Consider the following 104,662-nt stretch of genomic DNA (forward strand, 5'->3'; position numbering starts at 1 on the left):
TTATATTTTATGACGTAGGCAGAAGTAGTAATTGGTTCAGGGCAAGCCCTTTTCCCAGAGAGAAGAACAATCCTATCAGGCCGTCCCATCGATCGAACGAACTGATAGAGCCATATAGGAGTACACAAAGAAGGAATCGTGATCCGATTTATGAGGCCAAAAGCCAAAAGAAAAGCTGGAATGGTCGAGCAACTGACGGCTCACGGCAAGCTAGCGCTCTTCGATCCCTCGTTGCTGCGTGTTGCGCAACTCGAGCGCGCACGGGACTGGAAGAACGGGCCACCCGACGCCGGTACTACTGGCTTCGTAATTGATTTTTTTTATCATTCGTCTTATTTAAAAATTTAGTATAAATATAAAAAATGATAAGTTGTTCTTAAAGTTTTTTAATAATAAAGTAGGTCATAAGCAAAATAAATAATATTTTTATTATCACGCCCCAACTCTAGGAACCCCCCTAGATCGGGCCTGTGCCCTAGGACATCAAGACTCCCCTCACACAACCAACACACATGTCTTTTCTGCGCACTTTGTCCTCACTCATGCGCACCCGAGAAATGACTTCCTGATCGGTCACCTCACTCATGCGCACCCGAGAAATGACTTCCTGATCGGTCACCCATCTCAAGATTGCTCATGCGCACCCGAGAAATATCACCCGAGAAATAACTTCCCGATCGGTCACCCATCTCAAGATTGCGGCCAAGCACACTTAACCTTGGAGTTCTCTCGAGATAAGCTTTCGGAAAAGAAGTTGCAACTTGTTGATATGAGTATCTATCAAATCCTATTAAGCCTTGGGCTGGGATGTTACATTTATAATTTATTAAATAAGACAAATGGTCAAACATTACAAGCAAAAAAATCAAACATCTTATGTTATAAAACAGAGGGAGTAGTCCACTGCTCGTGCAACACTTGACAAAATAAGTTTTCCGTGCTTGAAACAATGAATTTGGTGTTCGATTCGAGGGTGTTTGGTTGCTAGCCATATTTTGTTACGTCTTAACTTTAGATACTTTAACTAAATTGGTATCTGTTTGTTGGCTCATGACAGTAAAGTTGTAGCACAGTAGTGATAATTTTAACTAAATTGGTATCTGTTAGTTGGCTCATGACAGTAAAGTTGTAGCACAGTAGTGATAATTTTAACTAACTTGGTATTTGTTTGTTGGCTCATGACAGTAAAGTTGTAGCACAGTAGTGATGAGATTTCGATCTAGCAAACTAAGTCACAGATATCAATAACTTAGAAAAAATATGACAAGATTTCCTTAGGTTTGTCGTGGCGTGGCTAAGGATTTTATAAACTTAACTTAGATAAGTGTGACGATTTTGTTGGCTCATGAGGACAAAGTGTGGCCGCTAACTAAATAGACCTGCGGGGCTCTCTGGCTAGAGGATTGTAGTAGTATATAAGCTATATTATGTTTATCGAGAAGCTTAGGAATGTTCTTTATATTGCAGCAACCGGAACTTTGGGTTTCGTTTTGTTTTTTTATCTAATTAAATTTGTATCCCTCCGTTGCAAAATATATGATGTATTTTGTCTCGTTAGGACAAGAGTTTCATCAAAGATTCTATTAAAGTATAATTATTATAAAAAAAGTTAACATTATTATATTCATATTACAAAATATTTTCTTATGGTTATACTTTTGTATTAAATAAATAATATTACAAAATGATTTTTTGAATTACAGTTGAGTATTCGTGAACCTATGAGTCATGAACTTAATAGGAATGGAGGAATTGGATGGTCATCCACTATAGGCTCAATTAGGATAGGGACCTGAAAAGCACTCACGTGGGCCTTGAATGCCCAGTTTTGGACCATATATATTCATGGGCAAAGCAGCTAGTTGCATGTGAGAAAACCCTAGTTGTCCTTCTCCGGGAGCCAAACCCTAGCCACACATGGATGCTAGCACGTTTGTGCACGATGTTCCTTCCCTGAACATGTGGATACCAGCAGAGGCACCACTCATTTACGGTTTTGATTGACACTGTTGCACCATGAGATGAATGCATGTAAGGAGAACGTTAGACTACCATGATCGACTACTTCGTTTACATCAACGCGTGGTATATCATCGACAATCCTTCTACTTATTAGCAGATTCTTCTATTGCACAACACATCGTTCGGTAATGATCCATAATTCTTTGCTTGCATAGTTCCTGGTTTAGTTGGTAAAAAAAATATTTTACGCTATCGTTGCATACACGTATCCTTATATTATTTAGGCCTTCTTCAGTCTTCACCCAACAGTTCACGGTGTATAAATCTTTTACGTCATCTTATATATTTGATGCACATGCCTTTTGCATTTTCACAGAAAAAATAGATAAATAATCATGATTATAGCATAGAAGAAATATAAGTATATTGATTCATTTATAACTAGCAAACTTACCAAAGTGCAAAGTAAGTCTGGTGTACAGGAAGCCATATGCTTTAACCACTATCAAATTGATTTTGTGAACTTCAATGAATATTAGTGGAGCACCCTTTGTTTCCATCGTCATCAAACCTTTGCTATTCAATTCCTCCATGTAAAATATCATAAAAAATGGATTAGACATATGCACGGATCGCCTTTTGTAATTCAAAATCATTCATTTTGTTAAGCTAAAGACAACCACGCATTACCTGTATACCATCCTTATTTCTGACCTGTGATTCTATGAATGATTAGATTGCCTCTCAACAAGAATCCTAAATCATTAGGCTACGTAGCTCTTCAATGAGGATTGTGCAATTAAAATGATCAAAGTGTTTCTAGGCCCGTTTCAAAGAAGATTGACAATTTTTATTGTTGACTTTGAGTCATAGGAACACCGTACTATAAAGATGGGTGACAAGTGCCTTTATTTCATCCATGGGTGAATCATTTTTATTTTTTCTAAGTCTAGGTTAAAATTTCTAGAGAGCCCTGACCGGCCAGTCCGGCCCTAACCAAACAGTCTGGACACCGCCCTTAGAAAAACTCTAAGTGTTGCCCGGACGATCCGACCCCCTGGCCGGACGGTCCAGCCTGTACACTTTTCCCAATGGCTACATGGCGTATGACAGGACTATATTCATTTGGAGTCCATGGATACATGTGGTGATGCTTGGAGCTTGTTACTCTTGGATATCACTCTCCTAGACGGATAGGCGTCGCCCGATAGCATCCGATTCTTGTTGATTTCACTGGGAGGTTTGTGAATGTTCCACCTAGCCTCCGCAAGAAAATTAGGCAACTCTTGATAGTGAAAAAACTCAGGCTTTTTTCTAGGAAGTTGCTGGGTAGAGCAAATCACAACCTAGGGTTGAGAGGGATCGCTTGATCTTGATCTTGGTGGTTAATCAAGTATCAATCAATCTAGGGATGTGGATTTGGAGACCCGAGTTGACTTCGTGGGAGAAAGCTAAGTGAGGAATAGGATTGAAAGGGATCTGGCTCACAGGGGCACCTTAACGGAGAGTAGGATTGTAAGATCCGAACTTTGGAAAAAACTCGCCGTGTCAATGTCTTGCTCTCTTGTGTTTACTACTATTGCATTGGTTTTTGTCCCTCTATCGTTTGCACACGTTCACCTTATGTTCCCTAGAATTTCACCTAAAAAGGGGATTCTCTGAATCCACTCTTTTCATAGCCGGACGGTCAGGTGTTCTTGATCGGACGCTCCGGCCAGAGCTCTCAGTCTCACATGAGAGCCCCAACCAGACAGTCCGGTCCTACTAACCACTGCGATTTCAAAGAATTTTTAGGAATGCCTATTGACCCCCTCTAGGCGACATCATTGGTATTTCACAAACCTCCACTGTTAATTTGATCTTCAAATAAACTAGAGGGATTTTCTTGGTTTTGATTTGTACTTTGTTCTAGCGTCAGATTTGGAAACAAAGGTGTGCAAGGATTTGGGGAGAGAATCTGACCTAACCTAGCTTTTTTTACTGTCCTGTATAGTTCTGTTGTGCAAAATTAAGGTTATTAGCTTACTACTGTCCAAAATTTGGTAGTGAATTTCATGATGTTCAACTGCAACTTAAATATTTTTTAGGCGGAAGGCATTTATCGCTCCTTCTATGAATCATGCGTGCTCCTACTTAGCAATGATATTTACGATTAGTTGGCTTTCAGAAGAAACCACTTGAGTAATTGTTCTGGTCTATTTTTTGTGGTTACAGCTGGTACCTTCAAGCCAAGTTTGATGTCAAACCAAGTATTTTGAGAGAAGTTTGTTGCCTCTACACTTCCATGTGAATTAAGGTATGTGCACTTCTGAATCTTATAGTATCATGTACTATTTGTTTCTTTAATGCCATTAAACCGAAACTACACATCCTAATATTAGGCTTGAATTTTAATAGGCGAAACAAAATTTAAGAACCAAATAGTTATATATAGAGGAAGACCGTAGTTGGATGTATAGAGAACGGAAAGGCATAAAGTATAACTAAATCTGGGCTACTAGGGTAGATCGGTTTGCAGAGCATGCATTTTCATTGCAAGAGACATTGAGTGATGGCACTTCAAGATGTTCATGTAGCAAATATGTGTGTTCACACAAGAGAAAGAGAGACGAGGTATCAATGCACTTATTGTACAATTGTTTCCAGAGAGAATATGAACGGTGGATCTTCCATGGGGAAGAAGCCATGTTTACTTCTTGAAAAAGAAAATTTTTTAGTGTCACGTCAGACGTTTGACCGGATGTCGGAAGAGATTTTTGGACACGAATAAAAAAACGAATTTCATAGCTCGCCTGGAAACAACGAGACGAATCTTTTGAGCCTAATTAATCCCTCATTAGCACACGCGGGTTACTGTGGCACTTATGGCTAATAATTGCATGCTATTTTATAAAGACAATGAAAATAAAGATAAGTGTATTATTTGTGGTGAGTCCCGGTATGAGGATGTAGATACTTCAAATAAATCTCGTACCTTCCTATCACTCCAAGGCTACAAAGAAGGGACATAAAGCGAGACATCCAAACACATGACAATATGACCACGAAATTAGCAATTTAATGGTCCATCCTTCCAGATGGTGATGCTTGGAAAGATATTGATAGGGTGTATCTTGTTTTTTCTAGTGAGAAGATGAATGAATGTTCGTTGCCATGCTGTGACCTCTGTTACTAGCAGCTTGATGCCTCTGTTGTGTTGCTAATCTTTTTGTTTTTGGGGGGAGAAATCTGATCTCGTCATTTGTTTAGTGACTGAATGATGCAAACTGCAAGTGTTCCGACTTTAGTTCTGACAGCCGATTTTAGTTGATAAGATTCTGACAGCCGATTAGCTTGCTACTGATTTTCCTCTTCTCTATGTGATTTTTTCAAATTTTCCGATGGATTTTAAAGCTGGCCGGTTGGTATTAGTAGTTGTAAAAATGAGACATACTTAAAGCAGGTGCTAAAGCTGAACTGCTTAAGGTGGTGTTTAGTTTGCAAAATTTTTTTGCAAAAACATCACATCAAGTATTCGGATACATATTTGAAGTATTAAACGTAGTTTAATTACAAAACAAATTTCAGATTCCGGTTGGAAACCGCGAGACGAATTTTTTGAGCCTAATTAATCCGTCATTAGCACATGTTGGTTATTGTAGCACTTATGGCTAACACTTTCTAATTAGGCTCAAAAGATCGTCTCAAGATTTTTTCGTAACTGTGTAATTAGTTTTTTAGTTTATATGTTTAATGCTTTATTTAGATGTCTAAAGATTTGATGTGATGTTTTTGGAAAAAAAATTTAGAAACTAAACAAGGCCTAAGTGTCTGAATTTTTTTCAGGCAGTGCTTGCCGTGGATTCTGTTCTCACCTTGAGCTATGGGATTGTTTTGAACAGCTTGTCAGGTACATGTCATGGTCTTATTGAATTCAAACGTTTAGAAGTGACATTTTGGCATGCCATTGTAATTTACATGTGCATTAATCACGAATGGTATTTTTTTAGCAGTTCTTTAAACTTTCGAGCTTTTCAATTCACAAATAAAGCGTGTCTGTGGAGTAGACTATAAAATGACATCATATGTAATGGCATGTGCTAAGGCTAGAAATGACATCAATTCACAAATAGCAGTTTAGGATCCTTTACAACAAAGAAATTTTGGGGGAATTTTGAAGGACATTCCTATGGGAAAAAAAATCCTAAATGGTCCTTTGGAACAAAGGAATGTCTCTTCTAAGTTTCTTCAAAGAGATTTGCTCTGGTCCAACAAAAAGTTGATTGAGTATATCAAGACCTAGAGGGGGGTGAATAGGTGATTTAAAAATTAAACCTAAAAAGCGGAAGCTGAGAATTTCGGAAGTTCTGGTCAGTGGCTTCAGAACTTCCGGCCTTCGGAAGTTCCGTTGATCTTCGGAACTTCTGACAGCACCAGATCTAGAACGAGAAAGGAGTGGATCTAGCCAACCAAACCTCAAGTAAGCAAACCACCTCCAAGCTTTGCACAAACAGCAACTAGAGTACGCGCGGCAACCAAAAACAATGCTTAAATAACAAGTTACAGAGATTTCACCACAAGTGTAGACGGAGACTTTTTACCGAAGTTCCAATCCTTGAGGGGATTGTACTCTCCGTTGAGGAGCTCAAACTTGAGCCGGGTTCCACAACCCTTTCCTCGGGGTTGCACTCGTGCACTCCCCCTCACTCGAGGTATCTCTTCCCTTTCGGAGGTGGGATCTAACCTTCACAAACCTTTTCCCGGCGTACCACAAGAACTTCGGTGGCTCGAGGAACGACGTCTAGCCGTCTAGGTGTCCTCAACCACCAAGAGTAACAAGCTAGCAAGGAGATATTGGGATGAATCTAGTGCTCACGAAATTTCTCACGAAGTCAACACCAAGCACTCAAACCAACTCAAAACAACCAACTCTCACACACACAAAATCCAAATCACTTAGATCCGCGGAGAGGAGGAAGTGAGAAAGCAAGGCTCAAAGTGAATCTCAAGAAAAGCAAGCCAAGGGCATAGAGATGAACATGTGAAGCAACAACCCTAGCTTGAGGGGTTGGGGGTATTTATACCCCTCTCAATTTCTGCTCGTCGGGGGCAAAAGATTCCTTCTTCGGAACTTCCGGAGGTCTCCTTCGAACTTCCGGTCAGTTCAAAATAGCAGCCCCCAACACTTACAAAATTCAAAATCAACTGTGAAAAATCAAGTTAACGGAAGTTCCGGTCAAGACCTTCAGAACTTCCGTGAATCTTACAGAACCGATTCTGGCTCCTTCGGAACTTCCAAAGGTCTCCTTCGGAACTTCTGTGAATCTTACAGAACCGATTCTGGCCCCTTTGGAACTTTCAAAGGTCTCCTTCGGAACTTCCGTGAATCTTACAGAACCGATTCTGGCTCCTTCGGAACTTCCGAAGGTCTCCTTCGAAACTTCCGTGAAACATACAGAACCGATTCTGACCCCTTCGGAAGTTTCGACAGTACCTTCGGAACTTCTGTAAATTCCAGCACAACTTCAAAAAGATAGCAAAAGATGCACTTCAAAAATATTTCCGAGCACCGGATTCATTCCTAGATTTTATTTGCACATCCCTCTTTATAGTACGGCATTCCTAGTTGACTCAAATACAAAGTAAATACAACACGAATATACCGACTTTACTTCTCTTTTCACGTGGGAGGCGCAACAACAACTTTTTCATGAGGACTATTTATACTTTCACATTCTCACACACGTCATTAGTCCTCATCATTTGATTGTCATTAATCACCAAAACAAATTAGGCGCCCAGATGCACTTTCAAAAGTACTTCAAGGTACCAAATCATTTCTCACTATTAGATCTAGCTAAATAGGATGTACACTGTTAGATCCAACGATCAGAAATAATTTGGCACCGCGAGGTACCGGTACCTCAAGATACTTTTTGTTGGACCATAGCAAATCTCTTTTCTGAAATGCTTTAGGAATGCCTCAAAAAGATATGTTTTTGAGGATTTTCAACTTGTGGTCTAACCTTTTTTGGAAAAATTCATTTGTGTCTATCTCTCTTCTAATTCCTGTATATTTTCCTACCCTTGATATAAATGGTTATTCCTTTAGTTTTCTTGCATTTCTCTAATCCATAGGATTTTGATTGATAATGCACTATAATTCTGCATTTTCCTATTCCTATGTTTTGATAATCTTGTATTCCAAAGGAGCCTTTACCGTGCTACCATCCTAATCTGTTTTCCAACTTGTTTTTCACAGTATTTCATGGGTAAATCACTCATTTGACATGCCGGGATCGCATTATATATTCTTTGGTTTCCTTTTGCCTTTCCTACGCAATACAACTCACTCTTTAATTACCAAGTTTCCTTTCAGCCCATATATTTGTTGAAGGAGACAAAGAATGAATTTTAGTTTTATTTTGTGTGTTTTCTAAGTTGTCCTGGAGTATGAATATTGTGCAAGACTGAAATCTCATATCCTCCTCGTAAGTTCAATAAAATATGATACAGTGATGGGGTGTCTTATTATTATCAACCGTCTTTAGGGCCTGGAGGGAGTGAAATGGTACTATTGGGCCGGGATTATTGCTGATGCCAATGACAACAAAATCAGAAGTAGATCAACAGCTAAGACGATGTCAAAGAGCTACCAGTGGCATCGGATTTCTAGGTGAGGTGATGTCCACTGCACAAAATAAGAGCCTAATCAGCCAGACTAATACAGAGGATATGAACCTCTCAGATGTATAAATAATACATTTTGGAGATAGTTCTGTAAGACTATGCCCATATATATATGGCATATATTAATTGGAAATCCCCAAATTAATTAATTAGCTGATGCATATATAAACTCTACCGATACCTTTAAACAATGTTGCATATATAAACGGCTCGGTCAGAGTTTCACGTGGCTAAAACAGTTGTGGCTCACGTTCTGCACGAGATTGTTTGAGTTATGAAGAAAACAAAGACCCTCTGAATTTGTACGTGGGCCTCACATGGAAGTTTCCTTCGAATGGATTAATCATGACATGTTGACGAAATCAATAGTGGCTCAACAAAATCACAATGAAGTTTCCATCCGGTAAATTAACTATGACATGTTGACGAAATCAATAGTTATTCACAACAAAAAAAAAACAGCAAAAATAGCTTCAAGCAAACACTTTTAAGCGTAGATTCTATCATCAGGAAGTCTAATCCGCGCGGTCGTGGGCCGGCTCATGAAGACGCGCGCGTGCCGAGCGGTATTAGCCCGTGTCATCAACGCTAATCGTCATTAATTAGTACATAACTAATTATTTAATTATAAAATAATATATAAATCGAGTTAAAATTTGTAAATTTCAGTTGAGATTTTCAAATGTTGGTTGAAATTTTTTGAAATTTCAATTTGAGTTGAAACTTTTGAATTTAAGGTTAAAAACTTTGAGCTTGAGTTTAAAGAGTTTCGAACTGAGGTAGAAAGTTTTGAATTTGAGGTAAAAAGAAGCGGGTTTTCTATTTGTCAATCGCTTGAAAAATTTTAATCTATCAATCGATTTTTCTTGTCTATTAGATTTGCTCCAAGATTGCCTACGTGCTAATTTGTTTGGTTTTTTCCGTTGCCGTTCGATCTCGCACCAGCCTCTCACAGAATCGATCATTGGATTCAGTTTTTTCTACCAATTGACTAATACTACATTCTGTGTGCGTGGCAAAAAGAAAACTTTGAACTGAAATATAAATCATTCTGTGTGCGTGGGTGACGCGCGTGCCAATTAGCAGCCCCTACATTCTATTCTATTATAAGACTTTAATTTAACTAGTGTATTTCATCGAAGTCATCTCCCAAAGAAACGCGCCACCTTCTTCTATATATTATGATCCACTCCTCTTCTTGCTGCAAATCAAGCCAAGAACTAGCTAGCTAGAGAGTGATCTGCCATGGATGGTGCTATGACCTTGCACGCTGGCACCCTCTTCGCTTCTCTCTTCCTCCTGCTGCTGCCGCTGCTCGCGCTCATGGAAGCCGCCCGGTGCCGCCGCCGTCGAGGCGAGACGACGCAGCAGCCGCCGGAGCCCGCGGGTCTCCCGCTCGTCGGCCACCTGCACCTCTTCAAGAAGCCGCTGCACCGCACCCTCGCGCGCCTGGCCGCGCGCCACGGCCACGTGTTCGGGCTCCGCCTGGGCTCCCGCCGCGTCGCCGTCGTGTCGTCGGCCGCCGCCGCGGAGGAGTGCCTCGGCGCGCACGACGCCGCGTTCGCCGACCGGCCGCGGCTGCCGTCCGGCGGGATCCTCTCGTACGGCTGGTCCACCATGGGCACCGCCAACTACGGCGCCTACTGGCGCCACGTCCGCCGCATCGCCGTCACCGAGATCATGTCCGCGCAGCGGGTGCACCACTTCGCCGACGTCCACGTCCGCGAGGCGCGCGCCATGGCGCGCCACCTCTACCGCGCGGCGGCTCGCCATGGCGCTGCGGCGCCGGCGCGCGCGCGGGTGGAGCTCAAGTCGCGGCTGTTCGAGCTGCTCATGAACACCATGATGGCCATGATCTGCGACAAAACCTACTACGGCACGTAAGATTATAGATTCAGCATGATTAAGCTTTATTTTTTTTATACGACACCGTTGACTTTTGAATCTACGTTTGACCGTCCGTCTTATTCAAAATTTATATCTAAATATGTAAAATTATAAAGCATACTTAAAGTTTATATAATAATAAATCAAATTATAATAAAATAATTAATAATTATATAATATTTTTTAATAAGACGAAAGGTCAAACGTGAATCTAAAAGTCAACGGCTTCATATAAAAGAATATGGAGGGAGTAAATGCTACTCATCCATTCTATTCATCCATTCTATATTGTAAGATTTTCTAAAATACTACGTATTTGTTCTATATTATAAGAATTTCTAAATTTATCCTGGTATTATTATATATATTTTGTATATATGACTAATTTAATAGGAACAAGGGTGAAGCTAGAGCGAATATAGGGGTGTGATTCTTATTTGTTTTTGGTAGGTTAAATAAGATTTAAACTGTTACGGGTGATTGAATTTGAATCGAGTGATACACATATGATGAAAATTGATGAACTCTAGCTAAATTTTTTTTTTCGAGTGGCAACGGAACAGCTCCGTCCGACACTTATAAATTTAAACACGATCCGAAAGTCTTATAATGAGTAAATAGCTTAACCATGCATTTTGTGACTCCGTACGTGTAGGGAGGACGACGAGGACGAGGTGAGCGAGGAGGCGAGGTGGTTCAGGGCGATGGTGGAGGAGACGATGGCGCTGAGCGGCGCGTCGACGGTGTGGGACTTCCTGCCGGCGGCGCTCCGGTGGCTGGACGTGGGAGGGGTGGGGCGGCGGCTGTGGCGGCTGCGCGAGGGCCGGACGAGGTTCCTGCAGGGGCTGATCGACGACCAGAGGAAGGAGATGGAGCAGCGTAGCACGGCGGCTGCCGCCGGCGACGAGCGGAGACGGAGGACCATGATCGGCGTGCTGCTGTCGGTGCAGAAGAAGGACCCGGACGCGTGCCCCGACCAGCTCATCCGCTCATTATGCATCGTAAGTGACATCGCCTACCCTCATGTCTAGTTTACCATTAAAAATATGGTAGTAATACTAATATGAGCTTATTACGCCCTTCCTTTATAATGAAATAAATAGCAGACATTATGCTATTTCCAATAAAACCTAGAAATAGTGAAATACAACTAGTATGGGCCTCAAGGTCATGGTGATAATAGCGGCTCTCTATTTCGGGATTCGTATTAAGGAAAGAAATAAGTCTATTTTACATCCTTTCATTTGGCAGTTTTATTTCTGTCGCTCCACCGCAAAATTAGGTATAGTGTCTGTTGACAGTCGTTTCGGTTGACATGGTGTCTACATGGATGGATGACTTAGGCCGACGCTCGGCACTTGGGTTATTAGCCAGCATGAAAAACATGATAATAGATTAGTATATGATTAATTAATTATTAAAAATTAAAAAATAGGTTAATATGATTTTTTAAAACAACTTTCTTATAGAAAATTTTCACAAAAAATATACTGTTAAATAGTTTAGAAAATGTACGCGCGAAAAAGAGAAAATCTAGGCAAACAAATGCGGCCTTAGTCTTCACCCACATGGCGTCCATGTGATGCTTATGTGGCACTAGAAAAAAAAATAAAAACACTTATGAGACTCTACATGTGAGTATTTTTCCCATCATTTAGGAGATATCATGAGATATCACTGTTTTCTATATAAAATTTGGTACCTTCTAGTATTTAATGTATTAAAAGGTACCAAATTTTATATAGAAAACAGTGGTATCTTTTGATACTTCTTAAGGATGGTAAAATTGCTTCCTACACCAGTTAAAAACTGCTAATCCATAGTTGGGTCCGCAAACATATGATGCCACATTTTAAGTAAAACTATTCCATAAGGCTATCCCCTCTCTGTTCCCCTACACACCACACGTACACAGCAGCCACAAAAGAATTCCCTGCCCCTCACCCCCACGGCTCCACCTCACGATTGAATTTATTTTTTTGCAAGTTTTAAACGAATCATAACTTTTGCATCAATATAATAATAATAATTCAAGACCCATATTGAATCTGTGGCGGAAAATTGTCAGAACATAGGCACTATAGATTACGTCATCATAACTAAATTAGTTCTGTTCAGGATCCAATCATGAATAACATCCACAAAAATTACTCCCTCCCTTTTGATCTACTTCCAATCGTTTTACAAAAAACGCATTTCAATGAAATATATCAAACGAAAATATCATCCTGACCCATTTTTTTTTATCCCAGAGTTCCCTTGAAGCTGGAACAGATACCTCAGCGGACACGATCGAGTGGGCGATGTCTCTCCTACTAAACAACCCAGACGTGATGAGAAAAGCACGCGAGGAGATCGACGCGTGCATAGGGCAGCCGGTGAGGCTGTTGGACGCAGGTGATCTCACCAAGCTACGGTACCTCCAGTGCATTATCATGGAGACGCTCCGCCTGTACCCGCCGGCGCCACTTCTCGTGCCCCATGAAGCGTCCACTGATTGCACCGTTGCTGGCTTCCATGTTGCCCATGGGACAATGCTTCTTGTGAACACATTTGCCATTCAGAGAGACCCTCAAGTATGGGATCAACCAACAAGCTTCATCCCAGAAAGGTACTCTCTCCTTCCCTAAATGCTTGACGTCATTGATTTTTTTTTAAATGTTTTACTATTCGTCTTATTCAAAAAAATTACATAATTATTAATTAGTTTTATATCATTTCGTGTATTGTTATATGCATATATACAGCTTTACATATTTGACAAATTTTTTTGAATAAGACAAACGGTCAAACGCGTATAAAAAAGTCAACAACGTCAAACATTTATGGACGGATGTAGTATTAGATATGAAGTCTTTCTTTAAAAAATAAGTTTTTTATATGCATGGATGTATTAAATTGTAATTGTATATATGTTTGTACAGATTTGAGGACGGAAGAAACAAAGGAAAGATGACCATCCCATTTGGTATGGGAAGACGCAGGTGCCCCGCGGAGAACTTGGGGATGCAAATGGTAGGCCTTGCCCTTGGGACGATGATTCAATGCTTTGAGTGGGAAAGAGTTGGAGAGGAGTTGGTAGACATGACCGAGGGTTCTGGCCTTACCATGCCAAAGGAGGTGCCATTGCAGGCCTTCTATCGACCTCGTGCTTTAACGATGCATCTCCTTTCTTAGTTTGAGTTTTTTTTTTTAATCTTTGAGGAGATACCAAGAGATTTCACTGTTGATTTTCAAGAGATACTAAATTTTACATAGAAAACGGTGATACATTTTGGTACCTTTTAAAAGATGGTAAAATTGTTCTCTTAGTTTTAATTATTGAAGTACTATATAAAAACTATGATAAATGATCGAAATGTTGTGCATCTTTTTCATCTCAAAAACCATCAGTAAAAACAAGATAAGAAATCTTCAAACATAGATAGTATGTGAATGTTGGAAGGATTTATATGACCGAGGGATCTCACTGCACTGTGTGAAGGAGGCCAGTTGCTATGAGACTCTGACTCAAGTTTGTATTTATTGGCCCAATCCCTTCCACTTCCTTACTCCATGTAACCCAGTTCTTGTTTTTCATCTCCAAATGAATGATCCCTTGCAGTCTATTAAAAAAAAAGTTATATGATAAATCTGGAACTTGGTAAGGATATGATTTCCCTGCTGAATTGTCTGTCAGCAATATGCAGAGTGTTTCTTTTGTGTATTTGTTCACTGCTTGGCTATATACGGCTAAGAGTTGCTAGTAGGGAAAGCAAACATACAAGATCCAGTACTGGACAACTGATGGTCGGACTCAAACAAAACGTGCTTGTCCTATCTACTTTTAGTGGAAGGATGTCTCTACAAGTGCAGTGCACGGCGCTTTTGGTCAAGAAGACAACTTCATTTTGGAAATGTTTCAAGCAAGGTTTACCTTACCAACCCACACCCGAAAGTGAACTTGGAAGCTATAGTAATTGTGTAAATTACCATGCTGAAAAGTAGGATGGTCGAACAAAATTTACCAAAATTTTTTTAAGTTTTCATTTAAAATTATTTTAAACTTGATGAGATTACCATAGCAAGTTTTTTTTAAAAGACTACATATATTTTAATGAAACTGTGCTAAAATAAAACATAGATTTAAGGTGATTTATTGCACAGAACTACAAAGTTAACACTAAATTTATCATAAATCTATATATTAAGGTAGAGTATCGCAAGAATACTAATTTAGTTACTCCCTCCATCCCTAAATGTTCGACGCCTTGACTTTTTTATATATGTTTGATCATTCATTTTATTCAAAATTTTTTGTAATATATATATATATATATGCATAAAAGTATACGTAACCATAAATAAAATGATATAAAAATAATTAATAATTATGTAAATTTTTTGAATAAGATGAATAGTCAAACGTGTATAAAAAAGCCAACGGCGTCAGACATTTAGGGATGGAGGTAGTATAATTTTGTGGAAATTTCTAAACATAGTAACATACGGTGATTTCATCCATCTCAAAGTATTACGGCGCATTGTCTCTTGGACATACTCATAAGACAAGGAGTAGATATGCATATATATGGGTTCGTAAGGGTTCATAAGAGTAGATATGCATATATATACAAGTGTCTTCGTTGATATGCGTATATGGGTTCATAAGGATATGTGTGTCTATGTGTATACAATTGTCTTCGTTGTGTTTTGGAAAAAAAACAACTTCATTAGTAATATGAAAGTTGTATCTGTTACATCTCGAAGACCATATCCATCCATGTCTAAATTGAGACAGTCATACGCTCACTCTGACAAAATATGAGCATGTATATTAACAAAGTAGGTATAAATGATTAGAGAAAGGTTATGATTTGTTGAGAAGAAAATGTAAGTAAAGAAATTAAATAAATGATAATTATGATTGGTTACGATAAGCACGTAGGTAGAGAAATAGCTCTACCTTAGGACAACTTGCAAGTGGCAGAAATAAATTTATTTTAGGACGAAGCAAGTAACATTCTGTCGAGGATATTCGCTGATCAATACTCAATCAACTTCAAAATATAGCTATTTCTATAATCGAAACACGTCTCAAAATGCAACTATTCCACTACCTTCTCAACCTATAAGAATACCCCCTAATATTATTTCTTCCCATACTTTCTCATCAACTAATTACAACTAGTTTTTACTTTCGACCTTAGTGCACGTATAAAGATGCTTAATAGTTGACTCTCTCGATCGTTACGTAAGTAAATTTAGTGACATGGAGAAAAGAGAGAAAAGGAGAGAGAAAAACTGTCATCATGAATTAGAGACGATTCTTAGTATTTATTAAAAAAAAACTTCCTTGCATGAGGGTGTATAAAAAGAAAACTAGCGTAATAAAAATATTTTATTGCATTGATGTAGAAACTACACATGACTCTAACTTTATATGTATCATTATAAAATAGACTATTATACTGCCGTGGCTTGAGATAGAGCACACGATAGACTCTATCATTGGACATATCCTTAATTTCTCAAACAAACAAAAGAAAACATTATTCTTTTTTTAGACAGAAGTACCAAGTAGCTACTCCTACCAAGTACCAACCGTGGAGCTTAGGACAATGATGTTTACAAACGAGAAACTGAGCAAGAAGAGTGTGCATACCCAAAAAAAAAAAATCAATGGAAAGCATGTCCTCTGCCTCTATCGACAACGACTCAGTGATCCTGTGTCCGGAGAGCCCCGCACGGCACGCCCACCGGCGACGTCAGCCGCTCGTCGTCTTCCCGCGCCCCGCCCGGCCACCTCCCAAACCGGCGCGGCACATGGACATGCCGCCATCGAAGCTCATTTACTCACTACGCCATTGCAGCAGTATAACTGATGATGCACTGGCCTGGCCGGCGAGCAAGCCAAGCGAACACCGACACAGCTACCTACTCCTCCGCCGGCAGCTTGCGAGCCGCCGACTCTGTCTGCGGCGTCCGGCGTGTCAGCATGGTCGACGCCATGTCCGGCGGCGCCCTCGTCGCGCTTCTTCTGGTGGTGGCGGTAGCCGCGCTGCTCTCGCTGGAGCGGCGGGGAGGCGGCGGGAGGCGGCGGCCGCTGCCGGGGCCCGTGGCGCTGCCGGTCGTGGGGCACCTGCACCTGTTCCGGAGGCCGCTCCACCGCACCCTGGCGCGCCTCGCGGCGCGCCACGGCGCCGTCATGGGGCTGCGGTTCGGGTCGCGCCGCGTCGCCGTTGTGTCGTCGGCGCCGGCGGCCGAGGAGTGCCTCGGCCCGCACGACCTCGCGTTCGCCAACCGGCCGAGGCTGCCGTCCGGGGAGATCCTCGCGTACGAGTGGTCCACCATGGGGACAGCTAGCTACGGGCCGTACTGGCGGCACATCCGCCGCATCGCCGTCACCGAGCTGCTCTCCGCGCACCGGGTGCAGCACTTCGCCGACGTCAACGTCCGAGAGGTGCGCGCCCTCGTGCGCCGCCTCCACAGGCGGGTGGCCGCCGCGGGGGGACGCGCAAGGGTAGAGCTCAAGTCGCGGCTGTTCGAGCTGCTCATGAACACCATGATGGCCATGATCTGCGAGAGAACCTTCTACGGCGCGTAAGATTGGCAAGACAAACTTGCTTTCCACCATCACCATCACACGCCATGCATGACGCGTTTGTACCTTTTGTGTAGCGACGACGACGAGGTGAGCGAGGAGGCGCGGTGGTTCAGGTCGGTGGTGAAGGAGACCATGGAGCTGAGCGGCGCGTCGACCGTGTGGGACTTCCTGCCGGAGGCGGTGCGGTGGCTGGACGCCGGAAGGATGAGGCGGCGGATGCGCGAGTTGTCCGACAGCCGGACCAGGTTCTTGCAGGGGCTCATCGACGACCAGAGGAAGGACATGGACGAGAAAGCCACCGACGACGACGACCACACGCCGGCGAGGAGGCGGACCATGATCGGCGTGCTCCTCTCTCTACAACGCAAGGACCCTGACACGTGCCCCGACCAGCTCATCCGCTCCCTCTGCATCGTGAGTCCAAGCCCAACAACTCAAAGCCGCCCTGCCCTGCTCTGACGAACACCTCTGCTTTCTTCGTCCTTCCAGGGCTCCCTGCAAGCTGGGACGGACACCTCGGCGGCGACGGTGGAGTGGGCGATGTCCCTGCTGCTGAACAACCCGGACGCGATGGCGAGGGCTCGCGGCGAGATCGACGCGTGCGTGGGGCAGCCGGCGCGGCTGCTGGAGGCGGCCGACCTCCCCAAGCTGCACTACCTCCGGTGCGTCATCATGGAGACGCTCCGGCTGTACCCGCCGGTGCCGCTCCTCGCGCCGCACGAATCGTCCACCGACTGCGACGTCGCCGGCTTCCACGTCCCCCAGGGGACGATGCTCCTGGTCAACACGTTCGCCATTCACAGGGATCCTCAGATTTGGGATGACCCAGAAGCCTTCCTCCCAGAGAGGTACTATATGCTCCTCTCATCTTTGTTCTTTACATGGAACCCATGGTCAATATATTTAGGAAAAATTCGTTGCTGCCTAACATTCTAGAGACGAATCTAGATAGCTTGTTCAGATTCATCTCTGAAATCACTTAGATTTTAGGATGGAGAGCGAGAGTATCGAGTACTAACCATATACAACCCATATATGTTGTATAGGTTTGCGGATGGGAAAAACGAAGCGAAAATGGTGATCCCGTTTGGTATGGGGAGGCGACGGTGCCCAGGAGAGAATTTAGGAATGCAAATGGTAGGACTTGCACTTGGGACGCTAATCCAGTGCTTTGATTGGGAAAGGATCGGGGAAGAGCTAGTGGACATGCGTGAGTGCTCTGGCCTTACGATGCCAAAGGTGTTACCTCTTGAGGCCTTCTATCAGCCTCGAGCTTCGATGGTTCATCTTCTTTCCAAGATTTAATCAACACCGTCGAAAATAATTGGTTGCTCAACTTTCTATGCAAAGGAAAAGGAAATATATAAGAAATAATGTACACAGATTTGGCATGATCCGTCCGTGGTAAATCTTTGTTACTCTGTATCATAGGCAAGTATTTGTCTATTTATGTATCCTTATACAAATTGAGTACTCTAAGGAAAAACTCTTGCATTAAGTGGAATTTTTTTTTTTTGAGTTACATCAATATAAATGTGCTTCTTGACCCTCGAGAAAAAAATCTACATGCATTTGAAAGATGGTTAGAGTCCATGTTAGATGACTACCTTAACAGTTTCGTCTTTTCAAGTGAGTTAATCCATTTTCTGATCCTCAGGGTTATCGTGATTACAAATCGTATCGAGGATCGACATAGGTTACAATATCGTAAAACAAATTTTTCTATCAGGTAAACTAGAAATCAAGTAAGTAAATAATCATGGATCGTTACCACACGAATGCATTGTGTAGTGGAAGAAGGTGCTAAAAAGCCGAAGTAATATAGCGATCTGACGCACATTGATGTAGAGGAATTAGTCGAACAATGTAGCCTAACCTTCTCCTTTACATGCATATACCTCACGACGCAATTGCGCCGATCAACACCCCTCTACTGGTATCCACACGTACGGGACGAAACGCCATGTGCAGATGTGCTAACATCCGAGTGCAGCTAGAGGTTTGGCTCGGAGGAGGACGATTAAGGTTTTCTCATGCAACGAACCACCCTTCTCGTCCCTGTATATATAAGACCCGAAACTGGGCCTCCAAGACCCACATGAGTCCTACTCGGATCCATATCCAAACCGAGTCTGTATTGGATCAACATCCAATTCCCTTATCCTAGCCCATTAAGTATGTGACTCATAGGTTCATGAATACTCGGTTAAAATCCAAAAACTTCTTTTTAGTCCACAACCAGTAGTGGCTTCTAGCAGAACATAGTGACCTACCAAGTAAACATAAAGATTGCATTGGCTAAACCTACAGTGTATCTTTATATCAATCCATTTACATTATGATATCGATTAAGATTAAGGCTAGATATGTGTCATCCTTTCAATAATTAATCATTCACTCGATCCTATAATAGATTATTTAACTTGTAATTGACTCCTCAATCACCTTTGGCATGACCCATGCACTTCCATAATCTATAACTCCGAGGGGCCTAGAGATACCTCTCTAAAGAAAGGGCACTTTTCATCTTGATTATTCATACTCCACTATATGTTTTCATGTTATACCTAAAGACTACTTTTACAACGATCCAATCACGATGTAGCGTTTAATAGTCCCTAAGCAATCCATTACACATGTTGGGAAACTCAAATTGCAATACTTATGAATCACAATTCAAAACATTAAACTTAGAACCTTTCAAAAGTTATACCCAAAACCTTGAACTATAGAATTAAAATTCTTCTAATTGCAAAATTTTAACTTACATATAAAAATTTTCTATGCGTGATCTACAAGTTTGAAATAAAATTCCTATAATTTTCTACTAAAAACCACATACTTTTAGGTCAAATAAAAAATGCTTGTAAATTCCAAACTCCTCAATCAAAATTGAAAAGTTTCTATGCAAGAACATGAGCTCTCAAGTCAATATTTCTACCTGGAGTGAGAGATCGGTCCCAAATCCATCATCCTACCAATGTGACAAGAATAAGTCATGATGTGGGGAGGAGCTGGGGATTGGGAATTGGGGAACAGTAGGGTATGAGGATGTGGAGGGGGCGGGGGGGGGGGGGTGAAAGAGGATGCAAGGAATTGGGGAACAGTAGGGTATGAGGATGTGGGGGGGGGGGGGGGCAGGGGGGGTGAAAGAGGATGCAAGGGGGTAGGGTTAGGGTGGGTATTAAGAATTCAGATTTGCCTCTTGCTAAGAGTATATAAGGGTGGAAATGAGTCAAGTCACGTGGGTTCTTTCACGACCATATTTAATTCTTAAAAAAAATTAGCTCAAAACTCTATACAATTTTATTTTCAACCCGTTTTGAATCCGACCAGGAGTATGCCTCTTATGAAGGGGAAATAAGAGAGTCTCAACGGGGAAGAAAGACAAAGGAGAATGAGAATTTGTCTTAATAGCTGAAGTGTTCTCCAGTTCACTTCCTAACAAACACTCATGAAATATGTACTTTCCTTTAGTGTGCTATACATGTGTGAGATGTAATATGGGGGGTTAGGTGTGGAAGCAGTGTTGAAGTTACATTGATGATGAGATGGAAAGAAAAGAAACATTGACAATGAGGTCCAACACAGGACATGGCACATCAAATCAGAATGATCTCACCAATATAATCATATTTGATAAAAGTTGGCAAAAAAATAAAGTTATTTTTCGAACTTGACCAGTTTACTGAGCTATTTCTCGATTTGTACTACCTTGATGTGTCCCAAACCTAGTGAGTGGTTACTATTGCATACAACATACCACAATCCTACCATAGGTAATTGATCAGTTTTCTCTTGATGAATCAAAACGACAACCCTCCTACCGGTCTATTAAAAATGTTATGCTATTGTGCTTCAGTTTGAACCGCACATAACCTCACACTCAGTTTTTTTTCGTCTATTCCTTAATTTGCTTGATTACATTGATTGAGCTAAGAGCACCATTGCCAAATGAAAATCTCCTCATCTTTTCGCCTATACTTAATCGTGTAAGCCAAATTTGAATTTTAAACCTTTTGAAGTTGATTTTGAGGTTTTTCACCAAAGTTTATTTTCCAGTATTGGTTTTTAGATCGCTAAAATTACGTATATAAAAGTTTTATTCATAAATCATATTTTATTTGTAAGTATGCCATTTGACTTTTTTATAAAAAAACCAAACAATCACTCCAATATATTTAGAGTTTACGTGGAGCATAGATACAAAGTTGATTATCAGTTAGGACTTAAAATGTGTTATAAGATATACATGGAGTTGTACTCTTGTTTTATGATCTCTCTTAATTAGAGAGATATCACTAACCGCATGGGAACAACATAGACGAGGAAACGGCTATTCGACGACACAGTCTAGTATGGGTCGTTGATACCTTGATTTGATATAATTATGCTTGATTAGAGATGAGTGCTCTGGAGATATACGTTTCCTGTAAACCTCGTTTACAAATATCGCATCTCAGTGTTACCATCAGTTTGGGTCTTCTGTTGAATGCTTGTGTTTTTGGCTACTGACACCAATTTTGGTACCAGCTTTATAACAACAGCACAGCACCATCCAGCGTGCCGTCTGACTGACCTTAGCTATTATTATCTCTATTCCGTATTATAAGATTTTTTGTCTTGTCTAAATTTATTTTTATATTAATAAATCTATATATATTTATGAAAACATATATAATTATACATAAATAAATTTAAATAAACTTAAAAAATCTTATAATATAAAACGAAGAACGTACGTATATCGCTAGTATACCTACAAAACCGTCAGCTTCAGCTCTCGAAGTTGCTTGCTCCACAACAAAAGTGTCTTGAGAGGGACAAGACATGCGCTTGACTCCATCTCCATCAACTTCTGCAGCAGTGTAATCGATGCAAATCGGTCCGCTTCCGCGCTGCTGTGCTTTCCTGATCGGCGACACCTGCGCCACGAGCTGTCGTCGTCTGCGCCATGTTCGGCGGCGTCCTCGTCGCGCTCCTGGTGGTGCTGGTGGCGGCTGCGCTGCTCCCGCGGCTGGACCGGCGAAGGCGGCGCGGGCGCCGAGGGCGGCCGCTGCCTGGGCCCGTGGCGCTGCCGGTCGTCGGGCACCTGCACCTCCTACGGATCAGGCCGCTGCACCGCACCCTGGCGCGCCACGGCGCCGTGATGGGGCTGTGGTTCGGGTCCCGCCGCGTCGCCGTGGTGTCGTCGGCGCCGGCGGCCGGGGAGTACCTCGGCCGCCACGACCTCGCGTTCGCCAACAAGCCGCGGCTGCCGTCCGGGGAGATCCTCGCGTACGAGTGGTCCACCATGGGGACCGCCAGCTACGGGCCCTACTGGCGCCACATCCGCCGCGTCGCCGTCACCGAGCTGCTGTCCGCGCGCCGTGTGCAGCGCTTCGCCGACGTCAACGCCCGCGAGGTGCGCGCCCTGGCGCGTCGCCTCTACAGGCGGGCGGCGGCCACCGCGGGTGGCCGAGCGCGCGTGGAGCTCAAGTCACGGCTGTTCGAGCTGCTCATGAACAACATGATGGCCATGATTTGCGAGTTGCGACAGGACCTTCTACGGCGCGTAAGATCGGCAAGATTAGTGTTAACCATCGCCATGGCTGACCTTAATTGTTGACCATATCCTTGTAACCTTGTGTAGCGACGACGACGAGGTGAGCGAGGAGGCGCGGTGATTCAGGTCGGTGGTGAGGGAGACAATGGAGCTGAGCGTGATTCAGGTCGGTGGTGAGGGAGACAATGGAGCTGAGCGGCGCGTCGACCGTGTGGGACTTCCTGCCGGCGGCCGCCCGGTGGCTGTTCGCGGGCAGGCTGACACGGCGGATGCGGGAGTTGTCCGACAGCCGGACGAGGTTCTTTCAGAGGCTGGTCAGCGACCATAGGAGGAAGGAGATGGATAACAAGGCAGGCGACGGCGACGGCGACGACAAAACGCCGGCGAAGCGACGGACCATGATCGGCGTACTCCTCTCCCTACAGAGCAAGGACCCCGACGCGTGCCCCGACCAGCTCATCCGCGCCCTCTGCATCGTGAGCACGATCCGTCAAACACACAAGAGCTCCAAATAAGCCGCCCCCTGCTCCTCTGACGAACACCAGATGCGTTCTTCTTCTTCTCCGGCCAGGGCTCCCTGCAAGCCGGAACGGAAACCTCGGCGGCGGCGGCGGAGTGGGCGTTGTCCCTGCTGCTGAACAACCCGGAGGCGATGACGAGAGCTCGCGGCGAGATCGATGCGTGCGTGGGGCAGCCGGCGCGGCTGCTGGAGGCGGCCGACCTCCCCAAGCGGCACTACCTCCGGCGCGTCGTCATGGAGACGCTCCGGCTGTACCCGCCGGTGCCGCTCCTCGCGCACGAGTCGTCCGCCGACTGCGACGTCGCCGGGTTCCACGTCCCCCGGGGAACGATGCTCCTAGTCAACACGTTAGCCATTCACAGGGACCCTCAAGGTGTGGGATGACCCAGAAGCCTTCGTCCCAGAGAGGTAACGTTCTTGTTTTTGTCCGGTTCCATCATAGTGTCTAAAACTAGGGACCGCCTATTCACCAGTCGACTGATTTTGGTTGGTGGTGTCAGTCGATTGATTAGATGCTGGACTTGTGTAAAAGCAGTCAAAAACCACAAAGCAAAAAGGACAGTCCATTGTTTTAGATCGGACGGTCGATACAATCAACGGATAGATACGAGAAAGGGCAGCCGGCTATCAAATAGCAAAAATATTATTATTATTATGTATAGAGTAAATAAATGAATAAATAAGTATTTAATTTTATGGAAGCACCCTAAGACTAATATGTACTCCTACATTAGTTTCAGTATCTTCAAACTAACTATTTTAAAAGTTTTTAATATTCAAAAATTCTAATAGTTAGAATTTAGTCTTATCTACAACTTCATGAGTATCTGCACATGTAAGATCACATCCACAATAAAGATAGCATACTATCTTTAAGTATTTAAAAGACAACTTTTTAGTGGTCTAACTCTTAGCAAAAAACTTATAATACAAATGATTCTACAATTTATTCTCACTTGACATTAAAATATATGCAAGAGACTCTCTCTTGATTAAGAGATAACGTTTATCTAGCTTATAGATACATAAGTTGTTTATACTAAGTATAAATAAATCTTAATAGGTTTGCGGATGGAGAAAACGAGGAGAAGATGATGATCCCATTTGGCATGGGGAGAAGGCGGTGCCCGGGGAGAGCTTGGCCATCCAAATGATAGGGCCTGCGCCTGGAACACTGATACAGTGTTTCGACTGGGAAAGACAAGGTGAAGAGCTGGTGGACATGGGTGAGCGCTCTGGCCTCACGATGCCCAAGGAGTTGCCTCTCGAGGCCTTCTATCAGCCTCGATCTTTGATGGCTCATCTTCTTTATAAGAGCAGATAAAGGCTATAAGTTAATTATAAATATATTTTAAAGAGATAAGGGAGAAGAGAAATAGACTACTAATTTGTAACTAGTTTATACATGGGCTTCAAGACAAATTGTGTGTATGACATATGAGACCATATATTAATGTTTTATAGGTAACTATTGTATAAATTGACTATTAGATTGACTATAGATGAATTGAAGCTAGTAGCTAGTAGTTGGCTATACTATTGAACTTGCTTAAGATGTAATCAGCATTGCTGAATATAATTGGTTGCTAAACTTTGTAATCTCAGAAAATAGATAAGAAATATTATGGTGAAATTTGGCATGATTCATCGGAGTAGTTGTGCCTTTCAATTGTATTATGCCTATGCATAAAGTCTTGTCTCAAATTCATTGCCGTAACAAAAAAAAAGTGAAAACCTTACAATTATAATAGTATAAATCCATCAAAACTGTGTTTTTTTAATCTTTATGTATGATGAATTTGTACATATATGTAACACAATTGAAAGTAGATATAAATAGTTTCTAGAATTTTCGGTGAAATTTATTAGTTATTGTACTCGGTGCGTACACAGGATATGCTCCTAATTTGGAAAATATATCTAAGGACCTCTTACGTTAACTAGATAATTTTTAACCTTAAATTCAGAGTTAATTTTAATGTTTTTTTATTTTAGATTATTTTCCAGACTTGGATTTTAAGTCAATATAAACACGTATATAAAAATTTTATTTATAAATTATTTTTTATTTATAAATATGTCGTTTAGCTTTTTTTCATTAAAAGCTAAAATATATCCCCTTATGTTTTGAGACATTTCTAGAAAATTTCAAAGGAATTGGAAGAGGCATTCCTTTGTTCCAAAGGAACATATAGGAATTTTTTTCTAGATGAATATAATCATTTAAAATTCCTCCAAAATTCTTTTGTTTCCGAGGAGCCATTTAGGTTTTCTTATGCTACCGCATGAACTTTAATTTATTTATAGGGCATGTTTAGAGAATTTCCATTAGTTACAGTTTCTCAAACTATCACTCTCTTCAAATAATTTAAATTCTCACTCACATTGTAACAATATGTAGTCGTAGAATCTAAGAACATAAATAAAAACATAAATATTCCATATTATAAAAAAAAACTAGCTTCTTTTTAACTGCTGTTTAAATGAATCTTGAGCTCTTAGAATAGGGCATGCAATATATCCTACTTTAATTATACAATCATTCTTCTTTTATTTTAAATAAATGAGGAAAATATGCCCAGGAAATTAAAACCGCTTCCGCTTCCGCTTTCCACCGAACCACCGAAGAGACTGCACTCTTCAGTTGCCACCGGGCGCCGGCCAACTTTCCGAAACCTCGTTGCCGGCGGCGAGGCGGCCGGCCATGGCCTACCTCCCGCCGCACAAGCGGCACTCCAGCGCCTCCACGCCCACCCCTCCCTCCCTCTCCTCCTCCCTCCGCTCACTCTCCCTTTCCTCCCCTCGCGGCGGCGGCCGCCGCCACCACCACCGCGGCGCCGCCACCGCACGCCAGCCCCGCCCGTTCAACAAGATCATCCACGCCGCCGGCTGCGTCTCCCGCTGGTCCCCGCTCCCGCCCTTCCCCGACGACCCCGGGGACGACGACGGGTCCCTCCGCCTCGAGCCCTTCCTCTGCGACCCCATCGAGCGCAAGACCGGTGCCAAGCCCCTCGCCCTCGTCTCCTCCTCCTCCTCCTCCTCCGCCGAAGCCTCCCCCTGCTCCGCAGAGGCCGCGGCGTCCGCCATCGCCGAGAGGTTCGTGCCGGACCTCCTCGCCGCGGCGGAGAGGGCCAAGGCGGGCGATGTGGCTAAGGAGACGGAGGAGGTGAAGCTGAGCGCCGTGGCCAAGGTGGGGAAGGTGCTCTTCCAGTCGTGAGTCTCCTCTCTCCATCCCATCTACCATTTCCTGTTGGAACTGTGCTTCCTCTGGACTCGTGATGATGGATGCTGATCTCCAAGTGTCGCCGCGGGTGATGTTTGTGTAGGGGCGGCGGATCACCCATCTCCATGAACTCGCTCCGCGAAGCCGTGAGAGCAGGAGAAGAGGGTGTAAGATCATAAGCATGATTAATATTTTCTAATGAACAATTGGCTTGCGATTTGGTTTATAAATTGAATTTGGTTTGGAAACAATTAAGGTGTTAGTGCGAGTGTGTGTAACTAATGTGAGTCAGGTTGCGATATCTGTGCTCGGAAACGGTTGGTTTGTCTCTAGTTGTGCAGGTGACTTGAGGTCAATATCGATCAATGGCGGTGGGATCGTGACTAGGCTCAGGGAGAAGCTGAGGTCCGGACGATCGAGGATGCCAGGTGACGATATTGAATACGAGTTGGCACATGGTGGAGCAACACCGTGTGGGATGGAATCGTAACGGGCTTCACATGTTGTGTGTGTAAGCGCCGGAAAAATCGAGAAGTAAATCGGATCAAAACTGGACGAGAAAAGGAAAGGAATTTGCTACAGTATCGGATACTGTAGCGCACGATACTGTAGCAACCGGATTACTGTAGCGCGCGGCACTGTAGCGACCGGATCGGATTACTGTAGCGCGGCGGGTACTGTAGCAGTCGGACTACTGTAGCACGGCTGATTTTGGCATGTTGGATTTGATTAGGAAAACTAAGAGATGAGTCATATTAGTATAAGGAGTCCTACTCCTATTTGGTGATAGACTTTTCGATATAAATAGAGACCGAGGGGTATACCCCCGGTGTGCTTTTGTGAGACTTAGTTGTTGATTCTATATCGACGATTTTGATAGGAGTGCTGTTGGTGCACTTTGTAAATACCAGTTGATGCAATAAAGTCAAGATCATTCAATCTACGGTTTCGGCTTTCATCTACTGGTGATTTTTTGGATTCCGACGATCCGATCGACGTCATAGGAGTGGCGCGATTCGATGATCTGCTCGGCGGCACATGAGCGGCGCGATCAAGATAGCGGCGACACAGGAGCGACGTGATCAAGGTAGCAAGCCTGCGTCAATTTCTTCGACAGAGATAATCTTTTATTCCGCGAAAGATTTTTGGGTTTTGTTTTTTCCTACCATTCACCCCCCTCTGGTAGGTTTGTTTGATCTTGTTCGATCCTACAGAGGGATCGAGGAGCCATCTCCATAAATCATTCTATACCAATGTGTCCAGTGAGTGCTTGGATGGAATGGAGCGATCCGCTACAGAGAAGATGGGGCTGGAGTTTGATTCCTCCAAAGAGCACTACCATGTGAAGGTTTGCACGTCTAGTACCATGTCGATCATGCTTTTTTCGGGTTCATATGGGTGAGCTAATTTGTTGCCTGTAAAATGAATGGTAGGTCTTTGACAAGCGTCAAAGTGATATTACGATATCCTGCAAATGCACCGTGCAAGAAGATGGGAAGCTTGCAATCCATAAGGTTTTCTTATCGTTCTAACCTTAGCCATTTACCTTTTGTCTTATCAATGTTCTGCATTATAGGATTGTTTGTGTATCATATTTTGCTATTCGTCTAATTGTGTAGATTCTTTTGCTGAGTGTAATTGCTGAATGCGAAAAAATAGAATCTGGGGGTTGTTAACTTTTCTGCTTCTACCCATGATGATTAGGAATATCAGCATGATTCTTCATCTTTGTAGTTGGGTTCTAGAATTAGGATGATGTATGACAGAATCATAGTTATCAGCCTACCATAAAACATCTTGATTTATATGCTTTTCTTAACAAAGTGAGAAGCTTGCTCACATAAACTTGTCTACCTCATTTGTACCACTAGATGAAGCCCATTGGCTACTTCTGCCTTCCAGATGTTGTTATTCCCACAATAATACAATATATGCCTTTAATCATCATTGAAATCACTAGTTTGTACTGATTAGGCTTGTGGATGCAACATTGTAGTATATCCACTAATGATGGATTAGTTCAATTAGCTAGAGAAAAAACAATACTATAGACTGGAAGCTCAGTTTTTAGTAGCCAAGAGATAGGGAAATGTACCACTTTCCAAGTTTTGATTCTCTACCTCCTTAAATTTAGATAATCTATGAACTCCACATACTAATACTCTGAGCCTTTTGTGTGTAGTGGAACTTCTTTGACATAGTGACTTCTGACAATTGAACTTGACATTGCAGTGGAGCGATGCGACTCTTTAATGCTAACTAATAGTTCTTTGATGCCATATACAGTTTTTGTTTGGTTCATTGAAAATAATTACTATGTAGATGTAAAGGAGTTGCTTAAGTGGAATTTGAACATTGTAAAAAGTTGGGGATCCATTTACAATACATATTGGTATGTGTGAAGGAGAACATTTCATTCTGGGGTGGATCAGTACAGGCCCCAGAGGGATACTTAGGTACTAGTATGTATCCTTACCATGGTTCTTAAAGCGTTGCTTAGGCGACACCTAGGCGTCTAAGCGCAATCGGGAAGCAAAGCGTCGCCACTGCCTAGTGCTCTTGTTGACTTTTTGCATTATTTTCATATTCCAATAAAAAAATATAATTAGTTCTCTAGTATGCATCTTGTGCTCATGTGTATAAGGTATCGCCTTACACTCGCCTTAAATGCCTAGGTGTCGCCAAGGTGATTGGGCAGGTGTGGGTCGCGTTGCCTCGCCTTGTCGCCTTAAGAACACTGATCCTTACAATTCATCTGTATGTGAACTAGAGTGTATACAGTTGAAGGGGTTTATAATTGAGGGATTCTATCTGTACAAACACTTTATGCACACTTTACGGGATTTCTGAAATATTTGTGCCAGAAAATCTATCTGTTCATCACCGGCTTTCTGAATTTTAAAACTTTGGAAGGGAAAAATATAACCAGTAATTAGCAAGTCCTAAATCCTAATTGATCATAGCCAGAAATATTCCATTTTCTACACTTTGCTGAATTAGATAACCTACTATAGTACACACTGGGCAATGCCAAACATTATGTTTTGGTTCTCAATTGTAAGAAGTTTATGTATTATTAGAAATAGATTTTGGTGTTTCCTTCATTGAAGGAGTGATCTTTCATGTCCTTTGGTTAGGAGTAGACCAATCATATTTTTCCTTGGATTGTTGTCCCTGAGTTCATATGTTCTCAATTCAGCCTTGAGCTATTAACAGAGCACATTATATTTTGTTAGATGACAATAGAAATGAAAACAATAAAATTGTGCCGGTGTTAATGAGATCATGTGCTATATCTATTCTACTGAAGAAAGTTGACAGGTTTTTTTCTTCACTTATGTTAGTTGCATCAGATATAGGTATGGTAAGATGTGATCTACTTAACAACTACTTGCACATGTAGGATATAGAAATTTTTGTGTGTAGTGCTGTATCCTTCAGGACCTTGAAATATATACTCTATTGAAGAATTAACTAAACGTTGGCTTAGCATATTTGTTTCACACTTACTTTTTTGTGCAGGTTGAGTTAAACCAGGTAAGGCACTTAGTGGAAGATATATCCTGTCTGTTCAAGGATCTCGACCTGAGGCTGATGTTGTCTACCAAAAGATTCCCTAAAAACTTAGATGTGAGTTTGTTTTGTCTGAAAATGCTGATCCATTCTGTTGTGGTATATTCCTTTGCAAAGTTAATTGATTTTTGCAGGCTGAAGTGGAAAATGCAATAAATTGCTTGGTATCTTCTGCTGTTATTGATCCTGATGTCAAAGGAGGACTTAGATGGCCACTTGGAAAAGAATCGGTTGATGAGAGGTTCAGCATAGTTGGAGTGTGGCATACAAACTATAAAGCTTACAGAAATGAGAACTTAAGGCTCAAGCTAAGGCATGCTGATCGGTTTGACCACCAAAGCTCAACAGGAGAAGTTTCTAATGAAGTTACCTTTAAACTAATTGGCATATCTGCGAAGCTGGAGGTTAGTAAAATCTAATCGTATGTTGGTGCAATTGTGCTGTTCTTCAGCAAGTTACATTTTTGGTTAAATTCCTAAAAATACATACCTGGCAATGCTACAGTGCGAAGTCTTCCTCGCCCAGAATTGGAATCTGTCGCTATAATTTTTGGTCGACTGTACAGCAAATAACATAATAACCTTTGTAACGTCTTGTTCTTGTTACAGGCTGGTCATCAGGAGAGCTCTGTGGAGGAGATGCTGGAATCTGCAGTACGAAGGATCTGGGAAAGCGCTTTGAGCCACAAGATGGCGCCCTGAACACGGTTATGCTGTTTTGTACTGACAAGCAGATATTGCTACAAGAGTTTCCTGGCGATGTTACTGTCTGACTAGAGTCTACACTGGAGCCAACTAGTGTTTGTCTCAGTCCCGTCCTGTGCAGTTTCAGTTGCTACCGTCTCTACAATCTACTGTAGAAGTGTAGAGTCAATGTGTTATATCATACTGGCAGTGGTCTATGGACCTGGATGGCACGGTATGGGAGGTTTCAACTTTCTTCCTTGGCGTTGCAACTTCTTTGGGACCCATTAGTTGGAACGAACGAGTCACCAAGTGAGACTGTAAATTCAAGTGAAGTTGAAGTGGCTGGGCAATTATGCATGCCTCATATTAAGCGAGAATGGCATATATGTATATATTGTTAAGCTCTTTCAAATAGGGTTATGTTATGAAACAACACGTCTCGATTAAGTCGAGTAATACCCCGTTGTCCCACAATATTTATCAACTATTTGCTGGCGCTTGTTTTGACTCAGACCACTAATAATAATTAAATGGTTAAACTACTATGAATAGAAGCTTAATGCTTATGTTTACATACAGACTATACTCCCCCCGATCGATTTTTTATATGTTTAAAGCCGTTAATTTTAAAACATCTGTTTAACTACTTATAATTTTTTTAAATATACGAAATTATATAAAGATTTTTTTAATGATAAAGAAATCTCAACAAAATAAATATATCAAGATTTCAATAATAAAATAAATGGTCAAATATAAATATTGAAGTCAAAGCATAAACACAAATAAACCGGAAGGTGTACAAAACACCTAGTTAATACGCCTTCTCTGGAAGTATTCATAAAATTATTCCAGAAAATACAATCGGTCAGAGTATAAATATAAATAGTTACTCTATCTTTTTCTTATACTTATATGCCAAAATTTAAATTTTCAATCTTAAATTTAGAGTTAATTTAAGATTTTCTTCACCGAAGGAGTATTAAATTACTTTTCAGCACTGATTTATTGCTCACTAAAATATTTTTATAAAAACTTTATTAAATTATTTTTATTTATAGTATCTGCATACAATCACCCATGCTGAAATTTTGATATTTTGTTTCTTTTAAAAAACTTATTTTATAAATAGACCCCTGAAGTACCAATAGACTTTTTTGACGGCGTCCTTCTGTACAAAGCTTATTGTTGCTTTAGCTTCATGATTCTGAAAGAGTGATGCAATGTCTCCTTTTCACTTCATGTTTTCCAACACAAATAGCCCAATACAAATCCTACAATAACGTGTTTACAATTAGGCATTCAGTTCGAGTCATTCAAAAAAACATTTGAGCAGTAACATAGCAATGAAATATTGAGGAAATGAACGGGGAATTGAAATGTTTACTTAGGGCCCGTATAGTTCCCAAAATTCTTTTCTTAAAAACATCACGTCAAATCGTCAAATCTTTGGATAGTATTAAATATAGATGCAAAAAACTAATTACACAGTTTGGGAGAAATCGTGAGACAAATTTTTAAGCCTAATTAGTCCATGATTAGTATAAGTGCTACAGTAACCTTATATGCAAATATGGGTAAATTAGACTTAAAAAATTTGTGCCGTGTTTTCTCACGCAAACTATGAAATTTAGTTTTTATTCGTATCCGAAAACACACTCCGACCCGGGCCATAAATTTCCTTTTCCTGAATTTAATCACGCCCTTAGAGTATCTCAACAACTCATCTATCCCATCCTCTATTCTCTATCCTAAAAATAAAGGATGAAGACTATAAATTGAAAAATAAAGGATGAAGACTATAAATTGAGCTTCAACAGAACGACTATCCTATCATCTATTTTTAGTATTAGGAGAGAGAATCTTCGTATTTAGATGATCTCTATATCCTCTAAAAGATATAGAGAATGGTATATATGGATGATCCAGTGGAGTACGTAGAGATATAAAGGATGAAATTATTTTAGATAATCATCCAAATAAAAATAATACGGGAGAGCGCGGAGAGCCGGAGGCGACAGGCCTGCAGCTGGCAGCCGCCAGTTGCGCAGCCCGCAGCTCGCAGGGTGAGGGCGGCGGGGGTGCGGGCCGCACGCACGCAGGCACGGCGACTCCGGCACGGGAGTATGGCGTGTCGACCGTCGGGAGAAGGCAAGGCAACACGAGATGGCGGAGGCATTGAGTCGGCGAGGCGATGCCGCGACAGTGAGAGCTGGAGTCCGGAGAGGCGGCCGGAGACGGAGGAGAGACGTGCGCGGCGCGCGGGCTGCGGTGGCGTCCCGGCGGGCGGAAGTTGGCCTCGGCCACAGCCACATGCAGTATGCGCCGCCAGCGCCCAGCACCTCTCCACGAATCCATTCTCCAATTTCCACTAACCCTAACTCATTCCCTGGTACGGTTAACTCCTTATTTCTGCAATAGGAATAAGGGGAATTTAACTATTTGCTACTTTTATATTTGTCAACTCTCCAAATACCACTCCAAATGCCATGGTTAATTTTAATCTTATAAATTTGCAGAGTTGTTTTCTTAATTATTTATCACTTTTACATACGTGGCCCTCCTCTATCCTTGCCTTCATCTTCTTGTTCTCTCCTGTTCCTTCTCTCCACGCAACAGCAACGGTGAGATTGAGGCTAGCTTGGCGGAGGCAAACAAGAGAGGGATTAGAGCAGGGGGTGGCTCTGGAATGGCAGGGAAGCAGTGGCAGCCTGTGGCTGGCCCTGTTCCTTCTCTCGACGCAACAACAACGGTGCACCTCAAGCTCGGACGGGGGAAACGACGGGCGGCGACCGACGAGCCCCTCACGAGGTCGAGCTCGCCCCACATGAATGGAGACGGATCGAGCTGGTGTCCGCGGCGGTGACGCTCGAAAGTGCATCTAGCTCCTAAAGTGGGTTTTGGATGATTAATGATAACTCTAGTCAAAGCATGCGTGTGCTAACCGTTTATGATTGCAGAGAAGTATAGCGAAGCTAAACTTGCGCTCTAATGCGAAAGGTTTAAGATTAGACTAGATGTGACCCGCAAGATAAAAAGCGAACGGATTTGAAGACTTAGAAATGCGTTTTTCGTTTTAGCTTTGAGTCATAGGATAATCCGTATTATTAAGAGGGGTCATCTAGTCAATACATGCATCCATGAGTGATTTAGTGAATGTTAGAGGCTAGGAGAGAAAAATTCCAGAGAGCCTGGATCGAACAGTCCGGTTAGGACCGGACGGTCCGATCCTAGGCAGCTTCCAGAACCTAAGTGTGGACTAGACGGTCCGGCCCCTGGGCCCAGACAATCCGGCCCATATAACTTTATCCAACGGCTAGCTGACATTTGACAGCCCTATATAATCCACCTCGGGATTCTAGCCATTGGAGAAGCTCCCAGCTCAAATCATAGGGTTCCTAGGCTGGTTCTAGCCCTCTCTAACCCTCCCCCACCAATGCCAACACCTCCTAGAGTGATTAAAGAGAGAATCTAGCCTATGTTGTGTTAAGAGGGATTAGTGTGTGACATTGAGAGTTCTTGAGCCCTAAAGAGAGTGATCACTTGGTCTTGAGCCACCAAATGGATGCATGTGGAGACGTGGAGGCCTATTACTCTTGGAGCTTGAGCTCCTAGACGGATAGGCGTCGTCCGCGAGCCTCCAAGCTTTGTGGATTGTCCGGGATCAAGTTTGTGAAGGTTGGCGCCTAACCTCCGTAAGGAAAAAGGCAAGTTCTTTAGTGAATTCTTGAGCTTTCTCTTAGAAGGTTGCAGGGTAGAGCGAATTGCATCTAAGGACTAGGCAAGAGGTTGATCTTGACATTGGTGGTCGATCAAGGACTTGCTAGTGCCTAGGAGTGAATTCGGAGACCCGTGTCGATCTTGTGTGAAGAAGCCAAGAGAGGAAAATGATCGAGAGAGATCCCGCTCAGTGGAGCGCCTCAACGGAGAGTAGGATCGACGGATCCGAACTTCCGATAAAAATCACTCAGGTTCATATTTGTGTCTTCCTTCGCTTTTCGTTGTTTCTGTGTTATTTCTGAGTTCATTTTCAACATACACACACTACACGCTCGTAGGAACCACACCAAGAAAGGAGGACTAAAAAGTCCTCACTTTCACTGACCGAACAGTCCGTTGTTCATACCCGGACAGTTCGGCCGGAGGCCTTGGCTCAACCCGAAGGCCTCGACCGGACGGTCCGGCCCTTGAGCCCGGACGGTCCAGCCCTACTAACCGCTGCAATTCGAAAGAATTTTCAGGTTGCCTATTCACCCCCCTCTAGGCTATCTCCCTAGGATTTCAACGCTATCCGTCGTGCTGCTGGTGATCGTGCTCGTGCTGATCGCGGTGCGGCGGCGGTGCGGGCGGCGGTGTGGGGGAGGTGAACTGCATGGCATTCTCGTCGAGCCTGGGCGGCAACAACACGAACGAGCGGCAGCTCATGGTGAAGGGGTTGGCGCGGCGGGAGTTCCGGTGGGAGGCGATCATGGAGGCAACGGCGAACCTGAGTGACCAGTTCGCCATCGGCTCCGGCGGGTCGGGCACGGTCACCTCGTCAAGCTCCTCGGTCGCGTTCGCCACCGCCACCTCGTCAAGCTGCTCGGCTTCGTCGTCAGCCACGACGGCGGCGCTGGCGGGGGAGGTAGCATGCTCGTCTACGAGTACATGGAGAACGACAGCCTGTACGTCTGGCTGCACGGCGACAGCAGCGTCGCCGGCGACGGCGAGCGCAAGAAGCGCGTGCTAAGCTAGGACCCACGGCTCAAGGTCTCACTTTTCACGGTGACAATCCACATGGCACGCCACGTAGGCAAAAGTGGCAGATAGTTAAGAAAATAACTCTCTCCGATGACAAATTTGTAACGCCAAAACTAATAGGGGCATTTGAAAAGTTGACAAGTATAAAAGTGGCAAATAGTTAAATTCCGCTAGGAATAGCGATGGGGCTAAAGACTTGTGATCGTACTGCAATCTTGACCAAACCACAATACAAGTTCTCTGGGGTCAAGCAGCGACAGATTCTACACGACCCAGCTAGACAGGTTTTTATCGTTTGCACAAGATTGTATGGTGTATACTGTAGTCTGGTAGTGCTTCAAATACAAAGTGTTTCTTGTTGATTTAGGGGGTGTTTAGATAGGGCTAAACTTTTTAGTCCCATATCGCACGGGATGTTTGAACACTTATTATAAATATTAAATGTAGACTAATTATAAAACTAATTATAGAAATGAGAGCTAATTTGCATGATAATTTTTAAGCCTAATTAATCTATAATCAAAGCATGTTTACTGTAGCATCACATAGATTAATTATGGATTAATAGGCTCAATAGATTCGTCTCACGAATTAGTCTAAGATATTAGTCTAAGATTATGGATGAGTTTTATTAATAGTCTATATTTACTATTTATAATTAATGTCTAAATATTTGATGGGACTAGGGGCTAAAGTTTAGTCCCTTGTTCCAAACACCCCCTTAGTCATACACACATACATCCATAATTGGTAGTTGGTAGTTAGCCAAGTCAAGGTCTCTTCCATTTCTCTAAATAATGGGGCACCACTTGGTTTAAAATGTGTTAGCATCGTTGACCTCTACCAGGATCCATATGCATCCATCTGTATGGGTAAATTTCTCCTTTTTCTGCAGGAAATGCCTTCCAACCTTTCTGCCCAAGCCTTCTTTGTTTGATCTCTGAAGGGCTTGAGCATGGCTGCTGCTGCTGCTGCGGCTTTTGCAGGAAAAGCTATTGCAACATCAGTCATCGGCTATGTTGTGAATAAGGCCTGTGACTACTTGAAGGATAGCAAGGGAGCTGGAGGGCTCAAGACTACCCAAGCAAGGCTGGAGACACTGCTCCCTCAGATCGAGGTGGTGTTTGATGCTGTGGATACAGAGGAAATCAGAGGCCAAAGTGAGGCACTGGATGCATGGATGTGGCAGCTCAGAGATGCAGTTGAGGAGGCTGAGGACGCGCTTGATGAGCTGGAGTACTACAAGCTTCAGAAGGAGGCAAAAATGCAAGATAACAAGGTAGGTGGCACTCTGCATCAGTATAGAGGCAAGATTGTTCAGCATTTTAACCACTCATTCAATACTGGGTCACTGAAGAGGTTGAGAGATGCTGTGAAGGCTTTGGCTGATGTTGCCTCTGGTGTTGAGCGATTTTTCCAAGTTCTCAATCAGTTTAGTTGCAATAAGGTTGGCCATAAGTAAGGTGTGGAATTCAAGAACTTGCGCGAGACAAGCTCGTTGCCCCAAAGCCTAGTACTTGGAAGACATGAAGAGAAGAAGATTATAGTACAGTGGCTGACCAAGCATGAAAACCGTGCACATGAACAGGTTGTTTGCAATATCCCTATATTTTCTATAGTTGGTTTAGGGGGCATGGGGAAGACAACACTAGCTCAAGTTATATGCAATGATAAAAAGGTAAAAGATTATTTTGATTTGATCATATGGGTTTGTGTTTCTCAGAATTTCAATGTTGAAACACTAACGAGAAAGATCCTTCAAGATGTGCCTCGGACAGAAATAGGCATGATTGGCCTGAATGCTCTCCTCAATGCTCTTCAGGAGAAATTGAGTTCCAAAACTTTTCTCTTGGTACTGGATGATGTGTGGGATGATGAGAGTATGCATGATTGGGAGACTTTAGCAAGTCCATTAAGATATGGGAAGACAGGAAGCAAGATCTTGCTGACAACTCGAATGCAATCAGTAGCTGATCATGCTGCAAGAGTGATGCAGGAACAGTGCCAGTGTTTAACATTGAGTGGGTTAAAAGAAACTGAACTTCTTCTTCTATTAGAGAGGCATGCATTTTTTGGAGTTAATCCTGATGATTACAAAAACTTGCAACACATCAGCAAGAAAATGGTAAGAAAGCTCGGCGGTTCTCCATTGGCAGCAAAGGTTCTCGGCGGATTGTTGAACAACAAAAGGGACAGTGGCACTTGGAACAGAATATTGGTATCAGGTGTTCATAATATACAACAGGGCAAGGAAGGGATTATGACAGTGTTAAGGTTGAGTTATCAGCATTTACCAACCCATTTGCAGTCATGTTTCAGGTATTGTAGCTTATTTCATGAAGACTATGAATTCACAAAGAAGGAATTAGTGTACTTATGGATGGGCTCAGGACTAATCCCACGATTGGTAGATGGTATGACCCCAGAGGATATTGGAATGGAATATTTAGATGCATTAACCAGAAAGTCGTTTTTTGACATCAAATCAAGGCCTCATACCAATCGTGCTATAAAATGCAATTTGTTTGATGAATATTACGAGGAACGATTTGTCATGCATGATCTTTTGCATGAATTGGCACGGTCAGTTTTAGTGAACGAATGTGCCAGAGTTGGTATAAGTTCTGAAAGGATTCCTAATACTGTTCGCCATTTATGCCTTGAGGTGATAAACCCCACTGTAATTGAACAGATATCTCAGTCAAAGAAATTACGCACGCTTGTCATGCATTTTCAAGAGCAAGATCAGGCAGAACAAGAACACATGCTCAAAAAAGTGATAGCCGTTGCAAAAGGATTGAGGGTGTTATCCCTAACCACAAATTCTCCCTGTAAACTGCCTGATTCAGTGGGTAATCTGTTGCACCTTCGCTATTTGTCTCTCACATGGGGTCAAAGAAACATGACACATTTCTGTTGGTTGCCACAATCTGTATACAAGCTATATCACTTGCAGATAATGAAGTTTGAAGATCCTAAACTCGCAGTCCCTATGAAAGGAGAAATGGAAAGAGTGTGCAACCTAGTTAATCTGCGCCATTTGCATCTTTCTCATGGAATAATGCCCATGATTCCTTCTGTTGGAAAGCTGACTTCTCTTCACGAGCTATATGGTTTCAACATCCAACAAAAGGTTGGTTACACTATTGGTGAGCTGAAGAATCTGAGAGATATTCGCCATCTGTATGTTTCAGGTCTTGACAAGGTATGCAGTGCAGAAGAAGCTGCTGAAATCAAGTTGGACGAGAGAGAGAGTCTATGTGCACTTGCGTTAATTTGGTCTCCAGGGTCATCTGATTTATGTGATCCCAGCAAAGCTGAGATACTACTTGATATGCTCCAACCACATGAGAATGCCTCTAAACTGAGACTTGAAGGATATCCTGGTTCTCGACCTTCATGTTGGCTGCAAGATCCCATACTGATTAACCTGTCATACATCCATCTATGTGGTTGTCAAAGAATGAAGTTCCTTCCATCTCTTGGTCATTTGCCTTCTCTTCAGTACCTATACATAATTGACATGAAATTGGTAGAGTGTGTGGACTCATCATTCTATGGAAATGGTGAGAATCCTTCTGGATTACAATCCCTTAAGGTACTAGAGATTGAGGGCATGCCAGTTTGCACAGAATGGGTTGGATTGGAGGGTAAAAACTTGTTTCCTCAGCTTGACACACTAGTAGTGCGTGACTGTCCGGAGCTGAGAGGACTACCGAGCTTACCTATTAGCATTCGACACATTGAAATTCATCATGCTGGTCTGCAAGCTATGCCGACATTTTTCGTTAGCAGTGATGCGAGTTCATCGTCAGTGTTGGACCTCGCTCTGTTTAAGCTAATGATTTCCAACTGCCCATACATAACAACTTTCTGGCATGGGTGCTCTCTTTATGCTCTCGAGGAACTGTCTGTCCAACAATGTGCAAGCTTTTCATGTCTACCAGAAGATTCATTTCGTTCACTTTCCTCCCTGAAAGCCCTTGAAATTGTGAAGTGCCCAAATTTGATCGCAAAAGAGACTATGTTGCCTCATACGATGAGAAATATCACTTTAGGATCGTGTGCTGGTGCTGAAGTTGCGTTACTTAAGTCACTGAAAGGTATCAGATCTCTGAAACGGTTGTTTCTAGATGGCTTTGCAGTGCCAAAGCTCCCTCCAGAAGCGTTTGAAAGATTAACAGAGCTAACTGATATGATGCTAAGTGCTTGCTCAACTGCAGAGCTTCCAGAAGTAGCAGTCTTTGCAAGATTGATAAATCTTGAAAACCTAACAATTTGGGACTGTAAAGAGCTAGTTTCACTTAATGGGATCCAAGGTCTTGCATCGCTCCTGTCATTGACAATTGCTGGCTGTGACAAGCTTGTTGAAGATTCATCTGTTCAGTCAACAGATGATGCTGGTTCATCTGCCCTTCCTTTGGATCTCAGTGAGCTTGATATTGACCACCCATCAATCTTACTCAGAGAGCCATTGAGAAGCATCACTACCATCAAGAAGTTTCAAATTTCTGGTGGACCTGAGCTAACACTCTTACCTGAGGAATATCTGCTGCGTAGCCGTCATACCCTTGATGAACTAGTTGTGACTAATGCTTCTCATCTGAAATGTTTACCGCAACAAATAACAAACTTGACCTCCCTGCAGTCCATGCATATACAAAATGCAGTCAATATTCAGACACTTCCAGATATGCCAACATCTCTTACCATCCTGCACATCTACGGTTGCAGCTCCGAGTTCAAGAAGAGATACCAAAAAGATGTAGGCCCCGATTGGGTCAAGATTGCACATATCCGTGATGTTGAAATTCGCTGAGATATGATACATGACATGGAATGGAATGAGATTTGGTACAGCAGAGCATCTATGAGCAATGCGTGAAGTTTGCTCAAACTTTCTAGTTTTCTCATATTTACAGCTTAGCTTTGGGATTGCTATTAATATGTCAGCCTAAATTGCTAGGTATGTACTTTACATTCTCAGTTCTGGCAAAGCTACATATGGACTAGAATTTTAATATCAAAGATAACTATCTCATTATTTTGCTTCTATGATAAATTTCAAACAACCACTCTGCATGCAATTGTTAAGATAAATACATAATCATAACAATTTTTCTCTTAAAATATCCTAATAAAAATTTTAAGAAACGAAAATTAAAAGTTAAAGATATAGTGATTCGTTATCAGAGCAGTACATGCTTTAAAAACAATGGGAGTAATGCTAGCTTTCCAAATTAGCTTAGCTAGACAAGATAGTTTCACCTAAGTTGAAGATGCACATTGTTAAAATTATTTGTTTAAATGTGAATTGTCCATGAAGATAATTCACAGATTTAATAGTTACTACCTCCATTTCATAATGTAATATGTTTGACTTTTTTTGTTGCAACGTTTGACCATTCATCTTATTTAAAAATTTAGTACAAATATATAAAATGACAAATCGTGTTTAAAGTTCTTTTGATAATAAAGTAAGTCACAAACAAAATAAATGATATTTTCATAAATTTTTGAATAAGACAAATGGTAAGTAAAAAAGTCAAACATCTTCCATTATAAAACGAACGGAGGAAGTACAATTTTAGTCCAGCAATGCCATTTATTTTTTCCCATGACTGGATCACTAGGTTACCTCAAGCGCTATTTTTCCTGAAGGTGGGGAGTGCTTCTTCCAGACAGCAAGCTTGCGCTCAATTGCCAGGTGATAGCCACACACAGAACAAATCTTCATTCGAAGAAATTTGGGGAGAATTTCTGTCGAATTTTGGACCGTCGATCTGTAATCTTCATAATCCATTGTGTTCTTCATTTCACGGACTGTATTGTCAACTTCATAAAGCAGCAGTTTGGTACTCCGACAAGATTTTGCTAGAATATTCCACTATGTAATAATCCCATTCTTCAGTTGTTGTATTGGTGGTTTTTGGTTGAGCTGTATCCTGTGGTTTGTAATATTCCTGTGATAAAAACGTTTTTCTGTAAATATTCGTCTTAGCTCCACCAGTTGTCAATTTGTCATTAGTCATTTTATTTAAAATTTGATCTTGGTTAGCTAATGGTTCTTCACTCAGTAGACTCAGCTAATTTTTCTTGCTTCACAACTATGTAAATACGACAGGCAGTCATTATTGTTTGCCTAATGAAGTCATTGGTGTGTTTAGACGTGCAGTCACGGTGGAAACAATTTTATACGGATGAATGTATATAATTTATATATATATCTAGATTCATTAGCATCAATATGAAATTAGGCAATGGACTTATGAAATGGAGGAAGTATTCATTTATCTATAATTGTCTTTTAATATTAATAAGCTAAAGGGCAGTTTGCAAAAGTTACTATGAGAGTAAATGGAGTGAAAGATTCCCGGCCATCAGTAACCTCTTTTGTAGGAGTACTGGTGGTGGATCAATATCAGTATTATGGATATAGGATAACCCCATATACATACCCTTAACTTAGCAGGAGTACCCCATATCTAATTATATACGATAGATGAAGAAAATTATATTTAGATAAGGAAACGTAGGTAATCCAATTCAGGTATAATTTTACCTACTCAGTCATTGAGCACACTTACTTCTCACAATCCTACTCCGTTACTTAAAAAAAAAAAAAACTCATATACTATCCATACTTATCTTTCTAGTTCTATGCGAAAAAGAGACAACTTTAATTACAAATATAAGACCTCGGAAGGAACAAGACAAGCCAACTATAATTACAAATATAATGACATGTGAATGCAGAGAAAAAGAGAAATCGGTTTATTTAAAAATTGCGCGAAATTGATTAAAGCAAATGTGATCCAAAGGCGAAATTCTAAGGAGACGAAGCGGTTGAAAACGTTTTTATTTTCGTTTTTGAGTCGTAGGATCTCTGTACTATTAAGAGGGGTCACATAAGTCGTAACATGCATCATGAGTGAGCCAAGTTGTTTAGAAGCTTAGGATTAGAAAAATCCATATAAGCATGACCAGACAGCCCGGTTAGAGCCAGACGGTCGGATCCCTGCTCACAGAAATATCCTAAGTGTTGGCCGGACGATCTAGCATCCTGACACTTTTCCCAATAGCTACATAACGTGTTAACAACACTATAAATTAAATCTCGGGATTCTAGCCGTGGGTGAGGCTCCCTATTTAAACTAGTAGGTTCCTAGGGCTAGCCTAGCACCCCTTTAAGCTTCCCCACTGATCTAAACACTTCTTAGAGAGATTAAGGAGAGAATCAAGACCGAGGTCGTGAATCTAGATTAGTGAGTGATTGAGGGTTGTTTTTCGAGAAGATGGATGCATGTGGTGCCAAGGTGACCTATTAGTCAACATAATTAAGTATTAAAATTTAATAGGGATTTTTGCAAATTTTCCACTGGTTTTTTATGTTGCAAGGACAGTTCTGGTGGCAATTTTGTAATAACGATTTAAATCAATGGTAAATTTGTAATTATCCCAATTTAATATTTTGCAGCATTTATAAGTTGTGGGATAAGCGACGTGAACATGGGGTGATAACCTTTCTAGCCAACATTTTGTTTGTCTATCTCTATAGCCCCTCTGTTCTAAAATAATTTTATTTTCCACTCATCACACACATATCAATACAAAAGAAAAAAACGATACTCCAATGTAATGGTTGTTTAAAGATAAACATATTTTGAAAACAAGTTGAGGCAAAAATAGTTTTATTTTAGGATGGAGAAACAAGCAAGTTAAGAAAACAAGATCCTATTTTGGGATAAAAAAATTATATCTTAAAAACATGTAAATAATTTTGGACGAGGAAAAATATTACCCATGATGGATGGATTACTGTGACTTAATTTCGGAGCCAGAACCGAACTCACTCAACTCTAGCCTTCTCCCAAAACAATTTTCACAAAATAAAAAGGTTTCTTCATTGATCTCAGCCGTTAACCAAACAACCAGTCAGGCTCATGGGCTAAGCCACACGGTATATTTATAAACAAAAAATAATTAGTAAATAAATCTTTAATATATATATTCTTATCAATCTAAAAGGCATGAGTAAAAAATAAACGTCGGTGAAAAATCCTAAAATCAACTCTAAATTAAAGCAAAAAATTCAAATTTTAACTTATAAGAGCAGCCAATAGTCTATATCATCACTCATCCTGAAGTACGTGAGGGAGGAAATATAGTTCCAGCAGATACACTATCGTATCATACAAAAATTTCTGGGATAATTTTGTTTCTGCCTTGATTTTTAAGTCTAATATTGATTTTACCCCTCCATTTTAGGGTTTTTATTTTTGTCTCTCTTTTTTTTTTGAACCGAATGAACTGTTTGTGCATATTTTGGATGGAAGTTATGTTGACCGTTAGTTGACCAATATATTTAGTTTAAAAAATAAAATATTTAATTCCCCAAATGATTAATGACAAAATTACCCCTGTTTAAAAAATTATAAGTTTTTAAACATGTCATTTGAATTAATAATATATTGCTTTTGAATATTTCTATGGAACTTATAATTTTTTAAAAAAATTGACATAGTTTTGAAACTGTCAAATATTTTTAAAAATTTACAAGTTTTTAAACATGTCATTTGAATTAATAATATATAACTTTTTTATATTTGTATGATTTAGAACGGAGGGTAACAACACAAATGACTAAAAAAAGATCAAAATGATATTCTCGTGCATGAGTAAAATAGTCCTTTAACATATCATTCAACACTGTTAGTCCTTCCATTTAAAGGAGGGGCGACTGGTTCGTTCAATTAAAAAAATAAGGGCAAAAACGAAAACCTAAAAAAAGAGGCAAAATCAGTATTGGAACATGAAACAGGGGCAGAAACGAAATAGCCCCAAAATTTTAGCCTCATATGATCATACCACATCGGATGATTGGATATTTATTATAAATATTAAACATAGACTAATTATAAAACTAATTACTGTAGCATCGCATATACTAATCATAGATTAATTAGACTAAATAGATTCGTCTCGTGAATTAGTCTAAGATTATAAATGTGTTTTATTAATAGTCTTCGTTTACTATTTATAAGAATTGTCAAATATTCGATGGAACAAGATACTAAACTACTAAACTTCTACTAAACTTTAGTACTTATCCCAAACTCCCCTTAGAGCATCTCCAACAGCTCATCCATCCCATCCTCTATTTCTAAAATAGAGGATGAAGAGTAAAAATTGAGCTTCAGTAGAACATCTATCTCATCATCTATTTTTGGATATCATCTATATTAGAAAAAAAACTCTATATTTATATGTTCTCTCTCCAATCCTCCAAATAGATATCATATATAGATGATCTGTTAGAGTACAAAGAGATACTAGCAATATACCCGTGCTAACGCTACGATATCATAATATTTATATGCATCATTTAATTTCAAGTTAGTTAAATTACTATTTCTAAAATATGTTTAATTGCACTTTAATTTGATTCAAGTTATATATCAAACATAGATGTGCTAATGAATGGTGATATTTAATAATAAAAATCAATTAATTAAAATAAAGTTTATGTTTTGAACATTTCACAATTTTATCAATCATAGTCATATTTACCAAAAGAATTTTATATCAAAGGTGGAATTAACCGGGGTGCTCAGATCACTCATGTGGAAGATCACGATGAACAATGGCAAGTCCAGATTATGATGGTTCAGATAAACATTGCCTAACGTTCTGGAAACCTGAACACATCACAAATTAGCAAGGCAAGATATGACTACTTATCCTATTATACAGGAAAAGTGAGCATATTGAAACCTTACAAATGTATATAAAATCAGTATCAGTTAATAAATTGGAGTGATGTGTACATGGAAATACCACACGTCCTTTAAAAGAGTTTAAGATGATACCAAGATAGCTTTTAAGTAGTAATTTCTAAGTTATTTCCATAAAAATGTATTTAATTAACTGACATTGACATTGTGCAGGGGATGGCGAGGCCGGCAGCGGCGATGGCACGACGCCGGGGATGGCGAGGCGACTGTGGCAGGGATGGCGCAGTGATGGGCGTAGGCGCGCGACGGCGGTCGAACGCGGGCGCTCCCGTCCTAGCGACGAGGGGTGGTGCAGATATGCAAGCAAGCAATTTTATTGGGAGGAGGAGGAGGACGGCGAGACGATGTAGTGATGGCGAGGCCGACGGCGAGGTGAAGGCACGGTGAGGCGACGACGGCGGGGGATGGCGCGGCCGGCGGCTGCAGGGGTGACGGCGAGGCGACGGCGAGGCACCGGTGGCGGGGGAGATGGCGAGGCAACCGCGGGCAACGGCGAGGCACCGGCGACGGCGCAGAGACGGTGGCGGCGGGGATGACGCAGCAACGGCGAGGACAGGGGTGCGCGACGGCGGCGATGGGGAGAGCAGCGGAAGCGTCGGCGCTGGTTTCAGCGCGTCATTTCTACCCGTGATTTAGGCTGGATATGTGAGGGCTTAGGGGAAACAGACGAGGGTAAAAATAGAAAAAAAACGTGGACCGTTTGATCTAAAGCAGATGATATCAGCTGTTGGATCTGTTTAATGAGTAAATGAGTAAAACATCTTGGTGTACTATAGGGTAGATGAATGATGAAAGTATTTTAGATGATAATCAAATGAAGATATGGACGAAGATGCGCCGCTGGATGCTCTTAGCCGAACGAGAAAAATATTCCGGAACAAATCAGGTTAGTTTCTCTATGTGGAAAAAATAATAGTAGTCCCGCTGATTACCACTCACCTGGGCCGTCTTCGTCTCGTCTGTCGCCGCCGTCGCCGTAGCCGCGAAGCAAAGCACCCCCTCTCGCTTCTCCGCCGCCGCCGCCGCCGCAGCAGCAGGCAGCAATGGCGGGGCTGTCGCTGCGGTGCGGCGACTGCGGCGCGCTGTTGCGGAGCGTGGAGGAGGCGCAGGCGCACGCCGAGGCCACCTCCCACGCCAACTTCTCCGAGTCCACCGAGGCCGTCCTCAACCTCGTCTGCGCCGACTGCGGCAAGCCCTGCCGCTCCCAGACTGTGAGATCCCGCCCCCTCTTCCTTCTCTTCTCCCATGGGTTGTCGCTTGCTCCGATCGAATTCCGCCGGATTCGGTGGGGGTTCAGTTCGGTTCGCGATCCGATTTTGGTCTCGGTCTCATCTGGGTTCTGATCTTCGCGTGCCGCAGGAGGTGGATCTGCACACCAAGCGCACCGGCCACACGGAGTTCACTGACAAGACCATGGAGGCGGCCAAGCCCATTGATCTCGAGGCGCCGCAGAAGCATGCCGCTGAGGCCATGGATGTCGATGCCTCGTCCAGCGCCGAGCCGCAGGGTGGGGTTCTGAGATGATCGAGAGGGGGTTTTTGATCTGCGACGCCCTTCGTGTGGTAAAGAGTACTATTGAGTTGCTTTGTCTTCTGGCAGAGATGGTGGCGCCGGAGGTTAACAAGGAGATGCTGGCGGACCTCGAGGCGATGGGGTTCACGACGGCGCGCGCCACTAGGGCACTTCATTTCTCTGGTATGTCTAGCCAGATATGTCTTATTTCAACATTTGTACCATGCTGACAAGTTCTTACTCCAACTTGGATTGGGGTTTATTTAGCAAATTACTACTAGTAGACTACAAATGAAGTAGAGAAGCAGTAACTGTTCAAGTGTATATATATTTAATCGTGTGATTGAGCTATTTGAGGCATCGTACTGCGATAGCTTAGAACCTCATCACAGTACCCAGCATTCCAGCATATGATGAACATAGCAGTGGCTTTGGTTGGAAAGTAAATGCTAAGTGAATTGAATTTTTCAGATCAAATAACTTTAGTTCTTGTGCAAGCGACAAGATACATTATGGATGTAAAATTAGACATACATTCTGCATTCTAGTGCCTGCGGAGTGACATGTTGAATATGACAGGGAAAAAAAGGATGATATATGCATTGAGCTAAACTATTTTATGTGTTTTTGGGAAAACTGTCTCAGTGGACCAGCATAAGCAGTGTTTTGCAGTCACACTTACATTATGATTTTTTTTTTCATCTGTTAGCTAAGTAAACACAATGCGTTCATAAAGCAAACCATGATTATTTCATAGCTTCATTTGCACCCATATATTTTTCCTCCAGGTAATAGCACTATTGAAGGTGCCATTAACTGGCTTTCCGAGCACCAAGATGATCCAGATATTGACGAACCACTTATGGTATGATGAAATTCTTTTGGTTGCTGGTTAAGTTATTATACCTTTATATATTTTGACATGCTGGTTTGCTAACTTGTTCCTTAGTGAAAAAATAATATGTTTTTGATATTAAATGGTGATTTTGGTATTATTTTCAGCATACTTTTGTAGTTCCTTAGCTTACTACAGTGTGTTACACTGTCTTATACTCTCCTCTCTGATGTTACATTCTATCCCATGGAATTGCACAGAAGTCATATACTCTGTATGGTGTATTGCAGAAAATTTTCTCTCTACACCCAAAATTATTACCTTCTTTATTTATTATGTGTGCAGCTTGACATATGTACTATAACGATGACAACAATATTAAACAGTTCAAAATTGGCAAAGGTTGTCCAATTTTGGTCCTTCGCTGTGCATAACCCATGTAAAAGTACAACTAGGACGAACTTGCACATTTCACTAGGTTATCTAACCTCCCACTTTAGAGGTTCAAAATGATTGTGTCCAATTGCAGTAATAGACGAATGCCTTCTGTGTTATACCCCAAAATTTAGTCCAGACTATTTGCTCTCCAGCACATAACATATGCGGGTCACTTACCTTCTTTCATCTCTCAGGTGCCGGCTAATACAAACACTGAGGCTAATAAGCCCTCTTTGTCTCCTGAGGAAATGAAGATTAAAGCTCAGGAGTTGAGGTGCTTTCATGAACTTATTGCATTATCCTTTGATGATTTTTTACATGTCTTCAGATAATTGCAGACTTATGTTTGTCTGTAGCACTACTTTTCCTTGTTCTAAATCAGTTCAATTGACATTGAAGTACTTATGCTTTGTCATATGTGGTTGGGCTTTGTAATCGTGTGCATTGGTGCGGGAATTTTCTTTAAAAATGATTATTTTATGGGATTAAGAGTCATGATGCAAGGAGCCTTATCTTGTGTCAGGCCTCTCGGGGCTTGAAATTCAATAAAGAAGACAATAAGTTCTCATATTTAAGTTCCTGAAGTTCTATACTTTTATGCCATGCAATGTGCTAGATATCTACCTTGCACATGATAGCTGCTATCATACTGTCCTAAACAAGGAACCTTTTTGTTGAATAAATGCTCTTACCTTGTCATATTAATACTGCAACAACCATAGATATGGTGATAATTCTGATTTTAACGTTTTGTTACTAAGCTGTTGAATTTATTCACTCTATTTGTAGGGAGCGTGCACGTAAAAAGAAAGAAGAAGAAGAGAGGAGGATGGAAAGAGAAAGGGAGAAGGTAATCTCAACCTCTTTTATCTTATTTATATGTAATATGCCTATATTTGTATTTAGAAATGTATGATGCATCATAGCAATATTACCTGCAGCACATTTATATATCTGGTTTCTTTTGTTCAGTTGGTTGTGTTTAATTTGCTGGAATTTTCTGGTTTTGTTTCATGAAACCCCATCTCAAATTTGTCAATTTGTTTGAAGAAATCTATCTCAAATTTGTCAATTTGTTTGAAGAAATCTGCATAAGATTACTTGTAAATGTAATTATGTCTTAACTACTGAGCTAATCTTAATTAAATCGCTGTAGTATGTACTGTTGAAGGTGTAGATGGTAGCAGCCTTTTTTAATGTCTTTATGGGGGCTTCAGCCTTCTATCCCCTATTTTGGTTTAAGCTGCAGGACAAGAAGTGCAAATTATACTATATTTTCATCTGAAAATACTCATGAGCATTAGTAGCATTTATCTCAGAACTACAAGACAAGAAGTACAGAGTATAGTATATCCTGATGAGCACTAATACCACAGCATGAAAAATCATTGCATATTCCCCCCAAACGGCACATTTATGTTTCATGTAATGTGAATAGGCCAGCTTCCACCTCAGCATTTTGATTTACTTGATTTACCACGGCGGCGGTTGTTTGCCGCCCTTTCTCAGCCACGCCTGCCGTAATCTTCTTTTTCACCTCCAGCATCATCATGCTGGTGGTGCCATCCATGATCCTGGTAACACGTGCCTCCTGCAGCATCCTAATGCCATCCATAAAAAAACGGCCGTCGGCATCCCTCCTGAACTAGCAGCGCCCCCCCCTCCTCCGCGCGCCTTGCTGACCAACGTGGACTATGGCCAAATGTCGGCATTGCTGTCTCCTGCTGCTGCTTGCCACTGATGATGCCCCACCGGTAAGTACCCCTCGTCTTCTTGAGGATCTGGAGGAGGACGTTGCGGACGAGGTCCATGAGGTAGACGTCGTCAGTGTGGTGGGAGCTGTAGACGTCGACGCGGTGGATGATGCAACGGGCATTGGGGATCAAGGAATTGGTACAGTTCATGGATTGAACCCAAACCTAACCTATGGATACCATTTCAACCCATTCCAGCTCCCATCGAGCCCGCTTTCTCATTGAATCCAATCCAATCGAATAGCTATCTGAACCACCCAAAACCAATCCAAGTAACAATCTAATTCACTATATCCATTTCCACCCATCCCGTGAGCAGGCCTACATGTGATCTTGTCATTTTCCAGTTACACCTTTGCAATATTCTAATTTTTGGGGCTTCTTTTTCCAATATTAGAATTAAAAAAATCATCTTATTATTGTTCCTTGAATGTATGGTGTACATATGTCTTTATTTTTTGTCAGTATTCTGTCTTACATTAAGGCATTTTTAGGAAAGGATTCGGATAGGTAAAGAACTTCTTGAAGCCAAGAGAATTGAGGAGGATAATGAAAGGAAACGGTCAGTTCTTTGTTTTACTTTGATTTTTCTGAATTTGTACCAGTAGTATTTTGTTCTCTATCCGTTGACTGTTTTTATCACCATCTGCAGCATGATAGAACTGCGAAGACTTGAGAAAGAAGAGGAGAAAAGAGCTAGAGAAAAAATCCGTCAGAAACTGGAAGAGGATAAGGTTTGTCTTCATCTCATCATTAGAATTCTCTCTCTCCTTGGCAGTTTGATTGAGCCACAACTCCACCAGTAATTATTTCAATTGTTTTATATAAGAACTTTCTGGTGTTCCATATTTGCTTTGACATAACCTGGTAATATCTTTATGGTTGCCATCGAAGTGCCAACTCTGTCAATTATACCTCAATTCTTTCTTTATAACTCTCAGGCTGAAAGGAGGAGGAAACTTGGATTGCCCCCAGAAGATCCGGCTGCTGCTAAACCAAGTGCACCACCTCCAGTTGAAGAGAAGAAGGTACTGTTCTTGTGAATATGAATTTTCTTTTATAATTAGCAGTTGATCCACTTTAGTAATTTAGATCATCTACTGCCAGTTTAAACAGCAACCTGTGCTGTCTGAGCATCTGAATTGCCTAACCGAAAACCAAAATCACTGAGATGAACGTGAGCAAATTTTTTATTTGATTCTGAACTTCTCTGGAAACATACAGAAATTATGCCCCACACCGGCCTTTAGATCTGAACTTAGTAGGCCGGAGAATATAATTGCAGATCATATAAATAAACAATGGTTTGAAATCATTGTTATCATCTTACTCTGTTTTATTGATTTCCAGAGTGCATTACCTGTCAGGCCAGCCACAAAGGCAGAGCGAATGAGGGATTGCTTACGGAATCTTAAGCAGCAGAACAAGGTAACGTGTAGTTTTGATTGAAATCTTCTATGTTACTCATATTTGTCAGGCAGATCGATTGATACATTAACTTGCATACACAAATACAGATGAACTTGCATACATTTGAATACAGACGCAGCTATAAAGACTTGTGAATTCTATTGTTTGTTGAAACTAAAAAGCTTTGTTCCTCTTGTAGTTTTGGATGTAGCTTGTTAAAGATGGCTACCTTTGTTCCTCTTGTAGTTTTGGATGTAGCTTGTTAAAGATGGCTACCTTTGTTCCTCTTGTAGTTTTGGATGTAGCTTGTTAAAGATGGCTACGAACGATGTGCTATATATTTGTATTATGCATAACTTTGCAGGCCAGGCGTTGCATAATTTGCAATGTTTAACTCATGCTTTATTTTTTATGCTCATATGGACTCGTGGAACCATATTTTTCCTAACATATTTGCATGCCGAAGAGAAATATAATATTTCTTGCATGGACTCAAAGTCTTAAGGTGCATAACTTATGTTTGATAGTCTGGTTTTGGAATAAATTAACAAAGTTTATTGACATGCCTCAACCGAGTGTATTTGTATTTTTGGATACTGGAGTCTATGTTGATATAGTCATATCATATTTGTATATTCAATTTAGCCGAATTATGGGGCCATTTTTGCAACAGGATGATGATGCTAAAGTGAAGAGGGCTTTTCAAACACTCCTTACCTACATTGGAAATGTAGCTAAAAATCCCGATGAAGAGAAATTCAGGAAGATCAGGCTGACCAACGCTACATTTCAGGTGAAAATAACAACCTGTGGACTTGGTAAAATGCTCTGCAGCCGTTATCCTTTTGATCAAGCTCTGCTTGATAATCTGTTGTTGTACAATGCAGGAGAGGGTTGGCAATCTGCACGGAGGCATAGAGTTTCTTCAGGTCTGTGGCTTTGAGAAACTTGAGGGCAACGAGTTCCTGTTCTTGGCAAGGGACAAGGTTGACAAGGCCGTCCTGAACACTGCGGGAGCCGAGCTGAATTCTGCTATCACTAATCCCTTCTTTGGAGTCCTTTAAATCGTATAGAATTTCCATGTACACTTGACCTCTCTGTTTGGCATTTGCTTGAAGCACAGATGCACAAAAATATTGATATTGAGCTAATGATCTTTTGAGCGCATACTGTTACTTCTTGGGTCGGACCCAAACTTAGGGCCTCCACCTTGATTTAAACACTCGTGTCTGTCTTGTCCTTCTCCAATCTTCACTCCATGTACTTTCTGCTTCTCTTCATGATTCAGAATCAAATTATTAGGTAATAGTTTTTTCTCAAAATCACAAACAACATAAAAGAAGTACTTATGAATAAGCTCACATGTAAATTTAATTGTTTTGAGTGATGGGACCTTATATCACTAACTTGATGAGTGTCGTGTATTCAAAGTGCTGCCCTCTTTAGCCTTTTAAATGAAAAGGAAACATATACCTATTGCATTCACCTAACTCCTAATGCATATAACATACCGAGGTTCCTTTTGAGTCTGTCTTTACATACCGAGGTGAGCAGAATGAAGTAGCATCCGTTCGCGAATCAATCTCACACGTTAACCCCCTCCCTCATTACTAATTCCCTTTGCTCCCTGAGTTCGTCGTCATTGACTGTGGACTGTGGTTGTGTTCCCCATAATAATTATCCTTAAAACGAGATGATTAATCTATTTGAGTTGCCACTATCTAGTCCCGTCGTATTCTCTTCCGTGGGGATTATTTTCCCTTAGAGCAAGTATAATAGTTAGCTATAAATCGGCTAAATACTGATACATAGTAGGGGACTGTAAGTTTATATTCAGCTTAGACACAGGAACCAAAAATTTCTGTATGAGTATTACATTAATGATAAAGAGAAGAGAAGACTATAAAAAATCTTATAACCAATTTATTGGTTATATTAGAGCAATGCTAATAATATAGCCCACAGGCTGGTTATAAAGCTCTTTATAGTCTTCTTACAGCCAACCTATATGTAGTTATCTCTTCACCATTAATACAGAGCTCACATATTTCTTTTATAGAGTTTCTTGGTTTTTGTGCCTGAGCTGGCTGTAAGCTTATAACTCGCCTCTCCTCTCTCTCCTCCACATCAGCATTTAGCCGGCTTATAGCCTGCTATTATACTTGCTCTTATTAGCCTTGCTCTCATGACTAATCACAACGACGATTCCCTTCTCCTTGTGCAGGCCACGACCAGCCTCGTGAACGGTGTTGGTCAGAGGTGGTACCAGGTGTGGGGTAACTTGGGCTGGAGCTCAATGCCTGGCTAAAAAAATGCATTGAAAAATTACTAATTTAGTTAAAATTTATCTAAAGTATTTATATTTCATTGTTGAGCCCTATGATCGTAAATTTTTGGTTTCGCCTCTGGTGTCGGTGGACGTATAGTTGGCCATAAGGCCTGAGGCCCGATGGCCCGGCCCAAAGCACGGCTTCGCGGCCCGGCCCAAGCACGACATGGCCCGGTCGGTGTCAGGCCTAGGCCAGCCCGGCCCAATGGTTGGGCCGTGCCTGGGCCACACCCTCGGCACGGTGGGTCGGCTTGGCACGGCCCGGTTCATTAAAAAAATATTAGGGACCTTAAATAGACTTAATTTATTTATATAAGGCCTATCCCAAAAAAAGAAGTATGTAAAATAGACTTAGTCTAGCCGTATATAGTACAACCAAAGAAGAGGGAGCGGAAATAGAGTCCAAAGAAGTGAGGGGAGTGTGTGAACTATGGACTTATTTTTTGAAGAAGAACGATGGGTCATCATGCCTGCGGGCCGGCCCACACGGCCCGAGTCGTATTGGGCCGTCTCTGGGCCACCGGTGCCGCCCGTGGGCTGGCCCGGCATGACCCGACATATTGATCGGGCCGTGCCGGCCTGACAGACTTCGGCACAAGCCCGACCGTGCCTAGGCTGTGCCGGCCCGGCCTGCCCATTTGGCCATCTATAGGTGGACGGCTCACTCTGCCCACGCATGAGCCTATGTGGGTGTAGCGGGGCATCCTCCAGGCAGGCCACCGTGCTCGCCGCAACCACGGGACCTTTCCGCTTTTCTTTACATCCCTGGTGGTGGCAATGGCTCGGTTGGAGTTGTCTTATTAAAAACTTTGTGCAAATACCCCAAAAAAACATATGTGATACATAGACCGTTTGAGATAGTAATTGAATACCTTATTCCTTCCAGCTTAAGCAGTTAATTTTTCACCACTTCGATCCACCCCCTCGGTTAAAAACAGTAATACGCCCGAAAGAATTCCTCCCTGCGTTTGAAACATTTGTCTTATTAAAAATTTTACGTAAATATGCAAAAATATGAGTTATGCATAAAATATATTTTTAACAAATAAAATCATGATAAAATAAATTAGGATTACACAATTTTTTTTTAAAAAATCAGTTGTATAGTCAAACATGCGTTTAAAAATCAATAACATTGTATATTAAAAACCGAAGAGGATATACTATTAAACTATATGCAAAATAATACCATGTGGAAGCGTGATGTACAGCAGGGCGTTGCATCGCACTCATGAGTTGGCAGTTATCAAGAGAAAATTTTCTCATGAGAAGCAAAAGGGTGATGGTTTGGTTTTTTTTTCATGGTAAAAACCAAACAGTATTTTATAAATAAAACTTTTATGTACGTATTCTTGGCTATTTAAAAACCAAGACTGAAAAATAAGCATCGGTGAGAAAAAAATCTTAAAATCAACTTTAAATGGTTTGAAAATTCAAATTTTGACTTATGATAAGTAGCAAAAGTGAAAAGATGGTGTTTGAAATTCTGGTAAATACGTACGGAACAGGTGGTATATAGTACCCGCTGATCGGTTTGGTGATCAAATTGAAATAAATATGCCCGCGGAGCTGTCGTCGTTGCCGTCACTTTTCATTTGACAATTTCTTGGGATGAAAGGACAAGTAAAGATTTACTCCACGCAATTTCCACGTTCATTCTACTGTAAACACGTCGAGACTTCATGGTGCCCAGGACACATGGTCCACTTTGCAATAACTATCACATTTCCGGCTACTAACTATAGGGTGATGTATATTTGTAAACGAAAAAATTTATAAATAAAACTTTTATATATGTTACAGTAAGTGAGGTGCATGCAAAACATCTGTTAATTTTCGTTCTGCTTCTCGTAAGTAGAAAAATCATAACAATTTTACAAGTACTACTATCAAAATCAAAATGGATGTGATAGATGTGGTAGTATAAAGAGGCTTACGATGCACTATGTCAGATGAGAAAATATAGAACTACTCCTACCTCTCAGGGAAGGCCACCGCAAAAATTGTGTATTGGTGCAGGTACACTCAATATTTGAAGCCATCTTAATTTGGCTCTCCATAACCCATGTCTCTCTACATATAAGGGTTAGGGTATTCAAATGGTGGTGCTTAATTTGTAAAATTCTGTTTCAGAGGATTCTCCTGACAAAACGATGATACCCATATTTAAATTAAATTTTCTTCCAAAATATTTACACAACGAATTAAAATTTGCTTGTTTATGCCACATTAATTGTGAATGAAAGGGTTTCCAAATTTCGCACGCTGTATTTGCATACTACTAATTAGTTGACCTGAACTATTCTTTTTTTTTTTTGCGATCGACCTGAACTATTCTTGAGTCCGTCATTTTCTGCATTTGATTGCCTAAAAAAACAATTTCTCTGCATTTGCATCATTATTTTCGTTTTGTTGTGACATGTGATGGCATGGTCAAACATTTTAAGCCTGCTTAATTTGGCTACCCATATATTGAGTCGTACTAAAATATACTCATTTCATTCTAAAGTAATATTATATTTTTTCTCAATTTTATTTATCCTAAAATAAGTTTATTTTTAAATAATTATTGCATTACGGTTTATGAAAGTATAAAATAAATACATTAAAATTAGACAAAGATAGATATAGTTATATTAGGATTTGAAAAAAGTATATTCTATTATACCCTCTTACTTTTATATTGGTATATGTAGCATGTCTGAAAAAAGAGTTATTATGAGTTTGAAAAAAATAGTGTGCATTTGTTTACTAGATTGTATCTAAATATATATATATATATATTTTTTGGAACAGACGAAATAGCCTGTTAGCATATCTATAATAAAAATAACATTTGCTAAGTATGGTTTGAATAGTATATAGTATATACTATATGTCATGCATAACAGAGATCCTGTCGTTGAAATTTTCTTCGGGTTTAGCACTCTAGCTAGGGCACTCCGATATCTTCTAGTTTCATCACTGTTCTAACACGTACGAATTACCCCGATTGACGCGTGACTTACCGCGGACCCGACCGGCATAAATATTAGCGAAACTTTGCACCATTCAAAACGTGTGGTTTGAACACGAATTCGTCTCAGAATTCAGAAACTTGAATATGTATTGGTGATGTATTTCACTTCGTTGTCAAACTGTGGCAATTAATGCATATACAATGGGAAGGATGCCAAATAGTAGAATGATACCGTATTTTAAGAGTTTCTCTGAATCACTATATAGAAGGATCCACCGGCAATATAGAAAAATTTCGATGCATAAGTAAACCCTTCCACACTGCATCGATGATGTGTTCACTCTATCCAAAAGGACTTTATTTTTGGTCCTTTGTCCCATAAAAAGTTTTTAGTAATTATTATATTGAAGCTGGTAAAAGTAGGAGATATATGGTCTGAGATTTGAAAAATAAGAAACCATCATATTGAAGTTTGAAAACTGAAGAATATTTTAGTTTTTATGGCTTCATATTGGTATATATGAAATAAGCTAAAAATAAAGTCTTTTTTAAATGGGACGAGCAGCTTTTTGTGTGGTTGGCTTGGCTCTGCGACACAGCCAAGATTTAGATACAAGGAGTATAAAAGATTTGAGGATAGTCTAATACACTATTATTTAGCTTAATCATAGAATAAATTACATAAGTATACATAAAAACATTTTTTGGTGCAAGGGATCTAACCTCTGCCCCTCCTCACTTGTCTTTGCCCAGGTCTGCGATGAAAACGGCTTGGAAACGAATGGAAACCATTTTTATTGTTTCTGTTTTTATATCTATTCCGGAATCAGAATCGAAAAGGAACTTTGGATACGAAAACAAAATCAAATATTTTCGAATATGAAAACAGGAAGAATACAAATCGGAGCGAATACAGTAACTTAAATTTATCGCACTATAAAAACCCTCAAATTGAGTTTCCATTTTTTCTAAAACAATAGATCAAAAGTTCCAAACATTAGCAACTAATCATACCACCTTTTATCATTACCACCAAGTTAATAGATCACTTTATTAATGATTGTATCAATACTAAATAAATGCTATAGTTTATAAATTATTATAAATTAAAGTACACATCTCACAGATTATTATAAATGTATATATTATATTACAAAGTAAAGTGTATATCATATAAGTTATTACAATAGACTTAAGGTTAACTTGCTGAGGTGAGTTGGGATGATATTCTGGATTTATGGTATATAGACCTGTAGAAATTTTGAGAAAAATTTCAGAAACTCTTACCGTATCCATTTCCATTTTCGAGAAAATTTTTTCTAAATCCGTTTCTATTTTCGATAAATTTCAAAAAACATTCGGACCGATAATTTCTATTTCCATAAACTAGTCTATAATCTCCGAACCGTTTTCGCTGGCTAGGTCATAGGTCCACTAGAGCTATAAATATGTAACTAGACAGTTAATTAGTTACTAGTGTATAAAATCCACTGAAGTAGATACATAAATATTAGCGAGTTATCCATAGTTCCTCCGCATCCACATGCATCCGTACAATTAAGCTTTGAGTTGAATTGATTCATTCTTCCTCGTTACCGTAATCTTTTGACTAAACTGGTTTGTGCATCTAACTCGGTAAAACCAACAATGACATGCGCTGGAGTTTTGGGAGCACGCAGCCCAATAGCACAATTGGGTCATTTTTTTTTGGCTCTTCGAAGGAAGAAGCCAAACAATATATTTACAAACGAAAAATAATTTATAAATAAAACTTTCATATATGTGCTCAAAGCGATCTGAAAGCTAAGGCTAATAAATAAACAACAATAAAAACCACTAAAATAAATTTTAAATTTAAGATTAAAAATTTAAATTTAGCTTATAAATATAATCAAAAGCGAAAAGTTGGGGTGGAAAATGACATGTGCAAGCCGGACTTTTGGGAGCACGGGTGAGTCGGGTGACACACGTGATTATTACCCTACCACCAGCTGTGGACCCCTGGATTGAGAAGTGCAGGATGCAACTCGATCTCAATATATTGACCACGTTTCATGGAGAAGATCAACCGCTAGCTGGCTTTGCCCACGTTTAAAGTTTGCAGATACATCATAATTAGGGGATGTTTAGATGGAGAAAATTTTTGGGAGAAGTGTCACGTTAAATGTTTGACCGGATGTCGAAAAGGGTTTTCGGACACGAATGAAAAAACGAATTTCACAGCTAGCCTGAAAACCGTGAGACGAATCTTTTGAGCCTAATTAATCCATCATTAGCATATGTTGGTTACTGTAGCACTTATGACTAATCATGGACTAATTAGGCTCAAAAGATTCGTCTCAAGATTTCTTTCGTAACTGTGCAATTAGTTCTTTGTTTATTTAATTTAATATTTTATTTAGGTGTCCAAAAATTTGATGTGATGTTTTTGAAAAAAAATTTAGAAACTAAACAAGACCTTAGTGTCATGGAGATTTTGGTCCAGCTTCGAGATGTGACCGTTTACCAGAAGGCTTTTGTGCTTTGTTGCCTCGTTGATTGGCCGAAATTAAGTACAACGAAATATCTTATTAATGATTAGAAGAAATTTACAAGTATAATTTTTATACAGTATTCTTATCGATATCAAATCAAAGCTGAAAAATAACTTATGATAAAAAAATCTCAAGTATATAACTCTAAGTTTCAGTATTAAATTTTAGATTTTAGCTTATTAGTATAAATATAAGCCAAAAGACAATGGTTTCATCTCGGTTATGTGTGTTTTTGGACATGTTCAATAGTAGAGCCCATTATGGGTTCAATCTCAAGCTACGTCAACAACAAGAGTCTATTTTAAAATGATACGTATAAATGTAGCGTCAAGTGAAAGGTAGAGTCAGATGTGGACTTTTCATTAATGCAATAAAATATTTTTTATTAATCTAGTTTCTTTTTTATATATTGTCATGCAATAAACACCTACAAAAGGCTCTTATTGCTGTCTCTATCGCTGTATGCTCGCTGATGTAGAAGAGAGAGGGTAGGAGAGGGAAAAATGGTTGTTTTGCATAGAGTCAGCAAAACATCGACTCTTGGCGCATAAAACGAGAAGACAATTAGAAAATCTGCTTTGTCCGTGTGGTGACTCTAATAAGAGGCACGGATCAGATGAAATGTGAACGGGGAATTAATAAGTCTATAATTATGAAGAGTCGGCTTGAAAGACTGTCATTTATATAACGAGTCATCGGGAGGGTTGACAGATGTGCACATTATCAGATTACTGCAGATATCTGAAAAGTAGGGACGTACGTAAGTTGTACGTCGACACACTAATTAATTCTCACGTGCAATGTTTGACTGTTATGAATGGAAGAATCACAGGTCCCAGCACGTTCGGAAGGTTTTGTTCTTTTGTCCGACCGCCCAAATAATTTTGCACATGTCTTTTTTTTCTTATATTTATAAGTTAAAATTTAAATTTTCAACTTTAGATTTAGAGTTGATTTTAGGTTTTTTAATCATAGTTTATTTTTTAATTTTGGTTTTAGGTCACAAAAATACTTATATAAAAATTTTATTAATGAATTATTTTTCGTTTACATTTGTAAATCACCTCCTTCACCTGCTGCAGGGAGCTGGTTAAAATGATATTTTAGCCTCCGTTTGGTATTTTACTGCATTATGACGATTATTTTCTTCTGTACAACTGTTTTAACATATCTCGTGTTTGGCAATATTTAATTACCTTTTAATCTACGTTGCAAACCGATCATATGAAGATATCAAATAATTGGGAGAGACGACTTGGAAAAACATTTTTTTATGTAACCATAATTCGATCCATAAAACAAACTACGTACGACAATTATAAGATTTAATTTCCATACATGCAAGTTAAAAGATAACACATCATATCAACTACAACTGAGCGTAAGTAAGGGATCATAAGACAGTCTAATCAAGGAGAAGAGAACATTTCACTTTTCATATAATCCATAGTGATAAAGGGTAAAATAAATAGTTTGTCTTCGAAACTTAGGATCTTAGAAATCTTCCATGAAGTCATACACATAAGATCTTAGAAACTTAGGATCTTATGTATGGTGCATTTTTTATCCCGCGGTACGCTTGTCCAAGACCTGAGAATTTAATGGTACCACCCATGCTAGATCAAGCATGGGGTGATTATTTGGCATTTTGATGGAAAACCAAATAACATATTTGTAAACAATAAATAATTTATAAATAAAACTTTTATATACGTATTCTTAGCGATCTAAAAGTCAATGCTGAAAAATAAACTTCGGTGAAAAAGCCTAAAATCAACTCTAAATTTAATATAAAATTTTAAATTTTGGCTTCTAAGAATAAGCGAAAGCGAAAAGAAGTGGGTGCATACGTGTAGTAGTTAATCTTGTCACATCTACCATTCATACTTTCCTCTTTGGGCCATTTGTAGTCTTGGACTTTTATAAAATTATGATAGCTTGTTGATGGTTTGTGTTGCTCTTTAATTTTTTGGTATTAATAGTATAACTTACTGATTATGTTGCTCCCTATTAAATTATCTATTAAGATATTATTTAGGAGTATGCGATACCACTAGGTACCCATTGGACATATCCATGCACATCAGACATGGATATGCTAACGGAGTTTTATCCGCCAACTCTCTATTGGAAAACATGAATTTGCTCCACCTGTGTCGTGCTTAAGAGTATCCTTAGCATATATTTATCTCATCCTCCATCCTAAAAATATTGTCAAACATCAACGGAACATTCATGTCATCCTCTATTTTTTAATGTCATCCATATTAAAAGAGAGAAACTACATATTTGAATGTTATCTCTCTATGCTCCAAATAGATATGAAGGATGTCATATATGGATGATCTTCTGGAGTACAAATAAGAGATATGGAGGATAAAACTATTTTAGATAATTATCCAAACAAATATATAGATAATTAGATTTAGATAAGTTACTGAAAATGCTCTAACGGTCTAACCTGGGTCATTGCCATCCCTGAGTGCCGGTTGATATATATGGGTCATGCACATATATTGGGCTGCTTCCAGATCTCTTGAACGTGTGCTAAAGGAAACAAACACCCCTATCATATGCATACGTAATTGTGTGCGTCTAACATGTATAGAATTTTCTTGGAAAGATATAGGCATGGAAAAAAATGTGTCATCCATGGGTGGTTAAATTAAATGAGCTGTGCCACAGTATGAGCTGCCTCTCCTGACTAACAAATGAACAGAGACAGCCAAACAAGTACTACCGCTACTCCAGGATAAGCATGTCTACTTCTTGTCAACATCAGCCATGCATACGGTAATTAATTAACAGGACGTTGCAGCCTGTTGAATTAATCCACGGAGGGAGGATGGCAGATTTTCTACTTTCGCCAAAAACACAAATCCCTACTTTCGAAAAGTTAATTCTCTTTTAGAGCCATGTCATCTTAATTGTTTTTAGTCTTAGAATGATACATCAAGAATGTCAATTAAGCACATTATCTCAATTATTTTTAGTATTAGGATGATACATCAAGGGTGTCAATTAAGCACATCATCACAATTATTTTTAGCCTTAGGATGATATATCAAGAGTGTAAATTTCATCTCTTCATATTATCTCAATTGTTTTTAGCCTTTGGATAATTCATCAAGAGTGTAAATTGTATGTCTTTCTCAAAAAACACACCATATAATCCAACCATTTATAATCTATGGATAATTGATAAAGGCATAAAAATATATAAACACATGCATGAAAGAAAATAGTATAGCAGGTAAGAATTTTTTTAGAATTCATATATACTATATTATCATACAGTTCTCTCACAACAAAGCACGGGATATCTATCTAGTATACGCACGGGATATCTATCTAGTATACAGTATGATTGACAGCTATAGCCGTGTGGAGTTAATTTCATCTTATTCAGTCACATGCATATATATAAATATGCATATATACTTAATTAATCGGCATGCAACCGCTGAAGTACACTCCCGTTAATTAAGTTCGCGGCTAGCTTGGACTAAAATTTAAGCGACAGACATGTGTCACTGTCAGTAGGAGAAAATGAACTAATGCATGCAATTTTCTCATATGAACCATGTGCTCTAAATTAACCAACTAGACCCATAGCTGACCTCGCGGGTTCATGGGCATGGACTAATTAACCTGGTGCACCATCTTACACGTTCTCTCTTATTGAGTAGTGCGTAGTACTATATATCTCCAATTCAAAAAAATATAAGAATGTACGGTATTTTGGTTTTGATCTAAGTTATTTTTTCTGTTTGACCAAGTTTATATATAGAATATAGCAATATTTATAAGCCAAATTGATTAATTTCAATAAATAACTATAGTTTTTATAATTAACATCTGTTTGATGTTAGAAATATTTTGTATAAACTTGGTGTTAGGAAAATTGACCAGACCAAAGACATGGATTTAATATGAAAACTAACTCTTGTGGGAAAATAACGGACGTCAACCGGTAATAACCACTATAAGGTAATGATTACAACACAAGAGAATATAATGGGTCATCGCTGCGGCTTACAATAGATATATATAAGGAAAAATCTAAGAGTTCTAATAGAAAAAGCATATAAGTCTTATTAGAAAACTATACGAGTACTAAAAGAAAAGGAATATGAGTCATACTAGAAAACTAATAATATAATTTAAAAATATTATAGATTATATTTCAGACCATATCTCTAACACTGGGTCAAATTAAATTTGAAGAGAAAATACTAAAAAAAACTTATATTTCAAACACAGGGTACTCCCTCTGCTGTTGATTTTTGATAAAGCAAAATCTGAGCTATTAGTGCATTCTCTTCTCGTTGGCTATAGTTATATACTTATATGGAAAGGTTTTCTTACAATTTGGGTTGGACATTCCAATTGTAAAACCAGTTACGACGGTAAACTATGAAAAATCAGATATAATTTTCTAATTTCTTTTTAACTTCGTAGATTATTTGACCCTTACCGCTATATACACCCAGCGGTAAGTCTAGTCTACGGTTACCATGGTAACAAATGGTAAGCTAACCCCTTAGATCTGAAGCAATTTTTCCACAAAGGATCGATAAATTAAAATTCTTAATTAAGAATGACATAAAATCTCTTATCGTACGTTCGACATTTCAGATGGTAAAAACTATCGTAATATATCCATGCACTAATTAGACACTCTAAGGAAATTTTCATGTTAATTGAAAGCATAATTTAATAAATCTTGTACTCATCGACTGAATTATAACATTTTGGTTTGATAGGTCCATGTTAACTATAGCGTGTGCTTGTTATTAATTCCAAATTTACACCAATACACACTGGTGACGTACTACAGAAATTTTTCCATGATATATATGTAATCCTTTGGATTGAGGGGGATTTCATAGAATTTGTGAAGAACTGAAATATTTAGAGAGTTTTTCTTGGAGCCTTTTGAACAAATGAAGAAATAGAATGTCAAAGTTTCTATGTAATGGCTTTCTATGCCTTAATTTCCTAGGAAAAATAAGAATAAGCTCAAATGCTATACTTTTCTTTTACTTTGAGAAGTACGATGCAATATCCCCTTTCTCTCTCTACGGACACCGGTACGGTACCTAATTACTAGTAATAGTGTAAAGGTTAGATATTTTTATAAGTATATTAAATATTTTATTCAAAACTTCGATAAGGTATATTTATTAATTTATATATTTTAGTATGATATATGACACATAAATTTATCACAAAATTATATATTTTTTAGTTTCAATTACCATTATAGGATTTCTACTAAATATACTTCCGTCTACTGGTGCAGTATAATAAAATCAGATCCAACGCCTTAAAAAATCTAGTTTTAAGATTCCGTAGGATTATAGGATATAGTTCTGTATTTTTCATATACATGTAATTTTAGAATCCTATGTTACAATAAATCCTAATAAGAAGAGAAATAGTGAAAAGAAAAAAATCTAGCCATTCATCTTGCGATAGGGCTGCACAGCTACAATGTATTTAAAAACAAGGTTTGCATATGCGAATTACGCAATAATTGTAGCACGCCTGTGAAATGCACGGGTTAACTACCAACTACTAAGGTTCTCGACTAGTTAGTGTCCAATATTGATATGGGAATAACTTTTCTAATGGTTTTTAGTTGAGAATAGTTTAAAATTTATAGAAAAGGTTGGTCATATTTTCATTTTATGGGGTTTTTAGTGAAAAGGCCCAAAGCCCTGCCTTTTATAAAGCAACATAGAGTTTTGAGTCTGCTGGGGATACTAGCTTTACAAAAACTGAACAAAACCAGTTAACAAGCCAACAGCGCCAGAAACAATCAAAACTAGCTGCAACACAACCCGTAAACACCCTTACAAGCTAACCAAACAGCACAAAAACTAGCCAACCCCCACTCTACGACTAAGTTATCGAACACAAGTTAGAATCTTCTCCTTTAGGACTTCCATCTTCTTCTCCTCTTCCACTTTCGCAAGCTTGCTCCATTGAGTCAAAAGGGAAGCGCCCCTGTAAATCAACAAACAAGTTGAATTAACCAATTTTCCTCTAAAGACCATCTCATTCCTAGTTAACCAAATTGTCCAGCAAAAAGCTCCAATCACCATCAACGTCGACATACAATGATAATGAGAAAACCCATCTAAACTTAGGTGAAACAACATCTCTAGGTTAATAGGAACAATCATCCAGCCAAAAGCATCTCTACAAACACTCCAAATGAATTTAACAATAGGACAAGTTCAAATTAAATGATGAGTCGATTCCACTGCACCACATAACACACAAAATTCTGAACCTCCTTCCCAGTTTTGGCTTTTCAGCATAGCTGTTGCCTGAATCCTCTCTCTAGCCACCAACCATAGAAAATGTTTAATTTTAAGAGGTATAGGTGCTTTCCACATCATATTCAAATTCTTATCAATAATACCTCTAAAAGATAGAAAATTGTACAAAGATTTAGAGGTATAACCCTTCTTACCATCCAATTCCCATTGAAAAACATCCCTCATCTCCTCCTTCAACTCTATATTTGAGATTATCTCACATAACTCTAACCAGTTATCTCTCTCCATTTGATTGAAAGCTCTCCTGAAAGCTAGCCCATCAATCCCCCTCTCAGCAATGTCTTTCACTAAGCAATCTTGTTGGTTACAGATTTTGTAAAGAGAATGAAAATAAATTTTAAGAGGCAGCTCTTGGCCCAAACATCTCTCCAGAAGAAAATATTCTTCCCATTACCCACCTGCCAACTACTACCCATTTTAACCCAGTCTCTAATATTCAAAAGATTCTTCCAAAACTGAGATCCCTCATTTTTTGTGACCTGGAAAATACCCCCACTGGATAAGTATTTTGTTCTTAATAACTCAGCGCAGATATTATCTTCACCTCCATTTTCTACTAAAACAATCCATTTAGCTAGGAAAGCAATATTTCTCAGTCTTGTTTCTAAAAAACCCAAACCACCAAAATCTTTTGGTAGAGCTAGGTTCTCCCATTTGACCATATGAAATTTTTTCTTATCCCCAGTACCTTCCCAATAGAAACGAGCTCTAATTGAATCAATTTTCCTATGAATCCCTTCTGGGAGAAGATAAAAACCCATTGCATAAGTTGAAATAGAGGACAGACAAGCCTCTAATCTAATCGCTCTCCCCCTATAACAAAGGAAACGAGCTTGCCAATTGTCCAATCTCTTCTCAATTTTTTCTGGAATAAACTCTAAATCTACTGAAAGTAACTTATCTGGGCTAATCTTTAAGCCTGAGTATTTCATAGGAAAAGAGCCCCATGTGCAATTGAGCATGCACTCCACTTTTTCTCTATCTTCATTCAAACCTATGGCGAAAACCTCACTTTTATGATAATTAACTTTCATGCCCAACAACTCTTCAAAGCAATACAAGAGGAATTTTGTAATCATAATTTCTTTCTCAATAAAAGACATCATTATAACAGTATCATCTGCCTATTTTAAGTGGGGTCAAACCCCCCCACCCCCCCCCCCCCCTAAAATATTTGGAACCAAGCTTGTGATAATCCCAACTTTTTTAGCACTATCAAACATCCCAGCCAAAGCATCACTAATCAGGTTAAACATTTTTTATGGGGTTGTACGAAATAAATTTATATTTTCTGATATTATTTGACACCGGTATGCATATATATTGGAAACTCCGTCTAAACAGTAACCTTTTAGCATTTTCTTGAAGCCCTAAGATTGTATTTCAGCTTGTAGATATATACCAAGATGTCAGATAATAAACTAAGTTTCACTTCACAATTTTAGATTCTTCTTTCTCGAGAAAATTGTTTGAATATTTTGCATATGACTTTACGAATTTCTAGCATTAGCTTGACTTCGCTATTATATAGGGGTTAATTTTCTCCAGGTTTTATCAATTGTAACCCACGTCGAAGAGTCCTCCATTTCTTCAGAATACACCACCTGCACTTCATTCCATTGAAACAAGCATGCAGAGATCATCACACTCAAGAAATTAATGCTCATGACGACTCTATTCCTTTTAACCGATCCACCATGCATCCTGCAACTGATTCAAAGCAGTATCTTGATAAAAGTTACTCACTCTATCTCAAAATATAAGCATTTCTATATTAATACTTATGATTTAATCAATCCCCAGTTACTATAGAGTTAATCATATGTTCATAAAGAGAATCTAAACAATTCAAAATTTAAAAATTAACCACTAAAATAACTAAAAGACAATCTTTAGATATCTCCTTAGTTTATGTCAAAATAACATAAAAATATTTATATTTCGAAACGGATGGTGTAAGTTATTTCGGAGTAGCAACAAGTAGTACAACCGAAACTCGGAGGTGAGCCACAGTTTCAGTCTCTAAGCAAAACAAGCAAACAAAACCCAAATGGTCGATGCAGCCTGCAAACAGGTTTTAGAACAAAAAAAAAAAACTGTAGCAAGCAAAGTCAGAGGAGAAATCCAGAAAACACATAATGCATTTGGAATGCCGCAGGCTCAGGTAACGTGCTGTCTCTTTCTTTGCTCTCTACTTAGATCAAGTCTCGTTACGTTAGAGCGAAAATTACAATATTATAGGTCGCAAGTGGAGTAGAAAATAAAGATGAGCTAAATTAATCCGAGTGGACGAGCTAGCTAGTAAAGTCAATTAGCACGAATCCTCCCAACTGCATACAGACAGCAATTAAATTACTTCTGTTGTGGTCTCACAATATGTATTCTTAATTTATAGAAGGAAATGTGTCTAAGTACTGTTTAGGGCGTTTGGAGAAAATTCACGAGAATTTTCGAGGACTTGGATAATTTCTTGCGAAAATCTTGTAAAATTTCTATATTTGGAAGGAGCGCTTAGAATGGTTAATATACATGGCGAAAGCACAATTAATAGCATTTTCGTGCTGCATCCATACTATTCCAAAAAAAGAAGGGCGGTGGGAGCTATATCATTTTAAAATAGTCTTATATATTAGTTTTATTTTTACGTTAGAAAGCAAGTTTTTAAAAAATGTATAGTATCATTTATATTTCTCCATAGTAAAGTAAGGGTATTTAACTAGTAAATATAAAACATAAGAGGATGAAAATGCAAGGTTAGTTATATTCATGAATTTTACCTTGGAAAAGTTCCATTGGAGTGATATCCAGCTGGGTTCTGGAAAATTAATTTTAGGTTGATTTTGGAAGTTTTACATCGTAGTAGTGTTGGCTTTAATTGCCACTAAGAATAGACATATAAAAGATCTTTTTGCTCACATTGATCGTTTCATTTATTTTTCTATGGCTCATCAGCCCTAGCTAAACCGATCATCGTTACATCAACATGAAATTAAATTTCTGGATGACGACATAGCTGATCTGTATGCCGTCTGCATGCAAAGACATTAAATTTCTAATCTTCTCATGCAAATGAACTTGTCTCCGAATTAATTTTTCTAAGCTAAAATCTGCCTGCCAACCATCTTAAAAAAACAAATCAGGCACTCATACTTTAACTCTAGCTCCTAATATATTGATGCGTAATTCTTTTGCATGTTTGAAAAACTTTTAACTCTAGCCGTACATCTGGATAAGTACTTATCTAGGTTTACTAGCTAGAAAAAAACTTTTTATGGGATGGAAGCAGTATAAATCACAACCAATTTTGCACCAATTACAATTAAGCAAAAACAAAGGTTTTAGCTCCGTCTAAACTCAATTTAAAAGGCAAAACAAAATGAAGGGGGACGACTTTGAGTGCTTCAAAGTTCAAACAATGGCGCTGTCCCATTGTCAACGGCATTCTTTTCCTCGTTCCCCTTCCTTTTTCTTCCCCAGAACCTCACTTCTACTAGCTTCTGAACGCATTTGTATATATACCACTTGTGGGCGCTGCCGGAAATGTGCCTTCTCTGATTGATTTTAAGGTGGTTTTTGGGTCCTTTTTGGTTCCATCCAGTGAGAAACTTGCGCCGTTTTCTTGAGAGAGTTGGGTCTTGTTGGGGGAGTGGTTTTGTGTTTTCCTGAAGAAACTTGAGTTCTTTTTGTTCTTGGAGCTGGGAGGTCTAGGTCTCAAGGGCACAGCGCGTTTTCATTGTGTTTTATCCCCTAACTTTAGTTTCATCCTTCTTTTATGTGAGAATTCTCGCTGTAGTTTTAGTCTTACTTGAGCCTATTCTTTTTGTTAATTCATTTTACCTTCTTTTTGTCTCTTTTTTGAGGTAGTGAGGTGTGAAAGAAACTGATGTTGGGTTCTTTGTTTCTTGAAATCTTTGGATCGATTTGTTCTCTGAAGGAATCCGAGTGAAAGTTACTCTCTTCAGTCCATCTTTTCCTTGAATTTGCTCAAAGGGGGGCCTTGTTATGTTATTTTCTAAATTAAAGATACCTTAATTTAATTTTGTTTTCCTTATTATTATATTTGGTATTGGTAACTCTTTTTGATTGAGAGAGTGGTTAGCTGTTCTTGGAAGGAAAATCCTGCACCCTCCAGCAGTTTTCTCCTACTGGATCTGTGTTTGGAGCAAACTTGAAGTGGCTGATGTCGGTGAGTTGATTGTTTTCCGATTGTGCTCCTCGAATTAGAATACTCATGGAGCTGGTACTAAGGATTTTGGATTGCAGCATGATGCAATTTAATTATACTTGATGTTTCTCACTCCACTAATGGTTAAGAAGTTAGAGAGGAACTAGCATCCAGGCATCTTACTCAGATTCAACCGTTTGCAGTTTTTAGCCTAACTAATCAATCTACGGCAGAAATTTCAGGTGTTTGGGAACTGTAGTTCTGGATTGCTTCATGTTCTTGGAACTTTTTGTTTTTGTATAGAATTCGCTGGCATCCATATGGATGAAAGGCATAGGACACTGTTTGAGCATGCATCTTAATGATATAATTAATAGTCACTAGAACATATTGTTCTCATTTCTTTTTGTTGTTGCTGCTGTTGTTGTTTCAGTAATTCTCTTCAGAATTTTGTTTCCTCACCGGTCTAGACTCTAGAGCACCCTATACTGTTAGTACTAAATACTGATCATTATTGCAAGAAATTTTCCAATCTTCAGGGAGAAAGTTATCAACATACAGCTAACAATCATGTAATATACTGTATTCTATCTGAAGCTAATCTGATATATCAACCATGATTTGGTTAAGATCACCTTCCTTACATCTCCATTCTGCAATCGACAGCATACATCAACCATGATTGTAAGATTGTTTCTTACAATCTTTCCAAGAAACAAAACAAAAAAAAAAAAACATCATCAGTTTTTGGTTCGTTCACCAAAAGTACACACACCCACTGACTGACAGAATCCATTCATTTCTCCAAAAGCAGCAGCAGCATGGAGTTCCAGCGTTCGGGAACTGGTCGATGGCCGGCGACACCCCCTACACGCAGAAGTTCGAGAACCTGCGGAGGAGCAAGAAGACCGGCGTCTACTCCAACCCGAACGAGACGACGATGGCGCCGATCCCTGAGCCTCCTCCTCCTCCTCCTCTCCGGTCGCCGCTGCATCCATCCTCTCAACCTGACGCCGGCCTGGGCCAGAGGCAGAGGCACCAGCAGCCACACGAGAGGAAGGTCTCTGCTGAGGCCGATCACCCCCGGCCTGCCGGGTCGCCTCTCCACCGTGAAATGGTGGCGCCGAGGCGCCATGCGAATCCACTGCTGCAACCGCAACACCATAGTGGCCATGGTGGCTCACCAAGAAGCCCTTACAGAGAAGCTGCTGCTGCTGCTGCTGGTGCTGCGTCTCCAAGGCACAGGTACAGGTCAGCTGGGATGAAGACTCCTGACAGGAAGGGTTCGTCGTCGTCCGAGGGCCGTGCCCCACTGACTCCAGGAAGGAGCAGGCTGAAGCAAGGAGGCAGAGTCTCTGAACCTGTACTGTTACCCTCTTTCTCCTCAAGTTTTCTTGCTCACTTTGCACCTTCAGAAAATGATGCCACATTGTGTTGTTGTTAAGAGGCTTTTTTTTTCTTCTTCTGATTAGGTGCATTGCATTTTGCTTCTGAGATTTTTCAGGCTTCAGATGAGGCGACTGTGCCGCCATTTGGTGATTGGGATGGCGCGAATGCGGAATCGGGAGAGAAGTACACCGGCATTTTTAACAGGGTGAGGCGTGATAAGCTGGCGCCGAGCTCTTTTGTCAAGCAAGAGCAACAACCTCCGTCTTCTTGCAGCAGTAGACAGGAACGTAAAGTGCAAGTGCAACAGGTATCTGGATGCTGTCCCTAAGTGTACAACACCTCTTGTGTTGCTTCTCCGTAATACATATGGCAGGCATTATTTTGAACAACAGTTCTTGCGCAGGTTAGGAGATACTATGATCAATTTTCTTGGCAATTTTGGGTGCATTTGTTTCGTGATATACTGGATGATACTCCCTCCATACCAAAAAGAATCAACTTCTGGGGACGAATCTGAACATCCAGGTGTCCAGATTCATCCCTTGAATTTGGTTCATTTCGGGACAGAGGGAACAAAAAAAAATAAGAGTGCAGTTGAAATGTAAAACCATGGTATTAAAATTTCTAGTATGTCCATTGATCCTTGTATGTATTTGTCCCCTACTAAGTTCTATGAATTAGTGTTGACACTCCAGAACATGCGAATTTGCCGGGAGTTATTTGCTGCCATTATCTACAAAATGAAATGGTCGTCCTAACAAGTTTACATATTGAATGCTTTATTATGTACTAATTGGCAGATTGAAACCTGAGTTTTAGTTATCTTCTCTTAACTCCTCCTATTTAGCAATCTTTGGGTCATTCAGAATGATAAACTGTATCGGTACATCGAATTGCCAAACTGCATTTGTCAGCACAATTCAGTACAAACACTAGAATGAAATGTAATCACTGATCTCTTTTTCCCTCTCAGGCCTGCTCATGCTGCATACTGTGAAGAGATGAAGAGCTGAACATTCTGCACTGAACTACCCTTCTGTGTTTCTTGTTGATGTACAAAGGCACATTTGAATCATTTGAAGAGCTTTACATGAACAAAATGATCCCCTTTGCTTGAATGTAGGTGCATAGAAAACATAGAATGTCATACAGGCATACAGGTCTGTAACATGTTAGTAGTATATCAGCCTCTACAGTTTGCCTTTCCCATCTTGTCTTGAGAGTTGTTTTATCATCATCCTGTAAAAGCCTTTCATGAAGAAAACTGAATACTGATGGTGTTACCTGTATTCTGGATCTTCATTCTCATTTACCTATGTGATATCCAGTGCTTTCAAAAGAATTTCACTAGACACTAGTGGCTCCCTTCATTGAATTTCCCAGTTGTAAGCTAGACTGAATGACAAATAAGTACTGTCTGCATGATGAAGAAACTTCAGAATTCATCAAGAAAGAACATACTGTTGGAATACGATGAAAATTCTAATTTTGAGAATTTTTATTTGGGAAAATAAATAATGAATTAATGTGAGAGTGGGTCCCATGTGTCATAAGAAGATGAAGAGATAAGGAGGAGGAGAACGTGGCTGCAAAAGGGGATCGTTCTCCTAAGTTCGTTCATCTTCTCCGCGTCTCTCTCTCTCTCTCTCTGATCCTCCCCGATCTCAACGCCAAGCGAAAAATTTGGAGATTGAGCCGTCCACGCGCACGAGAGGTGCAGCCTTGATCCGTTTTTGATTGGTAGCAATCCGCGGATTTGTTGGATCGGTGCTGATTTCTCGTGAAGGATGGTTGAGCCGTGCGGGGATAAAAGGAGCACGTCTCCCACTTTCACAGCAGTAGCTCAACAATTTCCTCCAAGTAAATCACTGGTCAAGAGACTGGTAAGTCTTCTGCTCGAGAGTGTGCTCTTTGGGGTTGCTTCGCTGCAATCTCCCAAGCCTCAGCTCGCCGTTCGCCTTGCCACGGACGCCGGGTGTTGGTGTTGTATCTCCGGGAACAGACGCTAGGAGCTCGCGGCAAAGGCGAGGCGATATTGAACTGTGAGATATTTCTTCTGTGTTCTTCACTTTGCTGGCAGCAAAAATGGTCTAGTCTGGGTAGCCTTTGCTATGTTAATTCCTTGATACCTGTGAGCTAAGTGTTGTTTGGTATCCTGAATATGTGCTGCTAGTTTGTGTAGTCTAATTCTCATGTTTTCTACTTGGTGATAGTCTTTTATATTCCTGAAAGAGTAGTGTGTGTATACATATATGTCTATGGGATTTATCTCTTTCAATGTACAGAATCTGAATCATATGGAGGATGATTAGAAATATGTTGGATTAATTATGGCTTTCATTAACGCTGGTTACTTATTTACATATTTTTTTAAGCTGGTTGAGTACTAGATTATGTCATACTCTTTGTTTGATTCATGGGGTTCAAAGAGTTCAGTTTTTTTGCTTTCTGTCGGCTAGCAGAATTCTGAATTTGTTTTCTAAATTAGCCTATCATTTATGTGATCTACAACACATACGAAGGACATTTCAACATTCTCAAGAAAGAACAAAGTATACACATTTTCACAAAGTATACACATTTTCGATATCACATGACAATTACTATAGCTCCTTTTCCAACCAATCCTTCTCAGCATCTGGGCTGTCAGATTTTCTTGGAAAAACACAAGCTTTTTTGTTTACTGTTAGAGTAAGGCTAATAATATAGCCAAAGCTGACTATAAGACTTTTTATAGTCTTTTCTAGCTCTTCATCATTAATGCAGGACACATATGTCACTCTCACATAGTTTCTTGGTTCATGTATCCAAACTAACTACAAGCTAACCGTTTGCTTACACTCTCTCCCATACTCTCTCTACTTCACATAGTCTGCTATTATACTTGCTCTTATTGATCGCCGATTCTGTCAGAGCTGCACCTGACGGCCATGGATCCAGCTGAACGGAGCAGCAGCCGGCGCTCGCTTCGCCGCCGCCTGCGCCCTCTCCTCCAGCCTCCTAAACCTGGGGCCGAGGCTGCAGACGAAGTCCTGCGCGCGCCGCCCTTCGCCGGACAGGCCGGAGGCGAGGCCGGCGACGTCCCACCTGGCGACCAGGAACTCGAGGATGGCGGCGTAGTCGGCGGCGGTGTACACCCCGAGGCGCTGCGCCACGGCGCTGAAGTGGTGGAAGAGGCGGTCGTCGCGGCCGTCGTGCATGAGGTGCGCCGGCATGGCGACCGTCTTCCGCATCATGGCGGCGAAGGCCCGGACGGTGTAGTCCGGGTCCACCTCGAAGAGCTTGGCGACGATGCGGGCGTAGGCGGCCTCGTGGCGCTTCTCGTCGGCGGCGACGGTGCCGCAGATCCTGGCGAGGGCGACGTCGCCGTGGCGCTTGGCGTGGCGCGCCGTGTTGCCGTGGGAGATGAAGGTGGCGCGCTCCTGGAACGTCGTGTAGATGTACCCCATGTACGGGTCGTTCTCCGTTCTTGGATCCTGTGCACCACGCAACAACCATTTTTTTTTACTTTTGCTATTGTTAAAATATTTGATTTTTTTTCTTACATCAAACACACACAAGGTAAGGGAACTAGGGGAGCTTATGTACGGGACTTTTTTAAGTTGTATTTATGCCTTTAGATTATCATTCAACGACAGTGAATAGATTTAATTAATGAAATTAAAATTTTTAAATATTTGATCATTAGACGGACCCATCTTTTTAGGCTTGTTTAGTTCGTACTCCGTTACAAAATATAAATATTTATATCATTCTAATTTTACACCGTAACATAAATATTCTTATAACTGTAGTTAATATTATTCCAATCATACTAATAAGTTAAGACTAATTATGTGCTTAGGAAGAGAATCTAATCCATTTAAAATTAAAACACTAGCCACTAAAATGGTTGAAATGGAATTTTTTAACCTAGCCTTGATATTTATTAAATAAACTAGAAATAATTATAATTTGGAATGGAAGTGATATAAATTTTGTAAGATTTGCAGTTCCAGGTTTATCTCAGAATTTTTATGGCCTTTGTATGTAGATGGACATATAATACGTATTTCCTATATTATGTGTCCGTACTTGTCTTGTATTGTTGGTAATCAGTTTTTTCTTTGGCTCTTCGTCAGGGGACCAAAACAAATTAAAGCATCAGGAAAAATTAAAAATGGACTTAAAAAATAAACGAAATTTATAGAAGAATACTGAAAACAAAGCGGGAGCTTGCTAGAACACAATGAGCAAATGGTGACATTTGAAATTCACATCAAATTTACACCTAAACCTTCGTCGAATGCCATATATTCGCTTTGTGCTAATTCTAATATTCAGATTTGTTTCAGAAAACAACTCCTTCTCTAACTAACTCCTTATCTAAGCCAATCATAATATTTTTCTCATTTAACTTGTTCACGTACTTTCACGTTTCAATCCATCAGCACTATTTCTCGTATCAACCTGCATTACTTCAAAAAAAAGGCACTGCATCCGTCGAGAAAATAACCTTGGATAATTAGAAACTGTTTTGTAAAGAGGGTGTACTAAGTAGTTATTTTTTGAGACGGAAATAACTCCGCAACCGTAGACCAATAAATACAAAGTTGTATTATTTTGGAGATTTTGATGGAAGATAAAAGATTATATGATTTTTTTGATAAATTAGTTATACAAAATTAAAAATTTATTTTAGAAAGACAAGACAATCTAACTCATGTATAAAACTTTTTTGAAAAAAATGCTCATTTAGCGGTACAAGAAACGTATGCTTAAAAACTAAAAAAAAATATGAAAAAATCTTACACGAAGAACACGGATAAATGAAAAAAATTTGCATCATATAAACCTTTTGGCCAGGCCACCAATATTAGCGTGACGAGACTACCACGTCGACCGTGGCAACGTTCGACCATGGCAACGTTGTCTTGCGACGTTACCAACACTGGTGGCGTGGTAAAAAGGTTTAGTTTTAGGAAAAAAATTGTCCGGTGGTTTAGTAATAAAATTAATTGCTAAAAAGGTTTAATAAAAAAATTTCGAACGCAGACTTCAAGTGCTTACCATGCCAGAGCCAATGAGGTAGTGTATAGTCTTCTCGATCTGCCTCATGTCAACCCTTCCAGTGAGGTAGAGGTACTTGTTCATCAGGTCGCCGTGGCGGTTCTCCTCGGCGGCCCAGGCCCTGGTCCAGACCGCCCAGCTGCTGGCGCCGGCGCCGGTCTCGTCGCGCACCCCGCCGTCCAGGGTGTTGAGCATCGTCTGGTACGTCGGCAGCGCCTCCTCGGTGACCATGTCGCCGACGAGGCAGACGAGGTAGTCGTCGGGGAGCTCCGCCGCGCGCTCCCTCAGCTCCCGCACCTCGTCGTGGAACGACCCCGAGCACGGGTCCGGCAGGTGGTCCTGCGGCTGCCACGACTCCTCCACCGGCCGGAGGAACGGGAGCACGCTGTCCGCCGCCCACGGCTCCAGCGACTCGAAGACCTCCTTCTTCTCCGGCGGTAGCGTGTGGGTCACCTGCGCCGCCACCTCGCGCCGAGGGGCGAACCGCTTGTTGGCTCCTCCCGCTCTGGGACTTCCAACTCTTCACACACAAAAGCACAGAGGTTCACTGATGAATGTTTTTATTGTTCAAAAATCTTAAACCCTCACTTTTATTCATGTTTATAAGCTAAAATATAAATTTTAACTTTCAATTTAGAGTTAATTTAGAGTTTTTTTAGCAATTTAGTTTTTAGTCTTTGATCTTATATATATATATAAAGTTTTATTTATAAATTTTTTCGTTTGTAAATACGCCGTTTTATTTTTTTTCCCAAATGGTCACCCCCTGTGATTTTTCACCATACAGCCGATGCTAATACAGAACTGAACACCATGACACAAGTTCATGGTGCAAATGATCTTTTCCGGGTAGTTAAGCTGGTTTTTGTGTAAAGCAAATTAGATTCCTACTTGCAAGTTGGCAATGAAAACTCTCTGCAGAAGTAAAAAACTTCTTTATTTTTAAGATGAACTGGTCAGTTTACCACCTGAATTGGCATGACAAATACAAAAATAGGAACATCTAACTCCATGTGTACTTCCTGTCTTTGTTTTGGTAGTGCATATCAACGTTGTATATCAGCCTATTGCACTGTTGCACAGCATGAGATGCAACATCCATAACCCTTAACAAAGTGCTGCAACATCTTATCCCGGCCTGTGAAACTAAATTAAGGCAGGCGCCATTCATTTCAGAAGAGAAATACAATACCAGCTCCTCAGGAGGATACTACACAACAGCAAGCTCTCTGCTTCTTTTCCTTACTTCCTAAACCTTATTCTAGACGATACTTCTAACCCGGCAGGAAAAACGATACTACACTTAGTACGTTAACTTACCCTTAACTTACCCCGGCATAGTAATAAAGTAGTACATAATTAATTAATTATTAATTGTTAAAAAAAATAAAATAGATTAATGTGTTTTTAAAACAACTTTCCTATAAAATTTGTTTGTAAAAAATACACCGTTTAACGGTTACATGTATACATGTAAGGTAGTCATAACTCTTTCTTGGTCTTTGGGTTAGTGGTGGTTGTGTCTTATATTATGAAATGGAGGGAGTATTAATAAGCATTACTTCACTGTATTTCTAGGACCTCATGCTTTAGGGATGTTGCAAACAAATGTCCTTAACCCTAGAAATACTGTAACAAACTAACTGACAGAAGTGCAGAACCAAACAAGCAAGCCCCCTATCTTTCTACTTATGCTTATAAGCCAAAATATGATTTTTAATCTTTAAATTTAAGTTGATTTTAGAGAGGATTTTCATTGCAGTTCAAGAAGAATCACGCCGAATGGCCAAATGATCAAACTCCAATCCACATCGAAGATGAAGAACATACAGCGATCTAACTGCGACTGCGAGCAAGATATATAACAGCGAATCAACCCTCCAGCTAAGGATGACCAAGTCGGCAATGATCAAAAAAGAATCCCTGACAGATGAAGAACAGAAGCCAGAAAGGAAAAAGAAACGGCAACAGATCAGATTTTTTTTCACTTGCGGAATCGGAGCTCACTTTGCCGTGGACGCCATGGCCACCACCGGAGAGGCTCCTCCGTCGGCTCTCCTCGCCGCCGCCGTCGAGCATGGCGGAGGCGATGATGGCAGGGCAGCACGGACCGCGCTGCAGGGTGGAGGGAGGCATCCCGTGAGAGACATGGCCGCCGCCTTCCCTTCCACTCTACACTCTCCTGCTCTTCTTGAAGAGCCTTGGGTATTGGTGCTATTGGTCTCAGGCTCAGCAAGGCCAGCTCAGCTATAGTGGAGTACTGCTTCTGCCTCTATTTTTCACCTGACATCTTTTGTGTGGAGTTTCATCAGATGGTTTCCTCTTTTAGGTTTTTTTAAAAAAACTAAATGACATATTTATAAACGAAAAATAATTTATGAATAAAAATATTTATATAACGATCTAAAAACCAAATGTGAAAAATAAGCTACAACCAAAAACTTCAAAAACAACGTTAAATTTAAAGTTGAAAGTTTAAATGTTACTAGTTTATAAGTATAAGCAAAAATAAAAATACAAGATGTTGTGCTATCTTGCAGAACTGTTCACCCCTGTATCCATATGTTACCATGAACAGTACTGTCTTAACAGGCCAGCGTCATAGATCAGCTCCGATCAAGGGGTTGACCATACTTGACCACAAATATAAATATAGCGCGCGCGCTATCTTATCTCAATGTTAGAAATATTGCGATCAAGCATTCTGAATTTTGAAATCAAAATGCTTAATACTATCATACATCATAGTTACCAGATTTGTCATTGAAAATACTGCCATGGCACTGCAATTCCCATAATCTACAGAGTACAGTAAGATTCTGATATTAAACATGCTACCTCCGTCTCATAATAACTTTATGTGCCGAACGTTTAACCATTCGTCTTATTTGAAAAATTTATAAAAAACTTGAAAAAATTAGTCACGTATAAAGTACTATTCATATTTTATCATCTAGTAAAAATAAAAATATTAATCACAAAATTTTTTTAAATAAGACGAAGAGTCAAAACATTATATCAAAAAACTGAAAGATGAAGTTATTATTAGACGGAGGTAGTAGCTGTTATATGAAGTGCCAAATTAATGTTCAAACGGGAAATTGATTATCCATATTATTGGGACGCTTTGTACATCACTGAAATGGTGTGGCCCCAGCTTATGGGGTGCCTGAGAAGCTACAGATGGTCACCTGTCTACTACACGCCAATATGTGCGTACGGTTTAGCCTTATCTGCTTTCATGAGGAACGCATGATGCTGTCACATATACAGGGTTAATCTTTCGGGAGAAAGAAATGCTTTGATTTATACTAAAATAAGTCATTTTTTATTCATTTATACAACAAATATGGTCAAAAGCAGCTAAGAAGTTTGCTGCATTCCAAACAGACGCTCTGCTGTTGCACACATGAAGTGTGTTCTTTTTTGTTTTTTGCAAAAAGTAATGAAGTGTTTTTTATTCCACGAAAATGGAAAATTAGTCAATTGGATACTCAAAGCATATGCCGTTCAAATGAGGTCCAAGAATTCCTTAAACAAACAGAAGTATTAGCCCAAATTTCACATGAAAAGGCACAGCATGAGAAATAGTAATGAAAATGTTTCAGATAACAAAATGTTTACAACGGGCTGACAATTTTTTGTGACAATTAGCCTCTTTGCCCGTCACAGCCATTAAACTTGCGTATTAGTTTATAAGCTTCTAGTACAACGACAATGACCATGTGAACTACAGTAAAAGCAAAATACATGAAATTAAAGTGCATCCTGGCACTGCACTGCAATCGAATGAACTGCAGAATAAGCACCCAGGAGCATTATTTGATTCAAAATACCTGGGCAAAGGAGACTGGACATGAGAGTCCCAACTCTGATTGTAAGCAGCGCTAAGTGGTATCGGATGACATCCTACAAGGATGATGGTAAGGCAACACAAGCCAGCCAGAACGCATCACGCTCTGATGGTCACACTGCACAGACATAGTCCTGATGGCTTGAGCTCAGATGTGCACCATTCTGATCCCGTTGGTGCCGCAGGATCATACATCAGTGTCTTATAGCCAGGCTCTTCGTCCAGAGAGAACAACAACAGCTTCCCATCATGTATGCCGAAACAAAAACGAGTACTAGAACTACCTGTAAGTGGCAATGGGACTTTCTGCCAAGAATTATCAGCTGGGTTGAAGACTGCCAGTGACCTCTGGTTCTTCCACTCGATGCAGAAGAGCCTTTTGCCAAGAACAGCATGGGCTGTGACCATTACACAGCCATTCTTCACCTCACCCCAGGCATGGTTATTAGGATTGTACACATCAACAAAACGCGAGTTGCCAATTGTGAAGCTCGAACGACCACCCATGACATACAATTTGCCTTCAAAGCTGCATGCGAAGCAACCCCACCTTGGACGGCGAAGGCTCTCAATTAACATCCACTTATTCTGTTCTGGGTCATAAACTTCAACACTAGATAAACTCTCACCATTGGAACCAAATCCACCAGCAACATATATCATACCATTGACCTCTGCACAGGCAAAGTCGCAGCGAGCCACATTCATCTTAGAAAGCTCGACCCACCTACAAAATGACACAAACAGGTCAGTCCGATATTTCAAAATATTGAAATCTTGGTTACCATCCTACAGTTGAACATTTCATGGTCTGTGGATAAGTACTGTTTGTATTCAAATTACATAGAGCATGTTAATATAGGCCTTAAAGTCTTGCGAATAACATGGTTATCTTTAATTGAGCAAAATCTATGATCTGCATATAAATTTATTAATGCATATGAAAAGCCAACAATACCTGTTTAGGCAAGAATCATATCTGTAAACGTCATCAGAAACACACTCCTTCCCATGATCAGCAGCATAGCCAGCAATAACAAAAAGCTTTCCATCAAGAACCACCACACCAAAACCAGCTTTAGTTGGCCCAGGCATGGGTGGAAGAGGGCTGTGCTTTTGACCTGAACACCCCAACACTTCCCAATGAGACCCCTTTGATCCAACATCAGTAGTCAGGACATACACCCACTCCTCAAGTTTCCCGACCTCCTTCCTTACAGCAATGAATTCCTTACTCTCAAGGAACGACATCCACCTCTTGGACACTGAACCCATAACAGGGAAATGGCTCCGAGGAACAAGGGCAAGACAAATCTTTGCCAGATCTTCAGGTAAGCCAGGTATTAGAGCGCAGTATGGGTCGCATTCCCCTAAGGGCATAAACCCTTGGGAAAACTTTGCCCTTGTTGGAGGCTTGAGCTGCATGCCAGCACAGAGGTGTGCCCGTGACTGAGCAAATGAATCTCTTGTGCCAAAAAGGGTAAGCATTTTACAGTCTTGACAGCAAGCAACTCAATTTTTGCCTCCCCTTGTTAGCCAACAGAAATGAAAACCTTTGGCTTATCTATAAGACTTTATCTGCTATAAATGACAGTGACCCACAGGAAACAATTCGTGGAAACCGTCGCCTATGGGGATGGTAAGAGACAAGGGTTTGAATGATGCTGAAATGAGGTTCTTCAACTTTGATGTCTCTGTTTTAGTAATTCTTGGTGTATCAAATGCCATCCGATACTGAGAGACTTTGGAATGGTTTTTCCTTGTAGGGTCAGAAGTCTCCTTAGTGATGAGGTAGAAACCTTTACCTCCCACACACATCGCCCTACTATCTACAGAAACAATTGGAAACATATCAATATATTTGCTAATAAGCGACACAACATACTTACATACATATATCAGAGATATGCATACCTATGGCCATAAAAATTTGATGTCTTTTAGCCAGCAGTTCCATCCATTTTCTGCAAGTTTAATCACCTGCAGTAAACACTGGAGCCTTAGCACCGATTCTTATCAAGCAGGAATCAATAATTCCAAACACACCCCCATCATACTTGTTGTCAACTCGAAGTTATAGCAGTTCAAAGAAAAACAAAATGAAAACAGTTACTGCAGTGCCTGTGTTTTGTATTGGTGAGAAAATTAAGAAAAACAAAAACTGTTTTTTTTCCTAAAACATGAGAAAAATAAATTTGGGCTTTGATTTGTATGATGACCACTGACCAACCACTCTTAGATCTCTAGCGTACAAATCAAAAGGGACAAGAACACATGTGCCTTCACATTCCAGGTGCTATTCCAAGCAATAGTTATTACCAAAAATTAAAAAAAGAATGCGTGACTCCATCGAATAGGAAAAACAAAAAAAATTGAATAGTGCTCAATTAGCGGCCAACCACCATACAGGAGCAGCATCTAGCACAGGCATGGGGATCCAGCCGATGAGCTGAACCCCCCCCCCCCCCCCCCAATTTCCCTTGGAACCAACTGCCACACCTACCCCCCAAGAATACTACTACGCCACGCATCCAAGCACGCAGAAATCCGCAACGAGAATGAGGAACTAGATTGGGCCGAGCGATTCGAATCAAGAAGGCTCTTGACGGTGTCCGAGAAAGCCGGAGCCAAATCACAACCACCGCCACCGCAGATGGATCTACCCTAAACCAAACCCGGCGGAGAGCAGTACCCTTCCGAGCCCGAGCCGGGGCGGCGGGTCCTCCGCGGAGGGAGGGATCGGGGACGGGAGGAGAGGAAGGAAGAGGGGTGCGGGGTGGGGGGTGGGGGGTGGGGGAGGAGGAGACAAATCGCCGCAAGTCTGGGGTTGGCTCCGCGTGAGGAGGAGGAGGAGGAGAAGCGAAGGATAGAGGGAAGGGCTCCTCCTGGTTTGTTTATATGACGATGATATGATATCCTGTGGGCTGTGGCTTTCTTTTCACACGCAGCAATAGCGTGGACAACGGACCAGAAATCATTGCCCGTTTTCTTTTCTTTTTTCTTTCTTTCTTTTTTTTTTTGGGTGGGGGCGACGGTATCAGAAGTGTATGGCACTATTGTGGACGAGGAGAAAATTCTGATATTAAATCTAGAGTGAGTTTTAGTTCGGGTTTGACTTTTCAAGTTTAATTTGCCCCCTTTTAACCTATATTTTTTTTTACTTTGGGTTTCTTTTCGTTATATAATAATTTATTTCTGTTGGAATTAGGCTATGTGCTTTAGCCGATAAGAGAAATAATTTCTAAGAAAATCTTACAAGGTCATCTCATAGTATGCATATGAAGTTTAGTCTCATCTTACTTATTTTAGGAGATTGAGACATAGTTATAATGGAGAGTGATGTCTTAGCCATTTGAGCAATTGTGTGAGAGAACTAGAGAACTATAAGCGCTTGCTCGTGTGGCTCGGGCTCAGGTGGCACGCACACGCGACATGCATGTAAATGGTCATGCGATTTGAGGAGCCGCGTAAAATATCCTATTCGGTTACGAGTTAGATAATTCAGGCGTCCTGATCGCGTATCCTACTCTCCCTATAAATATTGAGTCGAGCCTCCGCACAACATACATGAAAAAATATTTAGGGTTTGCTATCTTCTCGGTGCTACATCTCACAAGTCGTCAACTCTGTCCCGCTCGTCGACATGCACCGACAGATCGGGAGAGCGGGTCTCCGAAACCATCTTTGATGTCCTACAGAGAGAGGGCGAATAAGGTTTTTGGGAAACGCTATAAGCGACTGCTCCCTATTCATCTACCACGGCGTGTCTTCCTTCTTTGGCTATAGCACGACGTCATCAACTGTGTTGTTGCGTAGGGTTCGTGCTACTACTGCTATGAATCGTCGTTATGTTTTAGTAATGTTTCTTATATTCGATCTATTCATGTGTAGTGTTTTAATTTACATGTCTAGATTGCATCAGATGATTTTATTATTTTTACTATTTGATGTCATGATTTATTTATGGAATAAATTAAATCTAAATCCGCTTATATTTTCAACAGTTTCATCCCAACATGTGTATCACCGATGCAACCACCAATTATCACTAAGTTTACACAATTATCACGGGTGCAAATATATAAAATCATTTGTTTGTTTAGATTTTGCATAATTATTGTTTCTTCCTAATGTCTTATTGGTTAGTACTTTATTCCTCAACCACAAAACAACATCTTTGCGGTAAATCAAATTTCGCCCATATCATTCGAATATCAGGATTCAATGCTTCATTTTACCGCTAGGATACGTGTTAACACCAAAATTTGGTAAGCTTCTCTTACTATTCATCTTATCAATTGTAAGATCAAACTGACTGGCATGCCCCTACCTTACCAAGATTTAAATCCTGCACCGGAGCGACACAAATACTCACAGCCCTTCGCGTGTATTCAGCATGATAGATCAACAGATTTGGCATCAACAATGCGGTAATTGTAACCCCATGATAACCTATTCAAATTCAAACAATTTTTAAAAATAATTTATTTTTTATAAATTTTATGTGACTACAGATGAGTAACATCGACCCAAAGCAAAAGATAACATGGATGAAAAGGAACAGATAACATCGTTGAATAACTAAGCAGTAAAACACTCATTCAGTTAGTTCTTGCCACTACCATAGCTATTAAAGCCAATCCAATTAGAACTAGGGACAGAGCTAGAATAAAATATAGAGGGGAGCCTCGCACTTACTTTTTAGTGTTTTGAACTAAGTTTAGACTCCTACAAGTGCCTGAGATTGGATTAAGAGGAGTGCATATATAGTAAAAATACATTAACTCTAACTAAATTTTTTTTTGGACCGGGTGCCTGGGAACCACCCAGGCACACTGTAGCTCCACCCATGATTAGAGCACCGTCACCAAGGATATTATACCATTATAGAACCACCGATGTGACGCCTCCAGGTAGGTCATGACATTAGTATGTCTTCGTTACTATTCTAGACATCCGGGGCTAGGTTGTTTAATCACACCGCCTATAGGAAAGTCCGAGGCACCTATATAGGCATCACCGATTTTGATGGTCCACTTGTGTGGCCTCTACCCCACATTTGTGCTGACATGAGCTTGGCCTCCTCATTGGTTTCAATTAGCAATACTAGGCTATCGATTGCCGCCTACTACCGTCAAGCAAAAGAAATTGCTACTACCCCAAGCCTCACCCGCTGCCCCCAGAAACCTCGTCTCACCAACTGTTGTTGCCATAAGGAGCCATCACCAACACCGCGCTTACTTGATCACCAAATATGGCCATCCCTGATGCAATTGGTCGAGCCATGATGTCTCTACCATGTCCATGAGCACCAACACCATCTCCATTGTTAAATATGTGATCCGAATTTTAACTGGAATTATATTCAGATTAGTTTCCTAGTAGGTTTCTCCCAGTTGTTTCCTACTAGGAGTCAGCTTAGTTTCCTAATAGGATTCTTTCGCCTAATCCTACTAGGACTCTTAGTTTTTCCCCCTTATATATACTCTTGTAGTCTGCACGGGAGAAGCGAGTTCTCATTGTTTCCCCTGCGTTGTAATCATATCCTCATAGTGCAATTTGCCAGTTGGCGCCCGTGGTTTTTCCCGCAAGGGTTTTCCACGTTAAATTCGTGTCTCGTTTGTGCTTTTGTTTCTAACAAGTGGTATCAGAGCCGTGAAGATTAATCTACGCTACGCTGCTACCGCTGACCGGACTTTTCCGGCGATCTGCGGAATCGCCGTTCCGTTGAGATCAGGTCGGAGTCGGCGGCGACTCCGACTCGACGTCGCGTTCGCACAGAAGAAAAAGAAAGGAGCAGACGCACGCACGCGGGAGGAAAATTGATCGTTCCAAGGACAAGCCATCAGATCATGCCGTCCAATCCGCGCTACTGTAGCAGCTACAGTAACAGCATCGTTTTTCTTTCCAGATTTAATTGCTACATTTACCCGATCTTGTGTACCCAAAAGTTGTCAGATCATCTATTGTGCATCGTTCCGAGCACTGGAGTTTCGCGTATCTGCTTGGATTCAACATATTAATACCAACAGATTCAGGATTTATTCCCAATGGAGAGTTTAAAGTATGATCTACCTCTTTTGGACCGAGACACAAGATTCTCATTGTGGCAAGTGAAGATGCGTGCAATTCTTGCACAGCAAGATCTGGATGATGCGCTTGATGGATTTAACAACAAAAGGACAAATGATTGGTCCGACGATGAGAAGAAGAAAGACCGTAAGCCTATGGCATATATCCATCTTCATCTATCCAATAATATTTTGCAGGAAGTGCTTAAGGAGAAGACAGCTGCCGCGCTGTGGTTGAAGCTGGAACAGATATGCATGACAAAGGATCTGACCAGCAAGATGCACTTGAAGCAAAAGTTATTTCTGCACAAGTTGCAAGATGATGAGTCTGTGATGGATCATCTCTCCACTTTCAAGAAAATTGTTGTTGACCTTGAGTCCATGGAGATAAAGTATGATGAAGAGGATTTAGGCCTTATTCTGTTGTGCTCATTGCCTAGCTCATATGCAAATTTCAGAGATACTATCTTGTATAGTCGTGATACTCTAACTTTGCAAGAAATTTATGATGCTTTGCATGCTAAAGAAAAGATGAAGAAGATGGTACCTTCTGAAGGTTCTAACTCACAACCAGAAAGCTTGGTTGTTCGGGGCAGGCAACAACAGAAGAACACAGACAACAAATCAAGAGACAAAAGTTCTAATGGCTACCGCGGAAGGTCAAAGTCTAGAGGCAGGTATAAGTCATGCAAATACTGCAAGAGAGGTGGACATGATATTTCCGATTGTTGGAAGCTAAAGAACAAAGAAAAGCACAAGGGAAATTATAAACCAAAAGGTAAGCAAGAAGAGCAAGGTAAAGCCGCAGTTGCTACTGATGATAAACCAGATGCAGAATTACTGGTTGTTTATGCTGGTTGTGTACAAACAAGTGACGAGTGGCTTCTTGATATTGGATGCACCTATCATATGTGCCCTAATAGGGATTGGTTTACCACCTATGAACCTGTACAAGGTGGTAATGTTTTGATGGGTGATAATACGCCCTGCAAAGTTGCGAGCGTTGGTACTATACAGATCAAGATGTTTGATGGCTGCATTAGAACGTTATCAGATGTGCGGCATATTCCCAGTTTGAAGAGAAATCTCATCTCTTTATCTACTCCTGATCGCAAAGGGTACAGATATTCCGGTGGAGACGGAATTTTGAAGGTAACAAAAGGCTCTCTTGTTGTGATGAGAGCTGACATTAAAACTGTCGATTTATACCATCTACGAGGTACTACGATAGTAGGTAATGTTGCTGCAGTTACCAATTCATTATCGAATTCTGATCTTTGGCATATGCGTCTCGGGCATATGAGTGAAATTGGTTTGGCAGAATTGAGCAAGAGAGGATTACTAGATGGACGAAACATTGGAAAGTTGAAATTTTGTGAGCATTGCATTTTTTGGCAAACACAAGAGAGTGAAGTTTACCATATCTACACATACTATAGAAGGTATTTTTGATTATGTGCATTCTGACTTATGGTGTCCTGCTCGTAACAGGTTATTTGGAGGTGCTCGTTATATGATGACTATCGTTGATGATTATTCAAGAAAAGTTTGGCCCTATTTTCTAAAGCACAAATTTGAAACCTTTTCAATATTTAAGGAGTGGAAGATTATGGTCGAAAGACAGACTGAAAGGAAGGTGAAAGTCCTTCGTACTGATAATGGGATGGAGTTCTGTTCTAGGCAATTTAAATCATATTGCAGGTCAGAAGGCATTGTGCGCCACTACACCGTTTCTCATACACCTCAACAGAACGGCGTAGTTGAGCGTATGAACAGGACAATTATTTTAAAGGCCCGTTGTATGCTGTCAAATGCAGGTTTACCTAGACGGTTTTGGGCGGAAGCTGCTTCCACTGCTTGTTATCTTATTAATCGCTCACCCAATTATGCCATCAATAAGAAGACTCCAATTGAGATGTGGTCTGGTTCCCCAGCTAATTATTCAGACCTGAAAGTATTTGGTTGTACTGTTTATGCTCACGTTGATAATGGTAAATTGGAGCCTAGAGCTATTAAGTGCATTTTTCTTGGTTATCCTTCTGGTGTGAAAGCCTACAAGTTATGGTGTCCTGAAACCCAAAAGGTTGTGATTAGTAGAAATGTCATCTTCAATGAATCAGTTATGTTGAATGATAAGTCTTCTACTAATGTTCCTGTTGAGAGTCAGCAGAAAGCAAGCGTGCAGGTGGAGCGCTTGATCAGTTCAGAACATGTACCAGAAAAAGAGAATATTGCTAGTAACCAAGATGCACCGGTTATTGAAGAGTCAGACTATTCTGCTGTTGAGCAGTCACCAAAATACTCTATTGCACAAGGCAGAGCTAGGAGAAATATTAAAGCCCCTCAAAGATTGATCGAAGAAGCGAACATAGTTGCTTATGCTATGAGTGTGGCGCAAGAAATCAAAGGTAATGCAGAACCTTCTTCATATTCTGAGGCTATTGTTTCTGCCGATAGCAATAGATGGATAGCTGCCATGCATGATGAGATGGAGTCACTTGAAAAGAATCATACTTGAAAATTAGTGGAATTGCCAAAGGAGAAGAAACCTATCCGTTGCAAATAGATTTTCAAAAGAAAGGAAGGTATATCTCCAACTGATGAGGCAAGATATAAAGCAAGGTTAGTTACTAAAGGATATAGCCAGATCCCAGGTATTGATTTCAATGATGTGTTTTCCCCAGTTGTGAAGTATAGTTCAGTTCGCACTTTACTTGGTATTGTTGCAATGCATGATTATGAACTAGAGCAATTAGATGTGAAAACGACATTTTTACATGGGGAGTTAGAAGAAGACATCTATATGGAGCAACCGGAAGGTTTTGTTGTTCCTGGTAAAGAAAACCTTGTCTGTAGGTTGGATAAGTCCCTTTACGGGTTGAAATAATCACCTCGGCAATGATACAAGAGATTTGACTCTTTCATGCTTTCTTAGAATTTTAAAAGATCACAATTTGATAGATGTGTTTATCTCAAAGAGGTTAATGGTTCAGCTATATATCTGCTTCTTTATGTTGATGATATGTTGATTGCTGCAAAAGACAAATCAGAGATAGCAAAGTTGAAGGCACAACTGAGTAGTGAGTTTGAGATGAAGGATTTAGGTGTAGCAAAGAAAATTTTCGGAATGAAAATTACCAGAGAAAGACGGTCTGGCAAGTTGTATCTTAGCCAAAAAGGTTATATTGAAAAGGTCCTTCGTCGCTTCAATATGCATGATGCAAAACCAGTAAGCACTCCTTTAGCTGCACATTTCAGATTATCTTCAGATTTCTGTCCACAATCAGAAGTTGATATTGAGTACATGTCTGGAGTTCTATATTCAAGTGCAGTTGGTTCACTTATGTATGCCATGGTATGTTCGCGTCCTGACTTATCACATGCATTGAGTGTTGTCAGTAGATACATGGCTAATCCTGGCAAAGAGCATTGGAAAACAGTTCAATGGATTTTCAAATATCTGTGAGGTACTTCTAATGCTTGTTTGTAGTTTGGGATGTCTAGAGATGGACTTGTTGGTTATGTGGATTCAGATTTTACTAGAGATTTGGATAGAAGAAGATCGCTTACAGGTTATGTTTTCACTATTGAAGGTTGTGCTGTTAGTTGGAAGGCAAGTTTGCAAGCAACTGTTGCCTTATCTACTACCGAAGCAGAGTACATGGCTATTTCTGAAGCTTGCAAAGAAGCTATTTGGCTCAGAGGCTTGTATACTGAGCTTTGTGGAGTTACGTCTTGCATAAATATATTTTGTGACAGTCAAAGTACAATTTGCCCTACAAAGGATCAGATGTTTCATGAGAGAATTAAGCACATTGATGTTAGATATCACTTTATTCGAGGTGTTATTGCTGATGGTGATGTTAAGGTATGCAAGATAAGTACTCATGATAACCCAGCTGATATGACGACAAAGTCAGTTCCTGGCACTAAGTTTGAGCTTTGCTCAAGCTTGGTTGGTGTTACAATATAGTCCAAGAGACTATTTGGCGCGCAATAAATTTGACCTATGAGGTGTTTGTTGGTGATTGATGATTTTTATGCTACAAGAGAAAATTTGTCTCAAGGTGGAGATTGTTAAATATGTGATTCGAATTTTAACTGGAATTATATTCAGATTAGTTTCCTAGTAGGTTTCTCCCAGTTGTTTCCTACTAGGAGTCAGCTTAGTTTCCTAATAGGATTCTTTCGCCTAATCCTACTAGGACTCTTAGTTTTTCCCCTTATATATACTCTTGTAGTCTGCATGGGAAGAGGCGAGTTCTCATTGTTTCCCCTGCGTTGTAATTATATCCTCATAGTGCAATTTGCCGGTTGGCGCCCGTGGTTTTTCCCGCAAGGGTTTTTCACGTTAAATTCATGTCTTGTTTGTGCTTTTGTTTCTAACATCCATAGGGGCTGAATCTAGGTAGGCGGATCTAGCCACCAAGTGCTTGCACATGCACCAGTCGCCATCGTTGCAATGGATGGCCCTAGCAACGACTGACCTGCTTAGGCAACAATGAAGACCACGCCATTGCCTTCCTCGAGGGCCGCAAGTTTTCGTCACACCCCTCGAGCGGTGGTGAGGAGGAAAACGTGTCTCTTAATCGCCTTGGTTACATGTTCTGCTAAATGTGCTAGTTCATTTCCTTATGCTTAATCTTAGTCTTCAACTTTGATTTGCACTCAACGTTACACTCCCTTTTATCTCAAAAACTGCATCAATATCCTCAAGCTACTTGAAGTTGTTAGTGCTTTTGGAAAAATGATCCAACAATAAATAAAATAATGTGGAAACAAATGTCCAATATGAAAACATGTGTTAAGAGGATTCAATATGAAAAATGAGTTCAACTCTTAATATGTATTGTGTCTCCAACACTATTCCGAACATTCGGAGCTAGGATTTCACTTGGAGAGTTCACTTGAGACATGAAAGCGATGGAGGGGACATCAACAACATTGTCTTAAGGAAGGTGCATGGAATACATAGGCATCACAAATGTCGTAGTCCATTAGTGTGGTCTCAGCCCTAGATTTGCGATGATTTGAGCTCGACCTCCTTATTGGCATCGATTGACAACAACAGGAAATTGCTAATAGTTGGCCACCACCCCTAGGAACAAGCAACCAGCGCCTCCGGACACCTTACTGCACTAGTTGTTGCTGCCATAGAGAGCCATCACCACTACCACCATCCCCGATGCCAGGAGCCGAGCCTACCATTGTGGCCATCCCTGATGGCATCAGACTAAGACCGCAATAGTCGTCGACCATTTTAGCGGCCACACTTCCACCCACCGCCGCGCCACTGTTATGGACAACTCTGCTAACTGGTGACCTGCTCAAGTAGCAGCAAGGAGTGATGGTGGCAGCGGCGGCAAGATGGACCTAATGTCTAGGTTGGTGGCGGCATCAAGAACATGTCTATGTGCATCAACAGAAGTTGGACCGAATCACGAAGACCCTGCCGCTACCTTCCTCAAGGGCTGCCAATTTTTGGCATACCACCGAAGGATGTGTCTTTGATTGCCTCGTTTATGTGTTTTGCCAAACACGCTAAATCAAATTACTTAGGCTTATTTTTCATACCACCGAAGGATGTGTCAGTAACCTTGTTGTGCACTCAGGTCACACTCCTTTTGTCTTAAATGTTTGCCAATATATATCATCTGCCTACTTGATAGTAATAGTGTTGTTGGGAGAACATCCAAAATGAAATAAAATGGAAACAAATGTTCAACGTGAAAAATATGTGTTAAAAGGGATTCAATATAAAACATTGGTATGAAAAATAAGTTATCCTCTTATTTTTTATTTTGTGTAGTTTGTAGCTACATCCATTTCTCTGATAGATTGGAAATGGTAGAAAGTTGAGGAAGAGAGTTAAGTAAATGGAAGACGGTAGAGGACATGCTAAAAGCAGTAGGTGTTACCGGTTTAGATGAATAGACAAAACGACGGTAATCCAATGGTGGCTTGCAATAATATAATAATAAAAATAGTTTGCTAAGCAAATAGAATTAATTAATTTAAAATTAATTAAAATAGTCATTTGTTTTGGGACAGGAAATATAACAAACAGCTAAGCAAATGGAATTAGAAAGCGGTAATTCAAAGCATATAATAGCCCACATGGAAGGATAACCGTTTGGTACGTAGTTGCTACTCCTACGTATCTCTGAGTCACCAGCATCGACTACATCCCATGACGTGTAAGTGATGTGCATGACAGAATAAGATAAATGTTAGTGTTCTATCATTCAAAGTATCAATTAATTTAAAACCGCATTATCAGTTGCACTCTCTCCAAACAAACGCCCATGGTAACACTTTGAAACCCAGCTGCCATCGATTGTGAAGTTCGATATTTTTCAGCAAGGTCATTGTAGTAGCCAGTAGGCTATATTTAGAGCATGTTGCTTTCGCATTGAGAAAACAGTAATTAGATAGTCTCGCTGAGATAAGCTTATCATGGATGCTTTGGAGAGAGCACACAGAAAGCTGATCATCCTTCGTATTAATTAAGCACTACAGTACTACTCCTTTCATATTTTTTTATATGATACCGTTAACTTTTATGTTTATGTTTTATTATTCGCCTTATTTAAAAAATATATAATTATTAATTATTTTGCTATAATTTGATTTATTATTGTGAGAACTTTAAATATGATTTATAATTTTATATACTTGGATAAAATTTTTGAATAAGACGAATGGTCAAACATAAACATAAAAGTCAACACCATTATATAGAAAATAATATGGAGGGAGTACTGTCTTAGCACTAAGACTAACGAAATGATATGCTCAGCCCTCACGGACTTTTTTTTTCTTCCCAACGCAACATTATTCCTTTATCGACTTATATTGGAATTAAATAATTTTAAGAAAATTTTGTAGCAATATTATAAGAAACCTTTGCTCTTAAAAAGGCCCATGAAGAAAATTAAATTTCACAGAATTATAGGTACTTTGACCAAATTATCACAAAACTATATATTTGAGGTTGCGTTTTACAAAACTACAGATTTAATCACAAATTTCCAGGAAAGCAACAATTTAGGGTCTTGTATCACAAAATTATAGATTTAGTGATGAGAGGAACTTCATGTTTTAGAGTTCAACTACTATCTTTTTAAAAGTATTAGGAGTTATAGCTTTATGATAAAATTGATGTTAATATGTAACTTTGGGATACATTGCCATAAATCTATAATTTTGTGAAATAAAATAGTGTTAAATTTATAGTTTTGTGATACACGCCTTTGAATATGTAGTTTTGTGATAGTTTGATGTAATAATATGTGGTTTTGGAAATTTACTCAAATTTGAATAAATCTTAAAATGGTTTTGCTATCAAGACGTCGAAAGAAAATAGGGGAGGGTGGAGGAACCTTCGATTTTTTTTTCACTCATTGCATTTGCTTTGAAGTTCTTGGTGTGAGATATAACAATTTTCACGCGTGCAAACGGGGCCATGAACCAACAACCCTGTGATAGAGGCTTGCAAGTGCAGGACGCTATATGTTGCGCCTACTCATTTTTATTACTCCATATACTTATATATTCCTTACAAGTTTTACATTATAATTGCATGATAGTTTATAACCTAATTAGAATGTAATTTATACTGTAGTTACGTCTGAAAAATCTTATGGTGAGAGATTTTCTCTCGAAAGTTATATAGCCAGTGGCTATCTTAAAACGTGCAGTACCATTTCGGTTGTAATATACCTCTCACGTGATGCAGAGATCACTCGTGCGAAGCAACTAAAATGGGCCCGTTGGCAGGCAGAAATATAAATTAAGCATGTAGCTATATGCGCCTATATGTGCCCATGACTGGCGATCGATATCAGCACGGAATGCAAGTTGATCTGTTGCTTTGCTTTTAGAAACAACCATCTCTTTTTCGTTTCTCATTACATTTATTATTTAGAGTTGTACGTATTATAGTTTATTTTTTAGGCTTGTCTCTTAAATCACTGAAAAGCTTTATTCATAAATTATTTGACTTTTTTCATGAAAAAGACAAACCGTCACCCTTGTTGCCGCTGCTGCCTACCGCTAGTACGAGCATACGTCCACACCTTAGTAGTCAAAGTGAGAGTATCTGAGGAAGGACACAACCAGGGACCGAGATGCAGTAGCCGTGGCTCCAGGCTTTCCTGCCGTTCCAATCAGATTTACGTTTTGGTTGTTCAATGGATTGGATTGAGTTTTGCTTTTTTGTTTTCGTATTGGGTGTTTTTTGTGATCTCTGAAACGAGTCAAAGATTTGGTGGAGATTCATCCATCTCGATTGCTGGTGGCGTGGCTCCACAGCAGTAGAATAGTCTATTCTAGCCACCCATATGTATCCTCTCGATTGTCGGTCACGAGAGTGTGACGGTGTGGCTATAGCCACGAGTGGTAATGGGCCAAGTTACTTAGGTTTTTCATAACTATATTTAATTCTTAAAATTTTTTAGCTCAAAACTCCGTACAGTTTTGTTTTCAATTCATTATAAACTCAATCCTTAAATTTGATAGGCAAAAAGATTGAGCACGTTACTAGTTTACCACCCCCTAGCTATAGCAGTGTTCTAAAATATGAAGTTGTTTGATTTTTGTAATATATAATTACTGTGAAGTTTAAAAATTATTTTAGAAAGATAAAGATGATAAACTTATCTCTATATATTTTTTTATAAAAAGTACACCGTTGAAACGTGCATATTGCATATAAAACTCATGGAAAATTCTAAGAATAATTTTAGAAAAAAATGCATCCTATTTTGTTCATGATCAAGATAATAAAAGCTTTATGGTACTCGGTAAATCAAACTACAGCGCTAATGCACATCTAAATATAAATATAATGGATTACATAAAAATTAAAAATGAGTTAATTTCAGAAAACCCCAGGTTTAGTAGCCTATGTAACACATAACCACGGGTTCTAATTACTTTTTCACATAACATCATGTATACAGTCTAATTAACAAAAAACCATAGGTTTAAGAGGTGACGTGACATGCAGGCAGTAACATTTCATCCTTTCTCCGCGTTACTTTGGGCCTTGCCAGGTTAAAGTGCAGCCTATTAGGGCCAACACATGTGGGAGATTGGGATTGTCTGCACCTGTTGCCGCATAATTGTCTCCGCACCCTTCGCTGCCGTGCATGCGAGAATCTTCACTCATCTTCGTGCACAAGTTCCTTGATCTTTGTCCTCCCTTGTGTGATGGCCTCCAGCAACAATAGTACAATTAACCTAGCTCGAGGAGGAGTAGAGGAAGGGGAGTCACGGTGTGCGAAGACCAGTGAGATGGATGCAATTAATATTTCTAGCAAGTAAGAATCAACCTTTTTTCTTGAGATGATCATCTGAATAGAAACTAAGAATGATCAGGTTTGTGATTTGCTAGCACACTCTAATTCATGGGTTTCTACGGGGAATAAATGGATTATATTGTTTGTTCTGCTTGCTGTGTCATGAAATTAATGTTGAAAAAAATTCAGACTAGGGGATCTTAATTAGGGCTTTGCATGAAGCAATTCTTGTTGTATTTGTCTTTGTGACGGTGCTGACATTTGATTTCTCATCAATAGACCATATTTTTGGTGCAAAGTCAATTGCGCGGTAACATGTGCAGGCAGTCCCCATCTCTAGCATGTGTTGGCCCTAATAGGCTGCACTTCAACCTAGCAAGGCCTAAAGTGACGTGGAGAAATGATGCCATCTCACTGCCTCTATATCACGTCACATCTCTTAAACCTGTAGTTTTTTTGTTAATTAGACCGTATACATGGTGTTATGTGAAAAAGTAATTAGTACATGTGGTTATGTGTTACAAAGGCTCCTAAACCTAGGGTTTTCTGAAATTAACTCATTAAAAATAATCAGCCTTAAGAAGATGAGCTTTTTATCATCCTTAAAAAAGTAACTCAAGGTACCATATTTTTTATTTTTATGTAAAAGTTTAGTACTTTGATACCTCAACATACTTCTTAAATATGATAATCTCAAGGATGATAAAAAAAACTCTAAAAAGATTACTAGACCGTCACATATATCACTAGTTAAAAAACTCCTGGACCGCCGTTTTCACACCGCAATTACGGACCCTCGAAATTGACATGAGCATATATATGGCTATTTTAAGAGAAGATATTGTAGGAATTAAGATCAAGATGGAAATTGATCAACAAAAATTGCGAAAATGGAATAAACATGAGTGCAATTTTCAAGGTCTCAGATCGGAGCTCATCTATCCTTTTTGGCAATTCTCCGGTGTATTTTGCTGTAGTATTATACTACAGTAGAAAAATGATATTTTTTACTTTATTAGTTACTTGATTAACAGTATTTTGTAATTTTATCTTTTTGCAATAAAGATCATAATAAAAAGGATGATATTACCCTTTAAATTTCTACTACACCTAATATTTTTAATAGTATAATTTAATCATAACGGTCCAATAAATAATTAAATTTTACTACCATTAAAATGCATGAGAGTCGGACTTTTTTTGCTCCCTTTTTCAAGGCCCCGTGTAACGGGGGAGGAACTGGGGGAGGCATTGTGTGGCGACTGGTGGTGAGGACAATATATACGCAGAATACTGCCTCTGTTACACGCGGAAAGAGATGCGACTGCTACTGGTAGGCACCACACAGCGCATATCATTGCTGCCCGTTGCTTGTTTTGGCGTCCAAAAGAAGAACGGAATATATGAATTGGGCAAGTTGCGTGCGGGTTGTGAATGGCAAGAGGGAATATATTCCGTTCGATCAGCTATCAGCTTAGCTTTGCTCCTGCTTTTAGTGATCAGTGATCACCCCATGATTTTTTTCCTGCTTGTTTCTCAAGACCAGGCATTAATTCTTCCCTTTTAGGAGCGGTCTGGTTGGGCTCTTTTCGGCTCGTATCTGTTAATAGTGTTAATCAAACCCATTAGATGCGTTCGGTTTGAGGAGGCCCGTAAACCAAATATGTTACAGATCCTGGCCCAATATGAATCTGATACCGCTCTAGCCCGATCGGTAATGCTTAACGATATAGAGGAGACAACATCGTGACTTAGTCTTCCTTGCCCCGCAACCGCTTCTCATGCTCACCCGCAGATCGCAAGCGCCACCCCCTCTTCTCCACCGCTTTTCGAGGTCGATCCTGTAGAGCAACTTCAACGGTCTAGGTATAATCCTAGCTAAATTTAGAGTTTTAGTAGCCCGGTATAAAAATAGAAGGCTTTAAAAATAGAGAGAAAACCAACAGGCTATCTAAATCCCTTGACTGCCATATTTAAAACCTCCACAACATATAAACTTCTTTCTCAAGCTGAGTCCTGATTTCTTAAACAGCTTGCCCGACTTCTTTACGCATCACATCATATAGTGGGCTTTTATCCTCATTACGGATTCGGCAGTCCTATCAAATTACACAAGAATATAAAAGAGATATCTGATAAATTCTAGTTCTGGAAACTCAAAAGAACATAGTGAGAAAAACCTTCTCAAGGGCATAGGCTGCCCGAATTCCCTTCTGATTTCTGCTATGAAAAGAGTGGCTATCCTGAAATTCATCATCAGTTAGTGAAGAATGGCTCTGCAAAATTTAGGGTAAAGATGAACCCACGATGACACGTGGCAGAGCCAAAATCTTATTATGCACCAAGCAACAGATGACACCAAGGAATTGCATCTATACATGTACTCTTCTAGTCTGTACACTTCAGAAGGAGATACTACTACAGAGTGACAAACCACATACTACATGCGCTGCATATATGCATTTGCATTTCTGCATGAACTAAATACCATGCAATTAATAATTAACCATCCAATTAATTACATCAATTAAAGGAACAATCAAATTAGCAACCTCAGTTAAAGGAACAATCAAAATAGCAAACATGCTACATCAATTGGAACAACATCTCACCATTGCAGACCTTCGTGTCGCCGACTTGGGTTTCGTTGAGCACATCCTCCGGCATCTGGCCATTGCAGCCTATTGCAGGGGGAGAGGGCGAGGCCGCGACAGGGCAAGGGTGCAGCTGCGGGCGGGCGAGCGCACGACTGCGGGCGAGGGCGCAGTGATGGGAGGGCACGGGTGCGATGGCGGGAGGACGGAGCGGCGGCAAGACGAGGACGGGCAGGTGAGGCCGTGGCTACGGGAGGGCGGGGACGCAGGACGACGTGTGGGCGGGAGCTGTGCGGGAAGGAAAAAAAGCGCGTGAACAATGTGTCGGGTGCACGGGACGAAGGGTATGGCGAGCGTGGCCGGCTCGAGAAAGATACCTAGCGATCACGATACTATTGCTAGCCAGATAGCGACCGTACCAAGATGAAGAGGATGTTGGATTGAGATTTCTCTCAACTTTTTCTATTTTTACACAACCAACTCAATTTACATGGGCTTTTGGAGTTGCTCTTACACCAGACCCCCTGCTCTGAGCTCCATGCGTCTACAACGCAGCTCCCCTGTCCCCTCCTGTCACACATGTCTCTAGCTCTAGACCCTCATCCCACTAATGTTATTTGACGCTACTACCTGTCTCGCACTTCCTCCCCTACCCTATGCCATCACACGCTTCACCATTAACGCCCAGACATGGCCACCTAGGGAAGGTAGGTGTGCCTCCTCTGAGTTTTATTTCCGTTTTCACGCTATCTGCAAGAAGAAGGCATAAGAGCAAGTTCAATAGTATAGCTAACTACTAGCTCTAATTCATCTATAGTCAATCTAATAGCCAATTCACACAATAGTAACCTACAATACATTAATACATAGTTTCACATGTCATACACACTAAGCGTCTTGTAGCCCGTGCTGTAGCTAGCTACAAATTAATAGCGCACTGCTCTCTCTCCTCTCTTTTCTCTTCAAAATATGTTTATAGCCGGCTTATAGCCTACTATTGTACATGCTCTAAGGCGACGCTGTAGAGAATCAAGGAGACCAACCGAAAATATTGAGGTACATGGATAAGTCGCCGAGGTATTTTGCTGCCATCAACCATATCTGACTTGTGTACTTATGCCGGTGAGAACCCCTCCCCCCTCCTTCTCTCCCCCTTCATCTAAAATCATATAGTTTATGATGATATACTTCAGATGCTGATAATCTTGACATAGCCAGAATCATATGGAGCTTTAGTGAATTGAATGTATAACGTGTGAAACAAACGAACATAATAACACTCTAACGTGCACCTTTTTCTTTCCTTTCATGAGCGGACGCCTCGGCCTATGGGCCGACACGGCACGATCAAAGCATGAGCACTGCCTATCCGACCCATTTATTTTCCTTTATATTCCCTATTTTTTTCTATTTTCTTCATTTGTCTCATATATTAATCATATGTTTTCTAAAGCAAATGTGCAGTTGCTCTAAAGCAATATGCAGTTGCATTTTGCTGATGTGCTTGAGATGATTGGTTGATGATCTCCGGATGCTTGCGTAGGTATATATATAGCCTTCGATTAATCAAACACTTGATTAATCCGCGTGAAATACACGCCTTTAATTATGTGCAGCATCGATCACAAACGAAGACGCGAGCGACTCGGCGTCCCACGGCGAGAAATTTAACTTTTTGCCACTCTTACCGGCGACCAAAATAGATTTGTCATCGTGAGTCTATGACATATGGGTCCTCATGAGTTTATAATAAGTGAGTCTAGTGACAAATCTGTTATGAAAATCCGTAAGAGTGACAAAACGTTAAAGCCCCGTCGTTGAACCGTTGTTTGACGAGGCGCGGCGTGTGCACGGGTACCCTATGTATTGCGATGGCATGTGTTACGTGTTAGTGTTTATAAATAACACTACTACAATAATGTACAATAATAGAGGATATGAACCATTAAGAGAATCCTAAGAGCATCTCCAACAACCTCTTCAAATCTCACTCTCTAAATACCTATTTGGCAACTCTCTATTTTATTTAGTCATTTAATTTCGTTTTGTACTCCAACAGTCTCTCCATCCACCATCTCTATTTTAAGTCTCTGACATCAGGGCCTCACATGTCAGCCTATTTTATCTCTTCTCCCACTTCTCTTTCTCAGTCTCACTCTCTCTCTCCTGTGCTCCCTCTTTCTCTTTTTCTCCAAGCGACGGCGCGGGGCCGCGGGGGCCGGCAGGCGGCGGGGCAGCACGGGGCCGCGGAGGCCGGCGGGCGTCGGCGCGGCGCGTCGGTGTGAGGCCAGCGGGCGGCGGGGCGGCGCGTCGGCGCGAGGCCAGCGGGCGGCGGGGCGGATCGTCGGCGCGAGGCTGACGGGCGGCGGGGCGGCGGGACGGCGCGGAGGGCAGCGGGGCGGCGCATCGGCGCGGAGGCCGGCGGGCGGCGGCGCGGCGCGTCGGCGCGGGGCCGGCTGCCGGCCTCCGCGCGACGCGTCTGTGCGGGGGGCGGCAGGCGGCGCGTGGCCGCGGAGGCCGCTGTCCTGCGCGCGGCGCGGCCGCCGCCGTCGGCTCCATCTTTCCCCGGGCAGCGGTGGCGCCTCCGCGGGCACATCCTTGAGCAGGCGCCGGTGGTAACCGGGCAGGTAGCACTAGGTGAGAGTGAAAGCATCTCCAATGTGGGGCCCACAAACGGCAAGGCCAATTTGGGCTGGCCATATTTGGCCACTGAGGAGAGGAGTATATTAACTTGGAGAGTCTATTAGAGAGTTCGTTGGAGAAGTTCTAACACTCCATCTATTCCTCTTTCATTCTAAAAATAAAGGATAGGAGATAAAATTGAGCTTCTATCATCTATCTCATCTTTTATTTTTAGATGTCATTCATATTAGAGAAACTCTATATTTAAATGTTCTCTCTCCATCCTCCAAAGAAATCTGCTGGAGTACGAAGTATGAAACTGTTTTAAATTATCACCTAAATAAAGATATAGATGACCAAATTTAAATGAGCTGTTGGGATACTCTAATTACGTGATGTCTATTAATGTTTCAAGTTCAAATGATAGCAATTTTAAAATTCAAAATCTTGTTGCTAAAATATCAACCGGTGGATCCAGTGAGATACATGGTAGATCATTGAAAAAAGGGATTTGTTCAGGTCCAACAAAAAGTACACCGGTATCTCGATGTACCAGGTCATTTTTCACCACCTAGCTAAGTAGGATGTATATTGTTAGATCCAACGATAAAAATGATTTGGTACCCCGAGGTACCGGTATCTCGAGATACTTTTTGTTGGACCGAAACAAATCTTTTGCAAAAATCAAATATGTAAAGAACTAGGTCTCATTCCCGGGGCGGTCTAGCTCATTTCTTCCTCAGTCCCTTGTTCTTCTCCATCTAATTAACTAGATGGATACTTCGTGTGTTGCTGCGGGAGAACTGTGTGATAATATAGTAGATATAAGTTCTAATTTTTTTACCTACTATACGATTTTTCATGTGTTTATATATTTTTGTGCCTTTATCAATTATTCATAAGTTATAAATGATTGGGTTGTATGGTGTGCCATTTGAGCGAAGAGATGTAATTTACACTCTTGGTGTATTATCCTAAGTCTAAAAAACAATTAAGATGATGTGACTTTATGAGAGAAGAGAAAATTAACATTAACTACACTTAGTACTTAGTAGACATGAACTTTTATAGAAAGAAGCAATAACAGGACGTGCGTGTGACACCGAAATGTCGGCAAGGCCTTTATAGGGTGCGTTTGGTTGGTGCTCAAGGTGGGATGGGATATGGCCATCCATATTTTTAGTGATATAGTGATCTTGTTTTATGTTTGGTTAGATGAATGGAATGATCCAATTTTTTGTTTGGTTGGATGGATGAGGATGTATGGGATGGACATATTGAATTATTAATAAATAATAATATAAATTAATCATCATAGATTTTATCATAATTAATATAAATTATCAATTAAATATATCTATCATCGTTAATTAACACTAATTTAAACTTGGTAATTACTAATTAATGTCAAAACAAGCTAATTATTATTGAACAATCACTAATGATCATGGTTCGCGAAGGTGGATGAGCTAATCCGGCCAATTTGGCCGGATACACCTATCCAGCATTTTCGTGAAATATTTCTTTTCTGTGCTACCATATCATGTTTCGTCCACGAACCAAACACATCAAAAACCTAGACAGTCATCTCCCATCCAGGCATATCCCACCAACCAAACACACCTATAGTTTATATCCCGCCACTCCTAAATCCCGACGCTCTAGACCAAAAGCCGAGTTGTGGCATCCACAGACCACAGTACACAAACGGTCTGAAAACCAGTTTAGCTATTTGGCGTCGAGCTCCACAATATGGTCTAAGAGCACGGTCAACAGAAAATCTAACTGCTAGCTCAAAAATTTTTCCTTGTTATTAAGAACTAAAGAGCCAACTTATACAATAAATACATACTACATGTTTAATAATGTATGTTCTATCTCTTATACACATATATTATCTTAGAGTTTGTGCTGTAGCTAACTATAAATTTATAGTCTAATTTTATTTTCTCACTTCTCTATGTAAATATAAATATGATGTGATAATTTTAAAAACGACGTTATACTCTCCGATAAAATGCAAGGTGAAAATAGACTGAAATGGTGCACCACCAGGTCCATGCCCGGCCCTTGAACACTCCATAGTAAGCTTGACAAAAGCCCATGCATTATCGTACTCCCCTGAATTTCAGCCCAACTTGCTCTCCGAAGGCCATCACGCCATCCGGTAGGAGCTGGAACAACCAAACCTTATCCTAGGCCGAAGGGCATTCCCAACCCATGACACTAGATATGATTTCTATAAACTTTCCATCATCAAGAAACTAGTACTAGACACTACTTTTTTAATGCAAACACCACTATACACACTTAAATTTAATGCTACTTATCTCACATAATATTTTGGATGTTGTGTAGAAACCATGTCTCATGCAAGACATGGTTACATTCTCTTTCCTCATTTATTCACTTGGCACATCATTTTTCATCATAGGTGACAACTTATTTAATACTATGAACACCATTCTAGTTAATGGGTTAGGAATGCCCTAAACCGACCTCTCTTACTGGCACCATTAATTTAAAGGTCATGAAAATTTTTGGATTTTTATATGAGAGCTGCTACAAAGCAGGATCCCGTCCCAAGTGTCTAGGACGGGACTGCGGCAACGATGCTCAGTGTCTTGTTAGGTAGCTGCTTTTTTTAACACGATTCCGATAGTAAATCAGGACGCTCGACGCTGCTGCATGCGACTATCAAAACCGCACCATCGCAACCGACCGTACGTGCTCCTCGCCATCGCGACGCTAATTTGCTTCCGCCGCGCTCCACACTGCCACGACACTGATTCCTACCGCCCTAGCGCTCCTCGTTGTCGATGTCCGCCGTCCGCGTGCCTCTCACCGTCGATTGCTGCTCGGTCTCACGCACCTCTACGCGCTCAACCTCCCTCAACGGCGTCGATGAGGCGTGCGTCCGCTGCAAGCAGTTGCATGAGTAGGCTTTCGGTGATTCCTGCTCGGTCTCGCGCGCCTGCGCACGCTCGACCTCGCTCAACGGCGCAAACAAACAGAGGAGGAGTTGTGATACTATGTAAGTCTCACTAAGTGGATGTGTTTGGTTTATACCCACCATATGTTTGATGAAATGTCCAAATAACATGATACACCAAGGTTTGGTAATATGGGTGCTACCTGAAGGGTACCAGATTTTGTAACATGGCAATCCCAGGTAACAGGCTTGGTAACATGGGTGCTGTCTAAAGGGTACCAGGCTTGGTAATATGATCAGGTGACATGGTATCCCTGAGTGCCCCAGGTGTCATGATACCTCATATGTACCATGTATGATATCTCAAAAGTAACATGCATGGTACCTCTGAGGTAACATGGTACCTAGGGCCGTCTCTAGGAATTAGAGGCCCCTCTGCGAAATACACATGGAGACCTAAAATGCATATAAAGGTGAAATACTCAGCGTGCGACGGCATAGACGGATGTCGGAGCAATCGCTCAGAAGCAGTATTTTAGTTATCGCCAACTGGTATAGGCTAAATCTTAGAAATTTAGGTCCTTATCGCTTGACTTTTCTCTAAAAAGCCAAACGACATAGTTAGAAATAAAAAATAATCTATGAATAAAAACTACATATACGTGTTCTTAACGATCTAAAAACAAAAGTAACAAAATAAACTATGATCCCAAACTTTTATATACATGTTTTTAAGGTTGAAAATTTCAATTTAAACCTATAAACATAAATAAAAGCGAAAAGATGAGACTAACTAAACCTTCGTCGTAGATTTTTGGGGGCCCTCGAATTTAGAGGGCCCTGGGCGGTCGCACTGCTCGCACATGCCCTTGGACGGGCCTGATGGTACCTCACATATACGGATGTACAATGTCTGGTATCTTAAGGTATCATACATGGTATATGTAAGGTATCATGTTACTTGACTATAGTATCAAGTTGGTACTCTTCAGGTATCACCCATGTTACTCGAAATGTTACCTATGTGATTTTATGAGTATCAATTGGCTTTAAAACAAAGTAACAAAAAGAAAATTATGGTACCATGTGTCTCATATCTGTTATGCTATGTTTAGTTACACAAGAAAGGTACATAATACTCATTAGGTATTATTAAGATGATACTTTGTGGGTTTCATACATATGTCTTAGTATTACCAGACATGATACCACTAGTTCTAGATATGATATTGCTTAAGTATCGTACATGGTACATATAAGGTATCATGTTGTCTGACCATGGTACCATGTCTGATATCTTGAGGTATCATATATGGTACATGTGAGGTACCAATTCATCCTTATTCTCTTCTTTAAACATCCTATCGATGGCGTTGCGT

The 104,662-nt window shown here is 40.4% G+C and overlaps 7 protein-coding genes, 1 long non-coding RNA gene and 2 pseudogenes across 9 annotated transcripts; 7 read left to right on the forward strand and 3 right to left on the reverse strand.

Annotated features, from left to right (window-relative positions):
* Positions 1-9,876: 9,876 nt before the first annotated feature.
* On the forward strand, positions 9,877-13,695 carry LOC102717133 (cytochrome P450 81Q32-like). The gene is made up of 4 exons (XM_040520608.1): positions 9,877-10,511; positions 11,174-11,519; positions 12,771-13,129; positions 13,443-13,695. The coding sequence occupies exons 1-4, from the start codon at positions 9,877-9,879 to the stop codon at positions 13,693-13,695; spliced, it is 1,593 nt and encodes a 530-aa protein (XP_040376542.1).
* A 2,694-nt stretch (positions 13,696-16,389) lies between these two features.
* LOC102712607 (cytochrome P450 81Q32-like) lies at positions 16,390-18,665 on the forward strand. The gene is made up of 4 exons (XM_040521518.1): positions 16,390-17,100; positions 17,179-17,518; positions 17,594-17,952; positions 18,151-18,665. The coding sequence occupies exons 1-4, from the start codon at positions 16,496-16,498 to the stop codon at positions 18,407-18,409; spliced, it is 1,563 nt and encodes a 520-aa protein (XP_040377452.1). The 5' UTR covers positions 16,390-16,495; the 3' UTR covers positions 18,410-18,665.
* Positions 18,666-22,019: 3,354 nt separating this feature from the next.
* Positions 22,020-24,813, forward strand: LOC102717410 (annotated as a pseudogene).
* A 942-nt stretch (positions 24,814-25,755) lies between these two features.
* Positions 25,756-31,158, forward strand: LOC107303603. The gene is made up of 7 exons (XM_015833611.2): positions 25,756-26,382; positions 26,496-26,557; positions 27,607-27,740; positions 27,826-27,906; positions 29,915-30,022; positions 30,100-30,369; positions 30,574-31,158. Exons 1-7 carry the CDS (start codon positions 25,874-25,876, stop codon positions 30,664-30,666), a joined length of 1,257 nt encoding a protein of 418 aa, XP_015689097.2. The 5' UTR covers positions 25,756-25,873; the 3' UTR covers positions 30,667-31,158.
* Positions 31,159-32,648: 1,490 nt separating this feature from the next.
* On the forward strand, positions 32,649-41,588 carry LOC102712330 (annotated as a pseudogene).
* A 4,537-nt stretch (positions 41,589-46,125) lies between these two features.
* LOC102717685 (eukaryotic translation initiation factor 3 subunit A) lies at positions 46,126-52,301 on the forward strand. The gene is made up of 12 exons (XM_006648591.3): positions 46,126-46,396; positions 46,545-46,692; positions 46,785-46,880; positions 47,486-47,562; positions 48,165-48,244; positions 48,760-48,820; positions 50,219-50,286; positions 50,377-50,458; positions 50,666-50,752; positions 51,075-51,152; positions 51,808-51,927; positions 52,022-52,301. The coding sequence occupies exons 1-12, from the start codon at positions 46,229-46,231 to the stop codon at positions 52,196-52,198; spliced, it is 1,242 nt and encodes a 413-aa protein (XP_006648654.3). The 5' UTR covers positions 46,126-46,228; the 3' UTR covers positions 52,199-52,301.
* Positions 52,302-68,831: 16,530 nt separating this feature from the next.
* On the forward strand, positions 68,832-72,219 carry LOC102712050 (RPM1-interacting protein 4-like). Its single transcript, XM_015833513.2, has 4 exons — positions 68,832-69,492; positions 70,286-70,834; positions 70,976-71,167; positions 71,834-72,219. Exons 1-4 carry the CDS (start codon positions 69,487-69,489, stop codon positions 71,855-71,857), a joined length of 771 nt encoding a protein of 256 aa, XP_015688999.1. The 5' UTR covers positions 68,832-69,486; the 3' UTR covers positions 71,858-72,219.
* A 1,167-nt stretch (positions 72,220-73,386) lies between these two features.
* LOC102717962 (acyl-[acyl-carrier-protein] desaturase 3, chloroplastic-like) lies at positions 73,387-78,207 on the reverse strand. The gene is made up of 3 exons (XM_015833912.2): positions 77,917-78,207; positions 75,910-76,429; positions 73,387-74,336 (listed from the first exon to the last, which is right to left on the reverse strand). The coding sequence occupies exons 1-3, from the start codon at positions 78,057-78,059 to the stop codon at positions 73,770-73,772; spliced, it is 1,230 nt and encodes a 409-aa protein (XP_015689398.2). The 5' UTR covers positions 78,060-78,207; the 3' UTR covers positions 73,387-73,769.
* A 1,290-nt stretch (positions 78,208-79,497) lies between these two features.
* On the reverse strand, positions 79,498-82,551 carry LOC102711772 (F-box/kelch-repeat protein At1g67480). 2 transcript variants are annotated; one of them, XM_040520669.1, is made up of 4 exons: positions 82,455-82,551; positions 81,677-81,742; positions 80,721-81,591; positions 79,498-80,489 (listed from the first exon to the last, which is right to left on the reverse strand). In XM_040520669.1, exons 3-4 carry the CDS (start codon positions 81,248-81,250, stop codon positions 79,862-79,864), a joined length of 1,158 nt encoding a protein of 385 aa, XP_040376603.1. In that variant the 5' UTR covers positions 81,251-81,591; positions 81,677-81,742; positions 82,455-82,551; the 3' UTR covers positions 79,498-79,861. The 2 variants fall into 2 exon arrangements, with proteins under 2 accessions (XP_040376603.1, XP_006647277.1); XM_006647214.3 differs by lacking the exon at positions 82,455-82,551 and having other exon boundaries at positions 81,677-82,217.
* Positions 82,552-97,039: 14,488 nt separating this feature from the next.
* LOC107303641 lies at positions 97,040-97,875 on the reverse strand. The gene is made up of 3 exons (XR_005811190.1): positions 97,748-97,875; positions 97,316-97,378; positions 97,040-97,234 (listed from the first exon to the last, which is right to left on the reverse strand). It is a non-coding gene; the product is annotated as an uncharacterized LOC107303641 (long non-coding RNA).
* Between the last annotated feature and the right edge of the window lie 6,787 nt (positions 97,876-104,662).

This window comes from Oryza brachyantha, chromosome 2 (genome assembly GCF_000231095.2).
Source record: "Oryza brachyantha chromosome 2, ObraRS2, whole genome shotgun sequence".
Lineage (NCBI taxonomy): Eukaryota > Viridiplantae > Streptophyta > Magnoliopsida > Poales > Poaceae > Oryza > Oryza brachyantha.

What these genes read in the sequence shown, in the direction of transcription:
- LOC102717133 (XM_040520608.1), top strand. Translation starts at nt 9,877, where the DNA reads ATGGATGGTGCTATGACCTTGCACGCTGGCACCCTCTTCGCTTCTCTC. An exon ending in TCATCCGCTCATTATGCATC is followed by an intron (nt 11,520 to 12,770) that starts GTAAGTGACATC and finishes TTTTTATCCCAG; the next exon opens with AGTTCCCTTGAAGCTGGAAC. An exon ending in ACAAGCTTCATCCCAGAAAG is followed by an intron (nt 13,130 to 13,442) that starts GTACTCTCTCCT and finishes ATGTTTGTACAG; the next exon opens with ATTTGAGGACGGAAGAAACA.
- LOC102712607 (XM_040521518.1), top strand. Translation starts at nt 16,496, where the DNA reads ATGGTCGACGCCATGTCCGGCGGCGCCCTCGTCGCGCTTCTTCTGGTG. An exon ending in GAGAGAACCTTCTACGGCGC is followed by an intron (nt 17,101 to 17,178) that starts GTAAGATTGGCA and finishes CCTTTTGTGTAG; the next exon opens with CGACGACGACGAGGTGAGCG. An exon ending in TCATCCGCTCCCTCTGCATC is followed by an intron (nt 17,519 to 17,593) that starts GTGAGTCCAAGC and finishes TCGTCCTTCCAG; the next exon opens with GGCTCCCTGCAAGCTGGGAC.
- LOC107303603 (XM_015833611.2), top strand. Translation starts at nt 25,874, where the DNA reads ATGGCCTACCTCCCGCCGCACAAGCGGCACTCCAGCGCCTCCACGCCC. An exon ending in AAGAGCACTACCATGTGAAG is followed by an intron (nt 27,741 to 27,825) that starts GTTTGCACGTCT and finishes AATGAATGGTAG; the next exon opens with GTCTTTGACAAGCGTCAAAG. An exon ending in GATTCCCTAAAAACTTAGAT is followed by an intron (nt 30,023 to 30,099) that starts GTGAGTTTGTTT and finishes TGATTTTTGCAG; the next exon opens with GCTGAAGTGGAAAATGCAAT.
- LOC102717685 (XM_006648591.3), top strand. Translation starts at nt 46,229, where the DNA reads ATGGCGGGGCTGTCGCTGCGGTGCGGCGACTGCGGCGCGCTGTTGCGG. An exon ending in CTCCAGTTGAAGAGAAGAAG is followed by an intron (nt 50,753 to 51,074) that starts GTACTGTTCTTG and finishes ATTGATTTCCAG; the next exon opens with AGTGCATTACCTGTCAGGCC. An exon ending in TGACCAACGCTACATTTCAG is followed by an intron (nt 51,928 to 52,021) that starts GTGAAAATAACA and finishes TGTACAATGCAG; the next exon opens with GAGAGGGTTGGCAATCTGCA.
- LOC102712050 (XM_015833513.2), top strand. An exon ending in GAGGCAGAGTCTCTGAACCT is followed by an intron (nt 70,835 to 70,975) that starts GTACTGTTACCC and finishes GAGATTTTTCAG; the next exon opens with GCTTCAGATGAGGCGACTGT. An exon ending in GTAAAGTGCAAGTGCAACAG is followed by an intron (nt 71,168 to 71,833) that starts GTATCTGGATGC and finishes TTTCCCTCTCAG; the next exon opens with GCCTGCTCATGCTGCATACT.
- LOC102717962 (XM_015833912.2), bottom strand. Translation starts at nt 78,059, where the DNA reads ATGTCTCTCACGGGATGCCTCCCTCCACCCTGCAGCGCGGTCCGTGCT. An exon ending in GCCATGGCGTCCACGGCAAA is followed by an intron (nt 76,430 to 77,916) that starts GTGAGCTCCGAT and finishes TTGTGTGTGAAG; the next exon opens with AGTTGGAAGTCCCAGAGCGG. An exon ending in ACCTCATTGGCTCTGGCATG is followed by an intron (nt 74,337 to 75,909) that starts GTAAGCACTTGA and finishes CGTGGTGCACAG; the next exon opens with GATCCAAGAACGGAGAACGA.
- LOC102711772 (XM_040520669.1), bottom strand. Translation starts at nt 81,250, where the DNA reads ATGCTTACCCTTTTTGGCACAAGAGATTCATTTGCTCAGTCACGGGCA. An exon ending in TATGATTCTTGCCTAAACAG is followed by an intron (nt 80,490 to 80,720) that starts GTATTGTTGGCT and finishes GTCATTTTGTAG; the next exon opens with GTGGGTCGAGCTTTCTAAGA.